Here is a 135,036-nt window from a genome sequence, read left to right as displayed (position 1 = left end):
AACCAGAGTGTAGGGTTGGGGAGTCAAAATGTTTCAGCAGCAATGAAGAGAGAAGTATGCAAAGGTTTGAGCTGCCAGCCTGCACACACTGGGTGTGCATGTACTCGAATGCACGGCTGCATTGCCCCAGGCTGCAGAGGTTATTGTGTAGAAAAGCCCTCGGTTAGTGGAATAATTCTCTGTTGGAATAAATCTGCATCTGGGCAGCGGAATGGGATCTTTACCTTGTGACACAGAGGTACCTCTCAGGCAAAGCAGAATACTAAGAGATTTTTTTTGACGAATGTTCATTTTCATTCTGATTTCATGCTGTCTGAACTGTTTTGTCGAATCCTGACTGTTCTCCCCAGCTGTCCATCACCCACTCTCATGTTTTGATGGCTCGTGTCACAGACAGCCTGGTAAAAAGATCTTGGTTATCTTCTCTTTCCTTTTTTCCCCTTTGAGAAGTCTCATGAATGTTTTGCAGCTGTCCTGACTCTCCTCCCCTGTCCTCCCTGGCAGCAGTGTGGCAGTTAGAGCTGCCCGCCCCGGGAGGAGGTGTGCTCTGCTGGCTGTTAAAGAGTTGGCAGCGCTGTGCTCTGTGCTCATCTCCAAAGCTTCTCTGTTCCCCCTGGGCAGTGGATTTTAGTGTTCTGCCATTCCGAGTACAGTAACATCTGTACAGATACAAAACCTCTAGTTCATGGATTGGGTTCACGAAGTCCTGATTCTTTTAATCTCCTTTGGAAGCTCTGTTGCCCCACTTTTTCTCTCTCCCCTCTTCTCTGCCAGACTGTTTCACAGCTGGCCTTCTTCCCCAGGCTTTGCCTCGTCCCCTGGCCAGACTCGAGCTGTTCAGTTCCTGCAGGCCCAGCGGCAGTTGGGGGATCTGAGCTGCTCAGAGGCAGCAGGGCCTGATCTCTAAAGGAAGCAGATTTTGTGGTCTGACTCTGATCTTGCTGAAGCTGCTTTTGTCACCCTTTCAGAAACCAACCGAGGGCTGAATCAGAGCTGGCGGTTTGCTGAAGGTACCAAAGAATGGGGGGTTTAGAAGCCAATGCCTAATCCCGTGGACAAGTTTAATGCTGTTTCTTTGATAACTTGTCAGAGGTATTTTATTGTGGGTTTTGTGTAAGGTGCTATAAAGCAATCCCATGCAGCTGGAAGCCAGAGGCAAGACTATTTATTTCAGGGCTTTGAAGATCTCTACTCCTGGGACAGCTGTCTCGCTGCTGCAGTGGTTGGGTTTTATTTTGCTTTGGAAAAACTGAACGTTTTTCATTCCATTTCCTTTTCTGTGGGTTGGGAGAATTCCTGGAAGTCTCCAAATAGAGTTAAGGGGTGTCTTCATCTTTTTTCCCTGAACTGGGCTGAGTGCAGCTCCCAGAAGGCCGGGGTTTGGAAGGCTGGGAGCACTGACCCGACCAGTCCGAGAGGACTCCTGACAGCAGGGCTGGGCTGCAGATGTGGCTGCAGGTACTGCGGGGAGATGCTGGGTGTCTGGGTGGGCTGACCTGGCTGGTTTGGTGGTTTTGAGGGAGCTGTACTCTCTGCACCAGCTGCTAATAAGGTGTTTTCTGTCGGCAGGGCTGGTGGGCCATCAGTCTGTGTTCTCAGAGATGAGCCCCCAGGAGTCCCTCGCTGGGGCTTGGCTGCAGAGAGCTCTGTGGTATCTTGGCAGTGTTTGACATTTCCCAGACAATGCTTAAACCTGCCAGTTGACGCTATTTAACACTCTCCTCTGTAAGAGCCTTCCAGCGGGGATGCCTGTCAGCTCTGGCTTTCCCTTCAAAGAATTGTTATCAAAAGCTGCTGTATCTTTGTCACTTGCCAAATGCCACCAATGAATCTCTGCTTTTGTTGTTTTGGGCTTTTACGTGTTGCCCTTACTTAGGATGTGTGCTTTTCTGGCCAGGGGCTGGTGGGCAGCTCTCTGGTGACCAAATCCAGGAGAAAACAAGAGGGTTTACTGTATTACCTCTTGTACTTGAAGGAACAATCCTTTAGCCCAGGTGTCTTTGGACGCGTCTTTTGGGAGGGGGCTACCAGGCCTCCATATCCAGCAGTTTGTCAGTTTATTCTTTGTCCTGTTTCTGTTTTGCTTCTGGCCCTTAATCTGCAGCAGCAGATTGGGGCTGCGTGATGCACAGAGGTTCAGGGCAGGGTTACCTGTTCCTCCAGGACAGGATCTGCTGATTCAGCTCAGTATTTTAAGCAAGATGGAGCTGAATAAATTTTCCTCTAGCAAGAGCTGGTAGCCAGGATGGATGAGGAGTTCACTCACAGTTACGTCAACACTGAAGGAAATTCGACTTGTGTATTTAAAATTGCTTTCTTAACCAATGTTTAGCACCTTGGGGTCCCAAGGGTTAAAATACCTCTGGCAACTTGGATCATTCTATGGGGATTTAAAAGTGCTCTGGATTAAGCAGGCAAATGAGTTAAACTGCATTTAGCTGATTCCCTGGCTGTGAATAATCCGTCCAACCCTGTGCTGAAGACATCTGGGGCTCGTCTGCTGTTCGTAGTGGAGGTTTCAGACCCTTTCTCAAAGCTGTCACCAGTCTGTAAGTTACGGCTTTACCGACCAGAAGGTAGGAGGCACTTTGGGAGTGGCCCCTTGTGATGGAGACTGGAGACCTCTGCTCTTCTGTCCTGGACGTCAGGCAGTGGCTTTCACAGTGGTCCCATCTCTCAGCTCAGCTCTGCTTTCTGTCCTTAGGATACAGCTTTGATTTGCCAGGGCTGAGTGAATTGGGACATCCCCTACTGCAGATCTGCACGAGACATACCCCTCTAGCAAGGTACAGGACAACCTTACAAATACAGAAAGCTAAACCTCCCGCTAATTACTCAATGGGAATGCAGCAGGCAGAGCTTTTTGTCTAGATTGCATCCGTGCTGCTGTTAGCTTCAGGAACCCAGTGCTTCCAGCCCTGCATCTTCCTCCCCGTTCTCCCCCATGCCCTGGGCAGATCTCTGTTTCAGGGTTGGCCCTGCTGTTCCATGAGCTGTGCCCTCTAGGCGTGGTTATCCAGTGTTAGGACAGACTTTGGGTGTTGCGCTGTGTTGTTGCAGTGGTTGTGTCAGTCAGATGTGGACAAGTCCCAAGTGCAGATGTGTGGTGACAAGTGCCCGTTATTTGGCCCTGACTGCAGGAAGAACTGAACCCCTTCAGCCTTCTCAGTCTGGGTGGAGCTGAGTGATGGAAAGCAGTTGCATACTTTCAAGGGATCAGTGAAAGGAGGATCCTTTGCTCTGCTCCCTCAACTAAAATGCTCTGCTGGCAAGCAGCAGCTCTGGGTTTGCCTTGATTTTTGCAGTGACTGCTTGTTGTGTTTAATCTGCTGCGCTGTTATAAGCAGTCTCCCTGCGAGCGAGAAACTTGTGAGTGGCTGAGCTGAGATCTCCAGGTTCCTGATCAGAGGAAAGGCTGTCCCAGCCAAACTGGAGTTGGGTTCCTGACTGCATCCAGATAGGAAAGATTATTCATCCAGTGGGGAAAAAAACCCAAACCAGAACTGCTGTTTTATTGAGTGTTTGACATATCTGAGCTGAGCAGATCTTGGCGCTCAGTACGAGTTACAGCTCTGCTTTTCTGAGCCCATGAGCTGGGCTCACTTACAGCTGGCCTGACTCTCAGGAATGCTGCCTGCTTTCTGACTTTTCCTGCCCCCGTGGGGCTTGGGGGCTTCAGGAACCCTTTTCCTCCTTTCCTTTCCATCAGCCCATTTAGCACATGCTCTACTATCAGGTTGTTTGGGACTCTGGCCTCTCTTCAGTATTTTCTGGCTGAAACACTTTGGTTTGTACAAGCAACTGTCTGTCTGGATGTCCATCCCTGACTTGCTCTGTCTGTACTCAGCTGACAGACCAGCAAGTGGAACAGGCATCGGTGCTTCCCAGTTAACCCCCTCCTACCACTGCAGGGAGCTCCGGGTGGCGTTGGGGGACCAGACCTTACCATTCCTATAACGTAGGTGACCCTGACTGAGACTGGGACGTGCCCTGTCTGTGTCACTGCTCCAACCATCACCTTTAGTTTTTCCGGGAAAGAGAAGTACAAAGAGATGTAGCACAACATACCAAAAAAATCAAATTCTTCCTCCCGACTTTGTGACGAGAGCCAGTTCAGCCAGAATCACTGACATGCCGCCCTCTCCTCTTCTGGCTGGCACAAGGCTGGCAGCCTGTGTCTCCAAGGGCTTCTTACTGAAAAGGCCCCAGGGCAGACGTTAGCACTTTAAAGTACTTGGAGCAGACACAAGTCTGCACCAATTTGCTGCAATCACCCATATTTAAAGGCAAGTGGTACCTTTTATTTCCGTGGGATTATTGGCCCATGGCACATCTGGCACTCCTATGCACAAGGTCGATGACCTCCCTGCCTTTCTGCTGTACCCTGGCTTTGGCTTTTATCTTTGGAATGAAGCAACTGTCATTTTGGTCTCAGCAGATGGCTGCTTAAAAACAAAAATCCACTCAAACCAGGAGACTTTCTCTTCTTTTCCAGGAGCCAAGGACTTTGAAGGCACGTGCTGAGGTTCACTTCCAGAACAAAGGCTGCAGGGTCACAACACACAGTATCTCTTGGAGCCTGTGCTGTAGCTGAGGACAAACATCTGGTAACTTTAAAGGCAGGTAAAGGCTTATTGTAATCCAGAGAGGTGGGGAATCTTCATCCTGGGAGATATTTCACACTGCTGGACGCATCCCTGCACAATCTGTTTTAACTTTGAAATTGTCCATTTTGTGCAGAGGGGTTGGACCAGAGACATCCAAAGTCTCTTCCTCCTAAATTTTTCCATGTTTCTGTGCCTGATCCTGCTGATGACCCATGCAGTCTGCTTTATGAGGAGTGAAAGGAAGAGAAAAAAGCATTAAAAAACATGGAGAAATGTAGCAATATTGCTGTCTGCTGCAAGCTCTGCCAGGGAGCAGATGCTGGCTGCCTTTTCTCTTCTAGATGAATTTATTTGACTGGAAAGACAGCTGCTGTTGCTGTGAAGTGTCCAGATGAACCTGTACATAGACCTGGGGCAAGTGGGAATGTCGAGGGGGGAATTTGGGAAGGCAGGGAGCCCATGCTGGCAGCAGCCCCTGCCCTGCCCGGGGACCAAGCAGGGCTCTGGGAGCGATGTGCTGGGGAGGAGCTCCTTGTACTGCTTCTTTCCTCAAGAGCAGCTGTTTCAGGCTTACCTGCATTATGACCATGATGAGAGAAGGTTTCTTGTTGGGCGTACATCCCCAGGAGAGGTTGCACTTGATATCTGACCTTTGTTTTCATTTCATACCAGGTGTTTCTAGGCCTTGAAAGTTTTCTGTGGGCTCAAGGGGACAGTTAAGTCAAGGAGGAGAAGCGTAGGGAGACAGGATGTGTGCAAGGGTTGTGCTTTTGTGTCGTAGCTTTAGTGGGAGACAGACAAGAACAGCAGGACTAACGATGGGCATTTCTGGAGGGTTGTGTGCCTTCAGAGCTCTCGGCAAATGTCAGCCAGTTTGTCTGCTGCCCTACAAATGCCGCTCGCTGGGAAGGAGAAATCCTGCTCTCCCAAGTGAATGCTTCTCCCCAGCTGCTTTTCAGCTCACTTTGCCAGAGAGACTAAAAAAAGGGCTGCCCTTATGTGCAGGGACTGTGGATTGCACAGAGATACAGCCCAGCAAGCTTGAAAGCATGGAGGGGCCAGTCCAACCTCCCCAGGGCCCTCTCTCGAGTTCAGGGCAGGGAGGGACCAGTGAGTCCAACGAGGCAGAAAAGCTCTCTGAGCTGTGGAGAGGAAGGAAGCTAAGCCCAGGGATGGAAGCTGCCATTATAGACTCAGATGTCCTGTCTGAAGGGAGGTTGGCTACCTCATCTGCTGCCTCTGCCTGGGGAGGGAGGGCTTGCAAACCAGCGGAGGAGGGAGCTGTGTTCTGCCAGCAGCTGGAGCCTCCCAGAGTCAGCGTGCAAAGCTGTCACTGCTCTTGCTCATGGAGAAGAAGTGTTACTCACAAGGAGGCTTCCTGAGCAGTCTCCTTGCTGGGCTAGTTACCCAGATCTGCTCCATGAGGAGGTTCATCAGCTCCCCTGCAGCCCAGCTATTCCTTGGGAAGGTTTGATGTAGCTGGCTTGGTTAATCCCAGATGTATCTTTAATGAGATATCATTTGTAAAAGGAGTTCCCAGTGCTGGTGAGACCAGACAGGGGAAAAAAAAGTTTCCAAACAGGTTTGGAAACCTCTGTCTTCTAGTCATAGGAAAATTAAACAGAAGCCATCTTTCTGTGCTCAGCCCAGCGAGGTGTTGTGAACCTGTCTGGGAGAAATCATCATCCAGTTCCTGATTAAAAAGGTGGGAACAGCAGCCAGGGAGGGTTAAAAGAAGGTCTGTGCCTTGAGGCTGTGCTAAAGAGAAACCCTAGATGTTTGTTTCTCAGTCAGAAGGTCAGCTGATGGATGCCTCTAGAAGGTCTTGGTGCCTGGGCATGATTTTACTTGCCCTGCTCTGTTTTTCTTTAGAGATGGAGGATGCTGAGGGCTGAAGGCACCAGCTGGATGCTCGGTGCCCTTCCATTCCCCTCTTCAAGGTTTTTAGGTGGGTGGCCAAGGCCGGAGGCAGGCAGCTGTAACCTGGCTGCAGATGTGCCGGGCATCGAAGCCCACAGCAAATGGGGAGTGTGACACCTCATGTCTTCTGTGGGACAGGACCCTGCTTGTAGGCAGCTGATGGAGAAAAACTGATGCATAATAGCCTTATACCTTAATTCTCCTGTGCAATATCATCTGCATCCCAGTTCTATCCACCAAGCGGAGATGCTTTTTTCAGGACTGCTGCAGGCACATGTTTTCAGGAATGCTGATCTAGCCAACGTGCTGTAAGGGTATGGAGAAGGTAAGGTTTGTCAGTAAAACTTTCTGTTCCCATCCAGTTAGTCTGGTAAAAGATACCATTTTCTACTAAGAAATTTTATTCTCTATGTTGTGAAAAACACTAGACTGCTCAGAGAGGCTGAATACGGAGAGGATAGTTAAGCCTCTCCGTAGCATTCACCGTGTTGAATGTGAGCTGTTTGCTTGCCCTTGAGACTTTGCCTTTTCCCAAATCTGTATTGCTGGACTGGCCTGGCAGGTAGGAGAGTTGAGTCCCTGTGAGATCAAACACCTTGCCTGGTCCCTGGCAGAGCTGTAATTAGATGACTGCAAATCTGTGACCTTTAATGTCACCCTTGGTCCATCTTAGGTGCTGCCTCTGTCATGGGGGGGATTTTATTTTTTCTATCTATAGGAAAGAGGAAAAAGTAGTTTTGGGTTGGTTCAGGAAATGAGGAAGGTTTCTTCTCTGGCCTGGTTGCCCTGGGAGTCCCCGTGCGGTTTTGTAAGGGAAAGTGTCAGGGCTGTCTCTGTGGTGGAGCCCACGGGGGATGCTCTGGGGATAGGAATGAAGCAAACACCTTGGAGGGAAGGGTGGTGGATATATGTACCTTCTCTTATGCTCTTGCTTACAGGACATCACCTGGGTCTGCTGAGGCTTTCTGGAGTGCTTGAATACCTGAACTAGAGGCTGTGGGATAGGAGTGTGATTCCCGCAGGCCCTGCCGGGGATCCCAGCTCATGTACCGGGACTTTGCTGCTGGGTTTGCTGGTGCCTGGAGGGAGAGACGTGCTGGAGAGGCTTGAGACATGGTGGCTGCTCCAGCCAGCACACCGCTCCTCCCTGTTTGCAGGGACAGGATGGTCCCGGGCGTGGCACAGTCCTCATGTGTTGTCTTTCCTGATTGCAGATGAATTTCTTCCTGACAAAGGATCTCTTATTTACCAAGATTTCATCTGCTCCTGCTGTTTATTGCCCACCTGAAATCCTCCTTGTCTCCTGCTGGCTTTGTTGTTGTCCTTCCAGGAGCAGCCAGTTGTGCCTCTGCCACAGTGGGGTGAGCAATGGAGTCGGACGGGGTCAGTGGTTGGCAGCTGGCAGCTGCTTTTGGTTGCCATCTGCTCCCCCTCTTCCCTTTTAATGAGATCAGGTGCCAGGGTGCACTAGGAAGACTTTTCAGTGTGAGAAGAAGTCATAACTGGGGTACTCAGGTCCCTGTTTTCATCCTTGGCAGAGAGAGGCTGCTCAGATCAAACCTGCACCCTCTTGAGCTGCTCCTGTAACAGACCTGGTAATGGGAAACAGAAGCTCTGCCGTGAGGCTGACAGCTCCGGGTTGGGTGGGTCTGTCCTGCAACGCTGAGCCTTGAGACTCAGAGATGCTTGTGCTGATGGTCACTGAGATGCAAACCTGGCTGTTTCTGGGCCCATTGGGGTGCCTACCTTTTAATTTTTTTATCCTCATTTTTGTTTTTTTTAATGTGGCTACTGTCTTGTCTTCTAAAACCCCAGCTGTTTTAAATGATACCAGTGGCTCGGCAGATTCATTCTTTCAGGCCTTTGATGCTCCCTGCACAGACCGATCAGCGTTTCTGATCACCCGGTCTGATTTCACGAGTGGCTCCGCTCCTGCTTTGTGTTTTGAAGGGTTTTCCCCTCTGCTTTTGGGGCCATATGCTTATTACGAAGCTGTTTTTTCATGAGTGGGAAGGTTTCTCTCAAGGAGAATCTGCAGGAGATGTTTGGGGCTGGTTTTGTTTCTGGCTCTTTGATTCATGGTAGTTCTTGGGATGTGTGAAGGGTGGGAAGAGGTTCAAAGGGAGAACCCAAGGAGCTGGTTTAACAGTTCAGCTTGGACGATTTCTATGTGGAAAATGAAAACCTGCCCCTCTGCTCCCACTGCCAAAATGTGATGTGCTGGGAGTCAGCGTGGAGACCTCGATCACGTCAAAGCTGTGGAGTCTGACAGTACTTCCACGGCAGAGAGCAGAGGCTCTTTGAAGGGGTGCACTAGGTGCCCTGTTTAAAAATCATGAAGCCCTGGCTCAGGTTCGAGCCCAGGACGGCCTCTGTGTGTCTGTTCTTTAACAAAATGCCCAGGTTTTTTGACAAAAGACTTTTGGATACAAATGCAGCCAAATATTTGACTAATCCAGCAATTGCTTTGGGATTTTGCTTGAGTTCAAACTCAGCAGTTGTGGCTGTTGCGTGGTTGTATTAAGCCTGTGAAGGCAACTGCTCAGAGCAGGTAAAGCCACATTCCACTTTGCCTTTTTTCTTGATGCCTGTTCACCTTGTAACTTCCTTGGCCAGCAGAGCTGGTGCCTTCAGGCTGCCCCAGCACCTCTTGGCACAGCCCGTGTGCTGCAGGGAGCTGCACCCGCTGGCCTGGCAGTGGCGAGGAGACCAGCTTGTCCCTTCAGTGCTTCACAAGGCATAAAGAAAGCAAGCTGCTCCTTTCCCAGCACTGCTTCTGAACACGCTGTGGTGCTTTGTAGCTGCCGTGACTGTGCCTGGGGCTCCTGTGGGCTGAGGCTGAAATGCATGTCACGGGCTGAGTTTGTCCCTTCCCTGTGTCCCACTTACAGCTCTTGTTTTTTCTAATCTTCCTCTCCTTTGCTTCAAATCGCAGACCCAGGTGTTGGTGTTTGAAAGTGGCCTGCAGGAGAGGTACTGGACCTGCTGGGGCTTTGGATGACCGATTTGCTGTGAAGCCAGGAGCCAAGGAGACCCGTCCCACTGCAAATGGAGCTGCCAAGTGATGCCAGAAGCTGCAAATGCCAACCAAGCTGTGGTGGACCAGGTAAAGCACATGAAGTTCTTTTTTCTTGGCCTGAAGAAGTTGGAGGGAAGGTCCACTTGTGGCATTTAGTGTGGTCCTTGGAGCTGACCATGAGAGGGTCTTGCTGGGCTGTGGGTGCTCAGGTATTGCCATGGTTTTAAATGCGTGAGATGCCCAGTAGTAGAGAGCTGCCATGTGCTTGGGCTCTGAAGGAGGCTCTGTGCCCTCCTTGGGTGGAGGAGTGGAGGGCCTGGTGCTCCCCAGCCTGTGGTGCCCCATGGCACTGGGTGGGATGGAGAGTGTCCTGGCAGGACCCTGCCAGCTGAGGAGAAGAGCTGGGTGTGGAGGAGGAGAGGCTGACCCCTGCTCTGCCTCTGTGACTGTGAAAGGCCACTAAGCCCTGCTCCTACAGTGTGCTGGTACTGCAGCGTGTTTCTGCCCTCAATATGGTGAAGACTTCGGTGGTTTTTAGCTGCCAGAGGAAACACAAGGCCAGGAGAGTTGGGATTAAGGTAGAGTGAGCCCCAGGAACAACTACTGAAGCATCTTGTAACTGTGTAGGTGATCAGTGCCCTTGACAAATGTTCACTTTCTTGTTTAGGCTGAGATGCCTAAGGGCAGTACCCTGCTGAGTCAGGCCTGAACCTCCATCCAGAATGGACCCATCTTCCTGTGGCATTGTCTCCTGGCAGTCACAACCTCACAGTTACTGCCTTGCTAATCTCCAGGTCAGAGATTCCCTTTGAGCTGTGATTAACTTCTTGAGGCTTGTAAATTTTCTTCTGCATTTACACAAAGACAGCTGGCTGGATTAAATGGTTTCATAGTATTACAGAAAAAGAAAACCTAGGAGGCATTACATTTGTTGGGGCCAAGGACTTTGCTTTGTTTCAAAAAGCAGTGGGGAAAAACCAATTTACTCTTCTTGGATATCATGGTTGCACCGCTAATGTTGGGGTGTGCAAAATGTAGACATTTGAGATACTGTCTTGATTTAGAAAAGGAGTAGAGAACCAGCTCAGGGTTTGGAAGTGGGATGTAAAATAAACAGAAAGTGAGGAAAAAAATTGATTCCGAACGTGGGAATAAAAAGGGAGAAAGCAAACCCAGGGCTGTGTGTTGAGGTGTGTGCTACCAAAAAAATCAATGTTCTCCCCTGCAATGTGGGATTGCACTGCTCAGAGGAAGGCAGGGGAAACATGGCTGAAAGGAGCCAACTTTATTTCCCTTCTTTCTCAGAAGAAAACAAGTACAAACCCTGCTTGGATTAGAGAGGATTATGGGCTGCCCATTTGGGAATTCATGCTTGGGACTTCATGATGATGCAGCTGGGTAAGTGATCTCACTGCAGTTATTTGGGAGGAAATGTTTTGATAGCATCTAAAACGGTTTGAGTGTCGCAGTCAGTCCCTTCGTTGAGCGCTGGAGTTCTTCCTTCATGGGTTAAAACAGAGGAAGGGAATGCTCCCACGGATGGTGTAAGCTGTCTGTGCCAGCACTGCCCTCCTCTCCCCGGGGCCTCACTGCAGCCCTTGTCTTTGCCTTTGCTGCAGCTCCGTGTCCTCTGCAAGACACCAGCTGTGCCCAGTTACTCTGTGGGTTCGATCTGGTGAGTGCAGCACTGATGCCAGGAAAGATGTTTCTGATGTGCCTGTGTCACCCGCCAGGGGCTCTGGTCCTGGTGTCCAGAGCTGGGCAGTGCCTGTGCTGGGGCTTTGTCTCGGAGCCTGCAGCAGGGCTGCGGGGGGATGCAGGCTGATGGTGCCCTGTGTCCTTCTGGCACTGCAGCAAGAGAGAGGTTAATAATGCCACACGCCTGCTGCTGCCCTTGGCTGTACGTTCGTGTGTTTCTGCAGGAGGATGAGAGCTGTCAGCAGCATTTCCCAGGGCGTGGGGGAAGGATTTTCAGCCCTGTAGAGTGGCTCCCTGCGTGAACCAACAGTTCCCTGTGCCTCTGAAGAGAGCAGGGCCAGCAGCCTGCTTCGGTCAGACCCTGCTAGGATGGAGGAGGGTGGCTTGTCTGAAGTGCTGAGGGGGCTGGCTTGCTTCTGTGCTGGGCTGTGTGCCAGTGTGATCCCCTCTCCATGCCCTGGGCTGCTCCACATGTCTTCTCTTGGAGTCAGAAATGCAGGCAGCCAGCTGAGAGCCAAATGTGAGTTGGGAATGACGGCTCCAAGCTAAGCTTACTGGTGACAGTTGGATATTGTGCAGGAAAGCAGAGGGGAGCTCATGGAGCAGAGAGAGTGTTGGCAAGGGAAGAGGGGCTTGTTGGTCCCTGAGGGAGCAGAGGTGGGTATGTCCAACCCCCGGAATGGAGAGGGGGCAGCGATATAAACCCTATACCTCCTCTGACTCCGCAGTCCTGAGCATCCATGGTGGTGTGAATTTCAACTTCTGGGCTCTCTTTTTGAAAGCGGGGGTCTCCCCTGGGGGCAATGGCTGGTGCTTCATTTTGTGGCTGGCTTGCAAGCCTTCTTGGAACCGATAAGCCCGGACATTGGGAAGAAGGCTGGAAGAGACTTGGTCCTTCCTCCACTTCCCTGTCTCAGCTGCACCCGTGTACCTGGGCAGGGAGCTCTGTGTGAGGGGGGGGTCTGTCTGAGGAATTTTCCATCTCCAGGCACGGTGAGGCCCAGGACTGGGTCAGAGAGCGGAACGGGGTCAGCAAGGGACTGTCTGTAGCCGCTGCCCCGTGCCGGGGTAACGCACCCGGGGCTGCGGCTGTGCTGGAGCCAGGCGGGTGTGCTGGAGGCGGTTTCAGGGCCTGCTTGCTGTGCTCACTGGGTGCTTTGGGCACTGAGCATCCCTGTCCCCTCTGCCCCCGTGTCCCGGAGCTGCCCCCCATTGTGTCCCCGCCGTTGCCGTGGCAGTGTTGGGGCCAGCCGGGACGCCCAGTTGCCCTGTCAATGGGGGCAACAGCCAGTCTGGCATTGGGGATCCTCCCGTGAGTGTGTCCCCACAGCCCCGTGGAGTGGGAGAGGTGGGGGATGTTGGGGGAGGTGGTGGCTGCATCCCCTCCCTGGCAGCACTGGGGAGCCCCTGAGCAGCGCCCAGCAGCACTCAGGCCTTTCCGGGAACAGCTGGCACCACTGCTGGCACCACTGTGGCCTGGGAAACAGTCACCCCTTTCCCCTCTGATGTGGAACTAGCATCTAATGCGGGGAGGAAGAAAGAGAAGTGGGAGATCTTATGGACAGGGAGGAAGCAGAGAAGTCCCGCAGGCTGAGCTCCGGCCACCTGGCATGGGATCTGCTTGCAATGGAGCCTAAAGGTGTCTCTGAGCTGGGAGAGGCCCCTTGTGCCCAAGCCCCTGAGCAGGTCCCAGGGGCAGCTGCTCAGCCTGGGCCTGAATCAAGTGCAGCCAAGACCTTGGGTGTCCCGTGCAGGTGTCCCGCCTCGGGGTGAGGTGTCCTGGGGCAGGACTGTGCCAGGGAAGGACACGCTCTCTGGTTCGGAAAGGGGAGAGCCAGCCATCAGAGGGATCCCTCTGTCTGCAGCCAGGACTTTTACATCCCACATAGAAAGCCTTTTCTGGGTGCCCAGGCAGTCCCCCTTGGGTGTCAGGTTGGTCCAGCCCAAAGCCAGCCTCCAGACCCTGCTGCTGTCTCATGAGGGGTGTCAGAGAATCCCCTCTTTCCCCCAGGGCTGCCCTCAGTGGAGGGATGGGCCTTGCAGCCAGGGAAAGCGCAGCCCTTTTTGGAGACAGTTACCAGGGGAGCTACTTCTGCTGCTCTTGATGCCACCTGTTGTTCTCAGAGACGTGCCTGAATATGTTCCTCCATTGGTGATAACGGCTCCAGCCTTCTGAGGACCTGGACCGTTCGTGGGGAAAGGTGGCTGCAACAACAGGGAACAGCCCACCTCAGCCTCTGCCAGAGATCCCCTCTGCCTTCCCCTCGTCCAGCCCCTGCACCTACCCAGTCCCACGTGTGCCCACCCTTTCACCCTGTTGAGAGTTTTCGGCCTTGGCTGGGGGGGTAACCCAGGTCACACCCATGTTAAGAGAGTCCTGGGTGCCACATTGTTCTCCCAGCCCGTTGGGACCCTCAGGCAGGGCTCTCGCAGCAGCCCCCAGCCCTGTCCACCCACCCCCACAGACCAGCAGCTGCAGCTTTTGACACTGGACAGCCCCACTAGGTCACCAAAATCGGGAATAAACCTCTCAACACCAATGTAGCGTTAAGAAGCAGGCATTTCATTATTCGGCGCTGGGTGCGTGGGGGATCATGCACACACTAAAACAAAAGGTCACCCCTTATGTACCTTCAAGCCATGAATATTCATACGTTTTTCGAGAAGCCTCCGCCTTTCCACCTATCTACTCCATTTCCATAATGCAGGTGTTGCAACACTTCACTACGCATGTGCAGGGGTCTCAGGTGGTCGTCTGGGGAGTCACCCCCCTACTCCTTTTTCCCTTTTATGGTCACGAGACTTTTGAGGACAATTTCTTCTCCTTGGATGTTCCCCAACTCTGTTGCCCGGCCAAGCTGTTCTTTCTTTTCTGCCTTGTTCCAGCAGTTCTGCCAGGATGTGTCTCTTATCAAGGTTAGGATATCTCCTCTGTACACTTCAATTACTCAGGCCTTGTTCCACACAAAGTTCAACATTGTCTGGCAACACAATTTTTCAAAAACTGCAACCCTTTGTAAAAGAGCTCCTGAAAACCTTACCCGTGCTGGAGAGCTGCAGGAGCGTGGGGAACAAGCTGCACAGCTCACAGCTGACAGCCACAGTGCAGCAGCCCTCCATCACGCTTGCCACCTGTTGCCGTCAGCTCAGAAAAAAAGATGCTCTTCACAGTGTCCCTGGAGCCGGCCCTGTGCCACCTGCCCTGGGGCAGCCCCTCCCCCGGGCCGTGGCTGAAGGGGAGAGGCCGCACTGTGAGGTCACAGAGGCCTGCGGTGCCACGCCGGGGTGTGCAGTGCTGTTGCCAGGCAACACATCAGATGTGCCAGCAGCTGCAGTAGCAGCAACACTGTGCACATGCAGGTGAAGGGGACCATGGCTCCCACACTGATCCTCGTCCTGCTGCTAGTGGCCCTGCGAGCCCAGGGTGCCGGGGCTGCTCCATGGCAAGCGCGGGGATTAGGTAGGTGGGCAGATGAGGGCCAACGCCCAGCCCTGGCAGCGTGGGGCAGCACCCACTGCACCTCGGGCTGACAGCGGGGCTGGGGTCATGGTGGGGCAGGGCTGGCAGAGCCGCAGGGCCGGGCTGGGCCGGGCGAGCTGTGTCCAGCTCCGCGGGCAGCAGGAGGCAGATGCCCTGTATGGAGGCGCAGGGGGCTGCCTCCGCTGCGGGGGCCTTTTCCGGGTGGATGGTGGGACTGGGAGCAGCAGTGAGAAAGTGTCCCTGGAGCCGGCCCTGTGCCACCTGCCCCGGGGCAGCCCCTCCCCCGGGCCGTGGCTGAAGGGGAGAGGCCGCACTGTGAGGTCACAGAGGCCTGCGATGCCACGCCGGGGTGTGTAGTGCTGTTGCCAGGCAACACATCAGATGTGCCAGCAGCTGCAGTAGCAGCAACACTGTGCACATGCAGGTGAAGGGGACCATGGCTCCCACACTGATCCTCATCCTGCTGCTAGTGGCCCTGCGAGCCCAGAGTGCCGGGGCTGCTCCATGGCAAGCGCGAGGATTAGGTAGGTGGGCAGATGAGGGCCAACGCCCAGCCCTGGCAGCGTGGGGCAGCACCCACTGCACCTCGGGCTGACAGCGGGGCTGGGGTCGTGGTGGGGCAGGGCCGGCAGAGCCGCAGGGCCGGGCTGGGCCGGGCGAGCTGTGTCCAGCTCCGCGGGCAGCAGGAGGCAGATGCCCTGTACGGAGGCGCAGGGGGCTGCCTTTGCTGCAGGGGCCTTTTCCGGGTGGATGGTGGGACTGGGAGCAGCAGTGAGAAAGTGTCCCTGGAGCCGGCCCTGTGCCGCCTGCCCCAGGGCAGCCTTGCCCCGATCTGCGTGTCAGGGCCCGGCAGCACGGCAGCAGCCGGGCAATAGCCCTCGGGAGCACTTCTTCCCCAGGCCGGGCACAGCCACGTCCGGGGGGTTTGTGTCTCTGCCGTTCCCCGGCTGGACCCCAGCTTTCAGCCTCGGGGACGTCCCTCCTGGGGAGGTGTCCACTGGGGAAAACAGGAGCATTCCTGCTCCAGCCCTGCAACGCTCTCCCCGCTCTCCCCGGGCCAGCCCGGGTCACCATGGGACACACAGCCCCAGCCCACAGCCCGGGGAACAGACGGGGCAGCGCTGGGGCAGCCTCTCCCTGGCCACTGGGCTCTTCTCCGTCAGATAGGTGAACAATAACGTCTTCACGTGGGCGCCTTTTCTGCCCAGAAAACGTGTCCCAGGAAGAAATGCCCAGGGGCCATACATGTATACATCCAGTCCTTGAGGGCTGTTGCACAGGGCCTGGAAACAATATTTTGAAAGGCTCCAGGTGCAGCTAACAGGTCACCCCGGCCCCTCTGCACCTCTGGAAATGTCCACCCACGTCTGGGTCCCATGGCATCACCTGACCCCCTCCAGTCACTGCAGGTCACTGGCAAAGGAGCTCACAACCTCTAATGGGAATGTGCTTGATTACAGCTGTGCCCGAAGCCAACGGCCACCCGACGGCTCGGCCGGATCTTGTCTCGGGGCCTGGAGGCGATCGCACAGGTATGTCCCCTGAATGAGTGAGCACTTAGGTTTTAATATTCCGTTCTTGTGAAATTTCAGTTAACGCTCTCTTGGCCCACGCTCAGCCGAGCAGAAGAGGGGCAGAGAGGGACTGGCTTGGGCTCAGAGATGTGAGCACTCTGCCTTGCGAAGGTGTCTGTGCCAGCCTCTCCGGCCCTGCGCTGCTTCCAGTGCCTGCTGCAAGGCCAGCGGTGGGCTTGTTGGGGTTGAGTTTAGAGCTGGTGCGAGCTCCAGGGAGTCCTTTCTCCCAACACCTCCGTGCATGTCTTGTTTTAGATCCTCCTGCTCCAGGCACCCAGTACCTGTCTGCACAGCGCTCCTGATGGAGGGGGGGGATGAGTGCCACGGAGCACTCCCGTGTTGGAAGTGCCTTCGCGGCCGTTCAGACCTGCAGAGGTGTATTGAAATAGCTCATGGGAGCTTCTCTGTTCTGTCTGTTCACAGACGTGGCTGGAGGCGATCACTATCCTGTTTCCCAGCTGGGTTCCAGGGGGGACGCTCAGGGAGATGGCACGGGTACGTCACGGCTTTTGAATTCCTCTGAGAGCCGCCGGCTCAAAGCCCAGATGTGAGCGAGGCGTCTCTCGCGGCTCTGAGAACGTGGACCTGCACTGTGTGTGCCGTGCCATTGCGTGATCCGCTTGTATGTTCTGCTGCTCGGTCATGACGGTGTATGTTGGAAATTCTCGTGGGTGTTTGGTTGCAGATGTGGGTACAGGGAGGGCTTTTCCAGCTCCTCATCCGGATCCTGCGCTGGCACTTCCCTGGCGTCGCAGGGGCGAGTTTTCTTGGCTGACTCCACAGACGACACACTTGTTTTCAATATTGTATTTGTGAGAAATTTAACTTTGGACTTTCCATTCAGGTCCTCAAAGAGCAAAGTACATCTCTGAAACAGGAAAACCCTCCCAGTGGTCCTCAGAAGTCATGCAGAGAATTCTGAAGGAGCTTGTCAGGACCACCCGAGCCCACGGTGGGTGTCTGTCCCTGTTAAGCAGAAGCCTTGTCAAGCTGAGGTTTTAGACGCGTGGATGGACAAGCCGTAGCCTGCACAGTGGGAAGGGGCCGCTCAGAGCCTCACTGCAGCGACGCTCAGTTTCAGGCCTTGCGGGCGCTGGCGAGCTGCAGACATGGTCGAGTCTCTGGTGGCAGTTGGGGTTCCAGCCGTGCCCCAGGAACAGCTGCTGCCCCAGTTACAGCCTTAGTGGGGCCAAAGCTGTTCTGGGCAGACGGTGGTGTCCAGCTGGCAGGAGCTGGTGGGACTCACCGCCTTGAGTGGGTGAGGGACTTGCTGAGGAGCTGATGGCTGCTCAGTGCTGAGAGGGCAGCACCTTGCCAGTCCCCAGAGGGGAGAGCGCAGAGGATGCGCAGGCAGCGTGGGGCAGCACCCACTGCACCTTGGGCTGACAGCGGGGCTGGGGTCGTGGTGGAGCAGGGCTGGCAGAGCCGCAGGGCCGGGCTGGGCCGAGCGAGCTGTGTCCAGCTCCGTGGGCAGCAGGAGGCAGATGCCCTGAACGGAGGCGCAGGGGGCTGCCTTTGCTGCAGGGGCCTTTTCCGGGTGGATGGTGGGACTGGGAGCAGCAGTGAGAAAGTGTCCCTGGAGCCGGCCCTGTGCCACCTGCCCCGGGGCAGCCCCTCCCCCGGGCCGTGGCTGAAGGGGAGAGGCCGCACTGTGAGGTCACAGAGGCCTGCGGTGCCATGCCGGGGTGTGCAGTGCTGTTGCCAGGCAACACATCAGATGTGCCAGCAGCTGCAGTAGCAGCAACACTGTGCACATGCAGGTGAAGGGGACCATGGCTCCCACACTGATCCTCGTCCTGCTGCTAGTGGCCCTGCGAGCCCAGGGTGCCGGGGCTGCTCCATGGCAAGCGCGGGGATTAGGTAGGTGGGCAGATGAGGGCCAACGCCCAGCCCTGGCAGCGTGGGGCAGCACCCACTGCACCTCGGGCTGACAGTGGGGCTGGGGTCATGGTGGGGCAGGGCCGACAGAGCCGCAGGGCCGGGCTGGGCCGGGCGAGCTGTGTCCAGCTCCGCGGGCAGCAGGAGGCAGATGCCCTGTACGGAGGCGCAGGGGGCTGCCTTTGCTGCAGGGGCCTTTTCCGGGTGGATGGTGGGACTGGGAGCAGCAGTGAGAAAGTGTCCCTGGAGCCGGCCCTGTGCCACCTGCCCCGGGGCAGCCTTGCCCCAGTCTGTGTATCAGGGCCCGGCAGCACGGCAGCAGCCGGGCAATAGCCCTCGGGAGCACTTCTTCCCCAGGCCGGGCACAGCCACGTCCTGGGGGTTTGTGTCTCTGCCGTTCCCCAGCTGGACCCCAGCTTTAAGCCTCGGGGACGTCCCTCCTGGGGAGATGTCCACTGGGGAAAACAGGAGCATTCCTGCTCCAGCCCTGCAACGCTCTCCCCGCTCTCCCCGGGCCAGCCCGGGTCACCATGGGACACACAGCCCCAGCCCACAGCCCGCGGAACAGACGGGGCAGCGCTGGGGCAGCCTCTCCCTGGTCACTGGGCTCTTCTCCGTCAGATAGGTGAACAATAGCGTCTTCACGTGGGCGCCTTTTCTGCCCAGAAAACATGTCCCAGGAAGAAATGCCCAGGGGCCATACATGTATACATCTGGACCTTGAGGGCTGTTGCACAGGGCCTGGAAACAGTATTTTGAAAGGCTCCAGGTGCAGCTAACAGGTCACCCCGGCCCCTCTGCACCTCTGGAAATGTCCACCCACGTCTGGGTCCCATGGCATCACCTGACCCCCTCCAGTCACTGCAGGTCACTGGCAAAGGAGCTCACAACCTCTAATGGGAATGTGCTTGATTACAGCTGTGCCCGAAGCCAACAGCCACCCGACGGCTCGGCCGGATCTTGTCTCGGGGCCTGGAGGCGATCGCACAGGTATGTCCCCTGAATGAGTGAGCACTTAGGTTTTAATATTCCGTTCTTGTGAAATTTCAGTTAACGCTCTCTTGGCCCACGCTCAGCCGAGCAGAAGAGGGGCAGAGAGGGACTGGCTTGGGCTCAGAGATGTGAGCACTCTGCCTTGCGAAGGTGTCTGTGCCAGCCTCTCCGGCCCTGCGCTGCTTCCAGTGCCTGCTGCAAGGCCAGCGGTGGGCTTGTTGGGGTTGAGTTTAGAGCTGGTGCGAGCTCCAGGGAGTCCTTTCTCCCAGCACCTCCGTGCATGTCTTGTTTTAGATCCTCCTGCTCCAGGCACCCAGTACCTGTCTGCACAGCGCTCCTGATGGAGGGGGGGGATGAGTGCCACGGAGCACTCCCGTGTTGGAAGTGCCTTCGCGGCCGTTCAGACCTGCAGAGGTGTATTGAAATAGCTCATGGGAGCTTCTCTGTTCTGTCTGTTCACAGACGTGGCTGGAGGCGATCACTATCCTGTTTCCCAGCTGGGTTCCAGGGGGGACGCTCAGGGAGATCGCACGGGTACGTCACGGCTTTTGAATTCCTCTGAGAGCCGCCGGCTCAAAGCCCAGATGTGAGCGAGGCGTCTCTCGCGGCTCTGAGAACGTGGACCTGCACTGTGTGTGCCGTGCCATTGCGCGATCCGCTCGTATGTTCTGCTGCTCGGTCATGATGGTGTATGATGGAAATTCTCGTGGGTGTTTGGTTGCAGATGTGGGTACAGGGAAGGCTTTTCCAGCTCCTCATCCGGGTCCTGCGCTGGCGCTCCCCTGGCGTCGCAGGGGTAAGTAGTCAGTCTTAACTGACTCCACAGACGACACACTTGTTTTCAATATTGTATTTGTGAGAAATTTAACTTTGGACTTTCCATTCAGGTCCTCAAAGAGCAAAGTACAACTCTGAAACAGGAAAACCCTCCCAGTGGGCCTCAGAAGTCGTCCAGGGAATTCTGAAGGAGCTGGACAGGACCATGCCAGCCCACGGTGGGTGTCTGTCCCTGTTAAGCAGAAGCCTTGTCAAGCTGAGGTTTTAGATGCGTGGATGGACAAGCCATAGCCTGCACAGTAGGAAGGGGCCACTCAGAGTCTCACTGCAGCAACACTCAGTTACAGGCCTTGCGGGCGCTGGCGAGCTGCAGACATGGTCGAGTCTCTGGTGGCAGTTGGGGTTCCAGCCGAGCCCCAGGAACAGCTGCTGCCCCAGTTACAGCCTTACTGGGGCCAGAGCTGTTCTGGGCAGACGGTGGTGTCCAGCTGGCAGGAGCTGGTGGGACTCATGCCTTGAGTGGGTGAGGGACTTGCTGAGGAGCTGATGGCTGCTCAGTGCTGAGAGGGCAGCACCTTGCCAGTCCCCAGAGGGGAGAGCGCAGAGGATGTGCAGGCAGCGTGGGGCAGCACCCACTGCACCTCGGGCTGACAGCGGGGCTGGGGTCGTGGTGAGGCAGGGCCGGCAGAGCCACAGGGCCGGGCTGGGCCGAGCGAGCTGTGTCCAGCTCCGCGGGCAGCAGGAGGCAGATGCCCTGTACGGAGGTGCAGGGGGCTGCCTCCGCTGCGGGGGCCTTTTCCGGGTGGACGGTGGGACTGGGAGCAGCAGTGAGAAAGTGTCCCTGGAGCCGGCCCTGTGCCACCTGCCCCGGGGCAGCCTTGCCCCAGTCTGTGTATCAGGGCCCGGCAGCACGGCAGCAGCCGGGCAATAGCCCTCGGGAGCACTTCTTCCCCAGGCCGGGCACAGCCACGTCCTGGGGGTTTGTGTCTCTGCCGTTCCCCGGCTGGACCCCAGCTTTCAGCCTCGGGGACGTCCCTCCTGGGGAGATGTCCACTGGGGAAAACAGGAGCATTCCTGCTCCAGCCCTGCAACGCTCTCCCCGCTCTCCCCGGGCCAGCCCGGGTCACCATGGGACACACAGCCCCAGCCCACAGCCCGCGGAACAGACGGGGCAGCGCTGGGGCAGCCTCTCCCTGGTCACTGGGCTCTTCTCCGTCAGATAGGTGAACAATAGCGTCTTCACGTGGGCGCCTTTTCTGCCCAGAAAACATGTCCCAGGAAGAAATGCCCAGGGGCCATACATGTATACATCTGGACCTTGAGGGCTGTTGCACAGGGCCTGGAAACAGTATTTTGAAAGGCTCCAGGTGCAGCTAACAGGTCACCCCGGCCCCTCTGCACCTCTGGAAATGTCCACCCACGTCTGGGTCCCATGGCATCACCTGACCCCCTCCAGTCACTGCAGGTCACTGGCAAAGGAGCTCACAACCTCTCATGGGAATGTGCTTGATTACAGCTGTGCCCGAAGCCAACGGCCACCCGACGGCTCGGCCGGATCTTGTCTCGGGGCCTGGAGGCGATCGCACAGGTATGTCCCCTGAATGAGTGAGCACTTAGGTTTTAATATTCCGTTCTTGTGAAATTTCAGTTAACGCTCTCTTGGCCCACGCTCAGCCGAGCAGAAGAGGGGCAGAGAGGGACTGGCTTGGGCTCAGAGATGTGAGCACTCTGCCTTGCGAAGGTGTCTGTGCCAGCCTCTCCGGCCCTGCGCTGCTTCCAGTGCCTGCTGCAAGGCCAGCGGTGGGCTTGTTGGGGTTGAGTTTAGAGCTGGTGCGAGCTCCAGGGAGTCCTTTCTCCCAGCACCTCCGTGCATGTCTTGTTTTAGATCCTCCTGCTCCAGGCACCCAGTACCTGTCTGCACAGCGCTCCTGATGGAGGGGGGGGATGAGTGCCACGGAGCACTCCCGTGTTGGAAGTGCCTTCGCGGCCGTTCAGACCTGCAGAGGTGTATTGAAATAGCTCATGGGAGCTTCTCTGTTCTGTCTGTTCACAGACGTGGCTGGAGGCGATCACTATCCTGTTTCCCAGCTGGGTTCCAGGGGGGACGCTCAGGGAGATCGCACGGGTACGTCACAGCTTTTGAATTCCTCTGAGAGCCGCCGGCTCAAAGCCCAGATGTGAGCGAGGCGTCTCTCGCGGCTCTGAGAACGTGGACCTGCACTGTGTGTGCCGTGCCATTGCGCGATCCGCTCGTATGTTCTGCTGCTCGGTCATGATGGTGTATGATGGAAATTCTCGTGGGTGTTTGGTTGCAGATGTGGGTACAGGGAAGGCTTTTCCAGCTCCTCATCCGGGTCCTGCGCTGGCGCTCCCCTGGCGTCGCAGGGGTAAGTAGTCAGTCTTAACTGACTCCACAGACGACACACTTGTTTTCAATATTGTATTTGTGAGAAATTTAACTTTGGACTTTCCATTCAGGTCCTCAAAGAGCAAAGTACAACTCTGAAACAGGAAAACCCTCCCAGTGGGCCTCAGAAGTCGTCCAGGGAATTCTGAAGGAGCTGGACAGGACCATGCCAGCCCACGGTGGGTGTCTGTCCCTGTTAAGCAGAAGCCTTGTCAAGCTGAGGTTTTAGATGCGTGGATGGACAAGCCATAGCCTGCACAGTAGGAAGGGGCCACTCAGAGTCTCACTGCAGCAACACTCAGTTACAGGCCTTGCGGGCGCTGGCGAGCTGCAGACATGGTCGAGTCTCTGGTGGCAGTTGGGGTTCCAGCCGAGCCCCAGGAACAGCTGCTGCCCCAGTTACAGCCTTACTGGGGCCAGAGCTGTTCTGGGCAGACGGTGGTGTCCAGCTGGCAGGAGCTGGTGGGACTCATGCCTTGAGTGGGTGAGGGACTTGCTGAGGAGCTGATGGCTGCTCAGTGCTGAGAGGGCAGCACCTTGCCAGTCCCCAGAGGGGAGAGCGCAGAGGATGTGCAGGCAGCGTGGGGCAGCACCCACTGCACCTCGGGCTGACAGCGGGGCTGGGGTCGTGGTGAGGCAGGGCCGGCAGAGCCACAGGGCCGGGCTGGGCCGAGCGAGCTGTGTCCAGCTCCGCGGGCAGCAGGAGGCAGATGCCCTGTACGGAGGTGCAGGGGGCTGCCTCCGCTGCGGGGGCCTTTTCCGGGTGGACGGTGGGACTGGGAGCAGCAGTGAGAAAGTGTCCCTGGAGCCGGCCCTGTGCCACCTGCCCCGGGGCAGCCTTGCCCCAGTCTGTGTATCAGGGCCCGGCAGCACGGCAGCAGCCGGGCAATAGCCCTCGGGAGCACTTCTTCCCCAGGCCGGGCACAGCCACGTCCTGGGGGTTTGTGTCTCTGCCGTTCCCCGGCTGGACCCCAGCTTTCAGCCTCGGGGACGTCCCTCCTGGGGAGATGTCCACTGGGGAAAACAGGAGCATTCCTGCTCCAGCCCTGCAACGCTCTCCCCGCTCTCCCCGGGCCAGCCCGGGTCACCATGGGACACACAGCCCCAGCCCACAGCCCGGGGAACAGACGGGGCAGCGCTGGGGCAGCCTCTCCCTTGCCACTGGGCTCTTCTCCGTCAGATAGGTGAACAATAGCGTCTTCACGTGGGCGCCTTTTCTGCCCAGAAAACGTGTCCCAGGAAGAAATCCCCAGGGGCCATACATTTATCCATCTGGACCTTGAGGGCTGTTGCACAGGGCCTGGAAACAGTATTTTGAAAGGCTCCAGGTGCAGCTAACAGGTCACCCCGGCCCCTCTGCACCTCTGGAAATGTCCACCCACGTCCGGGTCCCATGGCATCACCTGACCCCCTCCAGTCACTGCAGGTCACTGGCAAAGGAGCTCACAACCTCTCATGGGAATGTGCTTGATTACAGCTGTGCCCGAAGCCAACAGCCACCCGACGGCTCGGCCGGATCTTGTCTCGGGGCCTGGAGGCGATCGCACAGGTATGTCCCCTGAATGAGTGAGCACTTAGGTTTTAATATTCCGTTCTTGTGAAATTTCAGTTAACGCTCTCTTGGCCCACGCTCAGCCGAGCAGAAGAGGGGCAGAGAGGGACTGGCTTGGGCTCAGAGATGTGAGCACTCTGCCTTGCGAAGGTGTCTGTGCCAGCCTCTCCGGCCCTGCGCTGCTTCCAGTGCCTGCTGCAAGGCCAGCGGTGGGCTTGTTGGGGTTGAGTTTAGAGCTGGTGCGAGCTCCAGGGAGTCCTTTCTCCCAACACCTCCGTGCATGTCTTGTTTTAGATCCTCCTGCTCCAGGCACCCAGTACCTGTCTGCACAGCGCTCCTGATGGAGGGGGGGGATGAGTGCCACGGAGCACTCCCGTGTTGGAAGTGCCTTCGCGGCCGTTCAGACCTGCAGAGGTGTATTGAAATAGCTCATGGGAGCTCCTCTATTCTGTCTGTTCACAGACGTGGCTGGAGGCGATCACTATCCTGTTTCCCAGCTGGGTTCCAGGGGGGACGCTCAGGGAGATGGCACGGGTACGTCACAGCTTTTGAATTCCTCTGAGAGCCGCCGGCTCAAAGCCCAGATGTGAGCGAGGCGTCTCTCGCGGCTCTGAGAACGTGGACCTGCACTGTGTGTGCCGTGCCATTGCGCGATCCGCTCGTATGTTCTGCTGCTCGGTCATGACGGTGTATGATGGAAATTCTCGTGGGTGTTTGGTTGCAGATGTGGGTACAGGGAAGGCTTTTCCAGCTCCTCATCCGGATCCTGCGCTGGCGCTTCCCTGGCGTCACAGGGGCCAGTAGTCAGTCTTGACTGACTCCACAGACGACACACTTGTTTTCAATATTGTATTTGTGAGAAATTTAACTTTGGACTTTCCATTCAGTTCCTCAAAGAGCAGAGTACAACTCTGAAACAGGAAAACCCTCCCAGTGGGCCTCAGAAGTCGTCCAGGGAATTCTGAAGGAGCTGGACAGGACCATGCCAACCCACGGTGGGTGTCTGTCCCTGTTAAGCAGAAGTCTTGTCAAGCTGAGGTTTTAGATGCGTGGATGGACAAGCCATAGCCTGCACAGTAGGAAGGGGCCGCTCAGAGCCTCACTGCAGCGACGCTCAGTTACAGGCCTTGCGGGCGCTGGCGAGCTGCAGACATGGTCGAGTCTCTGGTGGCAGTTGGGGTTCCAGCCGAGCCCCAGGAACAGCTGCTGCCCCAGTTACAGCCTTAGTGGGGCCAAAGCTGTTCTGGGCAGACGGTGGTGTCCAGCTGGCAGGAGCTGGTGGGACTCATGCCTTGAGTGGGTGAGGGACTTGCTGAGGAGCTGATGGCTGCTCAGTGCTGAGAGGGCAGCACCTTGCCAGTCCCCAGAGGGGAGAGCACAGAGGATGCGCAGGCAGCGTGGGGCCACTGAGACCAGCAGACACTGTCAGGTCTGCAGGCCTGCCCTGGCCAGGATCGGAGCAGCCTCAGCTTCAGATCCTGGTCCGGGCCCCTGGTGTTCCTTGATGTCTGAGGCCTCTCGGTGACGCCTCGGTGTCAGTGATGGATGAAAGCTGGACACCCAGCATAAGGCCAGACACCTGACCTGAAGGCAGCGAAAAGGAAGGGCTGTGAATTCAGTCTCGGGTGCTTTAGCTCCCTCCTTCTAGTTACAGATGGACGGTGGGACTGGGAGCAGCAGTGAGAAAGTGTCCCTGGAGCCGGCCCTGTGCCGCCTGCCCCAGGACAGCCTTGCCCCGGTCTGCGTGTCAGGGCCCGGCAGCACGGCAGCAGCTGGGCAATAGCCCTCGGGAGCACTTCTTCCCCAGGCCAGGCACAGCCACGTCCTGGGGGTTTGTGTCTCTGCCATTCCCCGGCTAGACCCCAGCTTTCAGCCTCGGGGACGTCCCTCCTGGGGAGATGTCCACTGGGGAAAACAGGAGCATTCCTGCTCCAGTCCTACAACGCTCTCCCCGCTCTCCCCATGCCAGCCCGGGTCACCATGGGACACACAGCCCCAGCCCACAGCCCAAGGAACAGACGGGGCAGCGCTGGGGCAGCCTCTCCCTGGTCACTGGGCTCTTCTCTATCAAATAGGTGAACAATAGCGTCTTCACGTGGGTGCCTTTCCTGCCTAGAAAATGTGTCCCAGGAAGAAAGTGAAAACGGACTTGTTTTCAATATTCTCTTTGTGTGAAATTTAACTTTGGACTTTCCATTCAGGTCCTCAAAGAGCAAAATACAACTCTGAAACAGGAAAACCCTTTCATCAGTCCTCAGAATTCCTCGAGGACATCCTTAAGGCAATGGACAGGGCCGCTACAGCCTACGGTGGGTGTCTGTCCCTGTTAAGCAGAAGCCTTGCCAAGCTGAGGTTTTAGATGCGTGGATGGACAAGCCGTAACCTGCACAGTAGGAAGGGGCTGCTCAGAGCCTCACTGCAGCGACGCTCAGTTTCAGGCCTTGCGGGCGCTGGCGAGCTGCAGACATGGTCGAGTCTCTGGTGGCAGTTGGGGTTCCAGCCGAGCCCCAGGAACAGCTGCTGCCCCAGTTACAGCCTTACTGGGGCCAGAGCTGTTCTGGGCAGACGGTGGTGTCCAGCTGGCAGGAGCTGGTGGGACTCACGCCTTGAGTGGGTGAGGGACTTGCTGAGGAGCTGATGGCTGCTCAGTGCTGAGAGGGCAGCACCCTGCCAGTCGCCAGAGGGGAGAGCGCAGAGGATGCGCAGGCAGCTGGGGGCCGCTGAGAGCAGCAGACACTGCCAGGGCTGCAGGCCTGCCCTGGCCAGGATCGGAGCAGCCCAAGCTTCAGATCCTTAGCATTGTGAATGTATTTTGGGAAGTACTGCCCTTGGAAGATGTCATCTTCTTGAAGGGGAACAGTTCCTTCAACTTAATCTGACCTTCTTTCTTTCTAAAGGGATGAACGGTGAACCTGTGGAGAAGGAGGCATTTCGGGAAGGAGGCAGCCAGGCAGCGCCAGCCTCTGACGAAAGAACAGGGGCAATGCAATCAACGGGCATGCCAGGTAATTGCTGTCCTTTGTTCTCCCAGTGTCATACATCCAAACCTCTCCCTGTCTGCAGGCTCTGCCCCCAGTGCCCGCTACTGCACACCCTGTCAGCAGCACAACCCACAACTGTTAGTGCAGAGCAAGTGTTTTAAAAGAAGCCGGGAAGGGCTCTCTGAGGAGGACTGTCACCTCTGGGGGGTGGAGTTTTTTGCCAGAGACACACACACTCGTAACGCTCTGTGGATGCAGAAAGACGCTCACCTCCCAGCACAGCCCATCACAGGAATTTCAGGACTTTGCCAGTTGGGGAACAAGAGCATCTCAGACACGCTCAGCAGACAGTGGGAAATGTGACTCTTAATCAAATGGGCCTCCCGCAACACCTGCATCCCAGAGCTTGCTGTGGGTGCCTGGAGGCCCCAGGCACAGCAGAGGGGGATCCCTGCTGTGACCTGAGGGCCAAAGGGGTGCACTGACAGATCAGGCACAGGCTTAGAGGGAACCTGCCCCATCCTTCCGCACCCTCTATGCCTGAGCCATGACCTTTGTCTGAGGCATTACCTTTCTCTGACTCTTGGCAGTGCTGAAAACTGGAGGCACGTGAGCAGTACCCACACTGGAGAAAAGGCGAAGTGGGAGAGCGAGGCTCAGGCCTCTCCCAAGAGGGCCCGAGTCTGTCCCCTCGGGCTGTGGGTGCTGGGCTGGGGAGGGAGAGCTGGGGGGGCACGCCCTGATGCAGGGATGTTTTCTGTCCCTCTCGCTCAAAGGGGCGATTGCTGTGCTCCCCCACACGCTCTCCATCTGGCCCGATGACTTCAGTTCAGAGGGACGACTTGTCCCAAAGGGCCAGAGGGAGCCTCCGTGCAGCAGCACTAGCAAGCCTCGGAGACTGACGGTGGGCAAGCGCCAAAGGAATTGTGCGCAGATGGGAAGGGTGACCAAGAAAGGGGAGGAACCCCTGACACTGGGAAAACTCAATTATGGCCAGCCCAGAGTGTAGGCAAAGCTGAGAGGAGAAAGGGACGCTCCAGAGTGCATTGATGTGCAATGGCTTTGGGAGTTGCCTTTCTTCTGCTGAAACCAAGGAAACATCACAGCCCCAGGACAGTCACTGGCTCAGAGTTGCTGACAAAGGGAGAAGGAACTGTCCCTGGCCATGTCAGACCTCCTGTGAGATGACGAGTCATGTACGGGACACACTAACGCACAGAATTGTTCCTCCAGGAACGGACGGCAAGAGTAGACCAAATGCCACGGGTCCTAAAAATTACTGGAGGTACATCGTAGACGCCTCCCTGGTATGTCTGGGCTACATTCTGACTTCCATGATCTTCTGCTGTGTGATCCATGTGTGCACGAAGTTAAAACGGTGAGTGTTGGCAAACTTCTGTCTCAGATGGCTGTTCTATTAGCCGTGAAGCATGTAGAGGTGGGGTATTCTGGAGTGCCGAGTTAGTCACTGGCCAAACTCTACTGAGATTTCTGCTGCAAGAAGTTGGAACTGCCCTCTCAATTCATGGGCACTATTTTCTGAACCCCCTTCTTCCTGTTGCAAGTGTTACTTAAAAGCAACCCTCCCCCAGCAAGAGCAGACCCAGTGACAGAGGTAGGCAGGGCAAGGTCAGGAAGAAGAGCAGTGAGGAAGGGCGTTGCCATGGAAAGGGAGCAGCGCAATAGTGACATCTCCCTGCCAGTGAACCTCCCGGCGGAAATCACCGTGTTAGGCAAAGCTGTAAATCCCACATGTTCCCCTCGGCCAAGGTGTCCCGGCAGCTCAGACCGTGATGATGAACCTTCCCAGCTCTCAGCCTGGCTTTGGAGCAGGAGGGTCGTTCTGTCCCACCTGCGCCCAAATGCTGCCAGCGTGCGTGTTCTCAGCACAGGCCCCCAGGGGTTTTGTCTGTGCAGAGGTCTGCATCTCTTTGGATAAGTGTTCTGAAGAGAGGATGGAGGGCCCCTCCCCGAGAGCCGAGGCTGCCCCTTGTCTGGGCAGGGACGGGCAGGGGAGCCGCGTGCTGGTCTCTGGCAGCACCAGGAGCCAGGAGAACAGGAGGCTCTCCTGGCCCCGCAGGGCCGTGCCCAGCTCTGGTCCCCTCGCTCTGCTGGGGTCAGGTCTCCTTCCCGGCACGTGCAGAGCAGCCAGGTCAGGATGGTGAGGGCGGAGAGGAGATGAGCCCAGGGCAGGCCAGCAGAGCCCCAGCCGAGGGGTGAGGGGCACCCCATTTTCTGCACAGAGCTCTCTGTGCCCACAGCTCCCACGTGCAGCTGGGTGTCCACACTCTACAGGGTGCCCAGTGCTGCCCCACACCCTCGCACCCGCCTTCAATCAGGCCTCAGCAGTCTCCTCTCTCCTCTCTCTGCAGGCGCCTCACCAAAACTTCAGGATCCCAACCACCAGCACCGTCCCTCCCACCTGAACAGCCGGACTGTCCACCCCAGCAACCCTGAGAGCTGGGACAGACACCAGCAGCCGCCATCGCCTGTGCTGGAAACCTGTCCCGCCTGCCACAGAGCTCCAGGGGCCTGGCCCTCGCCAGCCCGGACAAACACCTGGCCCGCCTGCTTCCAGCCTGGCCTCCACGTCCAGTGTCCCAGTTTCAACCAGGATGGAGTTAATTTTCATTGGAGTATTTCATACCATGTGATGTCATGCCCAGGTGAGTGGGCTCTCTCGCTCTGGTTCGCTCTCCCTCTCGCTGGCGCGCTCGCCGTCTGCTCGTCGGCCGGTATTGTTGCTGTGTGGGGGCGATCTCTGCGCTCGGTAAGCCACTGCTGCATTTTACCTGTTTTCTTTTTGAACTTACTATTGCTACTGTTGTTCCCTTGTTATATTTAGTAAATTCTTTCCTTTTATTCAAGCCACTAATTCTCTTCTTTTGTTCCTCCCCTATCTTACCAGAGCGGGGAGGGGGAGGTGAACGGCCGGCCACGTGGCGCCTGGCTGGCAACTGAGTTCAGACCTCCACATCCAGCCAGCACAGGCAGCCAGCTGCTGTGGGACCAGCCCAGCACCCTCCTGCCCCCGGAGAATGGAATCCAGAGCCCTGTCTTCTGAGCCCATTGCCCCGGCCCTCCTGCAAGGGCCAGAGGCGGCCCCGCCAGGGCACAGGTTTGGCGTGCAATGACAGACTCCCAACCATCAGCTCCAGGGACCGACCATTTATTTCAGAATAACTGCATGTCCTGGTTTAGCCAGGATAGGGTTAAGTTTCCCCAGCAGTGGGGGGGAGCTCTAGCCGGGTTATTCAGATACCATGCGGACGTCACATCCTGGCGCCGAAGCGAGACGGTCGGTTAACACGTGTGTTATGCCATCACTCTGTTCTCACTGCTGTATTGGTAGATAGCTTACTCTGTTCATTGTTATTACTGTTATTGTTGTTGTTTGTTTTGTTGCTGTTGCACTGTTGTATTAAACCTCTCCTTATCTCAGCCCCGGGGCTTTGTATTTCACTCCCTTTGTGGGGGAGGGGCAGCGGCCGCGTGGTCTCAGACCCCAGCAGGGACTAAACCACCACACTGCATTGCAATAAATACAGATCAGGAGCACAATTGTCCGGGTCGTAATGACAGCAAACCCAGGAATTCACCAATTCTGTGCTGAACTTCATCTCGGGACAAGCAGAGACATGTGTCAGCAGGCAGGAAACTGGGCATGGGACCATGGTGCGGACTGTGGGAACCCAGCTTCCCTGGTGTTACCAACCTGATAAATTGTGAGCCGCAGAGGCACTGATGGGGCTTGTTAACAAGTCATCACCTCACCTCTGCTCCCTGTGCCAGCTCTGTCCTCAGGTGCACAGGAGGTGGATACTCTGTAGGGCAATACCAGCCCCAGCCACTATGTTGTTTGCACACCAAATACACCATAAACAAATAAAAGAAATAAAACACAGAGTGGTACAAAGCTGCTGTCAAGCCATAATGGATATACCATCTGTTGCCGGTTTGACTGGGATGGAGTTAATTTTCTTCCTAGCAGCCCGTATGGTGCTGAGTGTTGGAATTGTGACCTAACCAGTGTTGGTAGGACACACATGTTTTAGCTATTGCTGAACACTGCTTGCACAGCACCAAGGCTTCCTCTGTTCACATGCTGCCCTGCCAGCAAGGGATCTGGGGGTGCACTGATGGATAAAAAACTGGAAGTAAGTCAGCACTGTGCACTTGCAGGCCAGAAAGCCAAATGTGTCCTGGGCTGCATCAAAAGCAGCGTGGCCAGCAGGTCCAGGGAGGGGATTCTGCCCCTCTGCTCTCCTGAGACCCCACCTGGACCACTGCATCCAGCTCTGGGGTCCCCAGCACAAGAAAGACGTGGACCTGCTGGAGTGGGTCCAGGGGAGGCCATGAAAATGATGCCAGGGCTGGAACACCTCTCCTGTGCAGAAAGGCTGAAAGAGTTGGGGGTGTTCAGCCCGGAGAAGAGCAGGCTCCAGGGAGACCTTACTGCAAAAAGAAAGGTGCAGGGAGACTTTTTACCAGGGTCTGCAGTGACAGGAGAAGGGGTGAGGGTTTTAAACTGAAAGAGGGTTGGTTTAGATTAGCTATACGGAAGAAATGTTTTATGGTAACAGTGGTGAGACACTGGAACGGCTTGTCCAGAGAAGTTGTAGATGCCCCATCACTGAAAGTGTTCAAGGTCAGGTTGGACGGGAGTTTGAGCAACCTGATCTAGTGGGACATGTCCCTGCTGATGGCAGGGGCAAGATAGACTAGACGATCTTTGAAGGTCCTTTCCAACCTAAACCATTCGATGTTTCTATAATTTTTGCTCCTTACAGTGGGAGGACAAAACGCTCTGGGAGAAGCCTGGGAGGAGTCTCAGGGAGCTACTGGGCATTGACCTGCCTCCAGCAGACACAAAACTGCTCAGGTAGCTTCCTTGGAGAAGTCTGGGGCTGCTAACTTTTTTTGCCTCTTGCAGCAAGCACAAGGCAATAATTTTATGTTCCCAGAGTTCCTCTGCTGACATGGGCTGCCATCAGGACATGCTGTGCAGGACAGCCAACAGTCCTGGGCTCAGGACAGCATTGCAGCTGCGAAAGCTGGTTGTGTTACAGCTGCTGTGGAGTATGGACCCAGCAGTGTGGTGCCTGGTGACGGGTGCTGAATTGGGCTGTCCCTGTGGCAGTGACACGCTGGAAATCTTGTGGAAAGGAAACATATTTTAAGGAGCAAAAACCAAGGGCCAGACTCCCCAAAAAACCTGCCAAGAGCTACAGAGCACAACCAGGGCAGGAGGGCAGGGACCGGTCACCTCGAAAAGTGCACACAGACGCGGGAGCAAGGTCAGACCGTCGGCGCAAGGGCAGCAGAGGCGTCAGTGCAAGGGCAGTGACCCACTGCTGACCCATCCAGCATGCTGACATTTTACTGTTTCCTGACTGTCTACACAAGTTCCCTTGATTTAAATCCCCTTCATACCCTTGCTGGAGAGGGGACAGTTAAATGGCCCACACAGCTTCCTTGGTGAGGCCTTGTAACTTCTCTTGACCCCAGGACCCAGCTTCTTCACACCAAGCAGCAGAGAGGGCACAGCCTCCACGAGAGCCATTCCTGGTGCTGGATGTGCTCAGCGGGGAGGCTGTCCTGTACCTCCTTGGCTCTCTCTGCACCTCCTGGGGATGCGCTGGCTCAGTTGATCTGCGATGGAGCAAAAGTTCCTGGGGAAAACTGAGACCTCTGAAGCAATTTAGCTAATTAGAGCTGTGATTGTCTGCATGCTCTCCACTTAGTCTGAACACTGGAACTAAGTCTATGTCTTAATTTGCCCTCCCTGAGTGACACAGGCAGGTGGTCTAGAAAAACGCAGCCGCTTTCCAGCCGGCACACAGCTCCCCAATAACAAGACACACACAGACATGGAGTGAAGCCTCCCCTTTGTTCACGAGTTCTGGAAGAACAAGGATTTTCCTGGTTCAAGGGAATTTGCAGGCAGTGAGTCCTGGGCAGGACCAGCAATGCTGCGAGACCTGCATCTTCCAGGCAGGTGCTGGTGGGTCTCCACTCCTCGCACAGGAGGATTTAGTGTCCCTGTGCAGAGAAACAGCTGCACAAAGCGCTGGGATGTGACCGTCCCAGGTTGCTGTCACCTGGCAGCCGTATGCTGAGAAGACAAATGAAATTATTTCCCAGTGGCTCCAATTCCTGCAGGAATTACCTACCTGTTGTGGAGTGCGCTAGGTCCCCTTTCTGTCTGCTTTCCAAGTACATTCAAGATGAGCATCCAAGTGCACATGAAAGGTGAATTTTTCAAATCACCTGCCTGGACATTCTCATGAGGTTGTATATTCAACTGCACCAGACAGAAGGACCTGTGCTGAACATGCTTGTGCAGTCACCCGGACTGGAAGAAAGCCACCGCTAGCTAGCTTATCTGACCGGCCACAGCTCACTGACAGTGTGTGAAAGGAACAAGCTTTAAACATGCAGTTGGGACAAGAGTTAACATGTATATGGACTCTAGATATGCTTTTGGTATCTGTCACGCAACTGGGACTTTATGGAGAGAAAGGCAGGGAAGACTATGGCTCATGGAAAGCAGATCAAAGAATTATTAAAGACGATACAACTACCCTCTGAGACTTCTGTCTTCTATATAAAAGCACATACTCAGAGACAAGATATGATTTCAAAAGGAAATTCTTTAGCTGACCAAGCAGCCAGAGCCACAGCACGGCAGGTTGTGTCTACCATGTCATTATCACAACATGAGATGATATCCGAAGTCCCGCATATAAATAAGTTATATGAAGAAAAAGAGCAGTGGATCCAACTTGGAGCCCAAGGATGAGGAGGACAATGGATGCTCAATAATAAGCCTCTTCTTCTAAAAAAGTGTTGAGTACCGATTACGTGATGGCATCACGAAAAAACTCACGGGGGTCCAGAGAGCTTCACGCTCCGGATTCAGAGATTTTGGGCTGCCCTGGGAATTTGTGCAGCAGCCAAAAGAATCTGTGAAGGATGTAAACTTTGTAAACAGTATGCTTCTGTATGAATTAAGGCTCCCAGTGGAAAAAAGGCCTCCAGGCACCTTTCCTTTTCAAAAACTTCAACCTGATTATGCTGAAATGCCAAAAACAATGGGGTACTCTGACATGTTAGTGATAGTTGGTCAGCTAACAGGATGGGTAGAAGCTTTTCCTGCTAGGAAAAATGAGTCAAAAGCAGTAGTAAAAATTTTACTGAAGGAAATAATTCCAAGATACGGAGTTCCTGAAGTTATCGATTCTGATCAAGGAAGCCATTTCACAGCTGCAATTTTAATTTAAATTTATAATTCTTTAGGAATTTTTAGTCAATTTCATACTCCAATCACCCTGAATCATCCGACCAAGTAGAATGAATGAATAGAACCTTAAAAGAAAAACTAGTTAAGGTTTGTAAACAGACTGGCCTAAAGTGGCCCCATGCTTTAAATTTAGTGTTATGGGATATAAGGAATACCCCAAGACAGCTGATTGGGATTTGCCCAGCTGAAATTTTATTTGGAAGAATACTTGCTGTGCCAGGTACGTCCATGCCAGCAAAAACCAGTCTTTTGGATGGAGATGAACAGGTTACACAATATCTTTTATATGTGCAAAATTCTTTTTTTTTCAAATGCGCAATTACGCTTACTGGTATCAGGGAGGTACCCCTGAGATTCAGGTTCACGACACCCAACCAGGAGACAAAGTTTACATTAAGAATTTGAAAAGGAAAAACAGATTTGAACCAAAATGGGAAGGGCCTTATACTCTTTTGTTAACTTCTTTTTATGCTATTAAGGTATCTGGGAAAGAGACTTGGATCCATCGTTCTCATGCCCGCCAGGAATCTGAAGCATAACGGGCTGTTGTGAAGTGTTAGTCTGGTCTGTGCTTATCTGTATCTTTTCCTGGGGCTACACCTTGTGGACAAAGTTTGTGCTGCGCTATCGGGATGCCAATGCCAATAGAACTGGTATTGTATAGAGTGATTGTTCTTGTGAGCTTACGGGTCAGATTACAGGTCATCAAACAGAGGCTGACAAAAATTTTTTCGTCTAGTCATCCGAAGACCAGCCAGAGAGACCTTATTTATCCGTCTAATAATTTTCTCAAATTCTGTGCAAATGTTAGATGTAGACTTGGCGATCCATGGAATACTTGGACCGAGGGCTGTGGCAAGTCTAAACGGTTGGGCTTTTCAGATCTTGTTTATGTGTATCACATCCAGAGAGAGGAACCAACGTGGGGAGTTGGGACGTGGTCTCCGATCATCAGATGTGGGGAATTTGTGAGAATGGAGATGGGTGCTGTTGTGGATTTAATGTATCGGGCAATCATTTCACTTTTAAATTTAGGATTGTGATTCATAACATGATGTGGGGATCACAATTAAATTCTTCTTTTTGGCTAATGAGTTTAGGCATGCCACAGCTCGTGTAAATCATCCAGACTATCGTTCAAATTTATATCGAAGTAAGCGATCAATTCAAAAATCTAGGGATCTTAACCAAGTTAATCCAACGAATATGTGGGAAGAACATGTGCATGTGTCTTTAACGAGATCTTTTACTAACAATTTGAATCTAAGTTTTGTGTAGCCTTACCTAAACCGGTGAATCAAGGGTTTCAATTAGTGGGAATTCCAATTCCCAAAAATACAGATTGGAAGGAATATTGGTGTAACACCACTTTCTCTGAGACTTAGGAGGAACAAATTTGGGAAATAGGTTTATCTGCTTTAGGAGATTACTCGCAGGCCCACTGTGTGCAGAGATGTTATCCCCCAAGTGCTGATAATCAGCATTTATGTAAAAATCATTCTTTTGTAGGAAATTGGACTCAATGTCAAAATACTACTTCTATTACTACAGAATTGCATTTAAGCTGGCGAGCACCTGAGGATCTGGGAATATTTTAATTATGTGGAAACAAGGCCTATAAAGCCTTACCACTGAATTGGGGAGGTATTTGTACTTTAGGAATGATGTCTACTGATTTAGAAATTCATCCAAAAACTATGGCAGGTTCAACATGACACAGAACCTTTTTAATTCGAACTCAAAGAACAAGCAATCCCCTAACTGAAAGACCAACTGGATTTAATTCATTTGTTAGATGGCTCAGCCCCTCTTTCGGAGTTAATGAGTTAAGGAGTTTTGCTCCATTAGATCTTGTACATGTGTTTTTTTCCTTGTACAAATTACATAATAGCCTCTTCATTTCCCTGTTCTGTGTTGGTAGCTCTGAACATTTAATCTGGTCCCCCTGAGTCTCCTCAGGGTGTTGGGTAAGAGCCCTGCGGAGTGAGGGTGAGAGCGTGCGGAATGGCTGGGCGTGAACAGAGGGATGGTGGAGGAGAAGGACTTTCCCAAGCGGGGGGCAGATGCGAGGTTAATCACTATCGGTGTGTTGAATTGTTTGGTTCTGTCATATGTCAAAGCAAAGCTAAACCACATTCCAAACAAAACACACACACACACACACACAAAAAAAAGGATAAATAGTATTACAATAATAAGAGCTTTCATTAGTATTTTTTGGAAATTTAAGCATGGTATCTAACCAAACAGTTCAGAAAGTGAAAATCCGTCAGGAGATACTGTGATTTGATGTAGCGGTTGTAAATGTCTGGAAAAGATGCTGACATCATGTTCAGTTTGTTAAGATTTGTTAACATCAGTGCAACAGATGGAATTCATGAATGCACAGATGCCTCCTTGTTGCAGGGTAAGCATTGCAAGTACCAGGCAATTTTGTTCTACTGTAATGCTAAAGAAGAAACTTCTTGTTGCAAGGCTCAAATGGCATCTCCTGTGCGGCTGACCATGAGCCAGCAGTGTGCCCAGGTGGCCAAGAAAGCCAACGGCCTCCTGGCTTGTATCAGCACTAGTGTGACCAGCAGAAGCAGGGAGGTGACAGTCCCCCTGTGCTCTGCACTGGTGAGGCCACACCTGGAGGGTTGTGTCCAGTTTTGGGCACCTCAATCCGAGAGAGATCTCGAGGGGCTGGAGCGAGGGCAGAGGAGGGCAACGAGGTGGGGAAGGGCCTGGAGAATAAATCCTGTGAGGAGCCATTGAAGGAGCTGGGGCTGTTCAGTGTGAGGAGGAGAAGGGGAGGGGAGACCTCATCACTCTCTGCAGCTCCCTGAAAGGACGTTGTGGAGAGGTTGGTGCTGGTCTCTGCTCCCAGGGAATTAGTGACAGAACAAGAGGGAACGGCTTTAAACTGCAACAGGGGAGGGTCAGACTGGACATGAGGAAAAAATATTTCCCCGCCAGAGTGGTCAGAGAGTGGAATAGGCTGCCCAGGGAGGGGGTGGAGTCCCCACCCCTGGGGGTGTTTAAGGGCCGTTTGGATGAGCTGTGGGGGGATGTGGGGTAGGGGAGAACTTTGTAGAGTCGGGCTGAGGGTTGGACTCGATGATCCCGAGGGGCTTTTCCAGCCTGAAGGATTCTGGGATTCTGTGTGATTGTCTGTGTCTTCCATGGTAGCGGGTAGATTTATAAGACCTCTTTCTAGTTCATTTACCGCAAGTCTGGGAATTAAGGTTCTGATTAAACTTCTCCATCTGGAATCGTCAGGGGTTCCTCATATACCGGAGTGAAGAGGTGGGGGGTCAGATCTACACATGCAGCGGGGGCTGCATTAACCCTCCCGCCTCCTGCTGCGCCAATGCCCACAAGCAGAGGCACTGCAAAATAAACACCAAACTTTTAATGAATTAAGCAATAAATAGAGACATGGCAGAGGACTGTGGCCGGGGTGGGTGGATCCAGGTCACATGTCATGGGGATGCGTGTCCACACCTTCCCCATCAACAGCACTCAGGGGGGGCACAGGGCACTTTGCCCCCCTGCATCTCCTGGGCTCTATCTCTCTTCCTGGGCACATTGCTGTTGTCAGATGCCCTCCACTTGCTGCCCACTGCTGCCTGCTCGTTGCCTGCAGCTGCCTGACTGTCCCCATCTGGCTTCTCCTCCCACAGTGTTTTCCATTGTTTTACCACCTGGCACACCACCACCTTCTTCTCCTTGGCTGGAATATTGTCCTGCGGGGAAGTCTCTTCTGCGCTGTGCCGGCTGACACAGGGCACTTGCCCGCTTCAGGCAGCAAGAATGGTGAAAAACCAGAGTTGCTTTGCAAAGTTTGACTATGAGGAGTAATCGGTAGTGTGGGTGTTAGCGATTAGTCCAGTCATCCTGTACCTGAACAATTGAGGGGTATAAGAACCCTGTGTAAAGGCACATTTGGGGTGCCCCAGTTGGGCTGGGACATGGCATGTGCATGAAAAAATATTTGCCTCTGTAATTCTATAATTGTGTCCCAGCCCCTCTCCTCGGTCAGCACAGGCCAGGTGTGAATTTTTCATGACACCGGCTCGGGGCTCACCCGTGGACAGGGGGGTTTTCTGGGTGAGGTCCAAGCAGCACTGGACGATGCCATAGAGGGGGTGGAGCGGGCTGGGCAGTCAGCGCAGCACCAGCTCTGGGATCTCAGCCCGCGAGCCCCGAGCCAGCTGCCAGCTGAGTTTTCCACATTCAGCCAGTCCCTGCCTGGTCGCCCCAGGGCAGCTGTGGCTCCTTCCCAGGGCCGAATCCAGCTCGCCGGCAGTGATCTGGTGCTGAGGCCATGATGGTGATGCCGGTACTGGGGCCTCCATCCTCCTGGCATTGATACTACTCAGCAGGTTACTCCCAAGGGGACCTGCCACCCAGAGCGGTGCCCCATGTACCCATCTTCTCGGTGGCCTTCCCCAGCCCAGCTCAGCCCCCCATGGGGTGGGCAGGGGCTGAGTTAACCCCCTCACAGCCCTTCCCACTGTGCAAACAACTGCAGGCAGAGAGAGGTGCTGCGAAGCAAACACCCAACTCTTTTAATGAATTAAGCAAGGATCTGAGAGAGGGCTGGGGCTGGAGTGGCTGGGTGGGTCTCTGCCTCCAGATCTCCTTTGCATGTGGGTGCTATGGGGGACGGTGCTGGACCGGTGGGCTGTGGGTGGCTGTACTCGTTGGCTACCTCTGTGTCAGTCTCCCTCAGCACAAAAAACTGCAGATGGCCCAGTGACATCTGCAGGGTCACCCACTCCTCCTGGGCAGCTTCTTCCTGCGCTCCCACTCAGGCCTCTGCTCACGTGTGATGGGCACTGACCCCTCCTGCTCCGCCAGCAGGGTGGGCGCAGCCGTAAGGCCGCCCCCAGGCACCAAGGGGTAGCACGGAGTCAGCAGGAGGGCATGGCAGCGGCAGTGGCAGCCCCTCCTGGGGGGTCAGAGCCACCAGCCAGGGATTGAGGACGTGGGGGGCACGCCAGGGCTGGCCTGGCCTCTGGTCGGGCATTGGCACCCCAGCCCCAGCACCTTCACACTACCCCAGAGGGTTGAATCTCCGCGGGAGCTCATCAAGTGCTCCTTCGGGTCGGTGTGGGGCCCCACAGCATTTTGCCCCAGACCATTTTGCGCAGCAGCCTGTCCTGGGGCTGCGTGTTGTGGGGATGGGAGGGCAACGGGCACAGGGCGCTTCGGCCCCCGCTGTCCCCAGGGCACACTGGTCTCCTCAGATGCCCCGTGCTCACTGCCGCCCACTTGTTGCCTGCTGCTGCCTGCTGCTGCCTGCTGCTGCCTGCTGCCACACCATCCCTGTCCAGCTTCCCCATCCGCAGGGTTTTTGAGTGTTTTGCCACCCAGCACAACACCATCTTCTTTGGTGGGATCTTGTTCCACCAGGAGGTTTCTTGTGTCTTGGGGGTGCCGGCCGACCTGCTCGCCACCCACCTTGCCCACTCTGGGCACCACCTGTCAGGAGACAGCAGCAGCAAGCAGGTCAAAACCACCCAGGGCTGCTTCTGCAGGGCCTCCTCCACCAGTTGGGCCGTGTGGGGTGGATGATGCTGGGGAGCAGCTGGGGTCTGGCCAGGGATCCACAGGGGGATCTGTAGGGGACTCTCCAGAGGACGCTTCCAGGGACCCTCCATAGGACTCTCCATCAGAATCTCTGAACTCTCTATGGGACTCTGTAAGACTCTCCTGAGAAGGGTCCCCAGGACTCTCTGGCAGCCAGGTGGGGAGGACCATCACCACCCCACCCTGCTTCCTTTTGGGGTCCAGCAAGGGGGACATCACCACCCGCACCCCACTCCCCTCCAGGAGGGGTTTTAGCTTCCCCCAGCATTGCTACCACAACTTGACCCTCAGGGCAGTCACCCTCTGCCCTGTACTCTGAGAAGTCAGGGAGCTGGTTGAGGAAGGAGGTTCTGTTGGGGACCTCAGGGACACCGAGGATGTCAGGGCCATGGGGGATGGTGCCCATCCTGTCCCCCAGCATCACGGCCCCTGCTTGCTCCTTGGGGCAGCCGCCCTCTGCCACACAGTCAGAGAGGTTGGGGAGCTCATGGAAGAGGGCAGTCAAGCTGGGGCTGTCAGGGACATTGGGGACAGTGTCCTGCCATCCACGGTGTCGAGCCAGGAGAGCATATAGTTGACAGTGACGTCCTCTGCCTGCTCAGGAAAGGCCTCAGTGAAGGTGGCTGGCCCCTGCTTGGGCAGAGCCGTGGACTTCCCCAGGGCCGTCAGGGTGGTCATGGCTGCTGAAAAAGCAAACAAACCCAGCCCAACCGCGGGGCCACGGGGATGGATGTGGAGCTTGGCCACCCACCTGTGGGCTCTGCCACTCCCTAAAACTCACCTCTGGGCTTTGTCGTGGTTCTGCCGGTCAGCAGAGCCAGAGCGGGCTGGTGGGGGCTGACAGCAGGGACACTGTCCTCCATGGCCACTGCTTCCTTTTTGGAGGTTTCCAAAGGCTTCTGGGCACTGCCAGGGAGAGTGTGGAGCACAGGGGGGCCCTGCACCCAGTGCTGAGCCATGGGGTGGTGGGGGGCCAGGGCAGGCAGCGATGTGCAGCCTGTGGGGTACAGGGGATCCCCCTAGAACACAGCCCCCCATCAGCTGGGGGGGCACCAGTGTCCCCACCACCACCTGCTGTCCCCAGCTGTGGGCAGGGGCACAGGGGGGAACTGCACTGTAAAAGGAACAGCTTTTAGGAAACTCTTTTCTCTTAGGATATTATTAATAGCAGGAATAATTAATAAATAGATATTGGTTTGTAGGTTTAATTAATAGAGCACAGGTGCTCTAGAAACAATACTGACAGTTCAATGCCAATACTGCTCATCTGTCCCCTGTACAGCCCCTCATCACAGCTGGCTTGAAACCCAGTCAGGCTGAATTACTAAAAATTAATCTTACGTATTAAGTTTTAGATATAACAAAAGGGGGGAGCTGCACCAGCTTCCCTGAGGCCCCTATGGGCCCTGGCCACCCCCTGCCAGACGCTGGCCTGGGGCAGCTGCGGGGAGACCTGGGCAGGCTCAGAGGATGCCGGCAGCCCCGGGACAGAGCGCAGCATATCGGCAGTGACCAGGGGCAGCACGGCCGGGGCGGTGAAGCTCACACCAGGCACCTCCAACACCGTCAGCAGCTGGAGAGGGAACCTCTGTTGGGGGAAGTGAAGGGGATGACGGGGTGAGATATCGGGGGGCAGAGCTGGCTGGGGTGTCACCCGCAGGGCAGGAGCCCCAGGAGGGGCAGGAGCCTGCTGCTGTACCGGTCACGGCGGGTGGGCAGGGTGGGGTTTTGGGGGGAAAACAGCGTTCTGGGGGGTCCCTCCCCACAGCAATCGCTCTGCCAGCACCGCTTCAGCCAGAGCCTTGCGAGGCTTCGAGTTTTCACACCACAACTTCGCATGGGAAATCTCAATAATTTCCTGTCCTACTGTCCTCAGTGATGATTTCCCATCCCCATGATGGTTTCCCATCCCAACAGATTTCTATCCCAACGATGATTTCCCATCACAGTGATGGTTTCCCATCCCAGTGATGATTTCTCAGCCTCGTGATCATTTCCTGTCCCAATGGTCTCCCATCCTCATGATTTCCCATCCCAAGTGTGACCTTTGTGGGGCGGTAACTTCCTGTACAAGGGGAAGGGATGGAGCCAGCACTGGTGGCCCTGGAGGTGGGCGCTTGGGGCACTTTTGGGTTGTTTTTGTCCTCCCCCTCTCTGCCCCAGGGGGCAACTGCTGCTCCCAACTGTGGTGGAACCAGCGGTACCATGTGGCCATGATGAGGAGCTGTCACAAAAATTCTGCCGACCGAGGAGAGAGGCTGGGACACAAAGTATAGCATACAAGAGGAATTCTTGCATTCATGTGCATGAAGTGTCCCGTTCAAACTGGGGCATCCTGAGCGTGATCTTACACATGGTTCTTACACATCCAAGTCCAACACGATTTGGCTGATTGCTGCTTGACACGCACACACGCTGCTGTTTTGCAAAGCAACTCTAATTCTGCGTCGTCATCATCCATCTGCTTCTTTCCTGATCCAGGCATCCCTGGAGCAGGTCTTGTGCTGTTCCTTATCTCTGATGCCAGATAAGGGGATGGGTTCACTGCGGTGTCGGAGGGGCTGGGATGCCAGCGTGATCTGGGGAGTTCAGAGGTATCCTTTCTTCTTGCGGGGGGCTGTCCTTCTCCTCCCTGCAATGAGTCCTTCAGTCACGCTGACTGAACCATGGCTGATACATCTGTATCTCTCTCTCTGTCTTCATAGAATCTCGGAATTACTCAGGCTGGAAAAGCCCCTCGGGATCATCGAGTCCAACCCTCAGCCCAACTCTACAAAGTTCTCCCCTACCCCACATCCCCCCACAGCTCATCCAAACGGCCCTTAAACACCCCCAGGGGTGGGGACTCCACCCCCTCCCTGGGCAGCCTATTCCACTCTCTGACCACTCTGGCGGGGAAACATTTTTCCCTCCTGTCCAGTCTGAACCTCCCCTGTTGCAGTTTAAAGCCGTTCCCTCTTGTTCTGTCACTAATCTGTCTTAAGGAACTGGATCCAGTTTCATACTCTCAAGACAACTTGGTGCAATAGTTAGGGAATGAGCTTTTCACAAGACTGCACCTGGGGTGTTCCCTCGTGGGGGGTCTCTGGGAGGTACTTGTGGGGGTTGCTTGTAGTGGGGGGGGGGGGGGTATACTGGAGGCGACAGCAGCAGCGAAGGGTGGAGATGCTGTTCCTGGGGACGCTGGTAGTGGCCTGAGGTGGGAGGTTGGGGTGGGCCTGGGTCCCAGGGCCTGGGAGGGGGCAGCGCTCTTTGTTCATCTCCATTTGAGCTGAAGGCTGTCATACATCATCAGCCTTGGCCAAACGAGAACTTCAGCTTCTGGGCACGTTTGTCACGCTGTAGGGCTTTGCCCCAGTCTCAAGTCATCGGTCAGGCCTGGAAACCCTCAGCTGAACCGTCCCAAAGCCTGAGCACGGTCTGGCTTGGCTCGGTGTAACCCGAGTGTCAGTCTGTGCCTGGCTTTGCTCGCTGCCTGCGTCCTTCTCTTTGAAGGGATGGTCTTTGGGAGATTCTGCAGCACCGATCTGCCTCCTCCGACCTATCCCGCTGTGCCTGCATTTAACGCCCCCTGTTCCACACCTTCTCCTCTCACAGTGCCAGCAGAACCTTCATCCGGGGGAGAGCTGTCTGCCTTGTGACTGCACGAAGAAAATCTGCGAGCAGAAGGAAGAGCTGGGCCTGATGATAGACCTGATGTTCAGAACTCGTGACTTGGGCCAGAGGTCAGTGCTGGTCTTGCTGTCGGGGAGCGAAGCTCTGGGACGGTCACGTGTCGGGGCTGTGCCAGGGAGTGACAACTGAGTCACAGAAACAGACTCTACAACTCGAGGAGAGTTATGGACAGGTATGTTTACTCCGGTGCCGGGGTGCAAGGGGATTTCTCCACAAAGCTTGCACCCCAACGGCACATTTTACCAGAAACTTATCGAGTGTGGATATACATATTCATTGGATTACGTAGCACAAATATCCATATGCATGAGTGAGGCTGGGGTCAGCAGTTTGTGTTCTCTTTGCACCTGCCCATTGCCTCCTGGGGGGTGTCTCCAGGGGTCTGTTGGAGGAAGGCTCACAGTCCTCCTCACCTTGTACTTTTCTTGAACACCCAGAATGGTTCCCACTGGTTTATCACCTCTATCTTATCTAAAAGTACAGGTCTATTAATTTCTACCGCCCATACGTGGCTATCGATCCACTGCAAAGACTAAACTTGCTAGAACTCATCTGCTTTCCAAGGACACGTCGCTTAATTTTGCCAAATAGTAATTCTTGGTAAGTTTGAGGCCGCCCCTCGATGAGTGGGTTCAGTTTTGGGCCCCTCACTCCAAAAAGGCCATTGAATGACTCGAGCGTGTCCAGAGAAGGGCAACGGAGCTGGTGCAGGGTCTGGAGCACAGGTCTGATGGGGAGCGGCTGAGGGAACTGGGGGGGTTTAGTCTGGAGAAGAGGAGGCTGAGGGGAGACCTCCTGGCCCTCTGCAACTCCCTGAAAGGAGGGTGCAGAGAGGGGGGATGAGTCTCTTGAGCCAAGGACCCAGTGCCAGGCCAAGAGGGAATGGCCTCAAGCTGCGCCAGGGCAGGGTCAGACTGGCTCTTAGGAAGGATTTCTTTGCAGAAGGGGTTGTTGGGCGTTGGAATGGGCTGCCCAGGGCAGGGGGGGAGTCCCCATCCCTGGAGGGGTTGAAGAGTCGGGTTGACCCAGCGCTGAGGGATCTGGTGGAGTTGGGAACGGTCAGGGTGAGGTTCATGGTGGGGCTGGAGGAGCTTCAAGGGCTTTTCCAACCCAGATGGTTCTGGGGTTCTGTGTAATTCCGAACAAGTTTCCACAGAAAACTGCTTTGTTTTGATGACCACAGTAGCCCTTCCACAGAACAGTCGGGGCAGGCAGGATTATGAAGCCGTGCTCAGAAATCACTGCAAGTTGCTTTAAGTAAATAAGTTGCAAAGCAGGGGATCGTTCCCGTGTATCAGGAGCCGTCCCGAGCACGCGGCAGGGTGGTGGCAGCGGGTCCCCGCGGGGTCTGGCAGCACGAGGGGTCCGTCCACCCGCAGTTAGCGAGGGCGGCCGGTGCCCCCCGCCACAGCCCGGCTCGGCCGGTCCCTGGGAGCGTCCCCGACAGATGTCCGGACCCTGAAGGAGGCCGAGGGGAGATGTCAGAGGGAGCCGGAGCTCGAGCGCCATGATGGGGAGATGTGGGAAGGGAGCGGCCCCCGCTGACCCCGCCGAGGGAGGAGAAAACATCGGGGGGGCGAGGAGGCGCCCACCCCCCCCGCCCTGGTGCTCCACGGTCGTCGCCTGCGCTGACCCGCTGCGACCCCGACCGCTGTCCCCCTCCCGCCCGGGTGCTGCAGGGAATCGCCTCCCCGTGTGCACCGCGGAAAGGTTCCCCCAGCACCGCCCCATCCGGCTCCCGCCCCCCCCGCGGCCACCCGCCGCCCGGGCTCCCCCTCAGGGGCGGGGCCAGGACCGAAAGCAGCGCCCGGGCCTCCCCTGGCAGCCCTTGCACCGCCCCCCCCCCCCCCCACGGCGGACCCTCCTCCTCCTCCTCACCCCCCCAAGGCGCAGCCCAGCTCCAAAGCGCGCCCCCCCCGCGCAGTGCGAGGGGAGCGTGGAATGGGGCAGCTCTGGGGGCAGGCAGGGGGTGCAGGCAGGGGGCGCAGGCAGCGGGGTCATCCCAGAGCCAGGCACCAACCACCCTGCCCCCAACTGGGACCCAGAACAGAGCTGGGCACCCCCCAACTGGGACCACTGCCCCCCCCCCCCAGGACAACTGGATCCTCCCAGACCTGGACTCTCCTACTGGGACCACCAGGGTCCATGTTCCGCAACAGCCCAGCAGCCCCCAGGGGCAGGGGAGGGCAGTCCCACAGCCACAGGGGGTCCATGGCAGCCGGCAAAGCCGGTGGGAAATGTCTCCCTTCCCTTTTTGCAGCAGAGGCCCCCAAGGATCGAGTCTGAGCCAGAACCAGCTGCCTGGTTCACTCTGGACCCTACTGAGAGCCTGGCACAGCCACATCACAAGGGTCCTCATGCCCCCCCCTCTCCAGAATCCCCTCCTTCCTCCCCCTCCAGCCCCACACACACCACCCACCCCAGTAAGGGGGAAGAGAAACAGGCCACTGTGGTTTAACTCTTTTTATTTAGACTCGTAAAGGTAACTGCGGCCCAGCTGGACCGTGCACATGGGGCTGAGACCCAGTAGAAACGCAGCAGTAAGTCAGGAGCAGGGTGGGATGGGGTGAGCTGCAGCGAGGTGCAGCGCCCAGGCTGCCGAGGAATGGTCAGTTGGAGGAGGGTTTACGAGAGCTGCCCGCAGTCGGTAATGGTGATCTTCTTGCTCGTTTTGCCATCTTTCGAGCCACAGCGCTCCATGGCCTCCACCACGTTCATCCCCTCCTTGACACGGCCGAAGACAACATGCTTGCCATCCAACCTGCAGGAGAAGCACCGGTCACGGCTGGGCTGTCACCTCCCCAGCTGGGGACCCCCAAACTCGCCCTCCCACAGCCCCCAACTCACCACTCAGTCTTGGCAGTGCAGATGAAGAACTGGGAGCCGTTTGTGTTGGGGCCAGCGTTGGCCATGGACAGGATGCCAGGGCCCGTGTGCTTCAGGATGAAGTTCTCATCAGGGAACTTCTCCCCATAGATGGATTTGCCGCCAGTGCCATTGTGGCGTGTGAAGTCGCCACCCTGTAAAGAAGCGGCATTTCAGGTCACAGGCAGAGGAGAAAACTCCCCAAGCAGGCGTGGCAGCCCCGTAGAGGCTGCAGGCAAGAGGCAGAACCACCCTCCCACCCCAAATCTGCCAGCACCCAACTCCTAAACCCATGCGAGTGCCAGATCTCCTCACCCGCCCACCTCCCTGCTGCAGCGGGAGCACCACGCACCTGGCACATGAACCCAGGAATGATTCTGTGGAAGCAGGATCCCTTGTAACCAAATCCCTTCTCACCAGTGCTCAGGGCACGGAAGTTTTCTGCAAAGAGGAAAACCACCATGAATGGCTCGTTTTGTCCAGAGAGCATCGGCGTTTGGTGTAGCCACAGCGTGGCCAGTGCCGCTTTACCCACCTGCTGTCTTGGGGACCTTGTCTGCAAACAGCTGCAAAGAGAGGAGAGGCCGTTAGTCAGGTCGGGGTGAAGACTGGCCACCACCCCCCCTCCTGGGGGCACCCCCAGCCCGTGGGGATCCCCCCCCCGCCCCCCGCTGCTCGTAGCCCATGGAAGGTGGATCCCAGCCGTGCCTGCGGCTGCAGAGCACTCCCCACCTCGCGCTTTCATCTGGGAACCAACCAGACATGGCATCCAACCGAGTTTAAATACGCCACACGTCTCATCAGCGGGGCAGATGCGCCTTCGTTCCGCTGGCTGGGATTAAATTAAAAACCTCTTTGACTGGAGCCTTCGCAGACAGAGCGCACGCCGCCTCCAAATGACTTCAGGAGGATTTTGAGCAGGGAGCTGCCATCTGCACAGCGAGGCGCTGCCAGGCGGGGAGGGAACGCGCTCGCCGCGGGCTCTGCGACAGCCGCAGCGCAGTCCCCGGCCGTGCCAGAGATGCTTCGCACCCCCGGGGGCCGCTTCACGGGGCGCTAAATGCTTTGCTCTGGCCGTGACAATCCCGCAGCGATCAGGTTGCTCCCGCTTGCGCTCTCCGCTGGCCCGGCAGCACGACGGGCGCCCTAGAAGAGCATCTCCCGGGATGGGGGACGCGACTCGCCCCGATGCACCGAGCGGCTCCGGGGGCCGCTGCCGCCCGCTGAAGGGCGGCCCCGTTTCGGGGGGGACTGGGACAAAATGGCGGCGCGGGCCCGATCCCGCAGCCGGGGAAGCCGCCGCCGCCCCCCCGCCGCGCCGCTCCCCGGGGCGGAGCAGGGAAGCGCGGGGCAGGAATGCGGGCTGGCGGCGGGGCCAAGGCGGGCCGGCGCTAACGGGCCGGCAGGTGCGGCGGCCCGGCGGCGGGGCGGAGCACACGCTGCGGCGGCGGGGCGGGAGGTGCAGGGCGGCGGCGCAGCCCGGGCTGGCCCCGCACCGCCGCCGCCTTCCCGGCGAGCCCCGCCGCATCCTCCGCCGCGCTCAGCCCGCAGCGGGGGCGGCGGCACCGGGTCCTTTGTTCCCTCCCCGCCGCTGCCGGGGCCGAGCAGCCCGGGGCGCCGTTAACACCCCATCCCGCCCCCCCCCCCCCCCGAGGGAGCCGCGGCCACGTGGAGGCGGCGCGGGCCCCCCACCGCCCCCCCACCCCCCCCCACCCCCGGCCGCGCAGGCGCAGCGCCCACCGCCCCTCCCCCCGGAACGGCCCCGCGCGCCCCGGCGAGGAAATGGCGGCGGCCCCCTCCCCCTTCAGCGCTGCCGCCCGCCTCCCCCCCCGGCCTGCCCACCCTCCCCACCCCCCCACCTCAAAGGTGACGCGGCCCAGGGGTTCGCCGTTGGCGGCGATATCGAAGAAGACGACGGGGTTGGCCATGGCGGGGCGGGAGCGAGGCGGAGGCGACGGCTCCGTGCGGCGGGCGCGGCGCAGCAGAAGGAGAGGGGCTGCCCGCCGCCCTTTATATAGGGCCGTGGAGGACCCGCCTCTCCCGCGGCGCCGGCCAATGGGCGCCGGTCTTGTGGCGGAGTGGCGGGGCGGACGGCCAATCGGCGGCGCCGCGTTTGAAAGGGGGAAGAAAAAAAAAAAAAAAGGCGGGGGCGGGGGGCGCGCGGGTCTGGCGGCCGGGCAGGGCGGGGCGCGCATGCGCAGTGCCGCGGGCGGGGGAGGGGGCGATGGGGGCCGCGGCGCCGGGCGGGGGCCGGGGCCGGTTCCAGCAGTCCGGCGTGCGGGGCCGGGGGCTGCGGGGCGGCCGGGCCCTGCTGGGGGTCCAGCCGGGCCCCGCTCCCACCGTGGAGGCGCCCCCGGGCCGGGGCCGCGCCGCCGCCCCGCCGTGCTGCCCGGGGCCTGCGGGCCGCGCTGCCCGCCCCGCCCGCCGTTAATGATTGCCGGCGGAGGGCACGGTCACCGCCCGCAGCCGCGCTTGGGGGGGGCAGCCCCCACCCGGCCCCGCCGCGGGGTAACGAAAGCCCGAGGGGACCCGCGGGGAGCACCCCAGTGACACGCGTGAGCCCCGCCGAAACGAAATCCTTTAATAGCGATATGGAGCCGGTACAGGGAGCCACGGCGGGGGGGGGCCGTGGGGCGGGGGCTGAGCCCCGCACGCGTGTCCCGCAGGGAAGCAGCGTATGCACATTTATACAGGGGGCGCGGGCCAGCCCCGCAGCGACGCACTTGCCTTTAAATACGGGGAGGGGGGGTCTCGGTGAGGGGGGGGGCAGTAGTGTTTCTACACTATGTACAGCCTTGTGCTTCTGGGGGGGCCGAGCCCATCCGTCTGTCTGTCCCATGGCATCCTTTCAGAGGAAGCCCCCTTGCTGGGGGGGATCCCGGCTCTGCGGCGGGCAGGGGCACACCAGTGCTGCCCCCCCGGCCCCGTGGGGGGGGGTGGGGGGGTCCAGTGAGGAGGGCAAGGATGGCTCAGTTGTTCTCGAAGAGGGAGAGAAGATCATCGTTGCTGCTGCTGGGGAGGTCGGGGGGGCCCAGGTAGGAGAGCAGCTCGTCGGGGTTCGTCAGCTCGGGCAGGAGCTGGGGGGTGGCAGCGTGTGACAACCAGCTTCCCCCCCACCCCCCCCCACCCCCACCCGACGGCGGCCGGGGTCCCAAACCAGCAGCAGCAGCCCCGGCCGCCCCCTGCCCAGGGTACTCACGTCGAGGGCAGGCTCTGAGCCATCGCCCGTCCCGGCCATGCCGGGCGCAGGGGGGAAGGTGAGCTCCGCGGCGTGGGCCGGGCCGGGGGGGCCCAGGGGGGGCCGTGCCGGCACGCTCCGGTGGTGCAGCGGCTGCGCTGGCTGGCTGCCCGGGGGCTGCATCGGGGGGTGGGACGGCTCCATCCGCCCCGGCGGGGGCAGCTGGTGGGGGGAGAGCGCGGCAGTGAGAGCCACCCCCCACCGGGACACCCCTGGTCCCCCCAGAGGGAGACGTGGGTGCTGGGGGGGAGCCCCCCACCCACAGCCCAGCTGACCTGTGCAGGGAGAGGGGGTGCGGGGGGTTTCTCAGGGGCCAGGAGGCCACCGGGGATGTCGGACTGGTAGGAGATGGGGGGGGGTCCCGGCGCGAAGTCGCTCAGCGTCGGCGTGCCGGGAGCGCCGGGGGCAGGGAATGGCTCTGGGAAGCCCCCGGGTCCCGGAAAGCTGGAACCTGCGGGAGGAAAGGAGGCGATTGGGGCAGGGGGGATCAGACACGCCAGGGACAGGGCCCATCCCCATCCCCCGTGGGCTCCCCCGTACCCGGGGCACCGTAGTCGGCGGCGGCACCCGCCGGTGGTGGCGGCAGTGCCGGGAAGGGCGCGGAGCCGGGCCCCAGGGCCGCGATCATCTCCATGATGTTGGGCAGCACCATGTGCGTGGGGCTGAGGGTCCGGCACCGCTTCAGCGCTGGCCCCTCCGGCTCCTCCTTGACGTGGACGTCGGGTTTGACCGGGACGGGTTTCCAGCTGCAGGTCGGGTCGATGGTGATCTCCTCATGCTCCGAGCTGGGGGGGCAGGAGAGTGGGGAGGCTCAGGTTGGGGTGGGGGGGTGTCAGCTGCACGGCCCCCCTGGGGGTGGCACAGTGCTGGCCACGGACAGACGGAGTGGGGACACTTACTTCTGGATGTAGATCAGGATGCCCAGCATGTACTGGTCCACCTCCAGCCCCTCCAGCAGGGCTGTCTTACTGCAGGCAGGGAGAGGCAGGGTGAGGGCAGGGAAACCCCCCCCAGGGAGGGAAAACGGGGCACGGCCCCGCTGGGGGGCCACTCACTTGCAGACAGGACAGCGCCACGTCCCCCTCTCGCAGTTGAGCTGCAGGTAGGACTCCAGGTCAAAGCACTGTGGGGGAAAGCGGTGGCTGAGCTGGGGCAGGGGGGAACCGGGCACAGGGTGGGGAGCACCCAACAGCCCCCGGCCACTACCACCCCCACCTGTATGTGCCGGCAGTCGTGGCCCCTGGCCGGGAGCTGAATCCTGCGGAAGGTGATGGGGCATTTGAGAGACACCTTGATGGCCGTCTGCTCCACACCGTCCTCGCCGTTGGGCCCCGGGGTCCCCGGGATGGTCCCGCTGCTGAAGTTGCGCTTGACTGGGGGAGGGGGAACCCAGGCACCAAGGGTCAGAACTTGGACGCCGGGATGGGGGTGGCACCATCACCCCCATCATGCTGCAGCCCCCGACCAGGGTGTTCCCCCCTCCCCCACCACGCTGCAGCCCCCCAGGACCTGGGGGGGCCGGGGGTGCCGGCCGCAGCGCTCACTTTTGGTGATGCAGTGCTCAGCGGGGAGCAGGCGCTTCTTGATGAGACCCTGCAGCACCGAGCGCACCGAGGGCCGGTGCACCAGCTGCAGGACGAAGAGGTGGGACTGCGGAGAGACGGGGCGGGGGGGGGCTGAGCCACGGCCCCAACTGCCGCCGCTCACCCCCCACCGCGGGACCCCCCGTCGGTGACTCACGCAGCAGCAGGCAGTGACGGTGATCTGGATGGTGTTCCTGCCAGGCTGGCAGACGTGCTTCAGGTAGAGCGGCTTGTGGGAGGTCTTGTTGTCGCCGCGCTCGATGGTGAGCGGCGTGGCGTTGACGCTCACCTGCACGGAGGCCGGCCAGTTGGTGTTCATCTGCCGGTCCTCGTGGTGGTAGCACTTGAACTGCAGCTCCAGGTCAGGCCTGGCGGGGCAGGCAGGGGTGTGGGCAGGGGTGCAGGCAGGGGGGGGTCCCACGCGAGCCGCCGCGCCACGTACCGCCGCGCCACACAGCCCCAGGCCGCGCCGAGCCGTGCCCCGTACCACGGCGCTGTGCCGGGCCGAGCCACGCCGCGCGCCACCGCGGCGAGCTACATCGCGCACCGGGACGCGACGCAGCGCCGTGCCGCTCTGTGCCCCCCGCGGTGCCGCGCGGCCCCCCCGCCGCCCCCCACCTCATCATGAGGGTCTTGTAGACGGAGTCGCGCAGCTGGAAGACGTGGTTGCTGACGGCCAGGTTGTGCTGCAGGCGGAAGGGCTCCAGCACCACGCCGTCCCGCACCGGGAAGGTCAGCCGCAGCTCCTCCCCGGGGGCCGGCCCTGCCAGGGACGTGTCAGCAGGGACCCCCATGCCCGGCCACGCCCCGGCAAGCCCCACCCACTGGCTGAAGCCCCGCCCCTCTCCAGGGTGCCCCGTGGCTATACAGCAGCTCCTCCCACTCGGAGCCCCCACCCCCCCAGTGGAGCCCCCTCCCACCCCGGGGCACCCGTCCCACTCAGAGGCCCCACCCCTACACCACAGGCCCCTCCCACTATGTCAGGGCCCCCCCCAGGCAACGAGCCCCTCCCACTGCAGCCACACCCCATCCCTGCAGGTAGCCCAGCCCCCTGGAAGCCCCACCCACTACCCGAGAGGCCCCGCCCACTACCTGTGAGGCTCCTCCCACTACTCAAGAGGCCCCACTCACTACCCAAGAGTCCCCGCCCACTATCCCATAGGCCCCTCCCACAGCAAATAGGCCCCACCCTTTCAGTGGAAGCCCCTCCCACTGACCCCCACCCTTTGCACAACCCCCTCACTGCTCCTAGTCCTGCCCCCCCACGTCCCGCCCACTGCCTCCAGCTGCTCTCATTGGGCAGTGCCTGCAATGCCACGCCCCCCCGGCACTGGCCACGCCCCCTGCACTAAGCCCCTCCCTCTCCCTTCAATTCCTCCCCACAGCACCTTGTCCTTAAAGGGGCAACAGCCACCGAGGTACCAGCAGCGCCGCTCACGCGGGGGCCCTGGGGCATGGCGGCGGGGGCGGGGGGGGTCTCTCCGACGTGTCCCCCCACCCCGGCAGCCTCCCCACCCCTGCTGGGGGCACCTACCCGAGGGAGACGGGTGCAGGGAGGTGACGCTGGGCTTCATGTCCGGCAGGAAGGGCGACTTGACGTCCTGACCCGGGGACGCGTAGGGGGGGATGCCGCTGCCCGGCGTCATGGGCGGTGTGGGGTTCCCGGCCAGCGGCGAGCTGGGGTACCCCGGCAGCGACCGGCCCGGCTGCGGAAGCACCGCGCACCCTCAGCGCCCAGCCGGGCCAGCACTGCCCCCCACCCTGCCCGGTGCCGGGACTCACCCCGTTGACGGCTGCTTGGCTGTAGGTGCCGAAGCCGGTGCTCTGCCCGTTGAACTGCTCAGCCGGCTGCGGGAGGAGGGAGATCCCCAGGGGCTGGCACCAGTGGACGGCAGACCCCCGCCCCCCGCCCCAGCCCCGCTGCGGTACCTTGTAATAGGGTCCGGAGTTGCCCGAGGCAGAGAGGTACTGGCCCATACCCTGCTGCAGCCTGTGGCCGGGGTAGGAGGGGGACGGAGCAGAGGGCTGGGGGGCGCTGGGGGCGTACTGGGCACCAGCCGCAGCATACTGCCCGCCCTGGAGGTACTGCTGCGCCGGGTACCCCTGCAGGGCCACAGGGCTCAGCGCCGGCAGGAGGGGAGGGGGCGGCACGCCACGGCCCCCACCGGCACCCACACTCACCTCGTTGGAGTACGCCCGCTTGAGGCCCTGGCGGGGGAGCTGCTGGCTCGGGGGGGGGCCGGGGTAGGCGTGCTGGGGCATCCGCTGCCCGCCGTACAGGGGGCTGGTCCCGGGTGCCCGCGCGGGGCTCATGCTCACGGGGGAGACGCCGGAGGGAGCCATGACGCCCGCCATGCCAGCCGGGCTCATGCCAGAGGGGCCGCGAGGTCCCGCATGGGGCAGGAACTGGCTGCTGAAGGGCTGCCCTGCGCCCATCTGCGGCGGGGAGACGGCGGGGGGTCACGGTGGGGCAGGGGTGGCCGCCGGCTCCCCAGCTCTGCCACGGCCGGGCTCTTACCGCGCCGTACTGGCTCAGCTCCTGGCTCTGCTTCTCCTGCAGCGCCGCCACCGTCGCCGTAGCCGTGGCCGTGGCTGTGGCAGCGGCGGCAGCCACGGCGGCGGCGGCAGCCGCCTGGGTGAAGTCAGCGGGGGGCCGGCTGGCGTGCGAGGGGAGCCCCATCCCACCGGGGCCGCCGGGGCTGCCGGCGTAGCTGGAGGACAGAGAGGCGGGCGAGGGGCGTGCAGCGGCCCCGCGGCAGGGCGCGGGCCAGGACGGGGCGGGCAGGGCCGGCCTTACCTGGCAGCGAAGCCCGGCCCGCCGGGGTAGGTGCTGCGGCCATAGACGCCCGGCTGCACGTAGCCCTTCCCGGGCGCCCCCTCAGCGAAGGGCTGCTGCGGCAGGAACGGTGGCGAGCTCATGCCCGAGCCGGTGCCGGCCATGCCGGGCAGCAGCGGGGTGCTGGAGCTGCTCCCCCCAGGGCCCATGGGGCTGCCGAAAACCTGAGGGGTGCCGGTGGGGGGTGCGGGGGTGGGCAGCGGGTCAGGCAGGGGGCAGCCATGCCCATCTGCGCGGGGGGGTTCCCGGGGTGGGGGACGAGGATGCTGCGGGTACCTGGCTCTGGGAGGTGTTGCTGACACCCCAGACGGTGGTTACCACGGAGAGGGATCCCGCCGGCTGATTGGTGCTCGGTTGCCAAGGAACAGCCTCGTATGCAAATGAACCATCACTAGAAAGAAAAACAAATTAATTAAGAGGAAGGACAGAGGGACAGAGGCCACTGGCCAGGGCAGCAGCGGGTGCAGCCCCGGGGTGCCGGCGCTCACCCGTGGGGCGTGGGTGGCAGGGAGGGTTTCATGGGGTTCATGGAGTTCATCGGCGACGGGCGGGCGCAGGCTGGGTCTTCCGAGGCCGTGGCGGGCGCTGCGGGACGGCGTCACCGTCCCCGGGGCTGTGGGAGGCGGAGGAAACGGCGGGTGAGGGGACGGCCACCCCCGGCAGGGGACCAGGGACCCCGGCGGGGCCGAGGCTGGGGAGGGGGGAGGCCCGGAGCCCGCACGGCCCCCCCCGGCCTCCAGCACCAGGACTTGGCGTCCTGCCCGGGCCTGGCACCGGGACCCGGCCGGCACGCGGCCGCCCCCACTGCCCCCGGGGGGGGGTGTCCGTGGCCCTCCCAGGAAGCGCCCCCCCTGCCCTCCCCTCCCCTCCCCCGTGGCGGCCCCCCGCGGCTTCCACCCCAAAAACCCCCGCGGGCACAGACACCCCCCCCCCCCGCCCCGGGGCCGCGGCTGCCGTGGGCTTTCCCCCACGCCTGCGGGTGGGGGGAGCCGCGGGGACTTTCCGGGGTGCGGGGGGGTGGGACACACACACACACACACACACACACACACACACACACACGACACGACGCGGCCCCCCCGTGGCATCGCCCCGCACCGGGGGCCGCCGGCGCCGCCCGGGGTATTTCCAGCGCGGCGAGGGGGGGGGCCCGCGGGGTCACCGCGGCGCTTTCGGTTCCCTCCCGGCCCCGCGGGAGGGCGGCGGGGATGGGGCCGCCACAGGCCGGGGAGGGGGGCGCAGGGGGGCATCCGCGCCGAGCCGGGCCTGCTCCGGCCCTCCGGGAGGTGCCACCGCCGGGCCACCAGTCCCGGGCGCCCCCCCGCCGGCCGTGACAGCCCTCTCCCTCCCCGGCCGCGGGCCCGGTGGCACCGCGGGGACAGGCCCCGGGGCCAGGGCCGCCCCCCCCATTGCCATGGCAACCGCCCCGGGCACGGGGCGGGGGGGGAGGCGGGGCCGGGGGGGGGGGGGGGGGGGGCGCGGAGCTATTTTCAGCCGCGGCGCGGGGGCTGCGCACAGGGACCCGCCTGGCGCGGCGCTGCCCGTCCCTGCCCGCCCCGGCGCTGCCCGCACTCACCGTCGCGAGCGGCCCAAAATGGCCCTGGCGGCGCCGGGCGCGCGCGGCTGCGCGGAAGCTGCGCGGGATTTTCAGCCCGCGCGCGGCCCCGGCTCCATGGCGGTGGCGGCGGCGGCGCGGGGGGGGGCGGGGCGGGGCGCGCGGGGGCGGGGCGGGGCGGGGCCGAGCCGAGCCGAACCGGGCCGGGCCGAGCCGAGCCCGCGCCGCCGCGCACAATGGGGCCGCGGGCGCAGCAGTGTGCGCGGGCCGCCCCGCCCCGCCCCGCCCCGCCAGGCGCGACCAGCCGAGCGCCGAGCGGCAGAGCTGGGGGCGGGGGGGGGGGGGCGCAGCTGTGCGGGGGGGGGCGCTCCGGACACGGGCACCGCGCGCGACAACCGGCGCGTGAGCAGCGGGACACGGCGCGTGACCGTGTCGCGACACGGCGTGTGCGGGGCGATGGGGCGCGACAGGCGCGTGGGGCGGCGGGAGAGGGAGCGAGGGCGGCGGGTGCGTGAGCACGGGGGGTGCGGAGGGGGGGGGGCCCGCTGTGTGCGACCGGCTGCGCGGCAGCACCCCCGCACCGACCCACCCCCCGCGCTGGGGGCGGCCGCGCACGCCTGTGGCACCACGCGGGGGGGGGGGGGGGGGGGGGGGGGGCGCGCGCCCCCTCCCGGGTCCCGCCCCGCGGCCGAAGGACACGGGTGGCACCGGGGGGTCTCGGTGTTTATCGGGGAAGCCGAAGGCGGGCCCTGACCGGCCGGGGGCGCCCCCCCTGCACTCGGGGCCCCCCCGGGAGGAGGCGGCGCCCAGCACCGGCGCAGGCAGAGGGGGCGCAGCGCTCCCCGGGAACGGGCAAACGGCCCCAGGGGGGCGCTGGAAGCTGCGGGGGGGGGGGGCAGGGGGGAGGGCAGCAGCCTCAGCCCTGCCTGGGTCCTGCGAGGGGGGCAGGCCCCCCCCGAACTCCCCCAGAGAGGCTGCAGGGGCAAGTGTGACACCGAACTGGGAGGAACTGGGAGGGGGCTGGACCCAGTGCACCGGCCCCCCCCCAGAGAAGTGTCGTGGGGCCCAGCCCCTCCTGGGGGATGTGGGGGCCGGATTGGGGGCGGGGGGGGGGGCATTTTGCATCCCCTCTTGCCCGCCGGGACAGCACCCACCCCCCGGTGCCAGGCAGACAAGGACTCCAGGCGCCAGCACGGGGTTGTACAAGGTCTGTAGTTAAGGAGGGAGGGGGGAGGCGAGCAAGGGACAGGCAGACGGACAGACAGACGGACGGGCGCATGCTGCCGCCGCCGCGGTGGCGCTTAGGCCAGGTCCTTGAAGGCGTCGAGATTGAAGGCCGTGTCGAGGAGCCGCTGCAGCTCCGTCAGGTGGGTTTTCTTGTTGCCAGTGGCAGGGGCAGCTGCCGGTTCTCGCCCCGCGTACCTGCGGGGTAAAAGGGGGGGGTGAGGGGGCCTCTGCACCCCCAAGACCCCTCCCCAGCATCCCAGCCCCCCTCCCCGCCCCCAGGTCCCTACCAGACGGGCTTGGCGCGGTTGATGGTGGTGCGGAGCCGGGGTTTGACGTAGTCGTAGTAGCCCTGGTTCTTGTGCTCCTCCTGGCACCACACCAGCTCGGCAGCCGGGTACTTCTGGGCTTCCCGCTGAAGGAGGTCGAAGGGGAACGGGGAGAGCTGCGGGGGACACGGGGGGGGCGTCACGGGGGCCGCGGCAGCCCCGGCTCACGGGCTTGGAGGCGGCCGGACCCTGCTCACCTGCTCCACCCTGGTGATGGCCACGTCGGCCTCCATCTGCCGGGCCTTGCGCTCGCGGGTCAGGTCGTAGTAGACCTTCCCGGTGCAGAACAGCACCCGCTTGACCTGCTCGGGGCTCTGGGCCGCGGGGCCGCCGTCGGGGATGACACGGAGAAAGTGGGTGCCTGCCAAGGGACAGGACAGCAGCGTCAGCCACAGTGGCCCAGGGGACCGCGCCGGCAGCTGCCTGCACCCACATCCCCTGCCAGCCCCTCCCGGGACTCCAGCCTGAGCAGGCAAAGCCCAGAGGCAGAGACAGACCAGCTGGTACCGGGTCCAGCTCCCAGTACAAACCATCAGGGCTCTGGGACACTCGGGGCTGCCGAAGCCCGGCTGCACCGCTGCGGCAGGAAGGGGCTGTCGATGGAGGAAGTGCCACGGCAAACCCCGGAAAGCCGAGCCACGTCTCTCCGGGATGCCAGACCCGGCGCTAACGAGGGGGGGCTCCAATTTGCTGGGTAGATGGGTGCAGCTGGCCCAGCCCGGCCGCGGTGGGGGCGAGCACGCCAGCTCGGCACCGGAGGGGAGCGGGGAGGGCGGGAGGCAGCCCACAGCCCGTGCCATCCGCGCTGCCCTGATGCCGCTGGCGGCAGCCTCGCTCGGCCGCTCACCGGCACGGGGAAGCTGCTGCCAGGCGGACTTTACCCACGGTGGCCAGCTCCTGCCCTTCACCCTTCGTCCCGCAGAGCGGCGCAGGGGCAAACAGGCACCTCCGTGCTGCTCGTACCTGGCAGCATGTCATCAAAGCTGGAGCGGGCTTCGGGGTGGCGCAGCAGCGACTTTGGAGTGAAGATTATCAGCTGGAGGAGGGGAGAAGAGGCAGAGCAAGGCGGTCAGCCTCACCAGAAACACCTCTGCTGCAAGCAACGGCCGGAGCACCGACCCCCGTCCTGAGCACCCTCCCCTGCAAGAGATTTGCTCCCTGCTCGGCCGCTGTGCTCGGCTGGTTTCTGACAGCACCGTCTTTCCCCTGGGGAAGAGGCTGAGGTGCTGCCGGGGACCCGCGTGTCCCGCAGCCGGAGCTGGAAGCAGGCGGCTGGACCAGGTTATTCACTGACCACGGGCCCCGACGTCTCCCCACGGAGCGCAGGAAGGGGCTGTGGCCACCCCAGCCTGCACGAGCTGGCCGGCGGCACGTCCCGTACCGAGCCAGCCCCGAGCGCCAAGAGGTCCTTGGCCCAGGCAGAGGCAAAGGGCCCGTGTTTGCTGCCAAGGTGAGAACCAGCCCCCTGCGAGTCCTGTCCCCAGGCCGGGCAGGGACGCGGGGCTGCCCTGCCTTGGCACTGACCGGTTTGCGGAAGGGCAGGAGGATCTGGCGCCGGAGGACGTGGAAGAAGTTGGCCGGAGTGGAGCAGTTCACCACAATCCAGTTGCAGTCGTAGAGCTGGCGCACGTCGAAGTCGTCCAGTTTCTGCCTCGGCAGTCGAGGGGATTTCAAGAAACACAAGGTGCCTCTTGGCCTCGCAGCTCCGGCAGTGGGGAGAAGAGTGGCCCCCAGCCCTCCCTCCCTCCCTCCTCTCCCCCTCCAGAGCACACGGAGACCTGGGAGAGGCTGCAGGTCTGTGCCCCCCCCACCTTGGGCCAGCAGCCCCCTCCCACGCTGCTTCTGGAGCCACCTCTGCCTCGCACAGTGCAGCAGCCCGGGGGGTGGTGGAGGTGCAGCCTGGGCACCAGGTTCAGCCCTTTTCCCCAAACCCTCCCGGCCGCAGCGTGAGCTCAGGGTGTCCCACACCTGCTACCCGCCCCGTGACAACCCCCCCCGCCGGCAGCGCTGCGCCGAGCCCACCCGGGCAGGGTTGCTCCCCTCCCCCTTTCAAGGCAGCGGTGGATCCGGGACACGGGAGGGGCCGTGCTGAGCTCGGCGTGGCCGCCACTCACGGGGAAGACATCGGGATCGTCGTTGCACATCTGCAGGAATCGCTCCGGGCGGGCGGAGGAGTGCTCGGGGCCCTGCAGGGAGCACGTAGAGGGGGGAGTGAGCTGGGGGGGCAAGGCTGGCGCGAGAGGCTGACGCCCCACCCTGCCAGCAGCGCTGCCTGCCGCTGCCGCCCTCGGCTCTGCTGCTGGGCAGTGGGCACCCCTGGGTGCCCACGAGCTGGGGGACCCCTTACCATGCCCTCCATGCCGTGGGGAAGCAGCAGGACGATGCCGTTCTGTCTGACCCACTTGGCCTGCCCGGGACAGATGAACTGGTCGATTATGCACTGAGCAGTGTTGTGGAAGTCCCCGAACTGGGCTTCCCAAAGCACCAGGGCATTAGGGCTGGCCATGGCAAAGCCCAGCTCAAATCCTGAGGGATGGGAGAGAAGCGAGGGGGTTATCGTCCCAGAGCGGCCTCGCCCCCGGGCGGCAAGCGCGGAGCCGCTCACTCACCGAGGACGCCGTACTCCGACAGAGAGCTGTTGCAGACAGTGTAAGGAGCCTGGTTGGGCCAGAGGTGGTTCATGGGGATACAGGTCCTCTTGTCCACGTTCTGATCGTGCAGGACGTGGTGGCGATGGCTGGAAGAGGGGAAAGCGTTACTCCACCGTCACATTTCACAGAATCCCAGAATCCTTCAGGCTGGAAAAGCCCCTCGGGATCATCGAGTCCAACCCTCAGCCCGACTCTACAAAGTTCTCCCCTACCCCACATCCCCCCACAGCTCATCCAAACGGCCCTTAAACACCCCCAGGGGTGGGGACTCCACCCCCTCCCTGGGCAGCCTATTCCACTCTCTGACCACTCTGGCGGGGAAACATTTTTCCCTCCTGTCCAGTCTGACCCTCCCCTGTTGCAGTTTAAAGCCGTTCCCTCTCGTTCTGTCACTAATTCCCTGGGAGCAGAGACCAGCACCAACCTCTCCACAACGTCCTTTCAGGGAGCTGTAGAGAGTGATGAGGTCTCCCCTCCCCTTCTCCTCCTCACACTGAACAGTCCCAGCTCCTTCAGTCGCTCCTCAATTTCAGATCCCTCCTGGAAAGGCCTTTACAGCCACCAGCAGCCACGGCTTTACCTGAACGTGCCCCTCTCGACGTCCTGGCCGCTGAGGCGGATGTGGATGCCCTCTTTGAGCAGGGAGCCGAACGCCATGTACTCTGCCAGGGCCCAGTCCACCGTCCGGTTCTTCACCATCTCCCCACGGGTTTTCAGAATACGGCTCAAACCTGCCGGGACAGAAGATGGTTCGTAGCCCTGTGACACCGTAGGAGGCTCCAGTGACACCGTGTTTATTCCACAACCTGCCCATGGACGGAGAGACTGCGAATGCCCAGGGGCAGAGGAATGGATCCACCTCTGCTGGGGGGATGAACCAGCGATGAGGAATCAGCCTGCAGGGAAGGATCAGCTCCAAAGCAGAGCTACTCCTCAGTTCACTTCCCTTAACCACAGATCCCTCGTGAACTAATTCTTGTAGACTCACAGAAGGGTTGGGGTTGGAAAGAACCTTCAAAGGCCACCTAGTGCCATGAGCAGGGACATCTTTCACTAGATCAGGTTGCTCAAATGAACCCTTCCAATGATGGGGCAGCCACAGCTTCTCTGGACAACCTGTTCCAGTGTCTCATGACCCTCACTGTAAAACATTTCTTCCTTACGTCCAATCTAAACCTACCCTCTTCCACTTTAAAACCGTTGCTCTTTGTCCTGTCACTACAGGCCCTGGAAAAGTCTCTCTGCCTTTCTCATAAGCCCCCTTTACATATATATATATATAAAGGGGGCTTATATTTATATATGAAAGGCCACGGCAAGGTCTCCCTGAAGCCGTCTCTTCTCCAGGCTGAGCACCCCCAACTCTCTCAGCCTCTCTCCGTAGCAGAGGTGTTCCAGCCCTCTGACAATTTTCATGAACCCACTCCAGCAGGTCCACGTCCTCCTTCACGGGGGACATCAGAGCTGGATGCAGTGCTCCAGGTGGGGTCTCAGGGGAGTGGAGCTGAAAGGAAGAATCCCTTCAACCTGTATATCGAAGCCCTGTAACAGGTCCCTTCCTTCCAGGTCACATTCCAGCCCAATCCCACATCTTCTCTGGAACAAACGCCCAGTCTGGAATAGTTTCCACAAGCTCCTACCTCCATGGATAGTGAAATCCTCCACCGGCACCGAGCTCGCCACTTGACCAATGTGAGTCAGGTCCTCCTCGTTCAGACCGGTGGAAGGGCAGGTCATGCTCCGGGGCTGGCCGTCCAGAGTGAAGAAACCTGCCGGAGGAGGAGCAGTCCGCTGTGCTGGGGGAGCCGTGCCCAGCTCCATGGGGAGAGCTCAGCTCACAGACACCCTCAAGGAACGGTGGGGATGCCAGGAGTGGAGAGCACCACCCTGCCTCCCCCCGCCATTTACTAGAAAATAGCTGCCACGGCTCTAGAGACACCAGGTTTTTTGCTAGAGACTTCCAAAACGTTGTGAGTGACTTACCAGGCCAGGGTGAGTCCAGCCAGTGCTTGATGTGCAAGATCTTCTCATCCTTGGATCTCGCATGGGCCTCCTCGCAGATCTTATCGTACTTGGCAATCTCCTCCTGAGAGGCAGAAAAGCATTAACGAGGGGTCTCCAAACAAGGGTGCCAAGCCTGGGGGCCTCAGCATGAGCTTGCAACGGTGCTGGAGGGAACAGCTGGTCCCCAGAGCCGGGGAGGCCCAGGGCTGCACAGCTCAGCCTCAGAGAGCAGAGCTGCTGCTGGAGGCGCCTGTCCCACCAGGGACAGCCCTGACAACTCGCATCCAACCCTAAAGATGCTGCAAAGTGGTACCGAGGCAAGGAGGAGCCAGCAGAGCTGCTGCAGTGCTTGCTGCCAGAGCAGCAGAACCGGGGCGGGGACCTGCCCCAGACACCCCCAGGGCACCACGAGCCCGAGCGCCGCAGAGCCCAGCTCTCCCGCGGGTCCCAGCCACGCTGCGGTGGCCCAGTGTGGCCTGTGCCACGCTGATCACGGGGCAGTCCTTGAACTAGATGTTCCTGTGCTGCTCAGAGCTGGCACAGCCCAAGGACGAATCTCAGCTCCTACTCCCGTCCCTGCCAGGTCTGTAGCGCTCGCCCAACCCTTGCACAGCTTTGCCACCTTCAGGTGACGAGCACGAGCAGAAACAGGCCCCGTCACATCATTCACACCCAGGTCTGAACCAAACAAACAGTTTTCCCCGGAGATGCTGCCCGCAGTTTACCTCCCGGGCCCCGCGGGACAGTACCTCATACTCCGGCTGATTCACCACCCCCTGGGAAATCAGCAGCTCTGCGTATTTCTGCAGCACTGGCTTCTGCTTCCGGATCTGTTTGTACATCAGGGGCTGCGTGAACATGGGCTCGTCCATCTCGTTGTGACCATTGCGCCTGTAACAAACCTGCGGGGAAGGGGAAGAGCCTTTGAAAGCAGCTGCTTGCAACCCGCAGCTCCAAAAGCGGTGGAAGGTACCTGGGTCTCTGCTAGGAAGAGTCTGAAACAGCCCAGGAGGGACTTGAGTGTGTGCTCCTGATGTGGGAGGCGAGGGCAGGCTCCATACAGAGACAGCGTTGCCCTTCCAAGTGCCACTACAGCCTCGTTGCTTTGCTTTACACCACCTCCTCCCCCTCCTCACATCAAAAGGGCCAGACAAGCCCTGAGGAGAAACCTCAGGTTTCAGAAAATACACCCCAAGAGGTACTGGTGAGCACCCACAGCAGAGCCACAGCCTCGTGCCACGTTACTTACCAAGTCCACCACCACGTCCTTATGGAAGGTGCTTCGCCACTCCGCGGCCACGTTGCACACGTAGACGACAGCCTCAGGGTCGTCTGCGTTGACGTGGAAAATGGGTGCGTTCACCACGCGAGCGACATCAGTCGGGTATGGGGAGGAACGGGCCATCCGGGGGTCTGTTGTGAAGCCGATCTGAGAGGGATCAGGACCAGCACAGGGGTAAGGATTTGGAAAACGGCTCTGCTATGCAGCTCCTTCTTTGGATACTGATGTTAAAGCTGGCTCGGCGTGGGGCAGCTGCATTTTACTGGCTCAGGAAAGCACCAGGAGATCACGCAGGTGGCTCAGCTGCTGCGGCTGAGCTGGGGGTTCCCCCACAGCTGCGCTGCTCACTCGTAGCACAACCTGCCCATCTCCTGCCTCCTGGATGCCACAGCCTGTCCCAGTCCTTGAGCCTGGGCCGTCATCCCAGTGCACCCGTGGGGATGGGCTGGTCCCAGTGGAATGTCTCTGGTTTACGCAGGGGCAGAACAGAGCAGCCCTGCATGGTCTCGCATGCCGAGCATCACGTCGCACCGCCTCTGCGCCAGGCTGGACTCAAAAGCTGCTGTGGTTGAGCAGCCGGGTATGAAGTACCCTCTGCTGAGCCCAGGATTATGGCTCCTGCCAGGGAACACCAGCTGGGAAACAGCTACTGCCTGCTGCCAGATGCCATCCAGACCTGAGCCTGCAGCAGCTGCTCTGCGAGGAACCCCACGGACGCAGGGGATTTGGTCCTCACCTGGTTGTTCACCACGACGTGGACGGTGCCGTGGGTGGTGTAGGAGGGCAGGTCGCTCAGGTGGAACGTCTCGTACACGATGCCCTGCCCGGCGAAAGCGGCGTCTCCGTGCAGGAGGATGGACATCACCTGGGAGAGGCGAAGCCACGGCAGTCAGCGGGGGCTCTGTGGGGATGGCGGGCACCGGGAAAGGGCCCAGGTCTCAGCCCTGTGAGCCTTCGGCATCCCAGAGGGACACAGAGTAGCTCGTCAGTGCATCTGATGCTTTCTCGGGGGATCGGAGCAGAGCCAGCCGCGGTTGGAACCACCACCGGGAAGAAAGCCGTGGCCACCAGCTCTGCCCCCGAGCGAGGGCAGCACGAGGGGGTGCCTCGGTCAGGCCCTGCGATGGCACTTGGTGCACAGCGTCCGGGAGGCGAGTCCCATTTCCAAACACACGTATCTCAAAGCAAAGCCTTTTTCTAACCGAGGGAAGATGAGAAAAATGCCCCTTTCCCCCACGCTTTCACCCCAGAAGACCTCTGTAGAGGAGCCGGGCCAGGAGCTCGCTCCAGCTTCGGTGACGTTCTTTTGCTGTCATAGCCGGGGCTGGCTGAGGCCACCGCCTGTCAGACAAGGACAGAGTTTATCTATTTATATCCAGCCCCTGGAGTGTAGGAGGAAGGGAAGCACTTTTGATCTCACCCTTCCACTTCTTGGTGTTGGGAGACAGGTCTGTGATGAATCAGAGCACAAATAAACCCCCCCCCGCAGCCCATTCCCCGCCTGCTCTCCCACCCGGCTGAGGAGAGCTGCCTCCTGCTGCCAGCTCCAGCTTTCCAGCCCCAGGAATGGTTCTCCATGGTCACGCTGAAATCCTTCAGCTTGTGGCTCCTCCTGCCGAGCCCCCCAAGCTGTGACGCTCAGGTTGTCTTTCAGGAGCACCCCTCATCTCCCCGCTTTCCGACCAGGGGTTGGGGCACCTGCTGCTCCCTGCAGCCCGGCTGAGCCGGACATTCAGAGATGGAGGAACCAGCAATGGGAGCCCAGGGTGGGTGAGCCCCTACCAAAGTCATCCCCAAAGACAGATGGGGGAGCAAAGTCAGGGTGAGGGCAGAGTGAGGGCAGGGGAAAGGGGCACAGCAAACAAAAAACAGCTGTGTTTCTTCACTTTCACAGAATCCCAGAACCATCTGGGTTGGAAAAGCCCTTGAAACTCCTCCAGCCCCACCATGAACCTCACCCTGACCGTTCCCAACCCCACCAGATCCCTCAGCGCTGGCTCAACCCGACTCTTCAACCCCTCCAGGGATGGGGACTCCCCCCCTGCCCTGGGCAGCCCATTCCAACGCCCAACAGCCCCTTCTGCAAAGAAATCCTTCCTAAGAGCCAGTCTGACCCTGCCCTGGCGCAGCTTGAGGCCATTCCCTCTTGGCCTGCCGCTGGTTCCTTGGCTCAAGAGACTCCTCCCCCCTCTCTGCACCCTCCTTTCAGGGAGTTGCAGAGGGCCATGAGGTCTCCCCTCAGCCTCCTCTTCTCCAGACTGAACCCCCCCAGTTCCCTCAGCCGCTCCCCATCAGACCTGTGCTCCAGACCCTGCACCAGCTCCGTTGCCCTTCTCTGGACACGCTCGAGTCATTCAAGGGCCTTTTTGGAGTGAGGGGCCCAAAACTGAACCCACTCATCGAGGGGCGGCCTCACCAGTGCCGAGCACAGGGGTCAGATCCCTTCCCTGTCCCTGCTGGCCACGCTATTTCCGATACAAGCCAGGATGCCATTGGCCTTCTTGGCCACCTGGGCACACTGCTGGCTCCTGTTCAGCCGGCTGTCAATCACCACCCCCAGGTCCCTCTCTGACTGGCAGCTCTCCAGCCACTCCTCCCCAAGCCTGTAGCGCTGCTGGGGGTTGTTGTGGCCCAAGGGCAGCACCCGGCATTTGGCCTTAGTGAAACTCCCCCAGCTGGGCTCAGCCCATCACTCCAGCCTGGCCAGGTCTCTCTGCAGAGCTTCCCTACCCTCGAGCCGATCAACACTCCCACCCAACTTGGTGTCATCTGCAAACTGACTGAGGGTGCACTCGATCCCCTCGTCTAGATCATCAATAAAGATGTTAAACAGGAGTGGCCCCCCTGGTTTCCCACCAGCCTGCCTCCCACCGAACCCCGTCCAGCCCAGGCCACTTCACTGTGGGCATCTCAGCACCACTCACCTTCTTCCCTTCCGTGTCCCCGCAGTAAAACTGCTCCGCTTTAGTCTTGCCTTGAACAACAGGATCAGCTGCCTCCAAGTGGGAGGGATTTGCCACCAAGGAAAGGGTGATGTTCCTGTCGGTGACGCGGTTAATCCGCCGGTGGTACATTCCCAGGTGGTACTTCACGTCACCAGAGCCCTGGCGGAGGGGACAGGAGAGTCACCCCCAGGAATGGGGGCATGGAAGGAGACCTGAGGCAAGGCAGTGCTGACCCCAGGGGCTGGAAAAAGGGGTGTTTCCTGGAGGCACTGGCAGGAAGCAGCAGGCACTCACTTTCGGAGCTGACCTGGCACCCAGCAAAGCCAAAGTAGCCTGTTCCAGGTGCCAAACCGCCCACAAGCCCCAGGCATGCGTCAGGCCCATCTAGGTACGGTTGTAGGGGCAGGGGAAGAAGCAAGTGTGGTGGGTTTGGGGAAGACACCGGAAAACAGCTGATGCTCACCCCAGCTGTGCCCCCACTGCAGCAGCACAGCCGCCCCTGGCACCGCTCGCGAGACGCTGCAGTTCCCAGTCAGGGCACCTCGATGCCCCAGGATGCCGCTTTCTCCCCTCAAAACCCCACCTGAAGGGCACGGCAGGATAAAGCCAGCCCAGCCTTCCAAAAGCCAAATCATCCTGGTTTATGATACTGGAAGCTCTGGAGCATGAGAGCATCCCAGAGGCAGAGCCTGCAGCATACGTGACTCAAGCCTCGGGGTTTTTGGAGCTGCTTTAAAGCCCCGATGGGGACCAGGGGCTGCTGCAAGGGGACAGGCCAACCTCTGCGCCGGGCCCCTTCCCCTCACCTCGCTGCTCACCCCAAGAGAGAGTCGCTGACTGCCCACAGCCTGCACTGAAGACACCGGCAGCGACCAGGGCACAGGTCACCCGCAGGACAGGCAAGAACAGACCAGCACCGGCACCAACACGAAAGCGTCAGTCACGTGGGTGCGTGTGCAACGTGGAAATCCTTGTGACACTGACACCACCGAGCGACACCACAAGTGGTGGCATAATCCAGCTCACGCTGCAAGGCCACGGCCTTTGGGGACCGCACGGGGACAGGCAGAGGAGGAGACTCACCTCATCAGCAGCCTCCAGCTTGGAGTCGAACTGGCAGAAGATCTGCTCCAGCTCTTTCCTGATGACGTTGGCGAGAACATTCAGGCGTCCCCTGCAAAAGCAAGACCGTTGTGGGCAACCAGCGGCGCCAGGCCAGCATCGAGTGCCGACGGTGACCTGCCATCCCCTCTGTCATGAAGAGGTGATGCAACAACCCCACACCTCCTGTGACAGCTGTAGGGTCACCAGGGGAGGGGGCTCCTGAGGAGACTGCAGACCCCCATCCCGACAGCTGCCCTGGCGCGGGCAGGCCGGATCCTGCTCTGGGATTCCAGCTCTGCCACTCGAGCCACCACCCCTCTCCAGGTGACTTTACAAACGAGATGAAGCTGAAAACACCGCAATGAGTGGAGAGCAGCCAAGGCCTGAGCTCTCCAGCTAAGGTTCACCACCAGCCAAGACCAGTTAGGTGATGGCAGAAACTGGTGTGCCCTCCAGTACCGCACCCCAGCAGCATCCCTCTCCTCCACGCCCCAAGCACTGCCCTGGAGAGAGGCAAGGTTACCTGTGGGGCATCCCCATGATAACATAATCCACTCCCTTCTCACTCGACTTATCAATAATGGTCTTTAAGGCAGGGATCAGCACTTCACAGCCCTCCAGACCAAAACGCTTCTCCGAAGACCATTTCCGATGGAGGAACTCCTCGAACCTGGAAGGCAAAGGGAGAGAGGGATCAGTGCCAGGGCTACAGCTGAGGGCAGAAACCAGAGGAAGGATGAGAACTGCACCAAGGGAGCCAGAGCACTGAGTGATGCTTAAACAGGCGTCACGCAGCAGCCTGACAGCCTTCCCAGCCACCCCAGCCCACACTTGCGGAGCCCAGCTGGCTGCTCCCCCACCCCGACACTGTGCTGCACTTAAACCTTATTTTTAGACCTTTTCTTTCAGGATCATCCATGTTTTCAGGCTCTTTGCCAGCACCTGAGCCTGCCAGCCCAGCAGCTCACTGGCGTCACCCTGCTGATTAAGCCAACCACGACAGATGACGTCAAGATGTGACTCAGGTGGTGACCACGTCGCTCTGGCTGTGAGCAAACCACCCCTGGCAACAAGGGGAGATAAGGAGAAGGTGAAGACCCCCCCAGGGTACCTGGTAGAGCGGACCAGCCTGGCCAGCAGCGTGCGTTTCTCTTCGTTGGTGAACTGCATGATGCCAGGGGTCTCAAACTTCTGCCGGATCCACTGGCACTGCTCCAGGTCGTTGATGAACATGAACTCCACCCCGATGTGCTGGCAGTACGCCATCTGCCCGAAGGGACAGGAAGGGCCATGAGACAACAGCCTTCAGCACCTCCTCACCCCCAGCGAAGAAGACAGGCATCGTACTGGGACCAGGGGTTCTTTCATTCCCCTCTAACCTTTCAGCAAGACAAAGAGCCCTCCCGCACCGGCCCAGACAAACCCTCCTGCCTGGCAGCCGCGCTGCCCTGCCTGAACGTGGGCAAGCGCTGCCCGTGACAGCAGCCCGGGGACACGCGTGAGCGGTGCCCAGCAGCTGGTCCTCTCTCAGCCCTGTCTTGGGACCCTGGTTTGAGCTGTCTGCCCGGAAAGGGGACACTGCAGGGGATGTCCCGGGATGTTGCGGGGCAGCTTGGACCCTGCACATGACCCAGCATCAAAATGTTTAATTCCCTTTCCCTGAGGGCCCAAGGGGGAGTCCTTTACATCCACCTCAGAGGTGAGATTTTCCCTCTCGGTGGCATCAGCTGTGACCAGATCCACAACCTCACTTCACACGGTGGGAAGAAAATCAGCAAAACAACCTCCCCCAACAAATAAGGAGCCCGTTCTTGCAGCTTATCTAAGACATTGACGCAGCTTTGCTTCTCCCCAAGGTCAACTTGTCTCAGCAGAGACCTTCTGAGCAAGCCTGCAGCTTCCCTGAGAGCCGTCTGTGCTCTCAGACCAGGCAGAGCAGGGCATGAAATTTGGCAGGAAGGGGGAACCAGCTGCAAGAGCTGGAAGCCCCAGCCCCGGGTTGGTGCTGCTCCTGCACAGAGACCCTCCAAGGGGCCACCACGCAGGGCACCAGCACTCCTGCAGCGCATGGAGGTGAGCATCACCTGCCTGCAGCCCGCTCCTGGGCTCTCCCAGCACCGTTTGCTGCTTTAAACTGGAAAACATAGCTGAAGAGGTTTCCAAAACTGCAATATTTAGTTGCCTGGGATTTGCTCCACCTTGGGTAGACCCAATGCCTTGCCCCAGTGCAGCATGAAGCTGGCGGTGAACAGAGATGAGCAGGTAACACGCTGCTACGAGTGGGGCAAGTGCTGAGGAGCAGCTGCCAACCTGAAAAGCTTAAAACCTGCAGGTTGGCCCAGGCTGTGGGCAGCAGCGGGGCCCAAGACCTTCAAAAAGCAACTGCTCTGCCCCTGACCCGGGCTGCAAACAGGCCTCCCCGCCCTCCTCACCTCCAGCCGACGGATGATTTCCCGGAGTGGAAGAGCCGATTCATTTCCACCGATGAAAGTTGTTGTGGGCAAGTGGAAGACCTTGTCGAGGTCAGATTCATCCAGCCCGTAAAAGCCTGCAGGATTTTTCATGGGTGGGACAAGCGAAAGCAAGAGAGAGAAGGAAGGAAGGGGGACGGGGGGACACCGTCACGCAGGGACCGGGTACGTTTGGGAGAGGTGGGGAAGGGACAAAAAAAAAAAAAAGCAGCACAAAACCAAAAATAAGCATGAAGGAGGTTTATATGGATAAAAACCAAGCCGTAATTAAACAAAAAGACATTAAGCACAGAACAACAAGGTTATTATGAAAGGTAACGCAGGAAACAAAACACAAAGCAATACATATACACATGTAAATGGGCAATTAAAATCCAGGGTGAGAGTCAGCAAGTTTGTAGCCCCAAGAACGCAAAAAATACACCACGAATTATAACAAAGGGGAGAGGAAAGAAACAGGAATTGAGGAGCACCGAGCACAACAGAGGTGTGTCACCACGTGGTGGGAATTAAAAATGAAGAGTCAATGCGGAGAAGGAAACAGTTACAACGGACAAACCCCAAAGAGGGAGAGAAAGAGAAGCAAGAGAAAACAGCATCAGGGCTCTGCAACGGACTCTCCTGAATAGCTCAGCCCGGGAGCAGGGCAGCCAGCCAGCCCCTCAGGGGTTCTGCTGCCCAGATACCCTCTTGCCCCAATTAACAGCCTTTTAATTAGGGGTTTAGCCTAGCTCTGCTCAGCAAACCCCCTCCTTTCTGGTGCTGGCACCTCGTGGTTCGTAGGCAGCTCCTACTTGCGGCACGTGGGGCTGTGGGGAGCTGAGCTGTGCCTGGAGAAGGTGCCGAGCAGGGCTCAGAGCCAACCGTCGGGTTTAATTGCTGCAGATGAGCCCTGCCGCCACCGTCTGCTGCTGTCACAGCATCGCAAGGTCCCTGCCAGGGCCCGCAGCAGCTCACTGCACCTCAAAGGAGGTGCCTCGGGGCCTGCTGAAGCTCATGGTTTTCTTTGGGGAAACTGAGGCACAGAGGAGGAGGGAAAATGAACTCGCTGAACTGATGCAGCAAGGCAGAAGCAGATCTGGGAAGGGGACTGGGGAGTCCCAAGACCCTTTTGACGCAGGAGCTTGGCTGGAAAGAGGGTGGATGAGTGAAGCTGCCCACTGCCAGCCCAGAGCCCCAACATCTTCCCTGTTCATCCCTCCCAAACTCCCAGCAGAGCCAGGTTTCACGGTGTTTTTCTAACCCAGGGCAGGAGCCACAGAAGAGGCAGAGTTACCACCACCCCTCCTCCCAGCTCCCTCCAAACCAGCCCAACGCCCCGGCTGGGGTTTCTTCTAGGGAGGGTTCGGGGGACGCCACCCCCCTAAACACTGCAGGACAGCGTAACCCACCCTCCTCCAGGCAAAGGGAGGCAAAACTTGTCCCCCTCCAGAGCTGGCCCTCCTTGAACTTAATCTTAAAAGAGTCTAACCCTTGCTCTCTGGTCAGGGATGGAGGACGAGCTCACAACGGGGCTGGTCACAACTCGTCCCTGGGCAACTTCGAGGACGGCGCTTGCCAGAGGCTGGGAACACCCAAGAGCAGGCTCGGTCTTCCTGGGTGCCACCATCGTTCATCCCCTCCTCTGCCCACATCACCCTCCTGGTTGCCACTAGTCCCCAGAGAAGGAATTAAACTAGACCCAGGGGAGCTCCAGAGCCAGGCCTGGGGGCACTGAACCACAGCTGGAAGGAGCTGAGGGTTTGGCCTCCGTGTCTCCAGGACTTCGCTGTGTTTCCCATCCAAACAGAAGTCCTGGAGAGAGGCAGCATTAGTACACAGTATCCCAGATAAACTGCTGGCTGGAGGTTTCAGGGAAGCCTTGTTAATCTGCTGCGGCCCTCAGCCCCGCGGCACGGGGCTTCGGCTCGCTCTGCCACACTGGTTTGAAGACAGGCACGCTTTGGGGGTATCAGATTTTACAAGGAGTTTTCAGGGCTCTAAGCATCTCTGCTTCTGCTTTGCTGCAGCCTGTCAGCTTTTTTTGACAGCGCTCAGTATTCACAGGCAGCAATACCATCAGATAGGGAGGAAGGCTAGGGATGAGCTGCCAAATTTTCACCGCGACAAAACCAAGGGAGAGTCAGGAAAAGACAGCTTGGATTTTTGGGAAACTCAAACCAATCAGGGAGATTGAGGCCTCGTAAAATTAATGTTCACAACAAAACGTGTACTCTAGCAAGCTAGGCATGCAAACACACAGTATGGAGAAGGCCAGCAAGGCTCTAAATTGGGATCACTACAGGTGAAGCATCACTAACCAAGCGCCTACATTGAGATTTCTAGTGGGACAAATTAAAAATAAACATGTTACAAAACTCAAGAGTGGTGCGAGATGGGAGGGGACCGCTTTACCGGCTTGGTTCATGCCCAGAATAACCTATTCAAAGAGAGTCCTGCACTCCAGAGGGTTAAAGGCTCATTAATTGCATACCTCCTACTGTTAACACTCTCAGCCGCTCCTTGAACACTGCGAGATCTGGGGTGGGCAGGGAGGGGGGTGCAGAAAGGGAGAAGATAGAGAGACGCAGTCAAAGTTAGTAAAAAAAAAAAAACCTGGAACCGTGAAAACTAGTCATGGAAAGTCAAAAAAATACAGTATTTAAAATACAGTCAAAAAACATCAGAGGCAAAAGGGTTGGAACGGAGGATGACTACGCACTAGGCGGAAAAGAAATCCCGGTGGAAAGTCTGGTGAGAGGAGGGAGGAGCAGGGAGGGGAGCAGAGGGCATCAGACACTGGGGAGCAGTTGAGCTGCATGGTTTGAGATCTCCTCTCACGGGCGCACCTCATATGGGAGAGGGAGACCTCCCGGCACGGCATCTTCACCTGCTACGACCAAAAGGCATCTTCCCACCAAGCGGCATCAAGGGGAGCGTTATCCTCTGCAGAGCAGGGAGCTGCCTCCCACAACATCTGCTCCCGGAGGGTTTTGCTCTGCTCGTTGCTACCGGGAGGATTTCAAGGTCACTCCCAAGGAGGCACTGCTGCTGCCTACACACAGGCAGGAGGGGGATCAGGGTGTTAATGAGCAGGCTGTTAATGAGGAAGACCAACGGTGAGGCAGGCAGACGCAGGCGGGAGCGCTGGGACGCCATGCCAGGTGCAGGCAGGGCTGCCGGAGCAGCGGGCAGCGTGCGTCACCGGAGCCAGTAACCTGGCGAGGTTAGGTGACCCGAGTGCCTCAATCTCACCTGGGTTACAAGAAAGGCTTTGGAAACACTTCTCCTTTTAGTCAGCGGGGAACAATCACATTTAGGTGAGACGTTTGGTTGGCAAGGCCTCAAACTGGGGAAAGGGGAGGTGGCAGCACTCCCAGCCCACCTCCCCGCAGGGGCTCGCCCGGCTCTTCCCGAGCAGGAGAACAATTTCCACCAATTCCCCTGGGCGGCAGCTGCCTTCCGCGGAAAGACACGGACAGACGGACACTCGCTCCGCGCACCACCTGGATTTCAGCACGCTAACGTATTATTTCCTTGGACAGGTCACATCAAGTTCCTGTGGTCATCTTTGTCCTTGTTTTACACCACTTACCATGCCAGACCAGCTGCAGTAGAAGACCAGGAAGAGATTATTTTGTTTTTTAAAAAGAAAAGACAAGAGAAAGAGGAATTTGGAGGCTCCAGCCCCACCACTCATCAGACCGAGTGCCCCCAGGCAGGCTTTCTCCCCCTTACATTTTCTGCAAAACTCACACTGCTTAATCCAAAGAGAGCTTCCAAAACAGACACAAACCAGTTGCTAAACAAAAGGCAATTGAGAAGAAAGATCCATTTCTGAGATTAACCATGCAACTCCTTTGAATTACAGCACTGCCCGGCCACAGTTTAAGATGTTGGCAGCAGAGCTCGCGCCACAAAAGCTGACTTTTAAGGATTTTACTGCTCAGAAAGAGGAAACAATATTGTTTCCAAGTTTCAAAACCACTCCTGTTATTAACTGCTCTGTCAAGTGTTAAGAAATACTCTCTCAGAGCAAAAAAAAACCAGCAGGATCTGCTTAGAAATTGGCTTTCTCTGCCACAAGCAGGCAACATTCGATCTTGGGCTCGGTCAGAGCTCTGCCCACGCTCTCCTCCCCTCTTGCTGAGCCTTGTTCACAAGCTACGTTCACCAAGTTGTATTTTAGGATTGACCAGATGAGGTCTTCCAGGATACGGATACCAGGGGAAAGTCTATTCAGTAGAAATAATACTTACAGCAAGATAATAAAGCCTCCTTCGATTAGACACAGCTGTCTGAGACTGGGGTCCTACCACGGAACACAGCCCCAGCATGAGCTGGGGGCTGATACCAGCGTAGCTTGTTCACAGGACTCGTTATTTCCTACAAATTCATGGGTTCCTGGTAATTAAATCAATGTCAGGAACCGCAATGACAGATATCTTAGGATGAAAGCCACGAAGAAACAGAAATTAAACTTATCGCCTGGCTCAGACACGGAGATCGCGGGCTGAGATTCTCTTCCAGCTGATGCCTACAGACATGCTTGAACACTTTCCACCGCGGCGAGCCAGGCTGGGTCACGCTGCTGGGCTCGTGACTGCTCACCCTGGGGGAGCAGGAAAAATGGAGCCTATGCTGCTTTATGCAGGTTCTGTTACAGCTGTGAGGATGCTGTCAGCCCAGCTCTGCAGCTGGGGCTCCAAGGGAGGACCTGTTCTTGGATCGCTTTGGGCTCATCTTCCTCTGAAGCAAGGACGCTGCTGGAGCACACCTTGCTTCATGGGCAAAGCAGAAGAAAAGCCCTCTGAACTGACCCTCCCTGCTGAAACAGCCCTGTGAGTTCAGTGTCCAAGTGGAAACCAGTAAGCAGTAGTGCCCGTACTGGGACCAATATGGTTTAGTATCTTCATCGATGGCACGGACAGAGGGATCAAGGACCCCCTCAGCCAGGTTGCGGGTGACACCAAGCTGAGTGGTGCAGCTGATACGCTGAAGGGAAGGGATGTCAGCTAGAGGGACCCTGACAGGCTGGAGGAGTGGGCCCATGTGAAGTTCATGAAGTTCAACAAGGCCAAGTGCAAGGGTCAGGGTAATCCCTAGTCCCAGCACAGACTGGGGGATGGACAGATGGAGAGCAGCCCTGCAGAGAAGGACTTGGAGATGCTGGTGGGTGACAAATTGGACATAAGCTTTGAACTTCCAGCCCAGAAAGTCAACTGTATCCTGGGCTGCATCAAAAGCAGCATGGCCAGCAGGTCAAGGGAGATGATTCTGCCCCTCTACTCTCCCGAGACCCCACCTGGACCACTGCATCCAGCTCTGGGGTCCCCAGCACAGGACAGACGTGGACCTGCTGGAGTGGGTCCAGGAGGCCACGAAAACGATCCCAGGGCTGGAACACCTCTCCTGTGCAGAAAGGCTGAGAGAGTTGGGGGTGTTCAGCCCGGAGAAGGCTCCAGGGAGACCTTACTGAGGCAGTCTGGCATATAAAGGGGGCTTATGAGTAAGATGGAGAGAGACTTTACCAGGGCCTGTAGTGACAGAACACGGGGCTACAGTTTTAAAGTGGAAGAGGGTACGTTTAGATTGGACATAAGGAAGAAGTTTTTTTTTTTACACTGAGGGGGGTGAGGCCCTGGCACAGGTTGCCCAGAGAAGCTGTGACTGCCCCCTCCCTGGAAGGGTTCAAGGCCAGGTTGGACGGGGCTTTGGGCAACCTGGGATAGTGGAAGGTGTCCCTGCTCGTGGCAGGGGGGTTGGACTAGGTGACCTCTGAAGGTCCCTTCCAACCCAGACCCCTCTGTGAGTCTATGACTTACTGAGCAGCACTAACTCTGCTCCCCACACCTGGCTCCCTTTTCTCGTGAGGGAGAGCAGTCACTGCAATCACTTGCAGGAGCCCGGCTCTGGCTTTCATGCAAGACCCTGCTCTTCTCTCAAAAGGGAAACACATCTGCCCGGCACAGGGCTTCAGGGCTCTCCTCTGCTGTTCTGCTTCAAAAGGACTGTAGCACCCATAGCAGAGGCCAAAAACCCTGAGCTAGAAAAAGCTTTCCTCACCCTTTCCTCTGGGTGGGGCTTCAAAGTCACCTAAAAAAGTCTCCCTGCTCCCCTCGCAGTGCTGACTACGAGCACTTGTGTCCTCTCCTGTGCCTGGGTTCACGGCCAGCATCTCCCCACCTCTTCCCATCAAAATCTCCCAGGCACAGGGTTTGCTCCAACCCAGAGCCAGCTGGATCCCAAGGCCCAGCCAGGGCTTGGTCCTTCAGACAAGCACGTCAGAAGTCCAGACCTTGGGATGAAGCAGCTTCTCCATCACCCAGTAAACTGAGACAACCAAAACCTAATCCTCCCCTAACCACTCCCAGCACATGTAACCCTGTATGAAGGTCCAGCAGGTCCAGGGCTGGCATCCCTGTGCTGGCAGCTGAACAAGGAATCAAGATCATTCACATGCACTGTACACTCTGATCAGCTGTTCCAGTTGTGCGAGGTTAGTAATCATTACTGCTGCTCTACTCTAAGTTAGAAGCATGCCTCTCGAGCGCTCAGTGCCAGGGTAACGACCCTTGGAAAGCACCAGCAAGGGGAAAGAGCTCAGCGCCGCAACCTCGTTCTAGCTAGAAGAATGGCAGCGTACTACGGAGATCAAATCTAAAGCACGTTGAGAGGTGCCGAGTTTAAGCACTTTCAGATTAGGATTTCAAGTCCTAGGCACCACACACGCTTCTGTGCAACACTCATGCATCTTTCACTCGAAGGCACTGGGATCTCCACCTCTCTACTCGGATGGGAACACATCCCAAAGCTTCCTTGTTATGATCACCAGCAGGGACTCATAGCTCAGTCTTGGAAAAAAGGGGCAATTAAGGGATTTACAGATGCTGCAACAAGCTGGGAGCAAAGGAGGACAGGGCATCGTCACAGGGGCACCCCAAGAGGTGCTTCTCAGCCCCACAGAGACGAAGGCAGCCCATTCCCCCCAGCTCTCAGGGTCCCCAAGAGCAGCAAGAGGAGCTGAGGGAACAGACCTCCAGCTCTCACCAACACAAAACCTCTCTGCTTTGCATTTCCAGAAGATGCAATTGCTTCCACCCCTGGATGAGCAAGTTCAGTGACATAATTAATTGGCACCGGTTGGAGGAGAAACATGAGCTGAGCAACAGGGCTTTGGCACAAGACCCGTTTGCCACAACAGCCGGAGGGGGGCAGAACTGCTCCGCAGCAGCTGGTTGACTATAAATTTAGAGTGATCATTACTAAGGAAACTTAAGACCTTTCCCCCCTTACTGGTGAAGCAATCTACCTACAAAGCTGAAAGAGAGGAGCTCAAGCAATGCAGCACTAACTGCTCTCAAAGCCCTCACCCAGTTTGTCTGTGGATGTGATAATATCAGCTGGAAGGGAGGAGTCCAGATCTGCATCCAAGATGCCCAGTGGGTCGAGTTGTGCTACATGATGCCCTCGAATCTATGAAATGGGCCAGGAATGGAAAGGAGAACAGATACCAAGAGGGAGAGGGGAAAGGGAGAGAAACAAAAGAGGGGAGGGGTAAAAAAGTTAAATTACATTAGAATTAATTTGCAGAGTAATTCTCACCGACGTTTGGAGAAACAGTTACTGGCGCATCATCAAAATTTACACAACTAATGCCGAGAGGATCAAGCTTTGCAATGTGATGACCCCTGACCTGGAAGCAACAACACAAATTAGTCATTAAAACAAGTTAATTGAAGAGACATTCCTTCATTAAAAAAAAAAAAAAAAAGTCATGCACAGTTTCCCTCTTTACATTTTCTGCAGAGCCACCCCAGTAAAGGCTGGAGAAGTTGGGTTTACTTTCAACTCCAGCACGTAGGCGTGAGTGCCACCAGCTGCAGGGAGCGCTCTGCTCCGCCCCAAGCCAGGCTTCGGCGGGGCAAGGCCAGCGCCTCCACAGCAGAGCCCTTCCAGAACTGAGATCCGAGGGTCTCCCACCGCTTTCCCTGTGTCCAACCCGAGAACCTCCCCTCTATGGACGCACTAACTCCACACCGGTGGTTTCCTCCTGAGCATCATAGAAAATGAAGAGGCAGTTTCCCAGATTTCAGCAGATCTAGGTGCTCTCTTGCCAGCGTGGCAGAGGAAACAAACAGCACCACCAGCAGCAGGAGTTCCTGAAAGGCAGAGGAGTGTGTCTGAGGAACATCTGCCTGTCTGCGCTATCGGAGGTCAGCAGCTCACAGCATCCTTTTGAAGAGAGGAACCTACAACAGGACCTGGGTCACTCATGTTGCTCTGCTGGGAAGGGGCAGGTGTGGAAATACCAAAGAGCTCTGGCACCAAGACAGCCTTGAGGCTCCTGGTGGTGGCAGTCAGGCCAGGAGTCACCACGCTGGGTTTGATCCACTTCAGGAGCCACAGAGAGTGACGAGAGGTAATGAGGAGTTTTGATTTTCACAGGAGGAGGTGCCCGCAGACGGACCCCAGCACATCTTGCTGGGCAAGCTCCGTTCACCTCGGTGGCCAGCACCCTCCAACTGACAAGCCACAGTTTATTTCTTGACAGCTGCTGCTCTCGAAGCTTCAGGCTCAGCTATGCTGGGAGCAGGACAGGAAACACTACTGCCATGGTATGGGGTGGAATGCCTTCTTTACACTGAACATTATATTCCCAGCCATCAAATCTGTTACCAGCTAGAAAAAGCACTTATATACGAGGGGATTACTAAACCTCTTGTACAAACCAGGCATACTGATCTGGCCTTATTTACCAGAAAGGAATTCCTATTCAGAGTATCCCAAGGGGATTTTAGGAAAGGATTTTTGTGGTTTTACCAGGCAAAGAGCCTGAAATCAGCCACCGACGTTAAGGCAAATTGCTAAGAAAGCACCGATCCCCCCCATGCTCTCTGCAGGGCCACATGACGACGTGCCCCTGAGCACTGGTGGCCACACGGGAAGCTCTTCTTCTGGGCCAGCTTTGTCTGGGAACTATTTGCTTGTCCATCTTGCAACAAAGCACAGGGGCTAGCCCATCATTTCAGCAGGACACAAGCTCACCACACTGCTCCCCACGGCCAGGGTGCTCTCACGGGGACCAGGGAATCAGCCGGTGGCTTTGAGGTCAACTCTGCAGTTTGCAAATAAGCAGCAAATCCTCAAATTGTCGTCGGGGCAAGGAGAAGGTCTTTTCCCCCCCATCGGAGTCATGCTGCTTGTTATTCTCCACATGCAACACAAGCCAAAACAAGAAGCCCGCGACCCAAAGCAAGACCACAGCAGATATTTGCAGGAAGCATCATGCTCGCAGGCCCTGACCCTGGCAGGGGACTTCAACCACCCGGACATCCGCTGGCAAAGCGGCACAGCGAGCTGCAAGCAGTCAGGAAACTACTGGAGCGTGCTGAGGACAACTTCCTAGTAGAGATGATGGAGAGGCACTGCTGGACCTGCTGCTCGCTAATGCAGAAGAACTTATCAGAGGGGTCAAGACTGGAGGCAGCCTGGGCTGCAGCAAACACATCCTGGTGGAACTCTCAGTTGAGGACGGGTAAAAAGTAGAGGCAGGACCCTAAACCTCAGAAAGGCAAACTTTCGGCTGTTTAGGGCACTAGTGCATGGTACCTCTTGGGAAACTGCCCTCAGAGGCAAAGGAGTGAACAAGAGCTGCGAGATATTTACCTTTTTCTTAGGGTGCAAGAGCTCTCAGTCCCGACGTGCAAGGAGTTGGGCAGGGGAGGCAGGAGGCCAGCTTGGCTAAGCCAAGACCTCTTAGCCAAACTGAAACCCAAAAAGAGGCAGGGACACACATCCTGGGGAAATTATAGGGATATGGCCCGAGAGTGCAGGGCAGGGATCAGGAAAGCCAGGGCAAGCTGGAGCTGAACTTGGCTAGGGACATGAAAAGTAACAAGAAGGGTTTTTTAAGGTACATAGTACAAGAAAGGAAGATGAAAGAAACTGTACTCCCCCAACGAGCAAAACAGGAGACCTGGCTACAACTGAAATGGAGAAGGCTGAGGTACTTAACTTTCTTCCCTCGGTCTTCGCTGGCAAGTGCACTAGCACAGAATTCACAGAACCCAAAGGCAGGGACTGGGACCATGAAGTACCACCCACCGCAGAAGATCAGGGTCAAGACCATCCAAGGAACAAGTGCACAAGTTCATGGCACCTGATAAGATGCATCTGCGGGTCCTGAGGGAACTTTCAGATGAAGCAGCTCAGCCACTATCCATCATATTCAAAAAGTCGTGGCAGACTGGTGGGAAGTTCCCAGTGACTGGAAAAGGGGAAACAACCCCCATTTTTAAAAAGGGAAAAAAGGAAGACCCAGGAAACTACAGGTCAGTCCGTTTCACCTCTGTGCCCAGCAAGATCATGGTGCAGACCCTCCTGAAACTATGCTAAGGCACATGAAAACCAGAGGGGATTGGTGACAGCCAACATGGGTTCACTAAGGCCAAATCGTGCCTGACAAACTTGGTGGCCTTCTACAACAGGGTTACAGCGTTGGTGGGTAAGGGAAGAGCGACTGACATCATCTCCCTGGACTTGTGCAACGCGTTTGATACTGGCCCACACAACATCCTTGTCTCTAAACTGGAGACACATGGATTTGACAGATGGACCACTCGGTGCAGAAGGAATTGGCTCAATGGTCACACTCAAAAGACTTGTGGTCAATGGCTCGATGTGCAAGAGGAGAGCAGTGGCGAGTGGTGTCCTCAGCGGTCAGTGCTGTTTAACATCTTTGTCAGGGACATGGACAGTGGGACTGAGTTCACCCTCAGCAAGGCTGCAGATGACACTGAGCCGAGTGGGGTGGCTGATACTCCAGAGGGAAGGGATGGCATCCAGAGGGACCCTGACAGGCTGGAGAAGTGGGTGTGTGCAAACCTCATGAAGTTCAACAAGGCCAAGCACAAGGTCCTGCGCCTGGCTTGGGGCAATCCCAAACATGGCTACAGGCTGGGGGATGACTGGATGAAGAGCAGAGAAGGACTTGGGGATGAAAAACTGTCTATGAGTCAGCACTGTGCACTCACAGCCCAGAAAGTCAACCGTGTCCTGGGCTGCATCAAAAGCAGCGTGGCCAGCAGGTCCAGGGAGGGGATTCTGCCCCTCTGCTCTCCCGAGACCCCACCTGGACCACTGCATCCAGCTCTGGGGTCCCCAGCACAAGACAGACGTGGACCTGCTGGAGTGGGTCCAGGGGAGGCCATGAAAATGATGCCAGGGCTGGAACACCTCTCCTGTGCAGAAAGGCTGAGAGAGTTGGGGGTGTTCAGCCCGGAGAAGAGCAGGCTCCAGGGAGACCTTATCACAGCCTGTCAGGACTTAAAGGGGGCTTAGAAGGAAGATGGGGACAAACTTTTAAGTAGGGCCTGTAGCGATAGGACAAGGGCTAACGGTTTTAAACTACCCATCAGGGCCTCCTCCTGCCTTCCTACTCTTTCATCCTCCACACACTGTGGTCAGCTCCCCCCCCGGACACCCCACTGCAGCCACAGCCCTACGGTGACACTGGGGTAGGAAGGGAGGTGATTTCTCACTGCAGATAGCTTAGAAAAATACATCCAAGAGCAATCACCTCCCAGCGCTGCCATTCAGAGACTGAGGAAGTGATGGGAATGCAGAAGAGCTTACGGATTTTGGGTTCAAATCGCTGACTTAAGAGCTGCTGCCTCCAACTACACCAGTCACCACTTGTTTGAACTTGGCATCTGCCTGCTTGTTCCACCAGCGAGAGCTGCTCGGCCTCTAGAAATGGCCCACCAGGATCCACCTGAACTGGAGAGCTGGCAGGGTGGTCGTCTCCCATGAAATCAGCCACGAGGGAAGAGGCAGGTCCTCACAAACATGTCCCAGCTTTCCCTTCTTACAGAAAAGCCGGGCGGTGCCCAGCATTGCCATCAGCACCTCGGCTGCGGAGGCAGGCAGGGCGGGGGCACTGTCTTCAAGCCAGAGAGCAGGTCCAAGGCTGGGCAGACCTTTGGACTCGCCCAGTGCTGCAGTTCTCTCCTTAACCTGTGGCCTTGTACATTGGATTTTCCCCGTGCCTGAGCAGGAACACAACCTGCAGCGGGCGCTTCTTTGCAGGAATAGGTGAGAAGCCCATGGTCACACCTCCGCAGCAGCTGGGTTCGTTACCTTCTCACCACAGCCCCCATCAGAGCGCCCACACTTGACAAACCAGAGCGACCAACCAAAGGTGAAAGGATGTCACAGATGTACAAACACATTTAAATGTTCTCTCAAGTTAAAATATTGGTTGGTCATCCCCTGCTCAAAGCTTCTTTCTCCTGGAAGGCTGACTTTGGTCTGACTTGCAGCCCAGCAGCACTCTTGCAGGTTGCAAATCACAAGGAAATGTTTCCTGTGCTTTTATTTTTACGATTTCAGAAATTCTCTCAGCAACGTGGGGGAAGCAGGATGAGCATCCCTCACCGCTGCTGAGCACGGCAGGAGCCCACAGCACAGGAGCATCATTCCAGAAGCCAGCAAACCACCCTGTGCAGAGAAGACCTCTCCCTCCCTGCCACTGTAATGGCTCTGTTTGGGTGACAATAGCTTTAATCTTCATTTGTCCAGCAAAGCATCAGCTGAGCTTCTGCCCCAACAGATCAGCAGCTCCTGTTACAAACCAGGCAGCCCAGCACACATCCTGCCACCCTCCATGCGAAACACACGCATCAACTGCACAAAGCCCAGCCCACCTCGGCCACCGCACACCTCTACTGAGGACATGCTCCCCCTGGGCGCAAAGCCCATCTCCTTACCTGATACGCCCTGATGAGAGATTGCACTGCGAGATGGTCCTCCACCAGTTTATCTACGTTGGGCTGCGCTTGAACCAGGAACTGGGCTTGGGACAGCGTGGAAAGGCTGGTACTCAGTGGAGGGGGGCTTTGGTAAGCAGTGCCTGGAGCAGCTCCAGCGTTGGCGTTGCGGAAGAAGATGTCCCATGACTAAGGAAAGAGGAGAGGCGACAGGGTCATTACCCACAACCCAAACACCTCCTCACTCGAGGTTACTGGGGTCCCAACTCAATTATTGCCACAGCAGGGAGTAAAACCCCTGTGCGTAGAGCTGCCTCTTCCCCTGCACCCCAGCTCCATTCAGCTTCTTCCGAAGGCACCCCATGCCTCGGACAGGAGAGCACTAAAGCTCTCCCACTATTCCAGTTATGCCATTATCCTACTTCCCATCCATCTGGATTGTTTCTTTTGGCATGAGACCATCCCCAGAGAGCTCCCTCCCTCGGCAGCAGTGCTTAGGACAGGACACAGATGACACCACTCGCCCAGCTTGGCTCTTGAAACCACTGCTCTGAGCAACGAGCCCCAATCTGGTCTTCAGGAGCTTGTTTCCTTCTCTCCAGGGCAGGAGACTGCCCTCTAAATACCCACAATATTTTCTGAAAAATACTTTTACCCTGTAATCAAATACACCTCTCTCTCTTTTCAGTCATCTAAATGTCCTGAGACCCAAATCCCAGCATAAGCTGTGTTGTCCAGCCCTCACAGAATCACAGAATCACCTGGGTTGGAAAGGACCTTGAAGATCATCCAGTCCAACCGTTAACCCAGCACTGACAGATCCCAACTCCACCAGATCCCTAAGCGAATCCCCTAAACAGCAATGGCTTTTTCCTTTTTCTGTCCCCTTTAATTTTTCCCCACCCTTTCAGTGACACCAGTGCCAGCACTATGTGGAAACTCCCATGCCAGTTCTCTGTGCCCTTAGCAAAGCAGGTATCACCTCTGCTCCCGTCCCCCTCGGCAGATGGGCGCTTCTCGGTGTTAGGAAAACAAAGCAAAACGCCCCAAAAAAGCTGACAGACTTGGGTGTAACTTTGTGGTACTTATCCAGCACTGCCTGAAGAGCCCAGAAGCATCCCAGGCCAAACCCAAGTTAATCTGCCTACTTGGAGAGGCAGCAACGGACCTGCAGAAGGGGAGCGACCAGCAGAGCGAAGTCCAAGCCACGTCCTCCCGGCACGCTCCCACCCTTGCCCGCTGCCCACGGGCCACGGAGCGATAGCAAATGACGGAGGCAAGGCGGAGGCGTCTGCACGCCTGCACGTACCTGAGACACCCGCTAGAGCAAACAAATCCCGTCAGATTTGCACTCTGGTTTCAGCCCAAGGGTCTCTCCACTAACTGGGAGCAAGAGCCCAGCGCTCAGCGCCCTGCACACCCCTGAACCTCGTGTCTGCGGAGAGCAGCAACTCCAACCTTGGTGATGCAGAGATGGGCGAAGTGCTGCCCAGCCAACCCCAGCGTGTTTAAACCAAGTTGAAAAGAGCTGTAAGAGCAGCTCCAGTGGTGGTTTGGGGAAGAAAAAGCAGCTTCTGCACGCTGGTAGCAGGGTGGAGGGGACTCAAACCCTGACTTTTGCCAGAGGAGCACCAGCTCTCCCCCTTCCCTGTAGCTCCTCCGGCTGCAGGGCCCATCACATGCCCCAGGAAGCTATTTCCAGCCCTGATTTACCCAGACGCCCCATCATATGGCTGCACAAGGTGATTAAATTTAGAAATAGGTCACACTGAAGGAACGTAAATAAAATCTGGAACAATTTGGCACCATAACTGATAAACAATAGCTCCCCCAAAGGGAAAAAAAAAAAAAAATAAAAAAAAAGAGCAAAGCCAGAAAACGTTTGACCCCATTCTGATTGCTGTCTGCTAAAGGAAATTTCAGTAGGAAAAAAAGGGAGAGCTGCTTTTTGTACAATCCTTACTGCTGGGCACTGGTGAGAGCAGCTCAAGCCCCTTCCCTTCCCCAGGCTCACAGAGCTCATGGGTGCCCCAGAAGCCATCAGCTCCTGCGAGCGGGAGGGCCGAGCACCCTGGGATGTGGAGGAATCTGGCTGGCAGCTCTGCTCAGTGGTTTAAGGTTGTTTAATGTACTGGAAAATAAAGGCAGGCAAGAGAAAGGGAGCATCTGCTAGCCCAGGGAGGGGGCTGGCAGCAGTGCTGGGGGGACAGGAACACAGCCAGGAGGCAGCAGTGTTGCCTTTATGACCTCCTCCCTTCTGACATTCAACAATATTAACCTCTTGGAGATGCAATTTGCTTCTGTTCTGAAAGAAAAAGTTCATTTTAAGCTCTCCAAACAAGGTGCGGCACTGGCTCGGTCAGCTCAGGCACTTTCGCTAAATGCTTTATTGCCCAATGTAATTAGAGAGTATTTCAGACTCCCTGACTGCAGGCTTTGCCCCTGATAAGCACTATAAAAACATCAGCTTTCAAGTTGCTGATGTGGTTTTGAACACAAGAGTATTCGAGGGCCACTCCAGGGGTTTCTGGTGACCCAGGGAGGTGCCTCGGGAGCTCACGTATCCCGTGGGAGAGTCTGAAGGGCCCCATCAGCGTTATCCTGCTTTATCACAGGAAGGACTTCGCCTTCATCCAGCTCTCGCCAAAGGTAACAGCAGTAATAAAGCTCATCAGGTTATTTCCCTCTGACCCTCTCCATGCCCATGGCGGCCCTACAAGTGCTCCTCCAGCTCTTATATGCTGCGAGTATATATATATAGGGTATAAGATACATAATAGGGGATAAAATATATATACAGGGGATAAAAGAGCTCAGCTTCACTCGTTTTTACCAAGAGGGCTCAAAGCCAGTATCTCCCTGCTCCCAAGCGCGCAGGCAGCCCCCAGCTCTCGGCACACTAAATACCACCAACGCCAGGTCCCTGCTGGGACCCTCCCACGGCCACGTGTCCCACCACAGCCACAGCACAAGGCGTCAGCCTTCCCGGCGCTCCTCTGTGCCGCTGTTTGTGCGCCAGCGAAGCGGGACAGGAGAGGCAGCTGACTGCAGCAAGCCTGGATAGGTCAGGCTTTAGAGGGATTTTGAGCTCAAGTCCGAGAGCAGAGCTCACCGCAGGCTGACAACAGCCCCCAAACCAGCTCACCCAGTGAAACCAGCATCTTTCACTTGGTTTATCTGACTCGGTTGCTGGAGAAGGGTGTGGGCTCAGACTGCTACAGCCCAGCCTCCGCCACAGAGCCAGCTCAGAGGGCAGGCACGCGTGGCGAGGGGAGAGGGGGGACATCTTCCACCCGCTGCAGGGCACCTCAGACTGCACTGGGGCAGCGCCAGGCTGGGCGGTGCACAGAGGATACACGGCCTCTGCCTCCAGCTCAGGCTGCATCCCTGCTGCTGCTCCTGCACGGACTCCAGGGTACAGAAAGCACCAGCCACACCTGCTCCGCATGGCTGGCAGGCCAGGCATCACCTCCTGCGTTAGCAGGGAGAAGAGGAGGAACATTCAGAGCTTAAGGCTCGAAAAGGAGGTGCCTGAACAAAATTTACAGCAGGCAACCTTTGCTGAGAGTACGGGGTCAAGCAGCGATCAATGGGTTTGTGCTCCGCACGTTGCCTTGTCCCTTATCAACATAAACAAGGACCTTCGGTTCTCCAGCGTGCTCGCTTTTGAAGATGGGGGATGAAACTCAAACATTTCAAACTCTCAAGCAAGATGACTACAAAATTCAGCCTGGGCCGCTGTTTGTGAGCACGACTGCAAAGGACACGGCAGAGGCACCTCCCAGGGCTCCGGCCTCGCTGAAGACCGCAGGCTCCTGCCGTAGGGCCGGTGAAGCTGGGGTTACACGGCACGGTCTACACACATCGTGGTCACAAAACCACTTCAACATGAAAATCAAAACACTGACATATTAAGAAGTCCACGTTAAAGACTGATGTACGTACATATGGGGAGAGCTGCATCCCTGCAGCAGTTCAACCCAAACACCGGGGCTGCTCTTTAGGAAGGCTGAGCTTGTCCCAGAGCTCTCTGGCCACCTGCCCTGCAGCCAGCGAGTCACTTCGGGTGCTGGGGAGACGGCAGGGGTTGTGCCCAGCACTGCTGGCAGCCACCATCACACCCGAGTGGCGAAGGGGGGGCACGAGGAGGACGCGGCCCCAGGAGCGAGCAGCACTCACCCTGCGGCAGCCCACCAGCACCGACCTCCCGCATCCTCAACCCCTCCTTCCCCAGCTCTGCTCTTAGATGCTCATCAGACTCAGAAACTGGAGTTCAGCTGAAGGACTGCATGCAGAAAAAAGCCTAAAATAGCTTGTTTTTTAAAAAATAATCTTCCCTACTCTAAACAAGCACTTAAGTATATCCTGCAGTTTAAACCACCGATGTCTGCACGGAGGAAGCGAATTCATTTTGCTCAGCTGGGTCATGCTGGCTGGACGGCTCCTGGGTTTCAGTGACAAGAGCAAAGAAACCCCAGTTGTCTCCTGGCGGAAGGTCTCACCCTCACCAGCACAAAGCAGCACGGCAAGGCGCAGCCCGTCTCTGCTCTGTGCAGGGAACTGATAAGCTGCAGCCAGGTCCATGTGACAGCCTGGCTTTTTTGGGGAACTCCACCCTCAGATCTGACCCTGTGTCTAACGGGATGGAGGCCAACACTTATCAGGGACAGGGGTGACACCCTCCACTGCTGCTTCAGCGTCATGCCAGAGGGGACACAGGCTGACAGGGACCGCTCGCAAGCCAAGACCAGGGATGGCCACAACCCCGATCCTATCACAGCAGCTCGGTGTCCCCATCGAGGACGGGGTGAGCTACAAAAAAGTGCAGAGAGGAGACAGGGACAAAGCTAGGAGCTGGGAATGGATCTTGGTGAGCCCACCAGAATGAGGTGGGATCCATCCAGGAGAGACGAGTCAACAGCAACAACAGCAGAAGCCACAGCAATGGCCAAGTGCATCAGAGAGCAACAGCAAAGGCCACACCAAACCTCAGGTATCAACCCCACCAGAATTCTGGGACCTGGAGCTGGATTTTGCAGGATCACAGCATGGAAGGGACTTTCAAAGATCATCTAGTTCAACACCCCCTGGTCCAACCCCCTTTCTGCCAAGCTGGACACCAGCTTGATTTTGTTTAAAAAGCAGTTCCTAAGACTTGCTTTTGACACTACTAGTGTCAGGTTCACTTCCTGGCAATGACAAGACCCTGCTTCATTTTCATGCTGCTTCTCCTACTGCCAGAAACCATTCCCAGCCCTGCTGGAGGCAAAAATCTTGCATCAAGTCCTGCACTGCTCTCTAAGCACTTAGAAGTAGTTTAAAAGGGACACTGATTTCCAGGGGTGACTAATACACACTTGCAATTCTTCCCCATAAACACAGGACTGGGGGCCTGGAGAGGTGGTGGGAGCTCCACCCTTGTAGGTACTCAAAACTTGAGCACACAAGGCCCTGAGTGACCTAGTCTAGCCATGAAGCTGGATGCCACCTCCAAGATGGCCACGCTGGAGCAGAGGCTCCAGAGGCTCCTTCCAATCCTAATTTCTCCCCCAGTTTCTTCAGCTGAGCGTGCATGAGGACTCCAGCACAGCACCACATTCACTGCCTACCTACAGGCGAGCTGATGAAGCTACAGGGACTATGTTAAAGAGGAAACAAGAGCAAAAGAGATCCACAGGTCCGGCCTCAGGACCCAAATACACCTCCCAGCCAACTGAGTCTTGATGTTTACTCTCACATCTGCTCAGAGCAACATTCAAGCCTGAGCAGGGTCTGTAGATTAAAAAGCCAGTATCAAACCATGAAGTCTCTTTGCTACAGACACAACTGTGCCTGCCACTGGGACACGCGTGGGGTAACCCTCACTTGTTTTTAAATTAGACTACAGCATTTAGATTCGTGGCTTTTAATTCCATATCCCACCTCTGAAGGACTCGGTTGCACCACACGTATGTGTGCTTGGGGAGCTCTCAAGTCACTATTTGACAAAGGGCACAACCCAAATCAATACACTTTGTGTTTTCCACGTCTGTATTGCTTGGCTCAGCCACCCATTCGCCTCGAAAGCAGCATAAAGTCAGCATTGTTTGTGAAAACCCAGCTTTGAGCCTACCTTAATACCTTTACAGCAGCCTACAGGCTCTGTTTTGGACATGTGGGATTGATGCCATCAAAAATACACTCAACACTGATGCAGGTGTTGGGGCATGAGATTCCTTACTCACCCTTGACTGCTCATTTAACCATCACATCCTCGTTTGCAGACTGCTCATGTGCTACTGAATAAAGAAAATCCTTGCTCTACATCAGGACATGTACAATACTGCCTTAAAAATCCCCTGGGTAATGCTGAGACTTAGTCACACGGGATCATTTTCCTTGTGAAACACTGGGGTTGGGGAAAAATGCAGTCAGGTTTCAGAAATCCTCTTCCCAGCTGAGCCCTCACCTGATGGACTCGACTTTAGAGCTGGCCTTCTCCTGACTGGAGGAGCTTCAGTAATTCAGATCCTCTGTGCATACTGCCCACAGCCAGGTTGGTTTCCCAGTTTTAAGTTAAGGAGCAGCTGGTGGAAATCCCCCTGGCCACCAGACCCAGTCCCCCTCCCCAGGCTGCAGATCAGCAGTCTGGCTTTATGCCCACAAGCTCAGAGTCAAGCTTAGCTACAGCCCCAACATGTAACACCACCCGTGCCTGAAGCAAAAAGGAAACCAGTCAAGATGTAGAAAATACCCTCCCTGCCTTCCCCCCCCCATCCTCCATTCCAGAATAAATCCTCCTGATGAGCCATCAGAGCTGGAAAAAATGAAGCATCAGGAGTTGGTTAAAGGTGGATTTCCAGAAGGCATTCTTTGTATCCGCTGTGATCCAGGATGCTGCCTGCGTCCCACAAGCCCACGGCATTCCCTCTTGAACAGAGAAGCTCCTCTTGGCTCTTGCTCAAGGAATTGCTGATGTTTCTTTCGGGCAAAGCAAGGCAGAAGGACCATCCACAACCATCCGGCCGAATTCAATCCTCCTTTGGACGTGTGCACTTACCTGAACCCACTGCTCAGACACAGAGAGAGAAGCGAAGGCGATATCCTGGCAAGGTTGCTCCTTACCTTATGTACACTTTTGGGATTTTCCAGCCAAGCATAATACATTTCCTCCACGTAGTTTGAACTAGTCCCACTCAAAAAAGGCTCGGCAGCCACCGGTGCGCTGTAGCACCTGATCTGTTGAAACGTCCTGGGTGCTGCCGGCCTGTGTTGGGAAATTGTCTTTACAGTCTGTGAGGCCGTCAACGGCCTCAGCTTTGCCGCACAAGTCCTTAAGTTAAGCATGTTTGTCCTGTTGCCTCCACACAAGTTCCTGTTGGGAGAGAAGGGAAAAGTGGGTTAGAAATTACTGCAGGAGAGCGCAGAGCAGAGACCACCCCCGCTCCACCCACCCCCCTGTCAGCCCCAAGCATGGAGAACTGAACTTAGGACCAGTTTTTAATTCGGATTAATCCATCCGCCTCGTCCCACAGCCAAATCCCCGAGGGCTGGGAAACAGTTTTTGCTTAAGATGCTCGACACGGCCAGGTCTGCGTCCCCCATCCCTGCTGCATGGCACCGTCATCTCCCCCGATGCAACAGTGAAAAGTGGATTTGCTTGGTGGGGTTCCCAACACCAGCCTCAAATGAGCCGCTGCACATCAAAGCCACCCGCACCTTTTTATATCAGCACCGTACAAAATGAGGCACGCTTGATGGTGAAACGCAGCCCGGATTCATGGTACAAGGTATCATGTTCCCCCAGAGCTTTCCTCTTTAGTTCTTAGCCAACGACACCTACACCTTTTCCAATAATAAATCCATAAAGTATTCTTTGATTTCTTTTGATTTTTTAATTCTTCCTCTGAGAATCCTCTTTCTGTTTGTTTTAAACAGGAAAATCCTCTCTATGAAACTCCCGATTCCAGCAGCAGTTGGATGCTTTGGCCCTTCAACATCCCATCTGCAGGGACATCGTACAAATTTAAAGAAAAGTACTTTAAAGTACCGTGCCCAGAAAGGTGCTGGAAAAAAATTGTTACCAGCTGGATTTGAACACTGAACATCACGTTTTATTCACACGGAGCTGATCAAGTCTAGCAGGGCACACTCCTCCAGGTCTGCGCAAGCTGCAGGACAACTCTCATCATGCTGACCCAGCATGGAAGCCTTTTCCATCGCTCCCCCAGGTAGAGGGTCTTGGCCTCAATTTTTGCTGTGTTACTCACCCCACAACCACTCTGCTTGGCCAAGTCACCTGTTTGGGTTACATGCACCGGGATAAAGCTGGGAAGAAACCATCTCTGGGAAAGACCCCTCACAAAGTAGAGGCATGGTGGTGCAAAGCACTTGGGATGTTGGCTCCAGGACAGACCACTTCACTGCTTCTCTGTAAAAGCTCAGACCCAAGAAGGCCAACGCGGTGGAAGGACCCAGAGAGGGGCTCTCCCCTGCCCAGAAAACCAACCCAGAGCCAGCGTGGGACCTCTCAAAGGTCCACCAGCAATGTCCACCTTGCAGCTCATGGTGGGGTGCAGCCCCGCGAGGACAGGGAGGCCTGGGGTTAACCACGCTCCCCGTTACACACATCCAACCAACAGCCGCAGCCCAAGGGAAAGCGCTGGAGCAAAATCATCTCAAGGGAGGCACTTGGAGCCAGCTCCTCTTGGAGCTGCCCTTTCCATCCAGCTCCTCCCGCAAAAGGCAGGACCCGAGGCTGGAGGTGACCCAACTGGCCAGTTTCCATATCCCCGACCAGTTTAACGAGCAGCAGCCCAATGTCAAAGCAGCTATCAAGCGTTCACCAGATTAAAATGAAGTTTCACAGCAGAGTGGAGAAAAAAAATACACCTTCATCACCGGTGTTTCATCAGCCACGCTTTCAGATTCGCTTTGCTGAATCTAGTTCTGGCTCCTTGGCACAGCAGCAGCTACACTTCCTGCCTCAAAACACAAGATTTTGGTCCAAAGAGCCCGAGGAAGACCTGGGATCACTCTAACTCAGCCAAAGCGATTTACAGATTTACCCAAAGAAAAAAGGAAAGACCACTCGTCCTTTCCACCCTGCTTGCTCCCTTCTGCCCGCAGTCAAACCAGGACCACAACAGGCAAGAAATGGCAGGCAGGAGCAGCACAGCGAGTGTGGCAGCACTAGATGTTTTCCCAGTTTACCCTCCTCAGATGTAAGCAGCGTAATACGGGCAGATATTTTAGAGAGCCGACTGAACTGGGCGTCGGCGCACAAGAATGCACATGGCAGGGAAAAAGCTTTAGGACGAAAGAGTCGGCGGTGTCTCTGGCTTTGGTGTCTGGTTTCGGTGCTGCTGCTCAGCAGCGTCCCGGTGACCTCTCTGGAAAACAGGGGGGTTAATGCCAGGGTTTAACCCAAAATGAGCAGAACCAGCTGGTCTTTTGAGGGTCTCTCGCAGAAAGGGTTGGCTTCCCGAAGGCGCACAAGTCCATGCCGCGCCACGGACCAGGGCGAGCTCGGAGCAGGAATGTTTCCGATGCAAATCAAAAGAGCACACAACAACCAGGAGCAAGAACGTAGGAAACCGAGCCCGAGATAACCGATACAGGGGTCACACACGAACACAAAGTTCATGCACAGAGTTACAGCTGAAGAGGGAGTAAGGAGAGGAAGCCCCGGCTTGTTGGCCAGGCCGTCGTGGGCACAGCTGGACCACAGCCCAAATTTCACCGAGAGGTCAAACAACAGGAATATTCGTAACAGATTAACGTCTGGGACGGGCGAGAACGTACCGTTAAGCAGATTAAGGTGCTAAATTTGACCTCTGGCAGCCGGAGTCTGTGACACCTGCCCCTGAAGGCAGTTAGGTGGGAATTGGTTGTTTTGGGGGGTTAAAAACAGAACAAATTCGGCGTTAAAGGCAGCGGCGGGCCCAGCGCTGTCCCAGGGCCGCAGGCTCCGGGCCCAGCTGCTCCAGCACTGGCGCTTCGGGCCCGGGGCAGCCGCGGGCCCCCGGGGCACCGGAGTCAGGCGCTGACCCTCTCCAGGGGGTGTCCCACAGCCCCCGCCCGCCTCAGCCCCCCCGGTGCCGCCGCGGGAGGCGCCGCCGGCTCGGAGCGGGGGATGCACCCGCCGGCCGGGCCGGGCCGGGGGGGCCCCACGTGCGGGCGGGCGCGGGAAGGGGCCGCGGGACACCCCGCCCGCCGCGCGCGGCCCGGCAGCCACAGGAACGCGCGCGCCGGGCCCGCCCCCGCTGCACGCCCACCCAATCAGCGCCCGACCTTCCCGCCTATGGGAGCGTGACGAGGCGCCGAGCCGCGTTCCCATTGGCCGCGCCGGGCTGCCCTTCTAGCACCAGTCCCGCCCCCCCCACGCCCCGAGGCGCCCGGGCGGCGGCGCCAAGGACACCGGAGCGCTGCCGCGGCCCCGCCGGCCCCGCGCGCCCTCCCCCCGCCCCCCGGCCCTGCCGCTCGCCCCGGCCCGGCCCGGCCCCGCCCCGCCGCCCGGCCCCGCCGCGGTACCCACCGGCGCGTCCGGCCGCCCCACTCGTGGCCCCGACTCTGACAGCGGCCCCCAACCGCCGGCTGCCGCCCCGCCCCGCGCCGCCCCGCCCCGAGCTCTGCGTCACCGCGTCGCCACGCCCCCGCCTGCCGCGCGCCCCGAGCCGAGCCCGGCCCCAGGCGCCTGCGCGCGCCGAGCGGGGGAAGCTCCGGGGACGGGGCCAGGCGGGGCCTGGGCCGCGGGGACCGGGTGGGGGCGGTCGCCATGGTTACCCGGCGCGGCTCTCGCGTCAGGCCTCGGCCGAGGAACCCCTAATACTCCCTGGGGACCCCCACCGCGGCCTGGGGAACCCCACCATGGCCTGGGGACCCCCACCACGGCCAGGAGACCCTCACCACAGCCTGGGGACCCCACCACGGCCAGGGGACCCTCACCACAGCCTGGGGACCCCACCACAGCCTGGGGACACCACCATGGCCTGGGGACCCCACCATGGCCTGGGGACCCTCACCACAGCCTGGGGACCCCACCACAGCCTGGGGACCCCCACCATGGCCTGGGGACCCCCACTACAGCCTGGGGACCCCACTACAGCCTGGGGACCCCACGACCCCCACCACGGCCTGGGGACCCTCACTACGGCCTGGGGACCCCACTATGGCCTGGGGACCACTAGTATGGCCTTGGGACCTCTGCCACAGCCTGGGGACCTCCACTGTGGGGACACCCCCCACCACTCCCCAGCGCCCTGGGGATCCCCACCAAGGCCTGGGGACCTCTGCCATGGTGTGAAGGACCCCCTGGCCTGGGGGACCTCAGGCCTTCAGGGCCATCTCAGCACGATGACAGCCAGCGCGCCTCACCCCTGCGCGGGGGACAGGCAGAGCTGGCCGGGGGCGCGAGCAGGACTGGGCAGGCAGGAGGCGCCCCGGGGAGTTTCAGGGTTTCTGGAAATTTCCTGCGGGGTGAGTCATGGCTGCAGCAGCCCCAAGTCGAGGAGCCACGCAGGGCTGGTCAGCGCTTCTGGGAAGCGAAACTGGCCCCAGGAAACCACCCCAACAGCCCGCGGCCACGCAAGCCCGGCCACGCACTTCCCTGGCCCGGCCAGCATGGTGCAACCGCTGGCAGCCCAGATGGACATGGGGCGTCCTGGGGAGTGGGTGTGCTGCCGGCGGGGTGGTGACGAGGAGTGATCCGAAAGGCACCGCATCTCCCGGGGGCACAAGGGACTGGGGGGACAGTGGGGTCCTGCACCCTTTGATATGGGGACGGTGGGGACAGGAGTTGATGGAGAGGGCCCTGACGGCCACAGTGCCGCAGTGCCACGGGCCCCGGGAGCGCAGGAGGAAGCCGTGGGGAAATGGCAGAGCAGCAGTGCTTGCGCCACCGGCCCCTTCCGGGGCAGCCGCGGTCCCAGCTCTGACGAGGGTGAATGTCATTGTGTCCCCGGTGGGATGGGGCTGTGGCTGGGGCAATTCCTGCTGGGTCAGCTTGGCTGCCAAGGGCCCAAACACGAGCATCTGCCCCACACCCTGACCCCAAACATCACCCCTGCTCCCTGCCCCACACCCTGATCCCAAACATCATCCCTGCTCCCTGCCCCACACACTGACCCCAAACATCACCCCTGCTCTCTGCCCCTCACACTGACCCCAAACATCACCCCTGCTCTCTGCCCCTCACACTGACCCCAAACATCACCCCTGCTCTCTGCCCCTCACACTGACCCCAAACATCACCCCTGCTCTCTGCCCCTCACACTGACCCCAAATATCACCCCTGCTCTCTGCCCCACACCCTGACCCCAAACATCACCCCTGCTCTCTGCCCCTCACACCGATCCTGAAGCATCACCGCTCCTCTCCTCCCCACACCCCAGTCCTGAAGCATCACCCCTGCTCTCTGTCCCGCACACCAACCCCAAAGCATCCCCCTACTCTGCCTCACACACCAACCCCACAGCATCCCCCCTGCTCTGCCCCACACACAGCCCCTCACACAGCCCCACAGCACTGCTCGGGGGCAGCCAGCCCCCCAGCCCTCCCAGCCTCGCCAGAGGAACTGAGCAAACCCATTGCGAAAGGTGGAAATCCCGCCCTGACAGTGCTTCCTTCCAGAGACTCTTGAAAACCCAGCGCACAGACGCCAGACTCAGAGAGCGCCCAAGCAACGCTGCAGGCAGGACAGGCAGGAGCAGGCAGCCAAGTGCCACAGTACTCAACAGGTACCGACAGGTCTCTGCCCGGGCTTTTCCAGTCAGCAGCGGCGATGGCGTTCGTCCCCGATTTAGACACACTGGAGAGCAGCAGGTAAGTGTGGCCGTGCCAGAGGGGACACGATGCCTCCCTGGTGCCATGGTGGCCCTGGCTTCACCATCTCCCTTTGCCTTTCAGCCTGAACGAGGAGACATTTTATGACCCTGACTGCGTCTGCCTGCAGAAGGTAACACGGGGTGGTGGAAACAGCGAGGTCCCCATGATGGGGAAGCCGGGCTCTCACCCCACGTCCTGAAGCCGGGCTCTCACCCCATGTCCCCTCTCCTTCCCAGAAACCTCGCCTGGACTCAGAGGTGACATCACCCGGGGTGGGCATCCAGGTGACTGTGACCAAGGAACACCCTGCCAGGAACTTTCGCCGGGCTGCCATCCTTGTGGTGGCCATGACCAAGCTCCTGAAGCAGCCAACGCACAAGGACTTTGCTGACAGTGACCTTGCGGGCTTTCTGGATGATATTTTTGGTAAGGGGGGGTGGTGTTGGGGGTGTTACCCCAGCTGGGGGGTGTTCTTGGGGATGCGCTTGGACCTGGGAGCATCAGCATCCCCCTGACCATCTCCCTTCCCGCAGAGCCCGTCTCCTTCCAGAGGGTTGAGAGCAGCTACGCCAAGGCGCCCGTCTACCGCTACACCCGCTCCCAGTCCTTCGACATCCTTGACATCGACCAGAAGTGCTTCGTGCTGGAGTCACCCACCCAGCTGGTGGCCCTGCACCTTCAAGGACCTGATGCTGGGCGGAAAGGTGAGGGGACACGGTCCCGACCCAATGTCCCCGTCCCCAACCCTGGAACCACCCAGGAGCCACCCCACAGCCCCAAGATCACTTGTTAAGCCATCTCTTCTCTCTGCAGTGAAGCTCAACATCGCTCTGTACCGTCCCCGGGCATCACAGGGTGGCGCAGGGACTGGGCGGATGCCAGTTGCGCTGGGCATCAAGGGCTTCCAACTCTACATGTCCTGTGTGATGAGTGGTGCTGAGCCTGTGCTGCAGCTGGAGGTGAGTTGGAGGTCCCACTGGCTCCATCCCCCATGGGGCTGGCGGGTCCATCCCACCCTTAACCCCGTTTTGCCCCACCGACTGTAGGAAGCCGACATCAGGAGGGACATCGAGAGCGTGGAGCTGACCCGCTTCATCTTCTACCGCTTGGACAGCCCGAACGAGAAGACCACGCGCTTCGAGTCGGCCGCCTTCCCCGGCTGGTTCATCTGCACCTCCCTGCAGCCCCGCCAGCCCGTCGGCATCACCAACCAGCCTGACCAGGTCAACATTGCCACCTACGAGCTGAGCGGGCACTGAGGGGCCCCCGCGCCCAACAAACCCAACCGGCAGTTGCCGGTTTTCAGGCCGTATGTACCGAGTACAAACCCCCCCGGTGGCACCCCCATCCTCCCCATCTATTTCATGTGAAATAGCAGCTCTGGGCCCTGTGGGTCTGAGTCACTCCAATTTATCCCTATTTATTGTGTCTATCCAACTTGCTTTTAACTTATATATAATTTTATTGGAAATATTGTGGTTTTGCTGTCGAGAATGGGGGTACTTGTTGATAATGGAAATAAAAGGTTTCCCAGGATGGCGTTGCTCAGTTCGTTGCTCTCACAGGGGTTAAATGAGTCTCTTGAGCCAAGGAACCAGCGCCAGGACAAGAGGGAATGGCCTCAAGCTGCGCCAGGGCAGGGTCAGACTGGCTCTTAGGAAGGATTTCTTTGCAGAAGGGGCTGTTGGGCGTTGGAATGGGCTGCCCAGGGCAGGGGGGGAGTCCCCATCCCTGGAGGGGTTGAAGAGTCGGGTTGAGCCAGCGCTGAGGGATCTGGTGGAGTTGGGAATGGTCAGTGCTGGGTTAACGGTTGGACTGGATGATCTTCAAAGTCCCTTCCAACCCAGACGATTCTGTGATTCTGTGACGTGGGGGTGGCTTATGGATGGGAAAATCCTGCTGGTTTGGCTGTTTTGGGGGCTCTCCAGGCCTGGGTGCGAAGCCCAAGGGGTACAGGGTGGCCTCACAGCCCTGGGACCCACCCCACACCCACAGGACCACCCCATCCCCATGCCCATCCCCATCCCCACCGCACAGCTGGGGGATGTGGCAGGGGTGGCCATCCCAGGGGTGGGGGTCACCCCCAGCCCCCAGCAGCCCCCCGGGGCTGCCACCTCTGTCCCAGCCCCTACCACCACCTCCCCCTGTGGTGCGGCAGGCTGGGGCATGGCGTAGCATGGCATGGCATCATAGGACACGGCATTCCACACTACACCACCCCACGCTAATTGACGGAAATCGGCTCTAATTAACGGGGCAGCCGCCGCCCCCCCCCGCCCCGCCACGCCCCGCCCCCGGCTCCCGTGAAGCCACGCCCCCCTCCCACGCCACGCCCTCGGGTCCCGTGAAGCCACGCCCCCTATCCGCCCTGCTCCCCGCCTCGTCCCGCCCCCCAGCGCGGACGCTGAGGGGGACTCACTGTCCCCGCCCCCCTGCCCGCCTCTAGCCAATCAGAGCTCTCCTCGCCCGCCGGTCCGGCGGTTTCGCGCTCTCCATTGGTCGGTTTGAAGAAGGCGGTGGCCAGCGAGCGCGGCGCGGCGTTGAGTGGCGGCGGGTGGGCCGTTGGCCGCGCTGAGGGGAGCGTCCGCCATGGAGCGGGCAGGGGCGGCCGCGCAGGGTGAGGCTGGAGGGGTTGAGGGGTGCGGGCACGTCGGGGGGGAGTGGAGGGAGATCTGGGGGCCTGTGGGGGGTGATGGGAACACGGGCTGGCATGGGGCGGGGGGGCGGAGGACCCTGTGGGGTGGGGACACCCCGCCGTGTGTGGGCTGGGGACGGTCTGTGGGGACCCTGCGGTGACAGCGGCGATCGTGAATGGGGGGGTGGAATGGGGGGTGCTGGGGGGCAGGGGGTGATCTGGGGGGTGCTGCGTTGGGGGTGATCTGAGGCAGGCTTGGGTGGCCTGGCGGGGTAAGGGGGCAGGAAGGGACTGGGTGGCTTCTGGGGCTTTGGGAGGAACGTTGGGGCGGTCTGGGGGGGTGAGAGTGTTGCGTGCCCCAAGGGGTGCACAGGGGGGTACCCACAGAATGGTGTATTGATGTGGTTCAGGGGGGATTGGGGTGTGCCTTGGCGTGCTGGGGAGACTGGGGCCCTGTGGAAGCCTTGAGGTGCAGTGTCAAGGGAAGGGGGTGGCTTGGGGGGCAGGCGGCTGGTGGGGGGAGGGACTGAGATGCCCTCAGAGCCCTGGGCACGTGGGCTGTCAGACGAGGGTGGGACGGGGTGAGGCCCTGGGGACGGGGCAGTGCTGGGCTCCAGCCAGGCCAGGCTGTCCGGCCATGAGATGCCCCAGTACCGCAGCCAGGCAGGGGCTGTCAGAGGTATCCCCTGCCCCCTCTGTTGAGATGCTCCTCGCTTTTCCCGCTTTCCCGCTGTGTTAGCAGAGGGCTTGGCCACGGCAGGGGACAGGCTTAGGGGATCATTGCTAAGGCAGAGTTGTCAGCAGCATCTCCCCTTTCCTTCTGCAAACTGGCTAAGGCCCACACAACTGAGGTTTTGAGCGGCATCACGCTGTGAGCATCAGAGCGTTCTGGTCTTCATGTGCCGATGAGCCCCTGGGGAGTATCACGTTCATGAAAATACTCTGGGATGCTGGGAACAGCATTGCCGAGCTCGGGACACCTGTACAGTAGTGTTGTGAATGTAAAAGAAATCTGTTCTTGTCGGCGTTTCAAATGCCAAGGTTGTGGTGTGTACACTGCATTTTCCTACCTTCCCTTTGCAGGAGAGTGGAGAAGATGGCTCCAGGAGTACCTAGCAGCCAAAGAAAAGCCGAAATGCCCGAGTGCAAAGTAAGTCAGGGGGATGCTGGGGTTGGACTAGATGATCTGGCTTTAAACTCCGACAGGGGACGTTCAGACTGGACAGGAGGGAAAAATGTTTCCCCGCCAGAGTGGTCAGAGAGTGGAATAGGCTGCCCAGGGAGGGGGTGGAGTCCCCACCCCTGGGGGTGTTTAAGGGCCGTTTGGATGAGCTGTGGGGGGATGTGGGGTAGGGGAGAACTTTGTAGAGTCGGGCTGAGGGTTGGACTCGATGATCCCAAGGGGCTTTTCCAGCCTGAAGGATTCTGTGATCTGTAAAAGCTCCTTCCGACCCAAATCACTCAGGGATTCTCTGAGGTAAAGCTGACTTCCCGGCTTGCCTTCTCTCTGCAGCGATCCACTGACGTACAGACAGTTCCCTCCTGCCAGGGTCCCGCTGTCAAGGCAGCAACCGGGGGCAGCTCTGCTCCCGCAGCACCCCAGCAGCACTCTCTGGAGTTATTGGCAGCAGGAGCAAAGGGATGGTTTGAGTGTTGACATTTCCTGCTGGTTGATATTGTTTCTTCTGGATATTTTTTGAGTCTCTGTGAAACTTTCCCATCTTAGCCCTGGCAGAACAGGCCCTTTTTGCCAATAACTCGGCTTCCTAACTGTGTCTTGAAGAAAGGGTGGTTCAAGTCTTGCTGCTGCTTTTTAATGGCAGCTTTCAGTGGCCTTCTGGGATAGGTTAATATTAGGAAGGGGCATTTTCAGTGCATTTAAAAGAAATGTTAAATGAGTTACCTGGCTGTGGGACGCCTTCGTTGCCTTGCTCGGTTCCTCTGGAGCCAGGCTGTGTGCAGATACGCGGCTTGCAGGCTGTGGATAGCGAGACACCTTTCTGCAAAGCTTTTAATCGAAACTGCTGATGCGCTTGACAAATCTGAACGCTTGAAAGACTCCCCATTGCAGTATTTCTCATGACATTGTAGCGCAAAGGAAGCTATAAAACCTCTCCGTGGGGAGAAGATAAAGGGAAGCAGGATCAGAGACCAGAAAGAGCCAACCAGTCCCTGGTGCCAGGCTCTGGAAAACACCACATAGCAATGAGGAGAGAAGATTCATGATCTTTCTTTATGGCATAATACACCACTTGTGTAGAATAGAGGACAATACCCTAACTCTCCGGGCTCCTTCATTGCAGAAAAATATCTGCACAGGCATTAATCTTCCCTAATGGCTGAGCTGCTAGCTCCGGAGTGGAGGGGTGGGAGAACCCTGCAGCTGGTTGCTGTCAGAGGGTTCCAATTCAGAGAGGAGGAGGAGGACAGGACAGGGTGGAGCTGACAGCCAGGGCTGCTGCCCCACCTCCCTGCTTTGCTGCCAGCGCCTGGGCAGCTGAGGGGCTCCCGCATCAGCCGCCGCAGTGCTGCAGCTCACTGTGGCAGAGTAAACCCTGGCTGATGTGCCCCGAGACACCCCTGCGACCTGCAGCACGGCAGCAGCCGCCTCGGATGCACCTCGGCTGTCTGTAGCATGCGGGGCAAGGCGGGGTGGTGGCTGGGGCAGCAATGTCAGGAGCCTCCACACCTACTGCAGTCTCCTGCCTGCCAGACCCCGCTGCCTGCAGGAACCATTTTGGTCACTTCTGTGGTCAGTGGAAGCCCTGAGTTTTGTGACAACCCTGGATGTCAGTGATTTGTGTTGCTTTTCTGTTGCAATGAGAAAGAAAAAGAATTAATATTGCGTGGTACTTCCTTGACAGCTTTTTTGATTTCCAAAAGCTTCTCATAAGCTCCTGTGACTGAGACACCCAGCAGTGTTTTAGATATTTAACTTTTTCTGTAACAGCTGTTAAATAACCTGATATACTGTTTGACTTCCTACAGACCCTTTTTAAAGGACCAGACGAATTGCCTGAATCCACCCTTAGAACCAGCCTCTTCTAAACTAGGGCATGTAAGTAGAAATCTTTTGAGTCAAGTTTTGTATTTCACACTTGAAGCGAGTCTGAGCAGAACAGGATACCCAAATCGGGGTAGTGAGTTCCCAACCCCAAGTGGGGTGCAGTCAACAGATTGCTAAATAGTTGTCAATAAGTCAACTAATTATTTTTCAGAAGAACTTAGCGTGGGAGACTTATCCTCTGCCCATGTGCTGGTGGGTGTTGTGTTATTGTTCTGTTGACAGCTGCTTTGTTACCGTGGGCCCTCGTGGATGTCTCCTGGACTAGCAGGGCTGGGGCAGGAGCGAGCTGTCAGGGTTTGAGGAAGCTGAGCTCTCCTCAGGGTTGAGGTTCGCTTTGTCTCTCCAGGTTGACAGGAACAAGAAGGATGTTCTCAGAAACACGGCAAAGGGTGCTCAGAGGGATGGCAAGCTTGGTGCCAAATCCACGCAGCACACTGGCCACGCTGCTCAGCAGAAGTCTTCAAGTACCTCCCGGAGAGCAGCGGTGGTGCGTCCCGAGCAGCTGAGGAAGAGCACAAATCTTCCCACGGGGCTTGTGCCAAGCATGAGCCACACTACACAGGCCAGAGGAAGGCTCCCAACTTCAAACTCTGGTCACCAAAATCCAGCAATGAACAAGAAGCCTGCACAGGAGACTGTTAGTGCTGCAGCACCTCAGACTGGAAGTGACCACCCCCCTCCTGGGTCACCTTGCTCCCCAACTGAGGGCCTGCAGGACAGGCTGGGCTGCAACAAAGAAAACATCCGAGCACAAGCCTCTACACAGCCTGTGCTGAACAGAGTTTTTCAGCCTGATGGAAACAATCTTGGGAACAAGAGACTCTTGGCTCACAGGCAAAGCTCAGCCATGATGTCAAGAACCATCACAGGCCCAAAGGGCAGAATTAATAGCTGCCAGGCTAAGGTAGAGCCTGTTCAGGATAAATTCAGGAAAACTCTGCCAGGCTCAAAAAGCACGTCTCAAAAACCAAGTGTCAAAACTCAGCCGTTGCAGCCCCCTCTGTTACTTACTGTTTCTACTAATTTGCTACATAAAAAACCAGGGGCAAACCAGGAAAAAACTAATCTGGCAAGGCAACCGGTGGGAAAGCCGCTCAGCATGCTTCCAGGGGGAAGTCTTAAGCACCACAGTAGACCGCCCCAAATGAAAAGATCTCCTGTAAAACCTGCAGCCTCCAGCAGGCCCCAGGGGACCACAAACCCAAAACCCAGCCTGAAACCATGTGGCCCCACGCAACGGCAAAGGCCTGCGGCTAACGGGGAGGTGGGTAGGAAGGATGTGAAGGTGGTGCCTGCCGGACGCCCAGCAGCATCCCGAGCGACAGTCCCCCAAAACCAGCCTCACAGCTCCAAAACTCAAGCAATTAAGAGCGATTTTACGAGTAGGAGAGATAGGCTTAAATCAGAGCTGCCAAAGGCAAGCGGCATACAGGCTAGGCGTGTTCCCAAGACCCCATCGGCTGCAGATCGTAAGTAAGTAGCAGCTTTGGCCAACTCTGTCCTTGCCTCCAGGGGACAGCAGAGTTTAAACTGTTTAACTGGGTGAACCAGCACTAACCTGCTGAAAACAGGGTCCAAAGTCCCCTTATCAGTGAATGCCTGTTGGAGGTTGATACCCCAGAGAAGAGGAGGGTGGGGATGCGATTTGGTGGTACCTTGGGTTCTTCTCCCACCAATTCAGCATGTGGGAGGAGAGCGTGCAGCTGCTCTCTTGTTTTATCTTCAAGGCACACTTAAACTTGAGGGGGTTTTCCCTTCCCAGCCTAGAGCTCGGATGCATTTTTAGGATAGATATACCTTTTCTCCCCAAGCAGCAGAAGTTGGCTAGAGGGGAAATTGCAAGGGAAAAGAGTAGCCTGGCAAGTGGTGGCGGTCTGCTGGGGTGGTTAACGGTGATCCCTTGGTCCTTTGACAGGAAACAGCTGGAGGAGTGGTTGGCATCCAAAGGCAAGACGTACAAGCGGCCACCTATGACGCTGCTTCAGAAGAAGCCAGTGAAGCTGTCCTGGAGAAATGTCAAGGTGGAAGAGAAGCAAGAGAAACCAGAGCAGCTGTGCCTGGAGAAGATCAACAACATATTAACTGAGTGCCTGAAGCTCGTTGAGGAGGTAGGAATGGGAAAGGAGCTGCTTGAACCTTCTGCTGGAGCATCCCAGGAGTTGAGGGCCATGTCCCCAAGCAGCACCGAGGCGTTTGGAGCGTTCTTGCTCGCTTGGCTGCAGTTGCCAGAGGGGTAACATCATATGTGGGGAAAGTGCAAGTCCCCGTGGAGTTACATATAGGCCAAAGGCACGCAGTGAGCTGTGCTAAGGGGGAAAATGGAGCAATACCCAGTCACGGGGCTTGCGTGGGTGTCCTGGTACCTGGCAGCGTGGTCTGCGGCAGGAATTTCTGCGGCAGCAGCCCGGGCTGATGGAGCCAGCGGGAGGTACGTCCCTGGTGGGCCTCACAGCTGCTGGGGAGGGTCATCCCGGGAATGCTGAGCGCCAGCCCTGCGCCAGGGCTTAGTGGCTCTGCCGGTGCCAGCACTGAAGAGTCTATCCCTCAACACCCTTCTAGGCTTGTTTTACCAAGGGGAAAATAGAGGCAGAAAAGCTGTTATCTGTCCAGGGACTTGCAAAACCAGACTCTTCAGACCCTCCTTTTCCTAGAGAGTGCTGGGAGAGCGGTTACGCCCTGACAGCTCCTCCAGTGCACACCTCTGGCCCTTGCAATTGCACCTTTCTCCAGGACATTGCCCTTCTTCTTGTAGGGTGTCGAGACAGAAGAGCTCTCTGCGGTGTTGTCCCAAGTGCCCCAGGCAGAGAAATTTGCCAAGTTCTGGATTTGCAAAGCGAAACTGCTGGCCCGGAGCGGCCCTTTTGACGTGACGGGGTTGTACAAAGCCGCAGTCTGCGCTGGTGCTGTGGTGAGTGAGGCACGCTTCTCTTCAGCAGCTCCCTGTCTCTGCGCCAGCCGGTTTCCTCAAGATCCAGGGGTTGGATTTTGGGATGAGTTTAGCAGCACTAGTCACTGGTAAAAAAGCTTTTTAGAGCTGCCAGTCCCGTTTCGTCGCGTAGAAACAGCTTTGGCTTTAATCAGCCAAGCAGGCAGTGCCGTGTGGGCATGAACGGGGCCAGGGGGAGGATGGGGAGGACACACACACCCTGTGCCGTGTCGGAGCTGTAGCTGGAAGCAGCGTGATGGCAGCTCTGCGCCGCTCTAGGCAGCGCAACTGCAGCATCTCGTGGGGTTTACCCCGTCAGGGTGGACGCCTGCCCAGCCGTGCCTGGGTGCTGGGAGATCTCACTTGGAGAAGGGAAATTCTGCAGCCTTTTTACCACTGACTCCAGCACAGGGTGTCACAATGCAGCAAAAACCTTTTCTTCTGTTCAGCTCTAACTCTAGTCTCCATTCCCAAGTCAGGCCTACCTTGATCTGTGCTCTGCTTTTCCTGCAGCCGCTCCAGGAGCTCAGAGAAGTTGTCCTTGATATTTTGAAGGCTACAGACAAAACATCAGAAGGTAACATGTGCGTGTGGGGGCTGGCTGGAAGCGTGGGCAGGCTGGGGTTCCCTGCTGCTGCAGGCAGGGAAGCAGCATGGTTTGCAATCTGTCCCAGCACCCCGTGTCCCCGTTGACTTTGATGGAGACTGAGTGTTGTGAAAGTCCAGAATCCTGACCTCAAAAATGGGGCGAGATTCCTCTGCCAGGGCCGGGCACAGTCCCGGCCCAGCAAGGCGCCCTCACCCGTGTCTGAGCACCGCGGTGTTGTAATCCCTTCCTGGCCGCTGCTCTCTGCCCTCTCTGCAACCACGCTGCCCTTTTCCTCTCCCATCAGGGGAAAAAGCTGCTCAGCCCATTCCTTGGGAGCCCGCAACACCTTGCCCAAGTGAGAGGCAGCACGTGGCAGCGACTCCGTGCCTGACGGGGAGGTCCGTGACCAGCCTGCCCGTCTCAGTCAAGTTACAAGTTACGTCTGCAGCCAGGTAAGGCTGAGCTGCCCGCTCCTGGCAGCAAGCACCCTCTGGGCCAGCTCTCCTCTGCAGGATTTACCTAAAAACTCTTGTCCTTCCCACAGACGAAAGGAGTTGCTGGAGGGCCCGGAGCTGAAATTCCTGACGCCAGTGCGGCGCTCGCTGCGGATAGAGCGGGCTGGGAGCTGCTATCCAGAGATGCTGAAGGACCATGACCCTGTGGTGTCATCCCTCAGGGAAATCCTGGATGTTGAAGAGCAGACTCAGTTCTTCTTCCGGAAAAACAAGGCTTTGCCAGAGGTGGCGGAGCTGGAGGGGTTGAGTGTGTATCCCCCAGAGTGCTGCTGAGGGATTCCTGGGGGTGTGCGGGTTGCTCGCTCCCCCGTACTGCCTTGCATGCACTTCACTGACTTTTCTTGTTGCCTCCCAAATGTAAATATGCAGAGGTGGCACATAATAAGCCTGTTACAAATATATAGGTACTGTTTTAAAAGTATAAACACTTGCAGTAGAGATGCAGCGTGGCCTAGTGAGTAGCGCGCAAGGTGCGGGGTTGGAGACGTGGGCTGCGTCCCCTGGGCCTGCCCTTGGCTCCTCTGCTGTGACGTGACGCCCCCGTTTTCCTGCTGTAGGATGCTCTCGGTCAGGCTCTGCAGCGCTCCAGGCACCTTCTGCGCGCTCGGAAGCGTTAGCCCAAGGGATTTGCTCCAGAGCTGCTGCGTGGTGCCCTGCCCAGACAGCACCTGGCTGGTCCCCACGTGCAGACCCCGTGTCTGCGCCAGACTGGCGAGGGGCCGGAGGGGCCGGGGTACCCGCAGGGCCCAGCAGCTCCCGCACGGGCCCTGAGGAGGCACCCGCAGGGGGTGCAGAGGCCCTTGGGAGGCAGCAGGCCGGGCTTGCGCACCCCTGGGCATGGCTGGGGGTCGGGGACAGGCCTGTGGGCTCAGCTGAGCCCCGTTAGTGCGCTCAAGGCCCTGCAGCAGCCTCCCCTGCTCCCTCAAGGGCTGCCCAGAGTTGAGCAGCGGCACGAGGAGCTGGGACTGAGCCCGGCTTCGCTGCTGTGAGGAGAGGAGGAAGGCGATACGGCCGCCATGAAGGCGGGGGAGCCCTGTTGTCACATTGCTGTCCCCAGCAATCAGCAGTGTTGGCCTCATCCCACCCTTCTTCCTCCTCCCAAAATGGCCACCACCAGGATTGGCTCAGCATCTTTATTGAGAAACCTCGATGCTGGAGGAAGTCTGGAGAGCAGTAGCTGGAAGTCCTGGCGTGGGTCTGGGGAGCAGGGCAGGCCCGGCCCTCTCCTCTGGGGTGCAGGATGGTGCTGACAGAGGTGGGGAGGGGTGTCCTGGGGCTGCCACCCTCTGCCCAGGGGCTTGCACTTGTCCCAGCTGCTGGATCTGAGAACTTCCCTTTGCCCCCATTTCCCAGGCTCGGGGGCAAAGCAATTTTCCTTTAAAATGGCCAATTTTCTGTCTCTGTGGTGCCAGGAGTTTGAGTATCTTCTATAAATAGAAAAGGATAGAAAACAGAAGAGGGTAATAGCAGGTAAAAGGGATTTCCAGGGAGTAGCAGTTGCCTCCAGAGCCCTCCTATGCTTAAGCAACATCCACCTCCCTCCACCCGGAGCCTGGGGCACCCGAGCTGGGGGGGCGGCGGCTGCTGGGACCACCAGACGGTGCAAAGGGGGTTTCCAGCGGTACCTGGAGCAGCGGCGCTGCCAGCTCTGCCCACTGCTGGGCAGCCCCAGGCCGGCAGCGAGAGGGCTGCGAGACGCGGCTGATGCCAGGGGGGGCTATGAGTGAAAGTGGGGGCACGGGCAGCTCATGGGGGGCCCTTCTCCCGGCTCCTGGCTTGGTCGGGAGAAGGGCCCCGCTGCAGGGACAGAGGCGTGGCCTGGGGCATTGGCGAGGGCTACCAGCCATCCTGTGGCCACTGGAGGGGTGGCTGACCATGGGTGGCTTCAGTCTGCCGCTGGCAGCGCAAGTGGTCCAGGGCCACCGAACGCTGTCCTGGGGGTGGCACCTGCCAGCTCAGCAGCTCTTGGCGCTGGGGGGGGGCTCAGGCTTCTCCATCATCCTCTTCCTCCCCGCTGGAGTCCTGCGGGACCCCAGCAACCTGAGATGGAAGTGGTGGGGGGCTCAGCGGGCACAGGACCCCACCGGCATCAGGGGGCCAGTGCTGGGACTCCCATGCCTGCAGCCTCCAGCTGCTTCTGTGCCCCGCCACCCACCTGCTGGCCAGGGTGGCCATGCTGGGCCAGCCAGGGGGCCAGGGCTGTGCCTGCCTCCCCCACGTCCAGGCGGCCGTGCTCCACCGTCGACTCGTGTGCCATCTGCGGCGGGGAGAGGGCGTGCAGAGAGGGGCCGGTACCGACCAGCCGAGGGGTCGGGTGCCCACCAACTGCCTCCATCAGCCCCGTATCCAGGGAGGGAAACTGAGGCAGGGGGGTGAGTGGAGGGGAGGGATGGGAGCTGCGTACCAGAACGGGGGGTGCCCGGAAGAGGTAGCTGAAGGGGTAGTAGAGGAAGTTGATGAAGGAAGCAGCGTAGAGGTCTGCGTAGCGCATCAGCTGATTGGCGAAGAGTGTCTGGCGCGAGCCGCAGCGGAAGAGGCTGCCCATCTTCCCGTAGCACATGTCCATCTCGTGCGTGACTTTCTGTGGGTGCAGCGGGATGGTCAGGGACCCAACGCCCCCCGGGGGGTCCCCGTGGGGGGGATCGGTGCCAGCTGGGTCGGTGCCCCGGGCATCACCTGGATCCGACGTTTGATGGAGCTGATGTCTGGGCGCTCGCTGCTGCCGCTGTCCAAGTGCCTGGAGTGGGAGAGACCCAGCTGGGGGCTCGCCGGGAGGGGCCCCCATGGGTGCCTGCGCACCCCCCCCCACCCATCCCGTGCCAACTCACTGGTACAGTTCTGCCAGGAAGAGGTCCAGGCTCCGCAGCTCCTCGAACAGCTCTGCAAGTGCAACGGGGCCAGCTCAGTGCGGGCAACGTCCCCCACCGCCTGGCACGACCAGCAAGGGCTGTCGGGGCACATCCCACCGGGCCCAGTTTTGTCACTGAAGGGGACAGGAGGCTCCAGGCCACCTCTCCCAGCTGGGCTTGGCTCTGTCCCTGGCCGGGCAGGGTCCGTGTCCCTGGCCGGGTGCTGCTCACCGCTCTTCTCTGTCCAGACCTGCAGCTCCCGGGCCAGCTCAGGCACCACCAGGAAGGTGCGCCAGCCCTGCCGCTTCTTGGATTTGAGGATGTCCCCGAAGATGTGGTCCCCCATGTAGAGGATGTCTTTGCCCTTCACACCCAGCAGGTCACACACCACATCTGAGGAGCCTGCGACAGCCAGACGTCAGGGCGACGGCGCGGGCACGTTCCCCTGTGCTGCCCACAGAGCCCGGCCGGGTGCTCACCGCCAGAGTAGACGGCGCAGTGCTGGAGCGGGCCGGTGTACGTGCCGATGCGCAGCTTCCCTGTGTCCTGCGGGAGAAAAAGACCCCAGGTGGGGGCAGGTATCACAGAACCATCTGGATTGGAAAAGCCCTTGAAGCTCCTCCAGCCCCACCATGAACCTCACCCTGACCGTTCCCAACTCCACCAGATCCCTCAGCGCTGGCTCAACCCGACTCTTCAACCCCTCCAGGGATGGGGACTCCCCCCCTGCCCTGGGCAGCCCATTCCAACGCCCAACAGCCCCTTCTGCAAAGAAATCCTTCCTAAGAGCCAGTCTGACCCTGCCCTGGCGCAGCTTGAGGCCATTCCCTCTTGGCCTGCCGCTGGGTCCTTGGCTCAAGAGACTCCTCCCCCCTCTCTGCACCCTCCTTTCAGGGAGTTGCAGAGGGCCAGGAGGTCTCCCCTCAGCCTCCTCTTCTCCAGACTAAACCCCCCCAGTTCCCTCAGCCGCTCCCCATCAGACCTGTGCTCCAGACCCTGCACCAGCTCCGTTGCCCTTCTCTGGACACGCTCGAGTCATTCAATGGCCTTTTTGGAGTGAGGGGCCCAAAACTGAACCCACTCATCGAGGGGCGGCCTCACCAGTGCCGAGCACAGGGGTCAGATCCCTTCCCTGTCCCTGCTGGCCACGCCAGGGCTGGTACAAGCCAGGATATCATTGGCCTTCTTGGCCACCTGGGCACACTGCTGGCTCCTGTTGAGCCGGCTGGCAATCAACAGGTACCGTTAACTGTGCCCACTCGGTGCCCACCCAACAGCAAATCGACCCCGCAGCAGTGGTGGGGTTCCCACCGTGTTGACTTGGCGCAGGACGGTGCCCTCGGCGAAGAAGAGCGGCTTGCGGGTGTCCACCACGATGAGGTCGAAATAGGATCGCCAGGGGCGCTGTGGGGCCACGGTCTGCGGGTGTCAGGGTGTCAGCGAGGGGCTGCCAATAGCACCCTGCACCCCCCCACCTGGCTCACACCAGGGACAGACTCACCTTGTCCCCATTGCTGAAGTCAAACAGGTAGGACATGATGGCCTGCAAGGACACCAGGGGCTGCACCTCTGTCCCCCGGGAGGGCAGAGCCCTGCCTGCGCTTCGCCCCCCCCTCCAGGTGCCCCCCACCCAGGGCAGGCTGGACCCGGGGTGTGGGGGGATGGACACAGACACCCCTTACTCACGTCGGTGTAGTTGTAGTCGCTGTTGGTGGCCAGAAAGACCTTCCCCACCTCCTTCATGCGGCTCAGCAGCAGCGGCACACGGGGCTGGCAAGGGGCAAGTCAGCACGGGGGGGGGCCAGGGGGGCCACCGGGACCTGGCCGAGGGGGCTGGAGGAGGGGGGTGGGGGGATCCATGGGGGTCCACAGACACTCACATCCTTCACCACATATTTCTCCAGGTTCTCCAGCGTCTTCTCCTTCAGGCAGCCCTGCAGAGGGGATGGGTGGGGCTGGCTAAAACCTCGCCGAGGTGGGAGCACCCTCAGCATCCCCCCCCCCACACACACACACCCCCCCGCAGCCCCCTGGCCACTGCACCCACCGAGAGGTGGACGTGGTCCATGGCCTCACGCACGTCCTGGAACATGCTGCGGAAGGACATGAAGAGGTTCCCATGCTTGTAGCCGGTGTCGCAGCTGTAACAGTCGGGAAAAGGTGGGGGGTGAGGGGGCTGAAGACCCCCCCCCAGATCCACCAGGTCCCAGCCCCCACCCACCATCTCCCTCTTACTTGACATATCTGGAGCAGTTGGTGAAGAAGTCCACGAGACAGGCATAGAGGTGGGCCTCTGGCGGGGAGGGGGCTGTGAGAAGGGACGCAGGGGACAGGGGACAGCACCCCACGATGGGGGGGGGGGGGGGGGGCAGGATCTCACCCGTGAGGTTGAAGAGGGTGTTAAGAATGTGGAAGCGCTTCATGTCGTCCCGTTGGATGAACTTGTTGGGGTAATAGTGGAGAATTTCGGCCCTGGGGAGGGAGCATGGAGCTGTACCCCACACTGAGGGTCCCCCTCGTCCTTCCCCCCGCCCCCAGCCCCCGGGGTGGGGGGTCCCAGACTCACCCCTTGAGGAAGCGGAAGCCGTGGGCGCAGACCAGCAGGTTCCCGTGGGAATCCACCTTCAGCAGGTTCCCGTACAGGGCATCGAAAACCAGCCCCCTGCACCGCACACCCCGTCAGCAGGGGGGGTCCCAGTGACACCCTCACCCTGTGCCCCCTCCCCCCCCCCCAAACTCACCGTGTGGGGAAGGTGGAATCATACTTGTAGGCGAGGATCTCGTGGGGGTACCCGATGGAGACGAGGTGCTCCAGCAGCAGGGCAAAGGCCAGCTCCTCGTAGTCGGGGGACTTGTACACTGCGGGGGGGGGGGGGCAGAAGGGCGGTGTGGGCAGGGGCTGGGGGGTCCCACCGCCCCCCACCCTGCCTCAGTCCCCCCACCTGCACCCCAAAAACGCACTGGCCAAGGTGTAGTCCATGTCGAAGCCGAAGCACTTGATCTTCTCCAGCGCCAGGCTCCGGTTGACAAAGATGCTGGGGATGAGCGGGGGGGGGTTATGGGGTGTCCAGGACTGGGGGTGGCGTGGAGGAGGGGATGGGGACCCCTCCCCACTTCCTCTGTCCCTGGCCAGGGGGCTGGGGGGGGCCACGCACCCGCCCTGGCCCAGGGGCCCCACAGAGAGTTATTGGAGCAGAAAAATGGGCTTTTGAGCTGGAAATGGAGCCGAGGGGGGGGGGAGACGGGACACACGGGACACACACGACGACATGGCAGGGAGGGGGGATGGTGAGCCCCCTCTTTTGGCGTCTCCACATGAGGGGTCACCCCAGGGCCTCTGCCCCCCCCCTGGCCCCCCCGAGTCCTCCCCCACACCTGCACACCCGGGGGGTCCTTTCCCGAAGACCCACTGCCCCCAGAGTATCCCCCCAATACCCGCCCCCCCCCTTTCCCCGCACCCTCAGGTCCTGCTGCCCCCGGTCCCCCCCGGTCCCACCGGTGCTGGCAGTCCCTCCGCAGCGCCCGCGGGTCGCCCTGTCCCGGGCCCGGAGCCGCCGCCGGGCCCCGCTCCCCCTCGCTGCCCATCGCCGCCGCCTCCGGCCGCCGCCTCCGGCCGCCGCCGCTTTAACGGGGCCCCGCGGGACCGCCCCGACCCGGCCCCCGGCCCCGGCCCGGCCCCCCCCGGGCGAACAGCCGGGACGGGACTCGGAGCACCCCGTGGTGGTGACCCCCAAAACGGGGCGGTGGTGACCCCCAAAATGGGGCAGTGCCCCCCCCCCCCCGCCGTGCGCCCCCACATGGGGCAGCGCCCGCCCATACACCCCCAAACGGGGCGCTGCTGCCCCGTGCACCCCCAAAAGGGGCTCCCCCCCCCCCAGACCGTGCCCCTCCCGGGCCGTGCCCCCCAGCCCCCCCTTCCCCCCGCGGTGCCCAAGCCGCCCCCCCCGGAGGAAGCGGCCTCCCACGGCCCCGGCCCCGACGGCGCCAGGAGCGGCCGCGGGCGCCCGGCCCGGAGCCCCCGGGGCCGGTGTTTGCCCAGCGGGGCCGCTGGCAGCGGGGAGCGACCGGCGGCGAATCATTAACCGGGGTCAAGGACCGGCCCCGCCGCCACCCCGATGGGCGCCCCAACCCCCCCGAGAGGGGCGGGAGCTGGGGGGTGCTGCGCGGCAGAGTGAGGGGGGGGGGGGGGGGTCCAGCAGCAGGGGCCACCCCCAGCACCTCACACCGGAGGGACAGGAGGGGGCACCCACGTCCCGTGGGACAGGGCCCAGTCCCGGTGGGAAATGCCCCCCCCGCCCTGTCCCCACCCCAGTGGGTCACAACCCCCCGCAGCTCCACCAGGCACAGCCCAAACCCCCCGGCGCGTGTTCCCCATCCCTCTACCCCCAGGCAGGGCTCAGCACCCCCACAGAGCCCCGGGTGTCCCGGCTGCCCCCCACCCACCCCCCCCCGGCCCAGTGCCAGTCCCGGGTCCCACTGCAATCGCCCGCAGATCTTGCAACACCCTGGTGCCAACGCGCTGACGTGGGTCCCCCTGCCCGGCCTTGACCAGGGCTGGGCCCCCCAGGACAGGAGGGAGCATCGCTGGGGCACCCCGGGGCTGGGGACAGGGCAGGGACAGCTCCTGCCTCGGGGCTGGGGGGCCACAGGGGCTGGTAACAGGGCCAGGAGCTGCCCCCCAGGTGTGGGGCTACGATAACCCCCCCAGGCAGGGCTGGGGTGCAGGCCAGGGCTGTTTACAGCCAGTCCCATGACGGGGGGGGGACACGTGGGGCTCTTATCTGCCACCCCCACCGTGGGGCAGGGCAGAGGCCACGGGGCAGCACGTGACAGGGCCCAGGGCCTCCCCAGCACCCCCCCCAGCCCCAGAATCACCGGCAGCGCTGGCGTACGAAGGAAATCTTTATTGAGTCCGAGGTAGCAGCAGTGGGGGGAGGGGGGGGCGTGTGGGGGCTGCCCCCCAGGGACCCCCGAGCAGGATGGTTGGGCAGCATCTGATGTCCACACCACTACAGCAATGGAGGCAAAGCTGAACGCAGCACAGCCTGCGCTGGGGGGATGCCCCACGGCCCCCACGCCCTCCCAGGAGGGGCAAAGACCAGCCCCAGTCCTTACTCACGGAGGAATCACTGCCAGAGGATCTTAATTAAGTCATTAAAAATAAGAAAAGTGGCCTCCCATAACTGCTAATCTAAAGCTACAGTGCAGCAGGGGAGTCACCCCAGGGGCAGGCGCAGCCTCAGCGCTGCACCCCCTCTAGAAACTTAGCGCCAAGACATTTATATTAAAAAAAAAAATATATATATACTTCAGTGACAACACTATGCAGAACTGAGGAAGCCCCAGAGATGACGGTAGCCCCCATCCCGCGGTGGGACGAGCCGCCCCAGCTCCTGGAGGGGAGGGTGGCAGCAGGGAAGCAGGAGCAGCAGGAGCCCCGGTGCCCTCACACCTTCAGGATGGCGTATTTGAAGACAGCCATGATGGCAGCGCTGATGAGACCCGAGATGGGGACGGTAACGAACCAGGCCATGAAGATGTTGCGGAAGAGGCGCCAGTCCACTGCTTTCCTGGAGCGCAGCCAGCCCACCGAGACCACCGAGCCCACCTGCCCGAGGAGCCGGGGCACGGCTCAGCAGGGAGGGGATGGGGCACCCCCCGGTGCCCACCGCCCCCCAGCTCTTCGCAGGGTGCCCAGGGAAAGCCTCAGCCGTGGGGCCGAGGGTCTTGCTCCAGCCCCGGGGACCCAGCAGAGCGAGGAGCTGCCGCCCCAGCGCGGCGATGGGGACAGGGAGGTTCCCACGGCCGCTCGGCAGAGCCCAAGGGTCCGTCAAAGGGGTTTTGTTCTTCAAAACCTCCCCCACCCCACACCGAGATACAGACTCGGAGCTGGGACCTGAAGGCCCGTCAGCAGCCTGTGTTTGGGAGCTCCCGCAGAGCTCAGCCTTATCAGCACCAGGATCTGGGGGAAGCCAAGCTCGGACCAAGCCAGCGCCGCCCCCTCCCACCACCCCCACCTACCTTGCAGTGGGTTGTGCTGATGGGGAGGCCAACGTTGGAGGCGATCACCACCGTCAGGGCAGACGCCAGCTCGATGCTGAAGCCGCTGCAGAGACAGAAAGGGGGTGAGAACGGGGGCACGGGAGCTCCCGCACTCCTGGGGCGTCCGGCTGGCTCAGCCCAAGGCAGACGTGGGGCTGCTCTCCCCAGGCACACCCTGCACAGCAGCGTCAGCTCCTCATCTGGCTCAGCAGACCCAGACTGGCCCCCCAAGGGACGCAGGGATAAGTTATGGGGCTACACACACCCCAACTCCACCACCCAAGCAATGAAACCCCCAAGGAGAGCGTGGAGAGGGCTCCAGGAGCTGGATGCCCGAAGCCTCCCGCAAGGCCGACCTTACCTCGATGGTGTGATGGGAGTCAGGTCCTTGCCCATCGTCTGGATGACTCTCCTTCCCCAGACCCACAAGCCGATGCAAATCCCCACACCTCCGTAGAGCAGCAGCCAGATGGGAGTTGCCGCCTTGGTAGCCACATCACCGGTCTGATAGACCAGGTAGAGCGCAACCAGGGGCCCTATGGCATTGCTGGAAGAGAAAGGAGAGCTGGACTAGAGGGCCAGAAGCTCTGGGCAAGATGGGCACCAGCCCCGGCAAGCGAGCCCACCGCTCCTGCTGACCCAACTGACCTGACATCATTGCCACCGTGAGCAAAGGAGCCAAAGCAGGCTGTGAGGATCTGCAGGAACTGGAAGAGGAGGGACACCTCGGGTTTGTCCTGGTCGTGCCATTCTTCCAGGGAGCTGCTGCTGCCCTTCCGCTCGCCGCCGCCCATCTCCGCCTGCGCCGCGTTCAGATCCACGTCAGCCGCCGGGTGGGCGTCCGCCACCGCGTTGCAGTAGCTGGTGTAACTGTCCATGCGGACCCTCTTCTTGGTGTCCGCCACAGGCCAGGTCAGCTTCTCCATCTCCTCGCCCTCCTTGGCACGGAGCGAGTCCAGGGGCATGCCGCAGATGGCCATGGTGTAGGAGGTGTAGCTGTTGTTGCGCCGCAGGGGCTTGTCCCCTGAGTCCCCCATGCAGTCCCCCATCTTGGCCAGGTGCAGTTTATGCAGCAGCTCCTTGTAGAGGCCGGAGTCCTTGTGCACGGTGTGGTACTGGTACTGGCCACTGGAGCTCATCTGGTGGCCCACAGCCTGGTTGAACTGGACGAGGTTGCCATTGGGCAGTCGCACGGCTCCTGCCAAGAGAGACAGCAGGGGCTCAGCACCTGGGGTGGGGGGAGACCGCCCCAGCACCCCCATATCCCCCCCGTCCACCGCTCACCACTGTCAATGCTGGTTTCCTTCAGGTCAAGGCTGGGGAGCCGCTCCTGCTCCGGGGCCTCCTCCAGGTCCCCCAGGTTGAAGGAGACCGTCCTCTCCTCCACCGCTGCCCGGTGGGGCACAGCCGAGCCCACGCCAGCAACGGGGCTCTTGGCATCGCCCAGGGGCACCTTGGGCTCCTCGTGGTCCTCCTTCGGGCTGATGTTCTTCTCCATCAAGGGGCTTTCCGAAGGGCTGGATTTGATCTCTCCTGAGAAGGGAGGAAGCTGCCATCAAACCCCTTCCCACCACCACACCCAACACCAAGAGCAAGCCCACGCCCCTCACCACTCAGATTTATGGCAGCTAAATAAAATTTACAGCTTCCCCTCCCCATCCTGAACTTTGGAAACTGCTGGACAGTCGCACCTTGTCCCAGGCACAACAGCCAAACCATCACAAGCCAGCTCATCTCCTATTTTTAGACCCCCCCCACCCACACGGGGTGTGGTGAGCACCATTATGGGGCTTTTATGCCTGTTCGTCCTACGGCAGAGGTTCCGGTTCGAGCCATGTTTGTCCCATCCCTGTTCCCGGTGGCCGTGGGATGCTCTGGACCTGCTCCTGGGGTGGTTGTGGTCCCTGAAGCTGATGGGAAGGTGCCCAGTAGAGCCCAGCTACTCCACCAGGCCACCAGCTCCAGCCTGCTGGGAGGACTTGCCCACCCAGGCTCCTCTCCAGCTCCCACCGGTGGGTGACAAACCCAAACAGGAGCTGGTCTCCACCTCCCGAGGGCAGCCTGGTTTCCTGTCCCACTGGAAGAGCCAAGCCAGTGGCACCAAGCCCTGGAAGCTGAGGCTGTTCCTCCCCCTCTACCGGGAAAAGCATGTTTTCTTCAGGTGAAAACATGAGGTCAGCTCCTTCAGACAACAACAAAAACCACCTCCTTGTCACAAACATGACCATTTCCCAGTTTGCTCACTACAAGGGCCAGGCTGTGGCATCAAGCTCCTGCAGAGCTCCTCTCCCCCTGCATCACCACCTCCTCCCAGCAGTGCTCCCCGGCAGGCAGGAGAGCCTGCCTTGCAGGCAGGAGTTAAGCCAAAGCTTGAACAGCTGGAAGAATGTCAAGGGCAGCCATAAAGCTGTTAGTCACACCCCAATTACACCAGTCTGACAAGGACACTGGTTATCCCCTCATCTCCAGTTCCTTAAGTGCCCCAGACTGCACACGAAATTTATATGCAAGACCACACACGGCTCCAGGAGAGCTGCCTGTACTTTTCAGGAGGCAAAGCTTAGGACTGCTCTTTTGGATGCCTTTCAATAGAGTTGTTTTTTTTTTTTTTTGCTACAGGGAAAGGATTTCATCAGCTTACACAGCTTTAAACTTGTGATCTGCATCTGCCAGGCCAAAGATTGATCAGCGGGTATGCAGAGGATTAAAGGTTACACACTGGTTAACAGGCAGGTTGTCTCCTGCCTTCTCTTCTCTATTAAAGAGTAAAATCAGGCTGTTTAATATTGCCTGCTGGCCTGTGCAGTTCAAGGAGAGATCACCCTGCTCAGAATTCAGCTGCCAGACACCCCTCAGCAGCACAACAGCTACTTCGAGGGGTGTTCCGGGGTTCCAGGGAGCAGCTTTCTGGCGCTGCCGCAGGTGAGGAGCACGCGGGGTCCAGCTCAGTGAGATGTGCCCCAGTGACTCAGAGCAGCTTAAGCGATAACTGAAGCTGAGGATCCCTGCTAATAACAGCCCTGCAGCTAATGAGATCTCCCGCTAGGAAAAGAAGTTGGTTAGTCCGAGCATGCCCTTCCCCAAAGGATTGCAGAGAGGCATTACTTACGTTCAATTTTCTTCTTCATTCTTGGACATACAAAGAACCAGACGACGAGAGCACAGACAACAGCACTCCCCGCCGAAATTAGGAGGATACCCCACAGAGGAAGTTTGTCAAAGCCCAGCACTAGGAAATAAAACAATGGATCTTTCAAAACCTCTGGGCAAAAGCCTCCTCAATGTATGACTGCTCCTCCCGGCACAGGGACTCCATCACCTGCAACATCCCTGAGCCGATTTGCCTGCCAGGGAGAAATGCCATCAGAGAGCCACCACTGACAGCACCGAAACCAAGAGCTTAACCCACACAGAAGCCCCCCCCCCCCCATGTTACAATCTCCCCCATCAAAAGCTAATCTTTCACATGTACAGACACTTTCTCCTCCCTCCTGCAGCCAAACGCGACCAGGAACTGGTGTGTACCCTGAGCAGGGACAGAAGGCTCCTCACAGCCCTTGTCTCCTCACTTGCTGCAATGTCAAAGGAAAAAAAAAACACCAAACCACCCAGCACGGCTGCTGCAGCGACAGCGCCGCTTCCCCCAGTTGGGGGGAGGACACGCAGGACCTGCTCCCCCCAGAGCCCCCCCTTGTCTCCATTCACTCCTCCCGCCACTGGGGAGAGACGGTTCTCCTGCTCCTCGAGTCCCTGGGAACTTAAGATCAAGTTTCAAGGCATCGGAGGTGTTACGTGACCTAGTTAAAAGCATTCCCACACAGCGTGACTTTTTGCAGAGGTTTTGCATGATCCAGCCTGCTGCAGCCCCCAGTCAGGGTATCAGGTGCTTGCAACCGCTCAACTTCTGCATTTTCTGCTGCAGGCAATAACTTACGGCCCCTAATGCACCACCAGCAACATCGCAGCTGCTTTACCCACGCAGCTGAGTATTTGCTTGTGCCAAGCCTGGGTCACTGAAGGCTACAAACCCCGCACTGGAGTGGCACAGGGCTCACCCAGCCCTCCCGCAGCTGCGGACTCGGGATAAACGTGAATCCACCTCAGGGGTGCCAAGTGATAAAGTGATCTTGGAGCAGCAGCGCTGCTGCTTTGCAGCCCCCGTAACTCCAGCAGCACCACAGCAACGCTGCCTTCTCCCCCAGGCTGCAGAGCCAAGGCAAAGGGAAGCTGACACCCCTCCAAAAATTTTTCCAGCCGCTGTTTACAGAGAAAACCCTGCGGAGCCAGCGCCGACTGCCCTTCACCCCACCTCCAGAGACTCCTCCACAACAGGAAACCCATGCTCAGACCAAAAACAGCTCACGCCGAGTCACCCCAGCGATGGAGGTTACGGAGCCTCCAGCTCCACAGGCAAAGCCGCCCTCCCCTGCCAAGCCCTCCCTGCGACCTGTCCCCCTAAACAACAGCCAAACGGCATTTCCATTTGGCTTTGCAAACTGAAATACAAACTCATCTCAGTACAGGTGCCAGCTCTTCTTGCCAGGGGTAATTAGTTTAGTCCTAGGGACAGGGTGAATCAGGAGGCGCAGCCTCCAGCCCTGCTTCTAGCCTCGCTACCGGCACCCCAGGAGTCTCCTCAGCAGCAGGCAGGTACCTGAGTGTTAGCACAGGTAAGAGAAGGGAAGGGGAAGTCATGTTATCTGCCAGTCCTGTGAAGTCTAAGGAGAAAGGTCTGGAGGGGTTTAGTTTGAGCAGGTCTCTTTGGCTGGGCAACTATCTAGCCCAGAACTCAGCGCACGCTAGCCTGCAGCCTTCTGTAACGGGCACAGGCCAGCCGCCTTCTAGGAGATTTCAGCCCTGTAAAGCAAAAAAGGGGTAAATCGTGCATTTAATGGAGGTTTTGTAAAGAATTTCAAAATTCAGGTTCAAGTATTCTGATGCCTACTTACAGGGTGCACCGGTATACATGATTGAGAAGAGGTTGATCCCCACAGTACAGGCATAGAAGATGGGCAAAGCTCGCAAGCCGTTGGGAACAGGATCTGCCTGCAAGACAAGGAGCAGCGCTGCAGAAAGCCAGACCCTGAGGGTGGTGCAGCAGCCAGGGAGCAGCCAAGAAACAGCCCCTTCCCAAAAGGGGGCTTGTGCCTTCGGTCAGCTGCTGAGCAACCCAAATACCAGGCTCCCACAAACTCCACCAGAGCTCCCGACAGCTTTTTGAGGAGAACTCACGGGGCTGCCACCGCCAGAGCCCCACGGGGCGGGGGGCAGGACACTGTGGGTCCCACAGGGCTCCCCAGGGACCCGGGGCAGGACCAGACGAGTGTCCCACCACCCCAAGGCTGGGGTATCTCATCTGCTGCCTGGCTCTTGAACCCCTCCTGCGGCTCCCCAGCCTCCAGCTGCAGGTATGTTTTCTTTCAACTCCCCAGGTGCTTTCAGACAAAACCATTTGTCAGACAAAGCTTTTACCTCTTTCCAGCTGACTTGGATGAAATAAAAAAAAGTCCGTTACTCACAAAGCAGCTTATTTGCCCACATACCCGCACAGAGAGGCCCTCACCCGAGCAGCAGGAGCACTTAATCTCCACTGCTGCCCAGCAATCGGGGTCTAGCGTCGGTACAAACACACCGAGCCTCACCCAGCGCCGAGCGGGACGGATCAGCCCGACTGTTCAGTACCAGAACGAAGCACGACAGGGCCAGCCCGGCGCTGAAAGGCCGGTGACGCAAGTTACTGACAGCAGCGACGCTGAATTGTTTTAAAGAGCTGCCAGGTAGAAACTAGCAGCGATAAGATCTTAACATCTCTAAACCAGAAATAGTTAGAGCTAAGACCTGGAATAGTGCAAGTTAACCTCAAATAGGCAGAAGAAAATGCTGGAGTGTGTCTGCGCAGCTGCCTGGATACCCCTGCTCTGGGCTGGCACATCCTGCACTCCAGGGTCATCATCATCTCTGAAAGATGAGGTCTAAAGCTGCACCTCCGTTGCGAGCACCTTTGGGTGTCCAATCCCTCTTCTTGGGCTTTCAGACCCTCCCAGCAGCGGGAGCATGTCCCTGGAGCCAGCCTGAACACCCCTCACTTTACCTGGGGCCCCAGATGGGAGGAAGGCACAGTTTCTACAGCACCAGGGACAATTCTGGGCCTCCTGGCTTAAAAAAAAAGCCATCCCTGTTGGTCATTGCCTCCATCTGCAGCCTGACATAAGAGAAGGTCCAGCCTTGCACCAGGACTTAAGATCAGAGCTGCTTGTCAGGCTTTGCCTATCAATTCTGGGCTACTTCACTACTTGGAAAGTGCAGCAGTTTCTGCTGAGGCCAGGCAGGACACTCCTGGCCCAGATGTTTTGGAGGAGGTGAAGCGATGCCTCCTCACCTCCCAGGCTCTGCTTTGTGGAGCAGCTACAGGGCTCATGTTCCCATCGGCTCCTCCCGAAGGGCTCACCCGAGTGTCAACACAAGGGTGGATGTGTCTGGAGAAGCTCTGGTGCACATAAATCAACCAACCACCCCAACAGGCAGACGAGGGAGCCCCCGGGCGTGAGAAAATGGGGTGGACAGCACTTACCTTACGGAGGATGAACCTCTGGACGAGGAAGAACAGGATAGCAGACATGATGCCAGAAAGGAGGGGTGAGATGAACCAGGACAACACTAGGAGAGGAGAGGCACCATCAGCATCCCACTGCTGCAAGGGGAAGCCCAGAGGCACACGAAGGCCATGCACAGGGTGGTCACAAGAGCTGGACTTACCAATCTTTAGCAGCTCGGACCACTTGACACCTTCTTGGCCTCTGGCCACCAGCGAAAAGCCAATGGTTGCTCCAACGATGCAGTGGGTACCAGAAATGGGGAGCTTCAAGAACGAAGCCACTAGCTGCCACACAGCAGATCCTGGAAGGAAAAGCCTGGTCAGAAAGTCACCCCCAGGGCACAGTGTCCCCCCGTTTAGACACCCCCCCACCCCGCCATTCCTCACCAAACATGGCGCTGATCGAACCCGCCATCAGCAGCTGCTGATGTGCAACTGTGGAGTTGTACATCTTCACGTCGATCAGCCCCTTGCGGATGGTCTCGCTGACTTTGGCTCCCAGGAGGACGGAGCCCACCGTCTCGAAGACGCTGGCCAAGATGCAGGCTTGCCGGAGGGTCACCACCCCCGAGCCCACCGCCGTGCCGAAGGAGTTGGCCACGTCGTTGGCGCCGACGGAGAAGGCCAAGATGAAGGCGATGACGAAGCCCAGGACCAGCATCCAGAGGGAGCCCACCATGGGGGCGGATGGCACTGCGGGGGTCGGGTCCATGGTTTGGGGGAGGGGGGGAGCGGGGCGAGGTATTAATAAATTAGGTATAAAATTAAATAGGGGGGGTGGGTGGGGGGTCGCTATAGGGCGCAGTGGGGCTCCACCGTTCTACAACCCCGCCGGCCGCGGGGGCTGGGGGCCGGGTGCTGCGCCATGGCCTGCGCCGCTCTTCATCCTGCGGGAGAGACAGAGCTCAGCGGGGGGGGGGGGTACCGGATAACGGCCCTTCCCGCGCATCGGTAACGGCCGCTCCCGCGCGCGCCGCCCCCGCCCTCTCCCGCCGCCATGTGCCCTGCCCTGCCCGCCCCACCCCCGCCGCACACCGCCGCTCACCGGCAGGGCAGGGCCGGGCCGCGCTCGCCGGAAAGCGCCCGCTCCGCTGCGCGCCCGCTGCGCCCGAACCGCCCCCGCCTGCGCCCGCCGCGGCCGCCGCGCGCTTTAACCCCGGCCGCACCCCACGTGACCGACGTCCCGCCCCCTCCCGCTGACGCGCGGCCCCGCCCGCGTCGCCCATTGGCCCGTTCTGCGTCGGAGGGGCGGGGCCGCGCCGCCATTGGGCAGCGCCGAGCAGGGACCGGGACCCGCCCCCCCCGGCCACCGCCCCCCCCCGGCCACCGCCCCCCCCCCGCGGGCAGCGACACCCGGCACCACGTGCGCGACCGGCGGCCCCGGGCGGAGCGGGGCGGGGGCGGCTGGGCCCGGCTCGGCTGGGCCCGACTCAGACCGGCCCGGCCCGGCCCGGCTCGGCTGCAGCCTGCTTGGGCCCGGCTCGGCTGGGCTCGGCCCCGCTGGGCCTGACTCAGCCCCGCTCGGCTCGGCTCGGCTGCAGCCTGCTTGGGCCCGGCTTGGCTGGGCTCAGCCCCACTGGGCCCGACTCAGACCGGCTCGGCTCGGCTCGGCTCAGCTCGGCTCAGCTGCAGCCTGCTTGGGCCTGGCTCAGCTTGGCTCAGCCCCGCTGGGCCCGACTCAGACTGGCCCAGCTCGGCCCGGCTCGGCTCAGCTCGGCTGGGCTCAGCCCCACTGGGCCTGACTCAGACCGGCCTGGCTCGGCTCAGCTGCAGCCTGCTTGGGCCTGGCTTGGCTCAGCTCAGCCCCGCTGGGCCTGAGTCAGACCAGCCCAGCCCGGCTCAGGTCGTTTCGGCTCAGCCCCGCTGGGCCTGGCCCAGCCCGGCCCGGTCTGACACAGGCACAGGCTCAGCTCCAGCACGGCCCAGCCTGGCCTGGGTGCGGGCTGGGCTCAGGCGTGCTCTGGCACAGCCCAGTATGGGTGTGGGCTGTGCTGGGCTCTGGCACCGCTTGGCACGGGTGTGGGCTCAGCTCCGCCACGGCCTGGCACAGTTGGGCTCTGAGCTCGGCCCCAGCCTGGGCCTGGCCTGGCCAGGCTGAGCCAGGTCCGGTGCACCCCGCAGCAGTGCCTAGCCTGGGGGGCACCCGCCTGGCCTCAGCTCTAGCGCAGCCCACGCCCCGCGCGGGGGCCGAAGCTGGTTCCCACCAGGACCCTCCCCAGCACCAGCACCCACAGCCGGGCAGGCCGGGGGGGGCCCGCGGGGTGCCAGGAGGTTTGTGGGTCCCCCCAGCCCCCCCCAGCCTGGGCAGCGCAGCCCGGGGGGGCACCCCCCCCATGGACGTGTGTGCACGCGCAGCCCCCATGTGCACACGCTGGGTGCGCACACGTGTGCTCCTGGGGGGGTCGGGTGCCGGTGCCTGTCCCGCCTTGGGGTGACCGTTGCCCGTCAGGAACCGCGGCTCAGCGGGCACAGCCCGACCCCGGGGCAGCGGGTCACCGGGCGCGGGAAGCTGGGGTGTCCGGCCGGGGGTGTGCCCGGGCACGGCTCAGCGGCTCGGTGCCGGCCCGGGCTGGTCCGTTGCGGGCCATCGCGTCGCGGGGCCACTGGTGACGTGGGCCCACGGATGGCACCCGGTGTGGGGGGGGAGCAGCCAGGGTGCCCCCACGTTACCCGGCCAGAGTCCGTCCCGTGTCCCCGCAGGCCCTGTGTCCCCGGCCACGTGCAGCGCCGGGCAAGCGGAGCTGCAGCGCTGGGCTGGGGGGCAAGGGGGGGGCTCGTGCCTGGAGCCCGGGGTGCCCTCACCCCTCTCAGCCCCCCGAGGCAGCAGCAGGGATGACCCTGTGCCCTTACCCCACCTCATCCCGCGTTCCTGTCACCCCTGGGTGGCCCCACATGCCCAGGTGAAACTGAGGCAGAACCCCTGGATGAAACTGGGAGGACTCAAAGCCCAGGCCCCCGGGTCCCATCCCCCTGCACCCCCAGAGCCGGGAAGGGACCCAGGTGTGCCTGCACCCCTGCAGAGGTGGCCCCGGGGGGCAGCGCTGGGTGCAACGCAGAGCAAAGTGGGTGCAGCGCCGAGGATGTGGGGTGCAGGGCTGAGCACAGGGGGGTGCAGCGGGGAGCAGAGTGGGGCGCAGGGCCACGCACACGGGGAGCAGTGGGGCGCTGAGCACAGTGGGTGCAGGGCTGGGGACATGCTGGGGACACGCTGGGGGATGAGCGGGTGTGGGAGCTTTTCTGAGCTGCCTCCAGAGGAATGCAGGCGGGGTTGGGACCCAACAGGAGGAGTCACTGGGCTGCTTGGGAGAGCTGGATGTGGATTAGCTTTGTGATCAGGTGAGCTTCCTGAGGCCTGGGAGAGAGCAAAATACCACTCTTACCTTCAAGGAGGACAAGAATGAAGACCTGGAAACCATTTCCAAGCGCATGATGAGCAAGAAACTGATGGGGAGTGGTCGGCTTGGGGGAGCACAGGTCTGATGGGGAGCGGCTGAGGGAACTGGGGGGGTTTAGTCTGGAGAAGAGGAGGCTGAGGGGAGACCTCATGGCCCTCTGCAACTCCCTGAAAGGAGGGTGCAGAGAGGGGGGAGGAGTCTCTTGAGCCAAGGAACCAGCGCCAGGACAAGAGGGAATGGCCTCAAGCTGCGCCAGGGCAGGGTCAGACTGGCTCTTAGGAAGGATTTCTTTGCAGAAGGGGTTGTTGGGCGTTGGAATGGGCTGCCCAGGGCAGGGGGGGAGTCCCCATCCCTGGAGGGGTTGAAGAGTCGGGTTGAGCCAGCGCTGAGGGATCTGGTGGAGTTGGGAACGGTCAGTGCTGGGTTAGCGGTTGAACTGGAGGAGCTTCAAGGTCCTTTCCAACCGAGATGATTCTGGGATTCTGTGAAAATGGCTGTACCTTCACTAGAGGGCTCCTGGGCTCTTGCCAGTGTTGCCCTCCGTGTTCCCGCTCTGCCAAAAGCCATTCCCTGTCCTTCGCAGTGCACAAGGGACACCCGAGCGATGCCTCGCAGGGCTGTTGAGGTGACTCTCCTGGTTCCTGGACAGGGGCTGGGGCTCAGCCAGCGTCAAGAGGGAATTTTTCCCTGCTGTTGTAGCATCTTGCCACCATAAGCAAGAGAGGTTCTGGCAAGGCTGGAGACAAATAAATCCTGCCAGGAAAGGTGGAGGAGGAACATAGAGCCTGGCTCTGCCCTTCCACCCCAGAGAGCCTGTCCTCTGGCAGAGCAGCCACCTCGCCCTTGGGGCCAGTGGTTCCTCCTCCAGGAGCTGGACCCTGCAGCAGGTGGGCAGGACATCTCGCCCTCTTCGTGTACACATGGACACCTTCCGAGCTGCACTTAGGCTTGTGGGGAAGGTTGTGCTCCATCAGGAAGCGGACGAGCCCTTCCCAGCAGGGTGGCAGACAAGTGACCCTGGAGGGGACCCCCAAGGTGGGGAAACGCCAAGGTGAGCAGTGCTGGGGCCACACAGAGGGGTGCTCGTGTGGGAGCTCCTGCTGCCCTCAACCCCCTTGGAAATGCCAAACAAAGCCCCCTGGGGCCAGCTCCCAGCTGGTGTCAGTAGCCGGTGCCTGGCAGGGCGTTGATCTGGGGTGGCCATGCACAGGTAGCTCACCCCTTTCTTTCATGGGGGACTGGAGCAGGCACAGGGAGGGGAAGGGAGGGTCAGCGTGTGCCTGGAGGGCAACCCCGAGGGCAGCGGAGGAGGTGGAAGAGGAGGAGGTGTGAGCCTGCAGGAGGGGAAGGGCAGAGACCTGAGCTATTGTCCTGGGAGGGGAAGGGGTCTCACTCGGGGGCAGGCAGAGTGTCTCAGCGCAGGCCCTGGTCGGTGGAGGAGATGTCAGCACGTGTGGAGGGAAGGAGGGGACTCTGAGCATCAAAAGAGGGGAAGGAAGGAGACTTGAGTGATCCAGACTGGACAATAAAAGGGATGTGAGCGTGAACAAAGGAGAAATGGAGGGTCAGAGGAGACCCAGCAGGCAGCAGGAAGAGGTGTGAACAGGCACTGCAGGGAACGTGCATGGGGGCTGGAGGAGCCTTGGAGGGGAAGTGGTGTGCTGGGTGTGCAGGGAGGGGGAGGCCCTCGGAGGGCAGGGAGGGGCTCCAGGAGCCTGCAGAGGGGAAGGGAGGGCGCTCAGAGAGGGGAAGGGACGGGAGCACACAGGGCTGTGTGGTGGGTTGACCGCGGCTGGATGCCAGGTGCCCACCCAGCCCCTCGATCGCTCCCCGTCCTCAACGGGACGGCGGGGGGGTGCACGACGAAAGGCTCAGGAGTCGAGATAAGGACAGGGAGAGCGCTCAGCAATTGCCAGCACCGGCAAAACGCTTGACTCAGGGAAATTAATTTTAATTTATTGCCAGTTATCGACAAAGTAGGATAATGAGAAATAAGAATAATTCTAAAAACGCCTTCCCCCCACCTCTCCCTTCTCCCCAGGCTCAACTTCACTCCTGATTTCTGCTCCACCGGGGACCTCCATGGGTGCAGGGGACAGCCTGCCCCGCCGTGGTCTTCTCCAGCGCCTGGAGCGCCTCCTCCCCGTCCTTCTTCACCGACCTTGGTGTCTGCAGGGTTGTTTCTCTCACATTTTCTCACTCCTCTCTCCCAGCTGCTGTTGTGCAGCAGTTTTTATTCCTTCTTAAATGTGTTACCACAGAGGTGCTACCACTGTTGCTGATGGGCTCAGCTTTGGCCAGCAGCAGGTCCATCTTGTAGCCAGCTGGCCTTGGCTCTGTCAGATATGGGGACAGCTCCTGGCATCTTCTCTGGCATCTTCTTCCCTGCTACCAAAACCTTGCTACGTAACCCAAATACAGATGGGCATGGGGGGATCCAATGTGCCCCCTGGAGGGCAAGGCAGGGGCTGTGAGGACAGGGGAGGGAGGGAGGGCTCTGGCAGTGCTGGGGGTGGTGGGGGTCTGGCAAGGGATTAAATGGGTCAGGGGGACACTGGAGGAGACCTCAGCAAGGAGGGGGAATCTGAGGAGTGGAGCCAGGGTGGGCAGGGTGATGACCAGTGGGGTGCTGGGGGGTTCTGGGGGGTACTAGTGAAACTTGGGAGTCCCTGGTGGGCCAGCGAGTGTTGGGGTGCCCAAGTGATGTCATTGGGGCACCTTCAGGGACCTCCAGATCAAAGCCAGCGCCAGGTCTGGGAGCACTGATGCGTTTTGCAGCTCAGCAACACCAGGAACTCTGTTTGCCTTCTGCTGTGCCACCCCAGGGGCATTTTGGACAGCTCTGCCCCAGGGCTCACAAGCTCCTCTCCCTGGAGCCTGCTGCCAGGTGGGAATGCCCTGTGCCCAGGGGGATTTTGGGGGAAGGCAGAGAAATTGCAGCCCTGGAAACCTGCACTACCAGTGCATCAAGCACAGGATTTACAGACTTGTTCGTGCTGAGCACACCTGGAGTGTTGTGTCCAGTTTTGGGCACCTCAATCCGAGAGAGATCTCGAGGGGCTGGAGCGAGGGCAGAGGAGGGCAACGAGGTGGGGAAGGGCCTGGAGAATAAATCCTGTGAGGAGCGACTGAAGGAGCTGGGGCTGTTCAGTGTGAGGAGGAGAAGGGGAGGGGAGACCTCATCACTCTCTACAGCTCCCTGAAAGGACGTTGTGGAGAGGTTGGTGCTGGTCTCTGCTCCCAGGGAATTAGTGACAGAACGAGAGGGAACGGCTTTAAACTGCAACAGGGGAGGGTCAGGCTGGACAGGAGGAAAAATGTTTCCCCGCCAGAGTGGTCAGAGAGTGGAATAGGCTGCCCAGGGAGGGGGTGGAGTCCCCACCCCTGGGGGTGTTTAAGGGCCGTTTGGATGAGCTGTGGGGGGATGTGGGGTAGGGGAGAACTTTGTAGAGTCGGGCTGAGGGTTGGACTCGATGATCCTGAGGGGCTTTTCCAGCCTGAAGGATTATGGGATTCTGTGAGCCGGGCGCTGGCTCTCGCCCTGCCGTCACCAGCGAAGCACCTGCCCAGGCATGCTCTCCCCCAGTGCCAGCGCTCTGTGGAGCTCCTTGCCTGCGCTCGGTGGTCTCGGCTCCAGACAAGGCCCGGAGAAGAGCTGCCTTGGCTCGAGTCACCCCCCTCCAGCCCGGGCTCCGTTCCCGGCGGCTTGAGGCAAGCAGGGGCACAAGTATCGTGGCCGCCATTCGTGCCCGGCCTTCTCCGTCCTTGCCGGGACGAAGCTCCCCAGCGCTGGCGGCCTCCTCGCTGCTCCCGCAGAGCGGCACTGCCGGTCCCCGCGGCGGCCCGGGACAGGGCCGCAGGCCGCTGGCGGGGCCGCCGGAGGGGGCCGGGCCGGGGCTGTCGGGGCCGTCCCGGCTGCAGGGATGCGGCGGGGCCCCTGGGGCATCTCCCCGCCCCGCGGGGCTCTGGGCTGTGCCGCAGGGGCGGGCAGCACCGGTGCCGGCCCGGGGCGGGGGGGGTCGGGGCCGTTCCCGGTTCCGGGGGGGGGGGTCCCGGGGCCGGGGAGGCGGTTCCCATGGAGACGGGCCCGCGCTGCCGGCAGGGGGCGCTGCGGGGCCGCGGGAGACGGCGCAGGGCCGGGTGAGCCCGGCAGAGTGCGCATGCGCGGGGCCCCGCGGCATGCTGGTAGATGTAGTCCCGGCGCGGGGGGAGCAGCGCCTCTCCCGGCATGTGCGGGGCCCCGCGGCATGCTGGGAGATGTAGTCGCGGGGCAAGGGCAGCGCCTCTCCCGGCATGCCGCGGGGCGGCTGCGGCCCGGCCCGTCTCCATGGCAACCCCGCCCGCAGGCCCCGGCCCCGCCGCAGGCCCCGGCCCCACGTCTGAGCGCTTCGACGGAGGGTGGGCACGGTGCGGGGCGAGCGCTCAGAACGAGGCCTTTTAGCAGAAATTATGTTCCAGCTTGGTTCTTCTCCAAACCAACAGGCCACTTTCTGCTGAATTGGTGGTGAGGAGCTACCAACTCGGAGGAAGAACAGGCAGAGCTGCGGGGACTGGCTGGAAGGACGCTTCAGACCACGTTGTGAAGGAAAAAGGGCTGTGGAAGTGAAAAAGCACACAGAAAAAAAAATGTGACTGCAAGGGAAGCTGGTAGCTGAGAGTGAAACAAAGAAATTCACTGAGCAGTCAGAATCCAATCCAAGTGTCAAGGAGGCATCCCAGGATCATCGGGGCTGGAAAAGCCCGTGAGGAACCTCCAGCGTGACCATGAACCTCACACCGACCGTCCCCAGCTCTACCTGAAGAACGTATTCTTGATTCTGGGGGATTCTCCACCGTAAGGGCTCCCACCCTAGCAAGGGACATCAGTTTACACACACAAAAATCATAAATATTCATTAGATTTCCTGGAAAGGGGTGTTTTATGATCATGAGTTCGCGGGATTTATTTACATAATCCGAGCATGCGGAGTGAAAATAGAGTGAGGGGCTTCGGTGGCTGAGGGCAGAAGTACGTGGTCCTCTTCAGGGTGTCGGCTCCTTCCAGAGCATGGCTGGGAGGTGAAGTCCGGGTGTCTTCACCCTAAACCGGCGATGTCACCCTCCCTAGATGGTGTCTCTGAGCCCTTTGGGTCGAATTCCCCTGATCTCACCTTGCCCGAGTGCCCGCTGAGGGCTTTGACTTTGCCCTCAGGGAGCGTTTTACCCTTCTCGAGACAGACAAAGAGGCCGAGGGAAAAGTTGAGGAGTCCCTGAGAAACAAACACAAGCAGAACTTTCCTGCATCACATTTTAGTCTTAATCAGAAATTCATTGCTTTGAGCCTTTTCCAGAGGGCTGGTGCAGGGAGGGAGGGGAACACACAGGGTGGGTCGTTCTTTTCCTCTTTTTGCTCTGGTAGTGGTGTGTGGTAGGTACCAGCCAGCTGCTCCATCACCCCCCTCCTCAACTGGACAGGGGAGAGGAAATACAACGAAAGGCTCACGGGTCAAGATGAGAACAGGGATATCACCCCCCAACAACAGTCACAGGCAAACCAGGCTCAACTTGAGGGAATTAATTAAATTTATTGCAAATTACTGACAGAGTAGGATAATGAGAAGTAAGAACAAATCTTAAAACACCTTCCCTGGCATGGAGAGGGAGGCCCTGTAGACACAGATGTTTGGGCTGTAGCGACTGAGGACAAGAAACAGGAATATCAGTTGATTTTGGGTGCTGCAAACTGAAATGTAAGTGCAGGACGACCATATCCACGTTGGACGTGAGGACTCCTCGTCCTTCTGAGTCGGATCCCTGAGCACTTGTGGCAAGAAGTTCTCTCCAAAACCCGTCAGCACTTCCCCAGACCTGCTCGCCACAGCAGGATGGTAGTCCCAGCTGGGCTCCGGGAAGCCCAAACCTCCCAGAAGAACACGGGCTACCGCTCGAGAAATCGCTCCCCATCGCCTGCAGAAGAGCTCCGCAGTGCTGGCGTCCTGGCTGGGCCAGCGCTAGCAGACACCCACGACAGCATCCGCTTGCTTTGCCATCCCCCTCATCCTCCCCCAGAGGCTCCCAACCACCTCCTCATCCTCGCTGACTCTCAGGCCTGCACCATCACGCCTCTCCCTTAGGGCTAGTGCCAGCCCCCGCCCTGCCCCTCGCCTGCCCCCTCCATCCCGGCACTCCAGGCCTGGGGCTCCGGCCACCAAGTCCCCCTGATCCCAAGGCTGTCCCAGCTCTGGGAACCGACCAAGGCTTCCAGCCCAAGGCACCTGCACCCACAGGCCCCTTTTAACCCTTTCCCTCCCCGGGAGGAGCTGGGGAGGTTGCTGGGGACGGGGCGTAACCCAGGGAGCCCCAACATTCCCTCCGGGCGGGGCGACCCCCAAGCAGAAGGCCACAGCTGGCAACCCCCAAGAGTCCCCAGCAACCAACGGACAGAACGTCTCTGGTGCTGCCACCGCTGCAGCTCCCACTGTGAGGACCCCGGCATCTCCTGCTTCAGCCTCCCCAAAGGCTCCCCAAAACCTGCTCCACCGAGGTAGGGACCGACCCCGACTCCGGCAGCCCGGGGACGCTCTGCAGGGAAGGAGCGGAGGTGACCGCCGGCCATCGCTCCTGTCTCTTGCTCAGGTTTGGCCAACCTGTGCCCACTGCCCGGGCAGGAGCAGCACTTCCCCCGGCGGGTGGGGGCACCCTGGCAAGGATGGCACCCCCAGCAGATACGGCCAGCTTGCCCAGCTCCCCTCCTCGCAGTGAGTAGCCTCCCTCCTCCGACACCCCGGCCACAAGCTCCCATGGGCCTGGCGCAGAGCCGGGGCACGCTGGCAATGGGGGCTGGCTCGGCGGGTGCCCCTCAGGGTGGGTGCCCCTGGCTCAGCATGGCTCTTCTCCCCCACACAGGGCTCCAGAGGGCTCCAGGTGGCTCTGCCTTTCCCCCGCCACTCTCCCGCAGCCGGCAGATGGGCATCAACCTGCCTCCAACAGCCACGGCCACGCTTGGCCAAGGCGCCGCTTCTCTGCCGGGGGCTGTCCTGTGGGGTGCCGGTGACTGCGGGACCCCCCCGGCCTGGGCAGCCCCTGGCACCCCCCAGGGCCAACCACACACCTCTCGGGGGAGAGCGGACGCCCCAGCCCCTCCAAGGCGGCTGCCGGCCTTCCCCGGCTACCAGTGCATGGAGAGGCACCTGGCACAGCTCAGCCTCTCCAACACGGCCACCCCCGCGGGGGCACCGCTGGGCACCAACAGCCCCCTGCGCAGCGATGTCCTCCTCAGCCCCTGGGCTGCTCCCCGCCGCCGAGCTGCTGGGCACCGGCCAGGTGACACCGCACTGCTGCGCCAGATGCTGCTGCGCTGCTCCCTCACTAGCCACCACGATCCCAGCAGTGGCCCCACGCCCGGGGACCCTGGTGGCACTGCCAGAGCCACCCCCGACCGCGACATCCACTCGCTTGAGCTGCCCCAGGAGCTGCTCACACCCAACTACAGCCTCCCGGAGAGCAGCGAGGATGCCAGCCTCAGCCTGCAGCTCTTCGACACCATCGGGATGGGGCCCCAGGACCTGTGCTGGGACGCCCAGAGGCACCGGCCACCGCTCCAGCCTGTCATCTTCCAGCCTGGCAGGGCGGACGCCAGCACTGGGCCAAGCCTGGAAAAGCGGGGCCAGAAGCGCAGGAGCACCTGCCCAAATGCACCCAGCGAGCAGGCGGCACCGGGCTCGCAGGGGGGGATTAGACCCACCGCAGGGAAGAGATGGAGAGCGGGGGTGCGGCGCGGAGGGGGTGGGTCTGGGCCGGGCCGGAGCCTGCTATGAGAAGCCAAGAGCTTGCAGGAGCCCTTTCTTTCCTCTTGTTTTTTTTCTTCTTGTTTTTTTTCCATTAAAAACCCTTTCACCACAACCGTTCTGTGCCTCTGTGGGAGGGGGAGGGAGCCCGGGGGGCACCAGGATATGGCACCCAAGAGCCCCAAAAGCCCCTCTGAGCCCCAAACGTCACCCAGGCACCCCCAGGGCCGAGTCAGCGCCAGCGGGGCAGCCCATGGCTGCGGGGGCTCCCCTTGGCCCCTTCCCTGGGTGAAGCAGCCCTTTGGCGGGGACTCAGCACAGACGGCTTCTGCAGGACTCACGGACACGGTCCCAGGAGCCCCTGGGATGAGGACAGACCTCGGGGCCACACGGTGGGGGACGGACACACACCACAAGGCCTGCAACGCCTTTGTCTCGAACACCACCTGTAGCGGCCCCTCTGGCGGGGACAGGGCTCGCTGCAAAGCCCTTCAAAGCCTCAAGACAATCACACCCTTCCTCAGGTCCCACCCTGCTCAGCTCCGCAGCCCAGCTTTGCCTCACTGCTGCACCAAAATAACCCCAAATCACCCCGAGAATGGCGAGGGAGGGAGCTGCAGGCCAGGCAGGGACCCTCCTCCCCTGGCCTGGCTGCACCCTGGGCAGCTATCGCTGACCAGTGCTGCCTGTTCATCCTGGCTCTGTCTCAGCGGGTCTGCGCTGGATGGATGTCGACCTCCTCTGTCCCGTGCCACTTCACGTCTCCCTCCAGAGCTGCCACCAGCACTGGGACAGGCTTGCAGCCGGAAGCGGTGCTCAGCTTTCAAACTCTTTGCTCCTTTCCAGGCACTAGGGCAGAAGCTGAACCGCTCTGGTCATCCTGGGCCACCTGCGTGTCCTGCAGGCGGAGAACTGGCAGCACCGCTTGTCCCCCTCATCCCCGTCTCCTCCTTCCACACTGCGCCCCCACAGCAAAGCCCCTGCAGCCCCCAGCTCAGCACAGTGACACCACACTGTGCTTCAAGTCACTGTCAGCTGGGGGATCTGTGGGAGACCGTCATTGCAGGCGATGCAAAGAGAGGCCAGTCCTGACTCATCGAGGCAGACAGAAAACCAAAATCCCTGTTTGCAAAGTCCATCAGAGAGTGGGACATGTACGTGATCTCGCCCTTTGTCACTATTGTGTCATAGCGAGCAGTGAGAGATGAGGGAGATGGGGCAGAGAAAAGCCTGGAGACAATTCCCAGTGGCCCACGGTGGGGCCAGAGCCAGGCACAGCTGCAAGGACCGAAGGCCCCAGCGTGGCTGATGCCGCAAGCGCCGAGCCCATGGGCAGGCTGTGGGGGAGGCCCCAGGCGGGGCTGGCCGGGGCCACCAAGGCCTGTGGGTGCCCTCTAAGACCCTGACAGGGAGGACGAACCACAGAGGAGAGAGAATTTGAGACACAGGGCTGCTGAGCAAGGCTGGGCCTTTCTGCAAAAACCTTCAGCCCACAGGACCCCACGTTCTCCCCACCACTCGCTTCCCATCTTACAATAAACCCAACCAGGCAGAGCTTTTTTGGATGAACTCTGTGCAACTTGCATCTTTCTTTGGACATTTCTCCAAAGGTTTCTCCTCTTTTCACACAGGTCACTCGATCAACTTTCTTCCACACCAGACAAGCAGGTGAGAGGCCGTGCCCAAGCAGCAGCAGGTCTCCACCCCCACGTATCCCAGATGGGGGGTGCAGCTGGGGGGCCGCGTGCTCACAGGGAGACCCGAGGCAGGAAGGAGTCAGGGTTGTGCAGCCCCAGAGCTGCACTGACACCGGGATCCAAAGGCGAGGGCAGGGACAGCCAGAGCCTCAGCTGAGGAGTGGGAAGGGGCACCCGGGCAGAGGTTCCTGAGGCCATTTCTGAGGCCTTTGGGTACCTGAGACCTCTGCACGGGCAGGGAGACACAACACAGGGCGCAGCTTTGACAGAAAAGAGCAGGCAGAGGCTGCCCCTGCCAGCAGGAGGCAGAGCAGACACCGGCAGGGAGAGCTGCAGTCAGTTCTGTGCAGCACAGCGGCTCGTCCTTGCCCGTCTCAGGACAGCTGAGGGCTCTTCCCACCACCCCGGGCTCTGGGGTGCGGGTGAGGTGGTGGAGGGAGCCCAGAGCCCTCGTGCTGTGGAGCTGAGGCCCTGCCCGGTGGCAGAAAGGGGAGAACATCGGACAGGAACAACGCACCCGGCGCCTCAGCACTGAGCACGGGGCCGCCCCGGGCCGGCACAGCGCCCGCCGCCCGCCATGATGGCGCCGCCCCGAGCCCGCCAAAAGCCGCTGCCGCTGCCGCGTTCCCGCGCCCCCGCCGGGGAGGCCCCGCCCCCAGCGCGGCGGCTGGAGGGAGAGCGCCCCCTGGCGGCCGGGAGCGGACAGCGCCCCGCGGCGGCAGCGCCGGGCCCGCGAGCCCCGGGACACCGGAACCACCCCGGGGAGAGCGGAACCGGCCCGGGACACGGGAGAGCGGCCGGGGGGTGCGAAACGGGCATTCGGGAGGGGAAATCAGCGGCAGGCTGGGAAATCACTGGGGCGGGAGGTGGCTGTGGTGTGAAGACTCGAAGCCTCGCAAGGCTCTGGCTGAAGCGGTGCTGGCAGAGCGACTGCTGTGGGGAGGGACCCCCCAGAACGCTGTTTGCCCCCCAAAACCCCACCCTGCCCACCCGCCGTGACCGGTACAGCAGCAGGCTCCTGCCCCTCCTGGGGCTCCTGCCCTGCGGGTGACACCCCAGCCAGCTCTGCCCCCCGATATCTCACCCCGTCACCCCCTTCACTTCCCCCAACAGAGGTTCCCTCTCCGGCTGCTGACGGTGTTGGAGGTGCCTGGTGTGAGCTTCACCGCCCCGGCCGTGCTGTCGGGGCCCCGATGGGGCCGGGGGCCGTGGTCCAGAGGGATCCCTTGTTCTGCCCACACTGGCTCCCTGTCACCCCACCACCCCCCAGCTCAGCACTGGGTGCAGGGCCCCCCTGTGCTCCACACCCTCCCCAGCAGCACCCAGAAGCCGGCAGAAGCTTTCCTGAGCTGACAGAGGACAACCTGCGGGTGCAGGACCAGCAGTCGTTCACCACGGACATCACAATGTCCACAACACGCTCGCCTGGCTTCACACCACAGACGGCAAGGACACCGTCCCCGATGTCCCTGACACCCCCAACAGCACCGCTTCCTCAGCCAGCTCCCCGACTTCTCGCAGTATGGGACAGAGGGCGACTGCTCCGAGGACCGAGTGGGAGCAGCGATGCTGGGGGACGCCAATCCCTCCTGGAGCGGGGTGGCAATGTCCCCCTTGCTGCACCCCTGGGGGTCCCCTGAAGGGTGGCCCAGAGGATCCCCTGAAGGTTCCCTGACAACCAACATCCTTCCGTGTCGATTGTCCAGCAGCGTCTGCAGAACCTGCTGTCCCGATGAAGCAAACCAACCGTCCAACCGCACCCAGAAATCGCTGGATGGGGATCCAGCAGCACTTGGGGTGCTGAGGCTCCCCCGCTCCCCAGCGCAACGCAGAGGAGGCCCACGCTGGGACGGGGGAGGAGGGACGGGCACTCTCACC

General features: G+C 59.3%; 7 protein-coding genes across 13 annotated transcripts; 2 read left to right on the top strand and 5 right to left on the bottom strand.

Annotated features, from left to right (window-relative positions):
- Positions 1-45,890: 45,890 nt before the first annotated feature.
- On the bottom strand, positions 45,891-48,310 carry PPIA (peptidylprolyl isomerase A). Its single transcript, XM_074852239.1, has 5 exons — positions 48,167-48,310; positions 46,843-46,873; positions 46,660-46,748; positions 46,290-46,462; positions 45,891-46,203 (listed from the first exon to the last, which is right to left on the bottom strand). The coding sequence occupies exons 1-5, from the start codon at positions 48,233-48,235 to the stop codon at positions 46,068-46,070; spliced, it is 498 nt and encodes a 165-aa protein (XP_074708340.1). The 5' UTR covers positions 48,236-48,310; the 3' UTR covers positions 45,891-46,067.
- A 558-nt stretch (positions 48,311-48,868) lies between these two features.
- On the bottom strand, positions 48,869-55,686 carry ZMIZ2 (zinc finger MIZ-type containing 2). Of its 2 annotated transcripts, XM_074852214.1 has the most exons (19): positions 55,541-55,686; positions 54,453-54,577; positions 54,241-54,355; positions 53,926-54,128; positions 53,647-53,839; positions 53,310-53,564; positions 53,058-53,231; positions 52,911-52,976; positions 52,663-52,834; positions 51,747-51,891; positions 51,286-51,496; positions 51,090-51,195; positions 50,761-50,918; positions 50,601-50,668; positions 50,445-50,513; positions 50,086-50,330; positions 49,821-49,996; positions 49,507-49,707; positions 48,869-49,384 (listed from the first exon to the last, which is right to left on the bottom strand). In XM_074852214.1, the coding sequence occupies exons 2-19, from the start codon at positions 54,500-54,502 to the stop codon at positions 49,277-49,279; spliced, it is 2,715 nt and encodes a 904-aa protein (XP_074708315.1). In that variant the 5' UTR covers positions 54,503-54,577; positions 55,541-55,686; the 3' UTR covers positions 48,869-49,276. The 2 variants fall into 2 exon arrangements, with proteins under 2 accessions (XP_074708315.1, XP_074708316.1); XM_074852215.1 differs by lacking the exon at positions 54,453-54,577 and having other exon boundaries at positions 55,541-55,663.
- Positions 55,687-56,710: 1,024 nt separating this feature from the next.
- On the bottom strand, positions 56,711-92,874 carry OGDH (oxoglutarate dehydrogenase). Of its 5 annotated transcripts, none has more exons than XM_074852361.1 (24): positions 92,795-92,874; positions 89,383-89,632; positions 82,279-82,467; positions 77,114-77,204; positions 72,003-72,047; positions 69,491-69,606; positions 68,170-68,324; positions 67,582-67,728; positions 67,038-67,128; positions 65,934-66,113; positions 63,746-63,874; positions 62,977-63,156; positions 62,477-62,629; positions 61,707-61,809; positions 61,364-61,492; positions 60,304-60,454; positions 59,682-59,809; positions 59,420-59,598; positions 59,187-59,258; positions 58,597-58,719; positions 58,036-58,108; positions 57,270-57,433; positions 57,034-57,188; positions 56,711-56,941 (listed from the first exon to the last, which is right to left on the bottom strand). In XM_074852361.1, exons 2-24 carry the CDS (start codon positions 89,602-89,604, stop codon positions 56,821-56,823), a joined length of 3,096 nt encoding a protein of 1,031 aa, XP_074708462.1. In that variant the 5' UTR covers positions 89,605-89,632; positions 92,795-92,874; the 3' UTR covers positions 56,711-56,820. The 5 variants fall into 5 exon arrangements, with proteins under 5 accessions (XP_074708462.1, XP_074708460.1, XP_074708461.1 ...); XM_074852359.1 differs by lacking the exon at positions 77,114-77,204 and adding an exon at positions 76,882-76,984; XM_074852360.1 differs by lacking the exons at positions 77,114-77,204; positions 92,795-92,874 and adding exons at positions 76,882-76,984; positions 91,471-91,618.
- Positions 92,875-94,944: 2,070 nt separating this feature from the next.
- Positions 94,945-96,618, top strand: LOC141935666 (interleukin-1 receptor antagonist protein-like). The gene is made up of 6 exons (XM_074852102.1): positions 94,945-95,079; positions 95,164-95,212; positions 95,319-95,508; positions 95,616-95,786; positions 95,896-96,041; positions 96,129-96,618. The coding sequence occupies exons 1-6, from the start codon at positions 95,039-95,041 to the stop codon at positions 96,339-96,341; spliced, it is 810 nt and encodes a 269-aa protein (XP_074708203.1). The 5' UTR covers positions 94,945-95,038; the 3' UTR covers positions 96,342-96,618.
- Positions 96,619-97,626: 1,008 nt separating this feature from the next.
- CKAP2L (cytoskeleton associated protein 2 like) lies at positions 97,627-105,245 on the top strand. Of its 2 annotated transcripts, XM_074852237.1 has the most exons (9): positions 97,627-97,699; positions 98,801-98,867; positions 100,706-100,775; positions 101,131-102,257; positions 102,700-102,892; positions 103,537-103,692; positions 104,224-104,287; positions 104,604-104,751; positions 104,844-105,245. In XM_074852237.1, exons 1-9 carry the CDS (start codon positions 97,672-97,674, stop codon positions 105,085-105,087), a joined length of 2,097 nt encoding a protein of 698 aa, XP_074708338.1. In that variant the 5' UTR covers positions 97,627-97,671; the 3' UTR covers positions 105,088-105,245. The 2 variants fall into 2 exon arrangements, with proteins under 2 accessions (XP_074708338.1, XP_074708339.1); XM_074852238.1 differs by lacking the exon at positions 104,844-105,245 and having other exon boundaries at positions 104,190-104,287; positions 104,604-104,742.
- A 688-nt stretch (positions 105,246-105,933) lies between these two features.
- LOC141935692 (cytosolic purine 5'-nucleotidase-like) lies at positions 105,934-111,302 on the bottom strand. Its single transcript, XM_074852164.1, has 18 exons — positions 111,160-111,302; positions 110,625-110,698; positions 110,405-110,522; positions 110,230-110,325; positions 110,044-110,135; positions 109,899-109,956; positions 109,711-109,804; positions 109,544-109,597; positions 109,350-109,433; positions 109,165-109,206; positions 108,975-109,082; positions 108,143-108,209; positions 107,895-108,065; positions 107,643-107,694; positions 107,491-107,551; positions 107,219-107,395; positions 106,970-107,071; positions 105,934-106,854 (listed from the first exon to the last, which is right to left on the bottom strand). The coding sequence occupies exons 1-18, from the start codon at positions 111,246-111,248 to the stop codon at positions 106,798-106,800; spliced, it is 1,596 nt and encodes a 531-aa protein (XP_074708265.1). The 5' UTR covers positions 111,249-111,302; the 3' UTR covers positions 105,934-106,797.
- A 1,245-nt stretch (positions 111,303-112,547) lies between these two features.
- SLC20A1 (solute carrier family 20 member 1) lies at positions 112,548-121,158 on the bottom strand. The gene is made up of 10 exons (XM_074852066.1): positions 120,688-121,158; positions 120,462-120,602; positions 120,277-120,362; positions 118,655-118,751; positions 116,815-116,934; positions 114,990-115,238; positions 114,354-114,903; positions 114,067-114,252; positions 113,685-113,769; positions 112,548-113,271 (listed from the first exon to the last, which is right to left on the bottom strand). The coding sequence occupies exons 1-10, from the start codon at positions 121,010-121,012 to the stop codon at positions 113,110-113,112; spliced, it is 2,001 nt and encodes a 666-aa protein (XP_074708167.1). The 5' UTR covers positions 121,013-121,158; the 3' UTR covers positions 112,548-113,109.
- Positions 121,159-135,036: the final 13,878 nt, after the last annotated feature.

This window comes from Strix uralensis, chromosome 28 (assembly GCF_047716275.1).
Source record: "Strix uralensis isolate ZFMK-TIS-50842 chromosome 28, bStrUra1, whole genome shotgun sequence".
NCBI lineage: Eukaryota > Metazoa > Chordata > Aves > Strigiformes > Strigidae > Strix > Strix uralensis.
Note: the sequence above shows the minus strand (reverse complement) of the source record. Positions and strands in the feature narration are given on the sequence as shown.

What these genes read in the sequence shown, in the direction of transcription:
- PPIA (XM_074852239.1), bottom strand. Translation starts at nt 48,235, where the DNA reads ATGGCCAACCCCGTCGTCTTCTTCGATATCGCCGCCAACGGCGAACCC. An exon ending in TGGGCCGCGTCACCTTTGAG is followed by an intron (nt 46,874 to 48,166) that starts GTGGGGGGGTGG and finishes CTCTCTTTGCAG; the next exon opens with CTGTTTGCAGACAAGGTCCC. An exon ending in CAAGGTCCCCAAGACAGCAG is followed by an intron (nt 46,749 to 46,842) that starts GTGGGTAAAGCG and finishes TCCTCTTTGCAG; the next exon opens with AAAACTTCCGTGCCCTGAGC.
- ZMIZ2 (XM_074852214.1), bottom strand. Translation starts at nt 54,502, where the DNA reads ATGAACTCCATGAACCCCATGAAACCCTCCCTGCCACCCACGCCCCAC. An exon ending in GCCAAGCAGCCGTCAACGGG is followed by an intron (nt 52,835 to 52,910) that starts GTGAGTCCCGGC and finishes GTGCTTCCGCAG; the next exon opens with CCGGGCCGGTCGCTGCCGGG. An exon ending in CCTGCACCCGTCTCCCTCGG is followed by an intron (nt 51,892 to 52,662) that starts GTAGGTGCCCCC and finishes CGTCCCTGGCAG; the next exon opens with GGCCGGCCCCCGGGGAGGAG.
- OGDH (XM_074852359.1), bottom strand. Translation starts at nt 89,604, where the DNA reads ATGCTTAACTTAAGGACTTGTGCGGCAAAGCTGAGGCCGTTGACGGCC. An exon ending in CTTTGATGACATGCTGCCAG is followed by an intron (nt 57,434 to 58,035) that starts GTACGAGCAGCA and finishes GTCCCTTGGCAG; the next exon opens with GCACCCACTTTCTCCGTGTC. An exon ending in AACCGCGCCAAGCCCGTCTG is followed by an intron (nt 56,942 to 57,033) that starts GTAGGGACCTGG and finishes TTTACCCCGCAG; the next exon opens with GTACGCGGGGCGAGAACCGG.
- LOC141935666 (XM_074852102.1), top strand. Translation starts at nt 95,039, where the DNA reads ATGGCGTTCGTCCCCGATTTAGACACACTGGAGAGCAGCAG. An exon ending in ACTGCGTCTGCCTGCAGAAG is followed by an intron (nt 95,213 to 95,318) that starts GTAACACGGGGT and finishes TCTCCTTCCCAG; the next exon opens with AAACCTCGCCTGGACTCAGA. An exon ending in AGCCTGTGCTGCAGCTGGAG is followed by an intron (nt 96,042 to 96,128) that starts GTGAGTTGGAGG and finishes CACCGACTGTAG; the next exon opens with GAAGCCGACATCAGGAGGGA.
- CKAP2L (XM_074852237.1), top strand. Translation starts at nt 97,672, where the DNA reads ATGGAGCGGGCAGGGGCGGCCGCGCAGG. An exon ending in GGCAGGGGCGGCCGCGCAGG is followed by an intron (nt 97,700 to 98,800) that starts GTGAGGCTGGAG and finishes TTCCCTTTGCAG; the next exon opens with GAGAGTGGAGAAGATGGCTC. An exon ending in GCCTGAAGCTCGTTGAGGAG is followed by an intron (nt 102,893 to 103,536) that starts GTAGGAATGGGA and finishes TTCTTCTTGTAG; the next exon opens with GGTGTCGAGACAGAAGAGCT.
- LOC141935692 (XM_074852164.1), bottom strand. Translation starts at nt 111,248, where the DNA reads ATGGGCAGCGAGGGGGAGCGGGGCCCGGCGGCGGCTCCGGGCCCGGGA. An exon ending in GATTCCACCTTCCCCACACG is followed by an intron (nt 110,326 to 110,404) that starts GTGAGTTTGGGG and finishes TGTGCGGTGCAG; the next exon opens with GGGGCTGGTTTTCGATGCCC. An exon ending in GGTCTGGACAGAGAAGAGCG is followed by an intron (nt 107,695 to 107,894) that starts GTGAGCAGCACC and finishes TTGCACTTGCAG; the next exon opens with AGCTGTTCGAGGAGCTGCGG.
- SLC20A1 (XM_074852066.1), bottom strand. Translation starts at nt 121,012, where the DNA reads ATGGACCCGACCCCCGCAGTGCCATCCGCCCCCATGGTGGGCTCCCTC. An exon ending in GTCCGAGCTGCTAAAGATTG is followed by an intron (nt 120,363 to 120,461) that starts GTAAGTCCAGCT and finishes CTCCTCTCCTAG; the next exon opens with TGTTGTCCTGGTTCATCTCA. An exon ending in TCAGCACAACCCACTGCAAG is followed by an intron (nt 113,272 to 113,684) that starts GTAGGTGGGGGT and finishes CTCCTCGGGCAG; the next exon opens with GTGGGCTCGGTGGTCTCGGT.